Source organism: Lampetra planeri, chromosome 25 (assembly GCF_965212315.1).
Source record: "Lampetra planeri chromosome 25, kcLamPlan1.2.h2, whole genome shotgun sequence".
In the NCBI taxonomy this organism is placed as follows: Eukaryota; Metazoa; Chordata; class Hyperoartia; order Petromyzontiformes; family Petromyzontidae; genus Lampetra; species Lampetra planeri.
This window is the reverse complement of record NC_136131.1, coordinates 2,139,933-2,284,111: the sequence shown is the minus strand read 5'-3', so window position 1 is coordinate 2,284,111 and position 144,179 is coordinate 2,139,933. Positions and strand designations below refer to the sequence as shown.

The window sequence follows — 144,179 nt, the reverse complement described above, 5'->3', positions numbered from 1 at the left end:
GCAATTAACACACACACACAGACTTGAGTATTTAAAATGCGAGTTACTCTCACAAACAAAAATTCGGTCAAAATTGGTGATTCCCTGCTCGAATGAGCATTGGGGCATTGGTGCTCATCACCTGCTCACAGCCCTGCAGAGCCAGCGGTGGTAATTCCACATTCCTATGATGGGGCGAGTCTATCTGAGGGACAACCACTGTTGACTTCCCCATAAAGTGGTGCCTGTTTTATCGACCCCGGAGGGAAGGAGGGATGAGCTGAGTCAACCCCCCAACAGCTCGGATTTGAACTCGCAGCGTTCCAACTACGGGTCGCTCGCTCTCCCACTGGCACGTGGCGATTAGAATTCTCGTCTTTACAGAAACCCCTTCACCACATTATGCCCTCGTGAGATGCCTCCATGCGCTCGAGGCATCCAACCCGCAGCTGATGGACCCGGGGCGAGTGGCTGAGTCCTAAGCAGTGTCGGACATCATCACGACAGATATTCACTTCTTCTTGGTTCTTTCGGTAAAGTCACGTAGAATGGAAATAATAAAATAATAATAAAACACAATAAAATAATTATTAACACATAATTAAATAATAATTTGACTATGTTTTATTTTTATTATTTTATTATTTCCATTCTACGTGACTTTTGCTGAAAGAACCAAGAAGATGAATCCCTGCAGTCAGGAAAGCTTTAAATCGAGATATTCACTTCTTCTTCTTCCCACGCTGTTCCGCCAACATCACGAATTAACGCCACGCTATTCTCTTCTACGCTCGCCTACGATGGCAGCAATGTGCCCAGGGGGCTACATGCCAACGCCGAGCTCTGCTCGTGCAGTGTTGCTGCTCCTCTTCCGGTGAATGAGCGATGTCTGCAGAGGATTCGATCGCGTTATTGATCAATGTGTCGCAAAAACCCTCCACCACCCGACACGGCCAATCAGTAAAAAAAAAGTGTCACGTTAACAAAACGCCAATCGATGAATAATACCGGTTGCGAAAGCCGACGTGTTAAACTGCAGTGGATCACCATACGTTCCATAGATTCGATTGCACGCACGTGTGTACGTTGAACTTCTTTCGCGCCGTACGTAGCCAACCGTGCTACTCAACCCAGTGGAAGGCCACAATTTCACGACGAACGACACAACTGCCACACACGAGATGTGTTCCAAAAGCAACTCTTCACGCTCCCGTCTAGCCACGGTATCGTCGCTTCCCCAACACGTCTCTGCACCGTCACACCACGCTGAGCATTTCTTGTTTCTCACGATAATAGTTCCGGGTGGAACGAGCACGTCGCAACCCGTCCCCCTTGCACCGCAGGCCGGGAGTTGGGGCGCTGATAGCCTCGGCAATGTGCGGTGCCTCTTAAAGTTGAACCCCTCCCCCCACCAACTCCCTGCTGCGACATTCGGATGACGGGAGGTTCCCCAGCCCGCCGACAAGGGATGAAGGAGGCTCCCGTACGTTGCAGAGCGTGCGTCTAAAATATCACGGCAGCATCCGCACCAAAGGTGACGAGGCTCAACGACTGCGGTGCCAATCTTGATTTGAAGCTTTCGTGACGGCAGGAATCCATACTCTTTGGTTCTGTCGGTAAAGCGCCGCAGAGACCCGGGTTGGATTCCCGCTCACGGCCAACACCCAGTGACGATTATCTGAGCCGGTTCTGGGTCTCCTCTAGGTCGACTCGGCCTCAAGTCAGCACCTGGCGCGATGCGTAAACATCGCCACTGGGGGAGACAAAGGCGGCCGGGCGTGGTGCTGGCCAGCCACCTCCGCGTGCGCCGTGCCGGCCTTCATAGGTGCTCGCTCACAGCACTTGCCCCTACAGTCTGTGCAGGCTACGCGGGGGATCTTTGTGCGTAGGATTTATTTCGCACCGTGCACAGCCAAACGTGCTACATCGGAGCTGCGAGGGAAGGACAAGAAACCGAACACGCAAAGCACTTCTGAAGAAGCGAGTTTGTCAATCTGGACGATGCTTTAAAAGTGCACCGTATCGGAAGGGAAGAGCGTTCCAGACGGCCGCACAAGCGCGTCTGGAAGCGCAACGCGTTGCGGTGACCGCCGTCTTGGTTCGATGTCTCGCCACAAGCCGCTGCGAGGATGAGCGGAGTTGGCGCGATGATGGTTTCTGCTCCTTGACGACTTCAGCCAAAGGTGTTGTGGTTCATTGTGGCGAGCACTTTGCGTGTGATGAGTGCGACCTTCGTCTGAACGTAGTCGTTCGGCAAATCAGATGCCAATGCAGCTGGGCGAGCACTCAACAGACGTGGTGGGGATCTCCCACAGACGGTTGTTTTGGCCACACACACACACGCACGGGTGTGTCGGGAATTGAATGCACGCTCAGAAAGACTTCCAATACCTTCCAAACACATGCCTCGCCATTGTTGCAATCATTCACATTTCGCCGAATTGAATATTCGCGAGACGCCATCATCATCATCATCGTCATCGGTGAGTGGCGGGACGGGTTCCCCAACTTCCCTCCGATCCATCTCCTATCTGCCCTCAGCACGCGTGTCTCTCAGCACGTGTGTCCCTCAGCACGTGTGTGTTGTCTCTGTGTGCTGTCTCTGTGTGCGTAGTTTCTCTCCACCCCAGCCCCTCTCCCCACCTCCCCCTCCTGTGGTCTTCCATTCGTTCCCGCGTGTCGGGTGCCCCCCCATCATCCTCGAGTCGGCGCTCACTCGGGAACAGCGCCTCGCGTGCCCCCCAACTTCGCGTGCGCGTTGAACTTATTTCGCGCCGTACGTTGCCAGACCGCGCGGATCGAGAGTTGCGCGCGATGGACGATGCAACACGGCCTGGAAGTGGTAGCGCGATGGACGGCATCACAATCGAGGGGTTATTCCCTCCCCCCCAACCCTTTTGGATTAAATACGAGCAAAAATACGGATGTGTCGTTAACCCCGCCGCCACCCGACGCAGCCAATTCGCGATGGAGTTTGTCGCGTAAACAGAACGTGCCAAGTCGTCACGAGTGACAGCGGCTGTGTGTTGGAGAGTGAACCCGCGAGCAATTGCCACTGATGTCACGCGCTCGGACGTTTTACGGCATTTTAAGTTAATTGACGCGCACGTGTGCGGGGTGTACGGGGTGTGCAGGGTGTGCAGGGTGTGCGGGGTGTACGGGGTGTGCAGGGTGTGCAGGGTGTACGGGGTGTGCAGGGTGTGCAAGGGTGTACAGGGTACACGTGTGCAGGGTGTGCAGGGTGTACAGGGTACACGTGTGCAGGGTGTACGGGGTGTGCAGGGTGTGCAAGGGTGTACAGGGTACACGTGTGCAGGGTGTGCAGGCTGTGCGGGGTGTACAGGGTACACGTGTGCAGGGTGTGCAGGCTGTGCGGGGTGTACAGGGTACACGTGTGCAGGGTGTGCAGGGTACACGTGTGCGGGGTGTACGGGGTGTGCAGGATGTGCACGCGTGCGCCTCCCGTGAGTGCAAACGCGACCAACATTGAACGGGCGGCGTGACAGCGCTCCAGCACTTGCCGTGAGACTCCACGCGAAGTGTCGGTGCGGTGCGACGTTCGTCAACGTTCGCAATCATAAGCACGAAGTCGCTCACGAGACATTCCGCAACGCGTCGCGGCGATTTAAACTTTAAAAGTCAAAACTCATTCCGCTTACGTCACACACCACAGCAGAGGTATTCTTCTTCTTTGTACAATCCCACATCTTATTTGACACACGTACACACACACAAAGCGAAGTGACGTCCAAGAACAGACGATTACCCAACGACCCCCATCAACAAACCCACCAAAGCCATCGCCCCCACGGCAGACGGCCACAGCTGCAGCAGCAGCACTCCGACTCACCCCAAGTCCGCCGAGGCGTCGCGTCAATGGTGAGGGTCGAGATCTCCCCCTCGACGACGCTGGGGGTGTTCGCGAAGAACGAAACTCGTCGTTCGGACGCGCGCAACGCATCAACGTCGCCGCGGACCGGGACTCGTTACAGCAGCGACGGCAAGCCAGGAACTCGGAAGGCAGCGATAGTGCCTCGTTATGAATTGCTCCTGGGCGTTGCAAGATAATGCAGCTGGCTTCGGGGTTTTTCTTTTCACACCCCCCCCCCCCCCACCCCTTTCTTTCTGGGAGCTAAAGGGGGCCCTGCTGAAATGCCAGCCTTCTGCCCCCACACACAAACACACACACTACTTCCCGCAGTCCGCTGCGAGCAGAGAGGCTGGTTATCAGCTGAAACGCACACGCCGCGCGCACACAGAAGTTACCGCATCGCCGTCAATTCCGTTCCACGCTTGCCTCTTTCAGATATTGGATTTTAGGATAGCCAAAATGGGAGTGTAAAAAAAAAACCCTTCGACTAACTTCCTCAAGCAAATATCGAAACCACCCTCCCCCCCCCATCCTCAAAGAGAAAAGTAACCACGCCGTGCACAACTGTTCCCATACAACCACGGTCTTGAGATTGTTGCATTTGTAAGAAGGCATTTGTAGCGTTCATTTAGAACGCGGTGCGCTCCCCTTTAACACACACACACACACATATATAAAGTTCGGCCGTGAAAGTTCACCAAAGTCGCCCATGTACCCATGTCAACGCAGTCCTGCACCGGCACTGCGCACACGGGAACACGACTCAGAGCAGGGACACGTGGCACGCGTGGGACACGTGGCACGCGTGTTAACCACGGCCCCTCTGTCAATACTCCGCTGGATGTTGGACTTCTTTTGCGCCGTACGCGGCCAACCGGAGGTGCGGGATGAGGTCCTGCCCTTTGCCCCGTGTGGATCGTGGTGGGGGGGCGGGGGGGCGGGTTACGTGACCATACTTCACCACGCTGCTCTGGGCGCGTTGGTGAAGGCGAGAGAACAACGATGTATGGGTTCATAGAAGTACTGTACAACGACCGGTTGTTGCTGGAGTGCCCTCCCACAACACAGCCCTGCAGCAGCCTGCAGCAGCTGCCCTGCGCATGGTTGGTTGGTCCATAAGAGGAGCACGATCCAGGCGCGCACACGGAGCGCCTGCTGAGCTTCCGACACGCCACGCGTTTGAGAGCGCGTCACGGGCTGGTTTTTGGTTACAGGGAGTTTAGATTTGAAGCTTTCGTGACTGCAAGGATTCATATTCTTAGGTTTTTTCGGTAAAGTCACGTAGGTAAAAAAAAAAATTAATAAAAGTAAGCTATGGTACTGTGACGGTTCCACCTGAAGACGGAAGCTTGTGTTGCCTCCGAAACGTCGTGATTTTAATTGTATTTTTTATTTTACTTTTATTAATTGAAATGTTTTACCTACGTGACTTTACCGAAAAAAACCCTAAGAATACAGGGAGTTTGTTCGTCTCCGATTGTGCGGCTCTGTGGCCAACTCACTCGCCGTTCAACTGCATCACCTCGTACACCGTGTTCGTCAGCACGAATCAAGATGACTATTAAACGACGACAACATCGGCGGCAGCAGCAGCAGCGTTTCAGAATGTCGCCGTGTCGTTGTCACGATCTGCTCGCTGCTGGCTGCGATTGGACGTGGCAGAGACCAAGCACGAGGGCACGTGTCAGGTGTAACTCCCGGAGAGAAGTTTTGGGGCCGTCCATAAATTACGTCACGCGATTTTGGACGATTTTTGTCCCCCTCCCCCCTCGTCACACTGCGTCACGAAAAGTCAGACCCCCCCCCCCCTCAAATATGACGTCACAAAGCTCTGCCCCCCCCCCAAAAAAAAAAATTAAACATGCTTCAAATCGCTTTTAACTATTGTCATTGTAGTGCGTATTTAATGTGGCGCTGCACTCTGATGTTGTAGGAGAAAACATTTATTAAAAAGTCTATTTAATTAAGTAGAACGTGTTGTCTATATTTATTTAAAGTTGCGCATTTTGATGTGACGTCACATTCTCAAACCCCCCCCCCTCCTCGTCACACATCGTCACAAATGTCTGACCCCCCCCCCCCCTAGGTGCGTGACGTCATTTATGGACGGCCCCTTTAACTGCGGAGTATCGTTCAGTCGCTGCTGCAATGTCGCACGATGCTGAACTTCTTTCGCACCGTGCGTAGCCCACCGTGCTAATCGGCGGTGTGAGGGTAGGCCCAGTGCCGGACTAAACTAGTGCGGGGCCTGTAGCATTTGTTATAAAGGGGCCCTAAATAAGAAAAAAAACACGTAAATAATAAAACACACATTTTAACTTGCATAGTAAAGTAATTGTATTGTTTCATTAGCTATACAGCCAGATAATACGACAAATCGCTAACCTTAAACACCCAGTCGTTCATAACAGTTGAAGGCGGTATGGTACTATAGTAATAGAGCAAGTGCAGAGTCACTGAACCGGAATCGATAGCTTGAAAGCGTTTAGCGCGGGGCCCTTGAAAGTTCGGGGCCCGTAGCTACTACACATGTAGCTACTACACATGTAGCTACTACACATGTAGCTACTACACATGTAGCTACTACACATGTAGTAGCTGCATATGTAGTAGCTACTACTGCATATGTAGTAGCTACTTTTGCTACTAGGATAATCCGGCACTGGGTACGGCAACAAACTGACGGTGCAACACCCACGACGTTGTTAGCAAGAAACACAAGACAGACTTGAGGCGTAGTTATTGTGAGTCTAACGGCGGTGTAGTCAACCCCATTGCTTCGCAGCTTTGCTCTACATCTGTCACTCTCGATACAGCGCAGATGCTGTCTCTCTCTCTCTATCTCTCTCTCTCTATCTCTCCCATGCGAGCTTGGCGCTCTTGTTCAGCACGTGGCCCACTTGCTTGCACGGGCACACCTTTGTCGGGCTGTCAGTGTTTGCGTTCGGGCTGTCATCGTTCAAACTATGCGGGAACACCACTCAGCGTTTATCGAACGCGCGCGTCTGTGTCTGTGCACGTGCGTCTATCTGTGTGCGCGTGCGTCTTGTCATCTGGGGTGGGGAGCGGCGGTGTCGCTGTTCGCGCGACGCTGCGCTAAGGACGCGCCGAGTCCGCGCTCTATTCACGCTCGCACGACGAACGACACCGGTTTTGGCGATTGCCTGAACCGGTCCTGGGCCTCCCGTAGGTCGACTCGGCCTCAAATGAGTACCTGGTGCTGTGTGTAGTAAACATCGCCGATGGGGAGACGAAGGCGGTCGGGCGTGGAGCTGGGCACCCACCCACTCGTGTGCCGCGCCGGCCTTCATAGGTGCTGCTCGCTAACAGCACTTGCCCCTACAGTCTGTTACAGGCTATACGGGGGATCTTTGTTATATGGGTCAACGACTTCCTGGGCATCATCATAATCAGACATGATCTATGCCCTGCTGGGATGACGATGATGATGAACGTTGGTGCCATTGTCCCGGTTTGTGATCTGTGTGATGTCGGGCAATCCGCATTGATTTGAAGTTGTCACGTCGCTGTTTATTGTCAAGTTCAAGTTTACAACAATCACTCCAACCCGCTCCCACATGTATCTTTATGTCATCGCTGTGATCCTGGTCCAACCTCGAGAATTGCCCACGGTGCACACACACACACGCATACTCGTATGTATCTATGGAATCCTTTTGGTCGGTATACAAAATCATGAAAATTAAGAAGAGGTTTTACCCTCTCTGGAAATAAAACAGGAGGTGTTCAGATATTCAAACGCCAAATAGAAACATTTTGCAAGTCATCAAGTCTGCAGTAACCACACACAGTAATTGTGGTAAAACCTTGCAAACAAACCTGCTCTGATAACACTGTGTATTTTATTTATTTATGTTCCTGGGTCGTAAGCATTATTTCCCAATTGCTTATGCCTCAAACATACAGAACATGGCTATTAATCCCCACAATCTTTGTTTTTGTGACCAGTACACTGATATTTTAAAATTTACATATTTTCCAGAACATTCCAGATAGATTCAGTGCCAAGTAAACTTGGAGTAACTTCTAGAACATTCTAGAACTTTCCAGTAATATAAATAGTAGTATAAATACAAGGGCCTTAAGCCCATCAGTTCAGTTTAGTTCCAGCTGCTTAACTGGATACATATCTGCATTTTTCTGAGATGGAATCAAGAGGCTGCAAGCATCCGGAAGACGCATTTTGCTATGTCTGCGGCCAATTTATCAAGACAAGAGCGAGAAAGTACTCTGCAGAAGCATCTGCTAAGATGTGTGAGACCTACACGGCATATTTCGGCATGCCTGTCGGGGATCAAGACAAACCCTGGGCACCTCATTTCATCTGTGAGCAATGCAAAAAAACTCTGGAAGGTAAGATGGCGTCATCTGGTCCAACCCATATGAGACTAGGCTCTAAGGAAAACTGTCTCGGGTGTGGATCAATCAACTTTAAGGACAGTGCACATTATCAGAGTTATGTTCTTTTGTTTGTATTATGACTGCAGGTATTGCGGTCTATGCAAACATGACTCCTTGTAAAAAAAGGTGTCAGTTTTGTTGCCAGATAGAAGGGTAAAGAACCAATTATCAAGATGGACAATTGTTGCTCGGAATTTTATGTTCTAAAATATGTTTTATAATATTAAATTGTAAACATTTTTTTTTATGTTTTACAATTTTCAATGTTATTGAAAACAATATATCATAGATGAAAAATGTTGCGAGAATATCTTACACATTAGTAATGGGTGAAATAAGTGTATTTTTGTAGGATGGTCCAGAGGGGAAAAGAGAGCCATGAAGTTCGCTATCCCAAGAATTTGGTGGGAACCCACTGACCACTCAAGCAACTGCTACTTTTGCATGGTGGACCCTTCCAAACGTCGGACTGGCAAGAATGCACCTGCTATCACGTATCCGGACCTTCCTTCATCTATCGCCCCGGTGCCACACTGCCATGAGCTCCCCGTACCCACTCCTCCAGAGAGAGAGCAGCCGTCTTTAGAAGAGAGCGGCAAGTCAGAGAGCGAGGAAGACGTTGTAGATTCAGATGAAAATTTCAGAGGTGGAGCTGAGGAGAGAAACCCATACTACCCCAACCAAAAAGACCTCAACGACTTGATCAGAGATCTTGGTCTCACCAAGTCAAATTTCGAGTTTTTGACGTCTAGGCTCAAGCAGTGGAACTTGTTGGATGAACATTTGCAAGTCGCAGATTAGAGGAAGCGTCACCAACTTGTTGGCAGCTTCTTCACCCGTCAAGATGGGCTCTGCTTCTGCCACAATGTGACCAGTCTGTTAGAGGCAATCGGAATCGCCTGTAACCAGAACGATTGGCGCCTCTTCATTGACAGCTCACCCAGGAGTCTCAAAGCCGTGCTGCTCCACAATGGTAACAAGTACCCATCTCTTCCCCTGGCTCACTCGGTGCACCTCAAAGAGGATTACAACAGCATCAAAACCTTGCTGGACGCCTTGAAGTATGATGAGTACGGCTGGGAGGTCATTGGAGACTTCAAAATGGTGGCATTCCTGATGGGTCTTTAAGGCGGTTTTACCAAGTTTCCCTGCTATCTTTGCCTTTGGGACAGCAGGGACACCAAGGCGCACTACCACAGGCGGGACTGGCCACAGCAGACCGAGTTCTCTGTGGGGAGGAACAACGTCAAGTGGGAGCCACTGGTGGACCCCCAGAAGGTGCTGATGCCACCACTGCACATCAAATTGGGCCTCATAAAACAATTTGTCAGAGCTGTAGATAAGGAGTCGGCAGCCTTCAAGAACCTTGAAGACTTCTTCCCTAAGCTGTCTGAGGCAAAGGTCAAAGCGCGTGTCTTCGTCGGACCACAGATAAAGAAGATCCTGGAGTGCAATTAATTATCCAAGAAGCTCACTAGTAAGGAGAAAGCTGCTTTGAACAGCTTTGTCGCAGTGGTTCGTGGCTTCCTGGGCAATCACAAGGTCGAAAACTATGTGGAGCTGGTTGAGACTCTGGTGAAGAACTACGGCACAATGAGCTGTAGGATGCCCCTCAAAGTCCATATCCTTCATGCTCATTTTTATAAATTCAAGGAGAACATGGGAGCGTACTTGGAGGAGCAAGACGATCGCTTCCACCAGGATATACTGGACTTTGAACGCCGCTACTAAGGACAGTATAACGAGAACATGATGGGAGACTACATTTGGGGGCTGATTCGTGAGAGTAACTTACAGTATTATCTCGAAAAACTACTCACTTATAAATCTTTTGTAGTAATGTTTTTATTACTTTAGTATAAGTACATGTTAATTTTTAATAATATGTTGTTTTTTCTGACTTTATGTGAACGAAAAAACACAAATTCGTCCGTTTTCTCATTGAAAATAGGTAAATTTCTAAATATCACTGTCCTGGTCACAAAAGCAAAGTTTGTGGGGAATAATAGCTATTTTCGAAAAAAATTAGGCATAAGCAATTACGAAATAACACTTACTACCCAGTAACAAAAACTGTGTTTGAGACTGATTAGCCTTCACCAGAGACACCAGAGGCCAATTAGTTGCAAAGACGATGCGACAACTATCAGAGCACGTTTGTTTGCATGTTTTGCCACAAGTTCTGCGTGTGGTCAACTCATGCGTATACTCTGATGAGCTTTCCAGTTGTGTACCTCCAACAGATATTCTTCAAGTGTTTTGCTACAGTAAGGCCGTAATTATAATATATATGCTCAAAATGTCCCCCCCAATATATTGCTATAAATAGATTTATGTTTATATGATTGTGGTTATGGTTGTACTTTATTAATCCCTAATCTCTGCCATTACATACAATGAAACAAGAAAAGGTAAAAACTAAAAAAACAGAGCAATGTAATACAATACACTATTAGACATTATTGTAAAAAATAAATAAAAAGTCCATCCCATGTGTTAGTGAATTTTTTCATATTTTAGGCAGGACATGGCAGGAAATTAGTTTTCAAATTGAGATTCTTTTCTGGGGGGGCCCCCAGACCCCCTGAAAGATTTGGTCCCCCCCAATGTTGACTCCATTGCTACGGCCTTGAGCTACAGACCGCTTTGTTAGATTCTTCATTCGGGGTTGATACATCCCGTGTTGAAGAATTCACGGCGATCACTGGAAAGAGAGAGACTGAATAATTAGAGGCCAAGCACAAAGCCAGGTTTAGAAACAAAGTCTATACATCTCACTGAAACCACGAACGTAGTTTTAGTGAGATTCTGTTAAACACGAATGGATATCAGACACCATTACACCTCGCCTTCGTAAGCTATGATGAGGCATTCGATACACTGAGAATAGATACAGTCATCCAAACCAAGGTCTATATATATTTTTTAAATATATGTATAGTCCACTGAACTACAGCAACACTGAGATTGCATGAAGAAAGTACAATAAAAGACATGTTAGGAGGGGAGCCAGGTGAGCAGATGTTCTTTCACCAAATTCATTCACAGCGATAGAAGATTCAAGTTCAAGTTCATTTATTAGGTATAGCCCTGTGAGCCATTCAGCTCTTGAATCGGGTGCAACCGCAACAAACAAAAAACAAAAACATGAACAAAAAACATCTTAAAGTGACTATGTGACTAAGTGCAAACAGAAAATCCAAGAAAAGACAGCAAAATATTGCAGAAAAAACACCGTACACCAACGCTGTGTGCAAAAATCCCAGTGGGATGCAAGTCAAACAACAACAACAACAACCACAAGACAGCTTAGATTAAGGCCATCAGTCTAACTCTGTACTACAACAAACAAACATGGCTAAACCAATACACTTTTCGAAATCACCAAAATAAAGCCATGAAAGCAATGAAAAAGCAATCATAGGAACTGTGACAGAATTTTCACAATAAATGGCATAAACAACATGTACTACCAAAACCCTGCAGCCATAGCTGGCTGCATGAGTCACTCCACCTTTAAGATCAGCACACTAAATCAAAACACAGGTCATACTTTGTAGCGATCATCCGGAGCGAAACATTTAATTTAGGTCACTGAATAGCACTGGCAGCTAGGGGTGTACAACTCCTCTAGAGCAGTTTTGAGTGAAGATCTCATAGGTAGTGACTCAAGTTTCAATTTATTGGCAACAGCATTCCAGACCCTGGGGGCATCAATAGCAAAGGCCCTTCCTCCAGTATATGTACGGCAATAGGGAATATTAAGCTGGTAAATGAGTGTAGACCTTAGGTCAAATTTGTTCTTTGAAACAGAGATGAGATCCAGCAGGTAATCTGCAGATTCTTTTGCAAGTACATCATGAATAAATAAGATCTGGTGCACAAACCGTCGAACATTCAGAGATGTTAAGTTTGACCCAATGTAGAGGTCACAGTGGTGAGTCCTATATGGGCAGTTCAATGCAAATCTTAAGGCCGAGTGATACATTGAGTCAAGCTTCTTCAGTACAGTACTTGGGGCTGATTTATAAACAATGTCACAGTAATCAAGTAGAGGCAGTATGGTAGCTTTAATCAATTCCAAACGGAACATAGGGGGGAAGCAGTGCTTGTGTCGATATAGAAGATGTTTTATGAATGGAAAAAATATTGTAGAAATAGAGGCATGGAAATAAACGGTGAACATATTATTAACCATCTCAAATTGGCTAATTAAAGGGTCATAGTAAAAACAATCTTAACATAATCCTTCGTGAATATCGTAGCACTTTTATTTAGAATGCACGCCCTCATTCAAGACCCAAGCATCGCACCCCCTGGCTTTGACATCCCCCTCTAAGACGCTGCTGGTGTAGCCATCAGCCGCATCAGAACAATGTAATTCATATTCTTAGGTTTTTTCGGTAAAGTCACGTAGGTAAAAAAATAAAATTAATAAAAGTAAAATAAAAAATAAAATAAAAATCAAGACGTTTCGGAGGCAACACAAGCTTCCGTCTTCAGGTGGAACCGTCACAGCACGCTCGCTGTGACGGTTACACCTACGTAGCTTTACCGAAAAAAACCTAAGAATATGAATCCTTGCAGTCACGAAAGCTTCAAATCTAGAACAATGGGAGTTGAAGAGACAAGCCACAGTAGCGCGATTGTGGCCATGCAACCCAAACTATGGACAATATCGTATTCCACTGCAGCCTGCACTCTTTCAACGGAGCAACAGCAAACACGACACGAACTCTGTCCTGGACGTGTTGCTGTCATCATGGGCAAGCATAGGAGACAGGGACGTTAACACCTCATGGCCCTGGTGACTTGCATCTCCCAACCAGATATTGCCTGCTCAGCGTGTTACTGAACAATCCTGACTTGAAGCTTTCGTGACTGCAGGAATCTATACTCTTTGGTTCTTTCGGTAAAAATTTTCGATTTAAAGCTTTCGTGACTGCAGGGATTCATCTTCTTGGTTCTTTCGGTAAAGTCACGTAGAAGGGAAATAATAAAATAATAAAATAAAACATTATAAAATAATATTTATTAGTATTTTATTATTTGTATTATGTTATATTTTTATTCTTTTATTATCTCCCTTCTACGTGACTTACCGAAAGAACCAAGAAGATCTTTCGGTAAAGTCACGTAGGTAGAAAAATAAAATAAAAAATAATCTATCACGACGTTTCGATCGCAACACAAGCGGTCGTCCTCAGGGGGAAAAAATTATCCAGCAGTGGAACTACTGAACCAGGAAGAACACAGCGAGAGATGAATTATATTAAAAATGTCTACCTCCGTGACTTCACCGAAAAAACCAAAGAGAATGTTACTGAACAATTTAATGTGCAGTCTATGTGTGCGTGTGTAAGCCTCTATGTATCTGTGTATGTATGAATCAGCTCGAGGAGGAACTTCTCTCAAAGTGTGTCATAAATACAACGCCGGTCTGGTACAGTAATGCGTGCCCCCAGTATGCACCTCTCATCCCACGCGCGCCAACTCCAACAAAATTTAAGAAGTCAACTTTGCCATTTGCGCTCTGCCATTTGCCGTACGAATCGCGCCTTGAAACTACCATGGGGCAGTTTCGGCGACTGCGTCGATTTCGTTAAACCGGGCCCGTGCGTGTGAGAAATTGACACGTTTCTAAATTATAATAATAGGGTTCTTCACCCTTTTTTCTGGCTAGAAAACTGAAACCTTTTACAAGGATTAATGTGTGCATTAACCACAATACTTGCAGTCAACTGCAAACAAAACACACTATGATAATATATGCATTGTCCTTGAAACTGTTTGGTCCACACCAGAGACAGCTTTCTTTTGAGCCTCGACCCAATTGGTGCTCGACCAGAGGACGCCAAAAGGCGTACAGCTCAAAGACAATTCAATATCAAAGTAACGAGGGCTCGGGGTGAGCATCTACATCATTAGACCTCCTTTGCCAGAAAAAAGGGGGAAAACCCCTATTATCATTATATTTGGTACTGGCAAATGAGGTCTAATGACGTTTCTAAATTGTCGGTGAACAATGAGCGTACAGTGCGTTTAAATCGCCTTTTGCCGCCACGAGATCTGCTTTTTGAATAGATGGCAGTCGGCTTCGGTTTGGCGTTTAACCCGTGGCAGCGGTTTCCTGTGGCCGACGAACGCGGGTGGAATTTTCACAACCGAGCCGGTTCACCCAAAAGATGCGAGAAGCAGATCACACGCGGCGTCCCAATAACCGTTCGTGAATGAAACAAAAATATATTCAGATTTACTCCCAGATCCAACAACTATTGGACTCGATACCCTGTGACTTTTTCATTCGTAAATTTTAGTTTTTTTTTTATATCGTCCGTGCATGTGTGCAGTGGCCTCCTCCCAACCCGGCTGAGCTCCGTGTGATAGTGACAAGTTTTGTTATCGGGAAAGGGGGGCGATGTTTTGGCCCCACACGCCCGCCCGCTCTTCGTAGGCGCGCCTCTGCCCAGTTCAGCTGCTGCTGGAAGAAGCAGATAAGCGAGGGGGTGGAGGGGGGGCAGGGCGGGAAATGGGCATTTTAGGAGGCATTTTTCAAAGCTTATGGAAACAACGAATATATATGGAGTGCGTGCGCTCACGAAAGTTTGAAAGCACCGCCCACCAACGCAACAACACAGCGAATGATTGTGTAAAAGGTGTGGACTGCGTGCGCACGCATCCGAAAAAAATGCATGTGCAAGCTCGTTTCCACCAAGCGGCTTCTTCTGTGGTTTTCCTGCCACCGTGAAATGCCCGAGCACGAAGCGTCACTGGGAGAGTGGTGAGGGCCTCTCAGACCGAGGGCCTGTGGGCCCTGGGGATGCAGCCAGACCGCAAGCAAACGCTTTTTTTTTCTTATTTAAGCGGAGGGATTCTACTCCGAATCGTGAATCGCCTTCAGATTAGTTTTGTATTTTAATCGCAACGAATTAAACGCGAATCGAACTTTTTATTCTTTATTTGCTAAATTAGACTTAGTCCCACGTTACTGTTAAGTGCCCTTTTTTAAATCCTTTATATTAAGTTCGCTTGCTTACTTGCTTGCGTGCTTGCGTGCTTGCTTGCTTGCTTAGGACCGTGCATGTTCGTTAAAAATTTTTTTTTAAATGTTACACTTTTTAGGCAAAAAAAAAGTATTTTACATTTATTCAAATACAACTCATTCATGGCTTTGGCTGAACGTCACAGTGTAGGAGCCCAGAGCGTAACCCCTCCACAGGCCATGGCGGAGTAGCGCAGTTGGTAGCGCCCTCGCTTCCCATGCCAAAGGTCGCGGGATCGATCCCCACGTCCTCCACAGGCGAATATAGTTTTAAATCCTTTATATTAAGTTCGCTTGCTTGCTTAGGACCATGCAAATCTTTCGCTCGTTTTTTAACCCACTTCCCGTGATCCAATCGAGCTGACATTTTCCACACAGACTCGTTGTGTGTGACAATTAATTTTCGTGAAAAAGAATTTCCTAAATTTTACACTGTTTAGGGAAAACAAATTAAATATTTAATTACCAATTGCTTAATACTGGCAGACAATCATCTGACCCATAGGTGGCAGCCATCTCAAGCCAGAGGACGAGAAGACTCTAGCCGCCACGCATATAAAGGATTTATAGTGAAAAACTTAGTTTTTACGGGTTTACTTGTTTCACCCTGGATGAGTAACCCGTTGAGTACTGGTGACCTACATTATCATGATAGACACACGGGGACTATTTTTATTTAGTTGAACACATAGTAGGCTTTCGCGACCAATATTATCCATCTTGATTTGAAGTTTTCGTGACTGCAGGAATCTATACTCTTTTGTTCTTTCGGTAAAGTCACGTGGATAGAAAATCAAATAAAACCAGAAAATAATCTATCACGACGTTTAGATCGCAACACACGCGGTCGTCCTCAGGTGGCAACAAAATAATCCAGCGATGGAGCTGCTTGTGTTGCGATCGATACGTCGTGATATATTATTTTTTGTTTAATTTTCTTTTTCTACCTACGCCACCACCCGACACAGCCAATTCGTAAGGTTTGTCGCGTCAACAAAACGTGCCAATTCATTACTAGTTCAGCACACCGGTGTGTTGGAGAGTAAACGCACAACATTTATAATATAGTCGTTTAATAAAATGTAATAACTAAAGTCAAAGACAGGCACCAACAGGGGGCTTGCTCCTACGAATTGCACGCTTTGTAAAGAATGCGCTTTAAAAGATAAATGTGTTACCGAACCCTTTCACTCCCTCGCCTCCAGTGGGCATTGATTCTTCAGAGCATGCAGGAGGGCATTTAGGCACTACCCCCCCCCACCCTCCTAATTTCCCTCCAGGGGTATCAGAGCTTAGGAAGACACCAGCGGGTTGTAGAGTGTATTGATACAGTTCATTGACACGTGCGGTTTTGACAGGATTCCATTGCACCGTAATCCGTAATGTGTGGGTTGTGCTGGTGTCAACCACCTGTGCTGTGTACCCGAATCATCTTGTTGATAACAAAAAAGACTTTTTTTAAAACGTGACTGCCCTGAAAAATAAAATAAAAAGCACAATCCTATTGGAAAATCTAAAATGTCAACCCCATGCATGCCGGAGGCCCAGCTAGACGTACAGCCACCAACTAGTAACTGGAGATGCCTTGGCCAGTCAAGGTCAAGAGGTCATCACACAGATGATTCCACCACAAGTCCCCCCCCCCGCCTCTCTCCACGAGCTTGCATCATTCCTCAAGATCCTGCAAGTGCTGCACAGTTGAGACCCATGCTCATCCAGCAGCGCTCCATCATCTCTCTTACTTTTGGGGCTTTCGTCTGGCCGTGACCTTTGGGTGCCTCTCCAATGCCCCCCCCCGTCCACCGCAACCTCCCTCCCCCCTCCACCCACATCCTGCGCACGTGTCGCAATCGCGTATTTGCGTATTCTTCAGGTTCCCCGTCATATTCGCGTTCTGATCGTTCGAGTTGCTTAACCTATCCCACCACGACAGATGTCTAGTATTCACCGGCGGTTGGCGACATACGGCGCGAAAGAAGTTCCACATCAAGTTCAAGTTAATTTATTAGATAGAGCCCTGTGAGCAATTCGGCTCTTGAATCGGGTGCAACCGCAACAAACATTAAACAAAAACATGAACAAGAAAACATCTTAAAGTGACTATGTGACTGAGTGCAAACAGAAAATCCAAGAAAAGACAGCAAAATATTGTAGAAAAAACACCGTACACCAACGCATACATACCTAGCAGATGATTTTCGAGTTGCATTTAAAAATAACAATTCCAGCTTTCTGATCCATAAATTAATGCGTCAATCCTGCTTCAACACCCACCTCTTAACACTCCATTGACGTATCTACTCTCCTAACGAGGGGTGTACAGGTCATTCATAATCATCCCTGTGAACGCAGTCGTTCTATTGATGTATTTCCCATAACCCCCTGTGTTCGGCGCATAATTACCTAAATACACAACAGTCATTCACTATCCCTGTATCTCTACTTTCTCATTTCCTCATCTCTCTCTATGCACCAAATACTTTCTCAAAGTCCTTCCATTTAGCTCTGTCCATGATATTTACCCAAGAACTCTGCATTCGATACTCCACCCAGTTGCGTCCAAATGTTAACATTGCTCATGTGACTTCATTTGATGTCTTCCATGGTTTATTGTAGCGCATATCATTGCCCTGGTCAAAAAACACTCAGTCTCTCGTTCTCTCATTACATGTCCAAGAAATGATATCTTTCTCTCCTCTCACTCTTCCTCCACAATGTTCTTGCTGTGTATCCTGCTCTCTCTGATACGTTCATGTCACGTCGTCCGTACGCGAAATGTCGAACATCCTTGTTCTTACAAAACCACATTTCTGTTGCTTCTCGTTTGCTCTAGTTGCTCACATCTTACCGCTGCTTCGTACAGTGCGGCACAGTGAGAATCGCCACCTGTCAGCGTGTGGGGCCGGACGGTCCAGGAAAAATGTTGCGGGCGACTGTGTTTTATGGCAACAGGAATTGTTTCGTACCCGAGTTCTGGTGCCAGTGTTGCGCTGAGCTTTATTACGGTGAAACTAGACCCGGGCTGACTGAGAAATGTTTCCGAGTGTGTTCTGCAGTCGAAAAGGTGGCAACCAGAGCCGGATTAGGGTTCTTGTAGGCCCTTAGGCACTTCAGTTTCGTGGGTCTTTAGTGAAAACTCTCTGGAGTTGGTACTAGGCCTCGGCAAGGTAAAAGGTTAAAACAACGAGCCTACCTTTACCCTACCTTTTACCTTACCACAATACAATCACTCTACCCTTACCTTTTACCCTTTAGCGTCAATGTGTGGACCAATGTCTTGAACTTGTCGCTGCCGGCGGCTCGCAAAGAGATTGCACCTTGGATAACAAAATCAACCACCGCATTCTCAAACTTTAGCAGGAGGCGATCCCGGGATTGCTGGCCGGCTCAGCGTTTGCTGCATTAGGCGGCTCGCCGACGCCGACATCCTGACCTCGCTGCCTGGGGCGAGCACGTTGTGCTTCTTGAGGTGGGCTTTCCACCCCGACGCGTTCGTGTGGGAGGAAAACCTCTTCCCTTGCTGTACATTGGGATCACCCTCCATCCAATCGTGCGTGTGCTCCCACGGGAACGCATGCCGCTGCCTCTTTCGATTGCTGTTCGCAGCGACCCCAAAAATGTCGTTGCTGGCATCCTCGACCTCTAGTACCTCTACCTCAAGCACGTGGACCGGCTCCATCTGGTCCGACATCAATGAACGCAATTTAAAATGTAGGCAACGGACTGCGCCACGGAACTTTTAGCGGTAAACAAGGAACCGTATTTACCGGGTAATACTTCACGCTACCTTTACCCTACCGGGTAATTTTTCCGAGCTACCTTTACCCTACCCTTTACCTTACCCCTTGGCATGTCTCAACCTTTACCCTTTACTGGTAAAAGGGTAAATTACCTTACCTAGTTGGTACTACCGCTGCCCCGTGTCACACGGCCTTGTCTTACCTTGCGCTACTCTCTATTGAGAATGAGACTGTGCGAAAAACACCGTTTGAAGATGTCGTTGCAAAATTTTCAATGAAAACAAATCTCGTAAAGTTAATCTCCGGTGTTAATTTATAAAAAAAAAAAGATTGACATTAACCTGACTCTGCCTCTTTGTATCTACACTGTGCCTATCCTTGCCATACAAATATAGTCATTCAAGACGATATCTTGGTTACATGTTTGACCGTACAAAAAACTTGATTAAACATATTCTTGGTTCTTTCGGTAAAGTCACGTAGAAGGGACTTTACCCAAAGAACCAAGAATATGAATCCCTGCAGTCACGAAAGCTTTAAATCAAAACTTGGTTAGACGTGTTTTTCCGTAGGCCCTTTAGTTGTTGTCGTCCCTCGGCACAGTGCCTCCTGTGGCATGCTGGGTAATGCGGCCCTGGTGGCAGCCCTGGGAACTGTGTGGTGGTGGTGGCTGCCCTGCTACTGCTGCACGTGTCTGCCCATCACCTATCACTGCAAGCGGCAGTAGCGAGGGTTGGTGGACCATACCCTGGGCTTGCCATGAGAAGTAAGTACAGAAGATTTGGACCAATATCCATCTGGTCCATCCGATCGGGATAGAAGTTTGCCCCCATCGCATGCATCGGGTTGTTGATGCGTGCTCAGATCTCATCCCGCATTCTTAAATACTCGTTCGTGCAACTGGCTGAAATCATCATGATGTATAGAGGATCGCAAAGCTCGGGCAATTGTTGGTAGCGCCAACTGGGCGCTGCCTTCCCCCGCTCGCGTGTGATTCCTCACGCCTCTGAGTCGTCGTGTGTCTCCGGTGCACAACAAGATCAAATGACTATTTGTAGTGCCGGGGATTCACCGGTGTGAAAGCAGCAGTCTCACTGCTACTGTTTTACACAAATGCCTTCCACGCTGCGGTATTTTCCTAAGCAGTTCAAACCGCCTGTGACTTCCTCGTCTGGGTAGGAGTCTTGTTACAGATGACAACATATTTAAGCAGACCATTAACGTTTCATGCACATACCTGTCCCTCCTTTAAAAAATCTAGTAATGTTTACACATCTCATCAGCAACACGGCCTTCCTTCTTAGAGTGCATAATTTCAACACAAGGAAAATTCCGGACCAGTTTAGACATTCATTGTATCATCATTAGAGGTCAGGCGATCCTGCAATATCGCACGATGTAACATTTACGATAATTGCATCATCAAATGTCATCAAATTGTGATTATTGTTGCTCATTTATTTATTTTTAGTTCCGTAATTCGTTCCCTGGCCAAAAATACGCATGAAACTATTATAATTAAGTTAACAGTCAGTTACCAATGAACATAAACGTTTAGTTTTTTACGGTGTTATTAACCAAGTACTGTTTGTAAAACGTGTTTTGGAGTCATCGACTCCACGTTTTTTTCTCCATGATTTATTATAACAATGTTCAACTTGTAAGGCGCTGCCCGTGCGCAGTCTTGAATTTACTCTCGTAGAGCGAGAGGGGACATCGATTCAGAGGCGCGAGAAGGAACCACAGAAAAGCAGGAAGGCAGCCGCCACGTGCTACGCCAATGCCAAATCCCCCCCTCCACCCTCAAGCTCTGCAGGCCTCTACCTCCGCAGATATTTCCAGCCAGGTACACGACGGAGTGTTTCCGTGTGGAAGGAAACCGGAGCACCTGGAGAAGCACTGAAATCCCCAGGAAATACCCAAGCTCACTGGTCCTCTGTGTATAAGGGTGTTACCGGCCAACTGGTGAGTGTTTATACACGTGGAAGGAAAGCGAGGGGGAAACACGATATCTCACACAGGTGGAACAGATGGAGATTCATCCACACTGCGCTGTACCACCGTCTCCTGGTGAGCCAGGGTATGGCACCTCCTCTGCGTATGTAGAACTTCTTTCGCACCGTACGTAGCCAACCATGCTAATCGGAGATGCGGGGGAAGGACAACAAACTAATCACAAAAAGCAGTTCTACAGAAAAATGTTTTCAATCTAGATAATTTAAAAGAGCATAGCTCCAGTTACTTACTAATATTGGAAGGAAGAACATTCCAGACGGGAGCGGGAAGGGCATCTGAAAGCGCGCAAGGCGGCGACCGTCTTTGTTCGATGGCCAGCCAAGAGCCGCCGCTGCTGTCGAGGATGACCGGAGTTCATGCGGCGGTGATCTACACCCCTTGACGAGATCAGCTAGGTCATCACCGTGGTCCGTTTGCGGAAGGGCGTTTCGCAACCATCTGTGCGGTGATCCACCAACCCTCGCCGCTGCCTCCACAGCGCTGGGTCACCACAGCCAGCCACGTGCAGCAGCGTGGCCACTGCCCCAACTTCTCCGCGTGCGCGCAACTGGCGGCACGTGCTGCGCCCTCGTCTCTGCCATTTCTGTCCCGATACTCGGGCACGTTCCAGTCGAACCGTGGCTGAAGGAGGTCGACGTGGTCGCACCCCCCCCCCCCCCCCATGTGATCCGTGTGTTGCACACTCGAAATGAAGGACGTGGGCAGGTGCTGCAAATCAAGGGCATTTATTGTGGTTAATAGCAATCTTGTGAAGAACAGCACCGTCACTCTGTAAAATGCAACAGCACGTGTGTTACAACCAGCATTGCTCCAGAGTCGCCATTAACCATGTGACTGGTATATCCGTGTGGTCATTCAATAACCCTGCCAGCCACCTACAGGCCAGACTCAGTCATCACATGCTGCTGTACACACATGCATTGTTACTGCAGCTACATACTAAATTAACACTCATTCCCTTTATTAATGCTACCCCTATCCCCTCCCTTTGATGCTGCTAATCCTGCATAATGCACGGGCATAATATGACTTTAAACCCCCCGCCCACCTCCTACGCATTTCACAAGTAGTACTAATTGCATATCTGCATTTCCCATAAATATGCTAAATTCCTTTTGATATGCAAATTATTTTGTCAAGGCGCTCTCCCCCCTCTAACCCAGCTTAAATAGACGCTCCAAGCCTGGGGTGTGTCATTCAGACTCTGTCTTCTCGACAGACCTGTTCTTCACCTGAGGACGGCTGCTTGCGTTGTGGCCGAAACGTCGTGAGAATAATTTTATTATGTTTTATTTTTATTATTTTATTATTCCCATTCTACGTGACTTTACCGAAAGAACCAGGAAGAGCACATCAGGAATTTCACAGAACCACACTTTACTCCCTTGCTGCTGCACAAGGACATAATTAAAAGAGTGATCCATTCCTAATGTGCCACGCGTGGCTCAAACAAATCGTTGGAAACGGCGGTGTCCACGGCGGCAGCGGGAGCGGCCCATGCGTTCAAAGCCGTGGGTCATTTCGCTGACTGTGCGCGATGAACGGACCAAGGACGTCGGAGTCGATCTGTGATCACGTCAAAGCACGTGGGGCAATTGTGTAACGGCATTGCAAGGTAAAGGAACAACAGCAACAACAACAGCACCGATATCGCGATAATCGCCACATCGTGCAATGTCATATTGTATCGCGCGGTTCAAGATGATAGATGCGTATCGTGGCGAGCCTGGTGAGTGCCGAGCAGCGGTCTTCGATGCAAGGCCATCACACAGAGTGGAAACACCACCCCCCATCCCCTCAGCACCATCATCATCATCACCACCATGCTGCTGCTAAACACCCAACCATGGTTTCGAATGATGTGGAGGCCCATCACCTGTGCCGGATAAAAACAAAAACAACGTAAATATTAAAACACATAAATGTTTAACTTGCATAGGAAAGTCATTGTATTTTTTCATTTGCTATACAGCCAGATAATACGACAAATCGCTAACCTTAAACACCCAGTCGTTCATAAAAAGTTGAAGGCGATATAGTACTATAGTAATAGAGCAAGTGCAGAATCACTTAACCGGAATCGATAGCTTGAAAGCGTTTAGCGCGGGGCCCTTGAAAGTGCGGGGCCCGTAGCTACTGCATATATGTAGTAGCTACTACACGTGTAGTAGCTACTACATATATGCAGTAGCTACTACACGTGCAGTGTATAGGAAAGTGTAGTAGCTACTGCACATGTAGTAGCTACTGCACGTGTAGTAGCTACTGCACGTGTAGTAGCTACTGCATATTTAGTAGCTACTACATATGTAACTACTTTTGCTACTGGGATAATCCGGCACTGCCCCTCACACTGGCGATGCATCCTCAGTGGTGAAGTGAGTGGAAGAACAAACCGCTGCTCCAGACGGTGGCTGCGAGCGAGGCGGCGCTCGGAGGTCTGTGTGGGTGCCGCAGTGCAGCATCGCCCTCGTGTGGCGAGCGGTGGTGCAGCGGTTAGCGCGACAGCCGCTACCAACCCCGCTCACGGCCAACACCACCGGTGACGATTACAATCTGAACCGGTCCTGGGCCTCCCCCCGAGGTCGACTCAGCCTCATCGCCACCGGGGAGACAAAGGTGGCCGGGCGTGGTGCTGGCCACCCCACCCCCTCGTGTGCCGTGACGGCCTTCATAGGTGCTGCCCGTTCACAGCACTTGCCCCAGCAGTCTGTGGCAGGCTACACGGGGGATCTTTGTCTTGGATTCATTTCAGAACTGCACACGTTGTCGTGCAACAGAAGCCCATCCCTTCCAGATGTCTCACCAACGCGACTTCAAACCCGACAAAGACGATGGTGGTGAAGCCCTGGGAGGAAGGCCATAGCCATGGAGTCAACATTGTGGGAGACCAAATCTTCCAGGGTGTCTGGGGTTCCCAACCCAGAAAAAAAAATCTAAATTTGAAAACTCATTTCCGGCTGAAAATATAAAAAAGTCACTAACACATGGAATGGAATTATTATTTATTTTTTACAATAATGTCTAATAGTGTATTGTATTACATTGCTTTTTTTTTTCTTTTTTACCATTTCTTGTTTCATTGTATGTAATAGCAGAGATTAGGGATTCATAAAGTACAACCATAACCACAATCAAATTAACAGAAATCTATGCCTTGATTTATATGAAGAAAAGTCCAGATATTGTGGCCAAGGTTTAGCAAATTGTTGTTTTTATTTACATAGCATAGCAATAATTTTCTAGCAATATATTGGGGGGGGACATTTTGAGCATATTTGAATATTGGGGACACCCCCCCCCCCCTATATCTATTATAATTACGGCATTGCCTGGGAGTGCACAAGAAGTCACACACGACAAACACCTCGGTGCAGACCCAACGACGCAGGAGCAGCAGCAGCTGAAGCCGCTCACAATATCGATGTCGACGGGAGAAATCCGATGAGCCGTACAGCTTTTTTTCCCACAGATTCCCAGTAGGGGCACGGAGTAAACACGTTACAACAACAACATCCGCAGGTACCTGCCGATGATGTTGTTGTTGTTGTAAAACTCTCCGGTATGCCACTGCAGAGTCGACAGTGCCGGATTAAGTTAGTGCAGGGCCTGTAGCATCTGTAGTAAATGTTATAAAGGGGCCCTAAATAAAATAAATAAATTAAAACACGTAAATGTTTAACTTGCATATTAAAGTTATTGTATTTTTTCATTTGCTATACAGCCAGATGATACGACAAATCGCTAACCTTAAACACCCAGTCGTTCATAAAGCTACTACACGTGTAGTAGCTACTGTAGTAGCTACTACACAAGTAGCTACTACACAAATAGCTACTACACGTGTAGTAGCTACACAAATAGCTACTACACGTGTAGTAGCTACACAAATAGCTACTACACGTGTAGCTACTACACAAGTAGCTACTACACATGTAGCTACATATGTAGTAGCTACTACATATGTAGCTACTACACATGTTGCTACTTTTGCTACTGGGATAATCCGGCACTGAGAGTCACCCAAGACAGAACCGTGGAACGTAGAACAGCCACTCAGCTCCCCATTCTCAAATCACGAAGCAGGAGGAGGCGTCACCAGAGCGATGATTCCCCACTCCCATACTGACCCATTCGTCTGGCGCGCCAACCACCTCGTTGCACAGCTGTCTGCGATACAGCAACATAAGCCATACGAGGAATTAAACGTTTACTAGAATGTAATTAAGCAGATAGGCACGCCTCCTGCACATATCTTTAGACATTTCAAATACCTACTATTTGGTTCTTTCGGTAAAGTCACGTAGGTGAAAATACAAAATAAAAATAAAGAATAAAAATAACTAAATTGTATTCTTTATTTGTATTCTTATTTTTATTTCTATACTTATTTTCACCTACGTGACTTTACCGAAAGAACCAAAGAGTATGGAACCTTGTAGTCACGAATACTTCAAATCCAGAATTTTAAATACCCATGTAGAGTTTCTGTATTTTACACATCCCATTAGCCACACGAACCTCCTTTTTGGGAGTGGATCATTTCAGCAGCGTCGGTTCATCACAATGCGAACTCTGGAACGGTTTCTGCGTCCAGCGTCTCATCGTGAGTGGAGTCAGGCTGCCGTGAACCCATTCAGTTCAACAGCATCGGTGCTGTAACAATGCAGGCCGGTTAAACAGAAAAGGTCGGTCAATATTCTTTGGGTTATTCGGTAAAGTCACGTAGATAGGTTCAAAGTCACGAACGCTTTAAGTCACGGTAAATGTGTAGCGGCATATCTCATGGACCACGTTTGTAGAGTTCTTCACTGAAGTTCTCATGGCTCGCAAATGAGAGAATTCACAACGAGACAGACAGCTGCCTGTGGTTTATAAAGTACAATGTTTTAGATGAGGAACAGTGAGCAAAAGCAATCTACCTCTAAAAGGGAACCAGCCTGTTGCTTTCTTTTCTGTCCTGAGTCTCGTTTTGATCAGGGCAGACGGGAAAACACGGCGAAATGAGATTCAACGCATCCGTCAAGAACACTTACATGTGCCACGAAGTAGTGGCCATTGTGCACGAATCGTCGCATGTTGCATTATTTCAAGGCAGTGATATTGATATTGTTTTCACGGTGACTCGTGCACGGGCCCAAACGCCATGTGCTCGGCAACCGACGAAACTTAAAGAGTTGCAATAGAGACGCTGTGAAGAGTGAAACGTGCTCATGGAACTGGGCAAAGTTACGACTGTGCGATATTATTATTATAATAATTATAAATATAATAAGGGCTTGGTGACGGTGATGGTGATGGGACGGGGGGGGGGAATTCTAAAGGGGGACAGACATTTGAGAAGTGGCCTTGCCAATGGTCTCTGTTTCGATTTAAAGCTTTCGTGACTGGAGGGATTCATCTTCTTGGTTCTTTCGGTAAAGTAACGTTAAAGGGAAGTAATAAAATAATAAAAATAAAACATAATAAAATAATTCTCACGACGTTTCGGCCACAACGCAAGCAGCCGTCCTCCAGGTCTGTCGAGGCGACAGCGTCTGAATGAACGCTGTCGCCTCGACAGACCTGGTTTTTCACCTGAGGACGGCTGCTTGCGTTGTGGCCGAAACGTCGTGAGAATTATTTTATTATGTTTTATTTTTATTATTTTATTACTTCCCTTCTACGTGACTTTATCGAAAGAACCAAGAAAATGGTCTCTGTGGTATTTAATTCGTGTCCTTGCAACGGTCCAAACGACGACGATCCCCGTTCCCTGAAGTTCCACTCGAACGATTGGAACCGAGGACAAGGCAACGTTCCTTGACGCCACTGACTGATGCATGCTCCGTCAGCGCTAAAGACGATCGATATACACAGGGTGCTTAAACAAAAACTTCTGAGAAGTTGCTACGACACCACGAGAAATATTCCGCCTCCGTGCTCTGGAGATCACCAGGAGAAGATCCCAGGCACGTATTGACAATGATGGCGAGCACGTGGAGACTTTGAATTGTTGAAGCTGTTAACATCACATTTGGTGTCACGTCACAGTGCATTATCCATCCGTTCTGTTTCGATGAAAAACGATAGTCCCGTAAAAGTGTTAACACTTTTTTGACGCACCGTGGAAATTGCACCGCACGCTACGCACGAGCATCGTAAGCTGCTTGGAGAATCGTTTATAATGTGATTGATTATCCTGCAGAGCATCATAGAACCCGAGCAAGGCTCCCCGGATATTTATCGGTGTCGGGGTCTCATCGAGCCGCGCCTTAGCGCAGCGGTCACGGCAACCTGCCGCTCCTGAGCTGCTGATGCGGTTTCAGAACTCGAACAAAAAATGTCTCTTCTGGCTATTTTGGTTGCAGACCCCTTGACCATGGAAGTCCAGTTTACCATGGAAGTCCAGTTCACCATGGGAGTTCAGTTTACCATGGAAGTCCAGTTTACCATGGGAGTCCAGTTTACCATGGAAGTCCAGTTTACCATGGAGGTCCAGTTTACCATGGAAGTCCAGTTTACCATGGAAGTCCAGTTTACCATGGAGGTCCAGTTCACCATGGGAGTCCAGTTTACCATGGAAGTCCAGTTTACCATGGAAGTTCAGTTCACCATGGAAGTCCAGTTCACCAATTCGTTTGAAAAGAAAATGTATGTTAATTAATGTTAATTAATGTTAATTGTTAATTGCAGTCAGTTTGAACATTTGTTAAAATAAACGAAATAACTCTCCTTGATTAGATTTAAACCACCGCGTGTGTCGTGACTTTTAGGCCACCCCTCGTAGAAATTCTCCTAAGGGGCTGTCCATAAATGACGTCACGCGGCGTCACAAAATGTCAGACCCCCCCTCAAATATGACGTCACAAAGCTCTGCCGCCCCCCCCCCCCCAAAAATAAAACTTGCTTCAAATCGTTTTAAACTATTGTCATTGTAGTGCGAATTTAATGTGCCGCTGCACTTTGATGTTGTAGGAGAAAACATTTATTAAAAAGTATATTTAATTAAGTAGAACGTGTTGTCTATATTTATTTAAAGTTGCGCTTTTTGATGTGACGTCACATTTCTCAACCCCCCTCCCCTCGTCACAAATGCCTGACCCCCCCCCACCCCCTAGGTGCGTGACGTCATTTATGGACACAGTGTTGAGTTTTATTTTCAATCTTTCTTGAGGTTGGCGGGGGGGGCGGTGGCGAGCGGGGGGGGGGGGGCAGGTCAGTGTCAATCCCTGAGTCGAACGCCCAGGGATGATCGATATTCATTCCCCCCCACCCCCCCTCAGTGCTGCTCATGCACTCGGCTTAGAGACGACGACGACGAATTGAAATCAACGCAGAGCGCGGCCGCAGCGTGGCCCATGCCCCTTGCTCCCCCCTCCCGTTCCCCAGTGTTTGTTGCAAGCCGCCAGCAGTATCTTCTTGGTTCTTTCGGTAAAGTCACGTAGAAGGGAAATAATAAAATAATAATGAAACATAATAAAATAATAATTATATTATATTCTTATATTATTTTATTATGCTTTATTTTTATTATTTTATTACTTCCCTTCTACGTGACTTTACCGAAAGAACCAAGAAGATGAATCCCTGCAGTCACGAAAGCTTTAAATCGAAAAATTCCGCCCGCAGTAGTTGAGGGGGTGGTGGTGGGGGGCTCTGCCGTGGTGCCGAGGGGAGTGCGCGTGGGAGCAGCTCTCACGCCTCGCCGGCAGTGGACCCGTGCGGGAGACGCGCACACCGCATTTGTATTCAGTGACACGGAGATCTCCTTTTCACTTACAGTGGTGGTGGGGGGGGGGGGGTAATAGTGCAGTGAGGCCATCAGTATCGTCCCTCCTCTGTGATATGAAGCAATATCGCGATGTATTTATTGTTGTTGTTGTGGTTCTAGATTTGAAGCTTTCGTGACTGCAAGGATTCATACTCTAATAAAGAGTATGAGTTGTTGTGGTTGTTGTTGTCGTCACTGTTGGCACTCACATCTCAAACCGCCGACAGCCGCGGTGAATCCGCTGCTGCGATGGAGTGAGATCCACCTGCCGCCCTGCGCCACGTGGACGGCTTTCACGGCTCCATCTCGCCGGTGGAGGAGCCTCCGGGGGGCGCTCTCCGTTTTCCCTTTAGCATCCACAATCTCGCGCACACAACACACACACCACACACATACAACATACACCACACACACAACACACACAACACAGACACACAACACACACAACACACACAACACACACACACAACACACACACACAACACACACAACACAACACACACAACACACACACACACACAACACACACAACACACACAACACAAACACACATCACACACACAACACACACCACACACACACAACACACACACACAACACACACTACACACACACAACGCACACCACACACACAACACACACGACACAACACACACGACACAACACACACAACACACACGACACAACACACACAACACACACACACAACACACACAGACACACAACACACACAACACACACAACCCACACACAACACACACACACCATTCATTCCACCGAGATGGGGTTATGGCAGTGGCTGGACACGAAGCCGCCCTTTAAACCAAGTTGTGCTCAATGCCGCGATATCGTTCACCTCGTAGCCTGCAGTAAAACACAAAACACATATTGTGTTTCACTCCCCCCCCCCCTCCTTCTCCACATCTTCAGTCGCCCAGAATATTGACAACGTTGCGTGCAACATTCACACTCGAGCAACACATCCACGCCGACGCCGTTGGCCAACAGCGCTTTATGTATTCCGCTCACTGCCTGCGCGTGCGAGGGAGCCCCCCCACCCCCTCCTTCATCTTAATTGACGCGTTCTTGTTTCCAAAGCTCAGCCGCATTGCAGCAAAGACGAGGGGGGGAGTGATGCTGGAGGAGGCAGGAAGCCAACGAGGACGACTGCCCCTGAATGCTAATCATCACCCACCGACCCAACCACCAACCCACCCACCCACCAACACACCAACCAACACACCCACCAACCCACACTCCCACCAACCCACCCACCCACCAACCCACCAACCAACCCACCCATCAACCCACCCTCCCTCCCACCCACCTACTCACCAACCCACCCACCTACTCAACAACCCACCCACCAACCCACCCACCCATCAACCCACCCACCAACCCACCAGCTCATCCACCCACCCACCAACCCACCCACCTATCGACCCACCCACCAACCCACCCACCCACCAACCCACCCACCCACCAACCCACCAACCCTCCAACCCACCCACCAACCAACCCACCAACCAACCCACCCACCAACCCACCCACCCACCACCCCACCCTCCAACCCACCCACCAACCCACCACCCCACCCACCAACCCACCCACCAAACAACCCACCCACCCACCAACCCACCCACCCACCCTCCTCCTCCCTCCGTAGCTGCACCTCTCCCAGGCCTGCTGACTGATCTCACAGATTGCAGCTGAGGTCGCTTGCCACCTCAAACGTTTTGTCATCGGCGTGTCGCCAATGACTGCAGATGGTCCCGCACAAAAAATGACCACGACTTTAAATGTAAACACAACAACAACAATGACCCCCCCCCCGCCCCACTAAACCCAACGTGTAAAGATGTTTTTTTTTCAATGTGCCTGCAAGAAGTCGCGTACACGCATTCATTTATAATTCAAAACGCCAGTCGAGTCAACAGATTGACGCGAGCAGAATTATTTCCAGCGGACCGGTTTCGATCTGGTTGGTCGCAAGGGGAGTTTTTGTTGTTGTTGTTGTTGTTGTTTTTGTTGTTGTTGTTGAAAAAGTGATTTAGACGAGATTATGTAACGAGCCTGACGTTAAGCTTCGTTTCTTGCATAAGTGACGACAGGTGTCTGTGCTATTCTGCTTTTAAATCACGTTGCATAGATTTATTACAAATTATACGATGATTCCTCAAATCGCAGGCACCTCAAATCCACCCCATCGACCGTCCATTCATGTAAACGCAATGCAAATTAAATGTCCACGCACGGCGCCTTCTCCATTGTTGTCAACCCACTGCCGGACGAGGGCTTCCCAACGCCTTGCGGGGATCACGAGGGAGATCTGCTCACTCTGGTCGACAGAGTGGGCCTCCGTCGCCATGCGATGCAGCGCAGAGGACGTACGAACGTTGCCGCTGGCGGTAAGCCTCGGGACGTGAGCGGAGAGAGTGGTCCCGTGGCCTCGTGGTGATCGTAAGTAGAGGCCCCGTGGCCCCGTGGTGATCGTGAGCAGAGGCCCCGTGATGATCGTGGTGATCGTGAGCAGAGGCCCCGTGGTGATCGTGGTGATCGTGAGCAGAGGCCCCGTGGTGATCGTGGTGATCGTGAGCAGAGGCAGTGGTTCAGTGGTGATCGTGGTTATCGTGAGCAGAGGCAGTGGTTCAGTGGTGATCGTGGTGATCGTGAGCGGAGGCAGTGGCTCAGTGGTGATCGTGGTGATCGTGAGCAGAGGCAGTGGTTCAGTGGTAATCGTGAGCAGAGGCAGTGGCTCAGTGGTCTCGTGGTGATCGTGGTGATCGTGAGCAGAGGCAGTGGCTCAGTGGTCTCGTGGTGATCGTGGTCATCGTGAGCAGAGGCAGTGGTTCAGTGGTGATCGTGGTGATCGTGAGCAGAGGCAGTGGTTCAGTGGTGATCGTGGTGATCGTGAGCAGAGGCAGTGGCTCAGTGGTCTCGTGGTGATCGTGAGCAGAGGCAGTGGTTCAGAGACTGCGGCGATGTTGGTGCTGGGGGACAACGCGAGAATGAGCCTCGCTGGTCACATCAGTTGGAGGATCTGGCGAACCGAGTTCGATTCCCGCTCACGGCCAACACCAGTGACGATTATCTGAACCGGTCCTGGGCCCCCTCCCCCCTAGGTCGACTGAGCCTCAAATGAGTACCTGATGCGGTGTAAAAACAACACATCGCAACTGGAAAGACAAAGGCGGCCGGGCGTGGTGCTGGCCACCCACCCCTCGAGTGCCGTGCCGGCCTTCATAGGCGCTACTCGCTAACAGCACTTGCCCCAACAGCCTGTTAAGGCTACACGGGGGATCTTTGTCTTTGTGGCAGTAGTCGCGGGGGTCAATCGCCCTCCAGCCAGGGCCGCCCGGATGGCCGCCGTCCCCATCATCGAGCGCCACGCTCTGCGGGCCACCAGGACGAGCACGGGCGACCCCTTAGCTCTGGGTGAGGCCGCGTATGGGCCGCGGGTTTCGTTTCCCCATCGACATTCGACGCGGAGTGCGAGCGGGGAGCGTCCCGTTCTAGGGCGATCCGCGCGTCCCGATTGAGGCGCGGGGTCGTGGCGTCGCGCGAGCTCCTGCCAGAGCAGCGCGGAGGGACGTCGCGGTGACGTCCGCGGCGAGGTCACGGCGAGGTCGCGGTGAGGTCGTGGTGAGGTCGTGGTGAGGATGCGGTGAGGTCGCGGCGAGGTCACGGCGAGGTCGTGGTGAGGTCGCGGCGAGGTCGTGGCGAGGTCGCGGCGAGGTCACGGCGAGGTCGTGGTGAGGTCGCGGTGAGGTCACGGCGAGGTCGCGGTGAGGTCACGGTGAGGTCGCGGTGAGGTCGCGACCCACTCAGTCCCCAAGGGGAGGCTGCGGCAACTTTCGCAGCGCCGTCGACATTCGCGCGCGGGAGGAAGAGTCGTGGCCGCCCAGGATCGTACGTCGAGAGGTGTCGGGGGGGGGGTCTCTGAGCAACGGAGAGCGCAACGCGGCAGGGGGTTGCGAGCGGTGAAAGATGCGTAGCTTTGAACTATGGATTTAACTATTCTTAGGGTCTTTCGGTAAAGTCAGGTAGGTGGGTTCGAAAATAATAATAAAACAACAACAAAACATGATGTTTCGATGGCTTTAAATCAAGATGTGAACGATTGTTTGTATGTTTTTACCAAGTAATGCCCCACTTGAGCTACGCTTTTTCTTTTCAGAAGCGACCCGCCCTGTCGCAAGTGACAGCACCACGTGGGTGGCGAATCACGTGGGGATTTAAAGCAGCAGCAGCAGCCAAAGACTCCAAACGCGTGCAATGTTCCTTCTAAATGCGCAGAGGGAAGCCGACAAACCGGAGGGCCCGGAGACAAATCCACGCGACCACGAGGGGAGAGAAAGAAATAGAGAGAGACACGCAAATCTCCAAGTATCGAGGCGTCAGGGTCGGGATCGAACCCACGACCTCCTGCGTACCAAGCGAGGTAGTTAACATCATACTCTAGTTAACATCGCCTAGTCACCGCGATATTATTATTTTTTTCCGTCTGAGGACGAACCCTTGTGTTACGAGCGAAACGTCGTGATATAATTTTTATTTTATTTTATTTTTCGACCCACGTGACTTTACCTAAAGAACCAACGAGTATGGATTCCCTGCAGTCACGAAAGCTTCGAATCAACATTGAGACAAACCTCATTTTCTTGGTTCTTTCGGTAAAGTCACGTAGCAGGGAAATAATAAAATAATAAAAATAAAACAATCAAATACAATTCTCACGACGTTTCGGCCACAATGCAAGCAGCCGTCCTCAGGTGAAGAACAGGTCTGTCGGAAAGACAGCGTCCGAATGAACCTGTTCTTCACCTGAGGACGGCTGCTTGCGTTGTGGCCGAAACGTCGTGAGAATTTTATCTTATTATGTTTTATTTTTTATTATTTTATTATTTCCCTCCTACGTGACTTTACCGAAAGAACCAGGAAGATGGATTCCCCGCAGTCACGAAAGCTTCGAATCAGGATTGAGACAAACCTCATTGTCCGGCGTAGGCCACTGATCTTCAGCAGCGGCAAGTCGCGTTCCCAGCGCCACGTGGACTTGGTGGTACATGTTGTTTATGTCATTTATTGTGAAAATTCCGTCACAGTTCCTATGATCACTGTTTCGTTGCTTTCATGGCTTTATTTTGGTGATTTCGAAAAGTGTTTTGGTTTGGCCATGTTTGTTTGTTGCATTACAGAGTTAGACTGATGGCCTTAATCTACGTTGTCTTGTGGTTGTTGTTGTTGTTGTTTGACTTGCATCCCACTGGGATTTTTGCACACAGTGTTGGTGTACGGTGCTTTTTCTGCAATATTTTGCTGTCTTTTCTTGGATTTTCTGTTTGCACTCAGTCACATATTCACTTTAAGATGTTTTTTTGTTCATGTTTTTGTTTTTTGTTTGTTGCGGTTGCACCCGATTCAAGAGCCGAATGGCTCACAGGGCTATACCTAATAAATGAACTTGAACTTGAACCTCGAGGTGCAAACGAAGGAGGTGTCACGCGCAAACATCTCGGGCCACGGTCCCCGTCCGTGCATCGATCATCCTCATCCAGAGCCCCGCGCGGAGCAGCGCCAAGGTCAACAAATGCCGTCACGTGCGGCCGGCTGAAATATAACACGAACAAACAAGCAGACGGAACAAGTGATTGATGCGTCAAATGTTGCGTAAATTAGGGATGATAGGAACGAAAAATGTGTTCACGTTCTTTGGAGGGGAATAAAAAAAACGCATATAATGATGCACATGCATCATGTGTGTTGTGATTCATATGGATGCACGGGGGGGGGGGGGTGTGAATGTTTTTTTCCCATTATTTACTGATGCTAACCCCCCGTCTGTGGTCGTATTCATCGCTCATTCCGTGTTGGATTATCGCCAGGGCGACGTGGGAGAACACGACGAACGGCAAAGGACACTTTGTAAAGAATGACTTGTGGGGGGGGTTGGGGGTACAATTTCAGGGACAAAAATCTACGATACCAAAACACATCTGCGCAACGAAACAACACAAACGCAGCGAAATCAACCAAAGTGTCGATGCCGGTGCGCTGGTGACCACTAAGCCCATCGCAGCTTCCTGCCGTTGCTATCGAGCTGATCATGGCCCATCCACGCCTCGCAATCACTCCCGCCCAGAGCGCACTCGGGCAAGACGGTCACCGTGTACCCACGCACGTGTACCACGCACGTGTCAGTGTGCGTGATGATGTCACCAGGCACGTGTCAGTGTGCGTGGTGATGTCACCACGCACGTGTCAGTGTGCGTGGTGCAGTCACCATGCACGTGTCAGTGTGCGTGGTGACGTCACCACGCACGTGTCAGTGTGCGTGGTGACGTCCCCATGCACGTGTCAGTGTGCGTGGTGCTGTCACCATGCACGTGTCAGTGTGCATGGTGCTGTCAGTGTGTTTTTCCATCGTTTCGCAGTTGGTGAAGCAATTCAATCAACCACGTGGTCTATTCATAATCAACGTTTTTGGGTTTAGATCGCGTTATTTATAAATGTGTCGTAACCCTCCACCACCCGACACGGCCAATCAGCAAAAAAAGTGTCACGTTGACAAAAGACAAATAGTTCACTGCTTTAGCCCACCGGTGTGTTGAAGCGTGAAACCATTGCCCGATGATGCTCGTTGGTTCTTTCGGTAAACTCACGTAGGTGACGACGTTTCGGGCGCAACACAGTTTCGGGCGCAAGCTTCCCCACCTGATGACGGACGCTTGTGTTGCGCCCGAAACGTCGTGATTCATTTGATACCCACGTGACTTTACCGCACGGCTACCGGGATCTGCACAGAGCACCTTTAGGGTGAGCGCGAAGGGGGAGGATTGAACACTCACGCAGCGCGCCCGCACTCTGCTTTCTCGTCACGTGCCGCCTTACTGGACAGCCCCCCCTTCTCCCTGGGTCAAGCATGAACCCAATCCCACCCGTCACCGCCATCACCACCATCAGCAGCAAGCAAAGACAACGATCCCACGCGTAGCCTGTGACAGATTGTTGTTGTTGTTGGGAGGGGGGGGCTGGTGCTTTTTTTGCGAGCACCTTTGAAGTCCGGCACTGTGGCACATGAGGGGTGGCCAGCACCACGCCCGGCCGCCTTTGTCTCCCCAGTGGCGATGTTTACCGACACACATAACCAGATTACTCATTTGAGGCTGAGTCGACCTAGGGGAGGAGGCCCAGGACCGGTTTAAATAATCGTCACCGCTGTTGGCCGTGAGCGGGAATCGAACTCGGTTCATAGCCCGGTTCGTAGTGCAGCATAGCGCTAACAGCTACGCAACTTCTCACCACCACCAGCACCACCAGCACCACCAGCACCACCAGCACCAGCACCACCAGCACCACCACCACCAGCACCACCACCACCAGCACCACCAGCACCACCAGCACCAGCACCACCACCAGCACCACCAGCACCACCAGCACCAGCACCACCAGCACCACCAGCACCACCAGCACCACCAGCACCAGAACCACTAGCACCACCACCTCCACCAGCACCACCACCACCAGCACCACCAGCACCACCAGCACCACCACCACCAGCACCACCACCACCAGCACCACCACCACCAGCACCACCACCAGCACCACCACCAGCACTACCACCACCAGCACCACCACCACCAACACCACCACCACCAGCACCACCACCACCAACACCACCACCAGCACCACCACAACCAGCACCACCAGCACCACCACCACCAGCACCACCACCAGCACCACCAGTACCACCACCAGCACCAGCACCACCACCACCAGCACCACCACCAGCACCACCAGCACCACCAGCAGCACCACCAGCACCACCACCAGCACCACCACCAGCACCATCAGCACCACCAGCACCACCAGCACCACCACCAGCACCACCACTAGCACCATCACCACCACCAGTACCACCACCAGCACCATCACCTCCACCAGCACCACCAGCACCACCAGCACCACCAGCACCACCAGCACCACCAGCACCACCAGCACCACCAGCACCACCAGCACCACCAGCACCACCAGCACCACCAGCACCACCAGGTGAGTAGAGAGTGCGTGAGGCTGCTTAGTTTTCGAGTCCCGGGTTCAAAGCCAACTTGATTTTTTTTTCTTGCCGAATCTTAAAACAAAACCACGCGAAGCGATTTTTTTTATTTCATATATTTTTGTTTATATACAAAAATAAAAATAAAACTGCAATGACGATATGAATAAAGACGACGATTTAATAACCAACACATTCACAGCACCCACCATGCCTTCTTGGTATAATGGAGAGGACGGCTAACTCTGAGGTGCTTCACCCAGATTTAAATCCCTCAATATACTTGTGCTAATGAACATGTTACGCGATGACGTCATCACGCGTGTTTATAACAGCCACGCTCGCTTTGCCCCCCAACGAGGCTCAGCTGACTGCGGTCGCCCTGCGAACCGCGTTCAGCAACGCGCGATGCGCACGCGGTGTCGAAGCCCCCTCGCCTTTCAGAGTTTGACCCCCGGCCCACCAACCCCCCGGAGAAACGGGTCATACACTAACCAATTGTGAACGGTTAATGTTAATGTAGGACTTGAAATATCACGCGCCACGCGTTCTGTTGCTATGCAAGTGAGCAGCGTACAGTGGGGGGCATCTGAGGACACGGTTGTTGTTGTCGTGGCATTAAGGGGGAGGTCGTTAAGAGACGCGACAGGTGTTAGGGGTAACTGAGGACGCAGGCCGGTGATTGGTCAGCAGGGTGAGTGGCTAATAACCGGCGCCAGCCTGGCGGCGATAACATGGTCACGTGAGGCTGGGGGCCTGGGGGCGAGTAGCAAAGCGGGGGATGAGATAATTGATTGGGACTGATTGGTGCGGGGATAAAGGGCACAGCGTAACGGAGAGACGGGAGTCTTGGTTGGGATTGGAGCTGGAGTGGTTGGTGCCCGGGACAGAGACGGAGCAGCAGTGAGCAGGAATAGATACAATAAGGATAGAGAGAACACAGTGTACGGTAGCAGTGGATAGAGAGAACACAGTGTACGGTAGCAGAGGATAGAGAGAACACAGTGTACGGTAGCAGTGAGAGTGAGCGAGCGAAGTCGCGAAGTGGAGCGAGCGAACGGGGAGACATGGAGTGTTGTTAATGGCGGGTTGTGCATCGGAGCGAACGGAGAGACATGGAGCGATGGTGTGGAGGAAGTGTGAACTCTACGCGTGAATAAACGAGACACGAAAGACAACGAGATTACGAGTCCTACATTAATAACCGTTTCGTTGATTCCTACTCGGCGATTAGTGGAACGTATTTCACGATAGGCAGACACGCGTGGATTATAATCCACTGGTCAACACACTTTTTCTGGCATAAGGTATTCCAACGGTTTTAAGGTAATTTTGGGGTGCTGATTCCAAATCTGGCATCAGTTTTTGTCTATCAAGTCAGGTTTTTGAGATATAAAATATTGCATTTTCAACAAAAACTGCGGAAGAAAAATAATAAATAAATGTGGATATCTACATAAAATGATATTATAAACACACTATCATAAAAATACAGCACCATATTTTAACACTAAAGCAGTCACTGACTCGCAACAACTTGCAATCACAAGTGACAGAGTTAATTTCGGGTAAAATCAATGAAAATGGGGTATGCCGATAGCATAAAAATAAGATGTGATAGAGCAAATCTGAGATCAGCACCCTGAAATTATAATAATAGGTTTTTACCCTTTCAACTGGTACAAAAACAGTCAAAATGCAAACAAAAAGAAACAACTCTGATAATGATAATGATATGCATTGCTTGTGTTGTGGTGATTGCAAACATGATCCCTTGTATAAAGGTATCAGTTTTTGTACCAGTTGAAAGGGTAAAAACCTATTACTATATTTTTCCACTGGTAAAGGAGATGTCTCATAGTGTAAACCCTGAAATTAGTCTAAAACAGCTGCAAAAGTCCAGGCCAGAAATTTTTGTTTTTGTTGACCAGTGATTATTGTCGGGAAATCGAATTGAAGCAACACATTTCTGTGTAAACATTTAGGAAATCGGCTCCGCCAACATTGTCTCGACAGCTGGCCCCATGACTTCGACCACGCCTGCAGGATAAACGACGCATCAACGTCGCAACACTTTGCAGACAATTGGCGGGTCCCATCGCAACTGCAGCGGATCATCGCCGATGCGGACACGTCCCTCCCCCCACGAGTCGACGAATGAAGACAGGCCACCACAGGCGTGCGACTGTGACCGTACAACCCCATGCTACGTGCCAGAGAGTAAAGGGGCCGTCCATAAATGACGTCACGCACCTGGTGGGGGGGGGGTCAGACATTTGTAACGATGTGTGACGAGGGGGAGGGGGGGGTTTGAGAAATGTGACCTCACATAAAAATGCGCAACTTTAAATATAGACAACACGTTCTACTTAATTAAATAGACTTTTTAATAAATGTTTTCTCCTACAATATCAGAGTGCAGCGCCACATTGAATACGCACTCCAATGACAATAGTTTAAAGCGATTTGAAGCATGTTTTATTTTTTTGTGGAGGGGGGGCAGAGCTTTGTGACTGGTTGTGACGACGTGTGACGAAGGGGGGGGGGTCAAAAATCGTCCAAAATCGCGTGACGTCATTTATGGACGGCCCCAAAGACCGCTGTCGTCAGCTGAGTGGTCCATGGAGCTAAGCGGAGGTGCTAAAGTCACTGGGTACGGGACAGGAAGGATGCCCCCTGAATCTGACCATCGCTACGCACGGCGCACAGACTCGGATGAATCAAAGCTCGCTGACCTGGAAACAGAAGTGACTGGGATACAGATTGACTCCGTTAAAGTGAGGAAAAAATAGACAACACGGTTAAAGTGAGAGCTCTCAATCACGAACCCCCTCTCATACTCAATGGCTGAATTCATTTGGCCCAATCTCAGCGCTTGAGCACACGAGCGATAAGCTCGAGGCAAGGAAGAAGAATCCACACGAACATGCGGTCCATTCGTAAACTTTAGACCAGTCTGAAACACCTGAATCTTAGACAGTCTCAAACAATGGAACCTTAGACCAGTCTTAAACAATGGAATCTTAGACAGTCTTAAACAATGGAACCTTAGACCAGTCTTAAACCATGGAACCTGAGACAGTTTTTAACAATGGAACCTGAGACCAGTCTTAAACAATGGAATCTTAGACCAGTCTTAAACAATGGAAGCTTAGACCAGTCTTAAACAATGGAACTGTAGACCAGTCTTAAACAATAGAACCTTAGACCAGTCTTAAACAATGGAACCTGAGACAGTCTTAAACAATGGAATCTTAGACAGTCTTAAACAATGGAACCTTAGACCAGTCTTAAACCATGGAACCTGAGACAGTCTTTAACAATGGAACCTGAGACCAGTCTTAAACCATGGAACCTTAGACCAGTCTTAAACAAGGAAACCTTAGACCAGTCTTAAACAATTGAACATTAGACCAGTCTTAAACAATGGAACATTAGACCAGTCTGAAACAATGGAACCGTAGACCAGTCTTAAACAATGGAACCGTAGACCAGTCTTAAACAATGTAACCTGAGACCAGTCTGAAACAATGGAACCGTAGACCAGTCTTAAACAATGGAACCTTAGACCAGTCTTAAACAATGGAACCTTAGACCAGTCTTAAACAATGGAACCTTAGACCAGTCTTAAACAATGGAACCATAGACCAGTCTTAAACAATGGAACCTTAGACAGTCTTAAACAATGGAACCTGAGACAGTCTTTAACAATGGAACCTGAGACCAGTCTTAAACAATGGAACCTGAGACAGTCTTAAACAATGGAACCGTAGACCAGTCTGAAACACCTGAACCCAGGACAGCAATGACCGGCCAACTGCCCCACCTCCCCCCCAAAGAAAATCCCTTCCCCCCCCCTCCCCCCGCCTGCTCTGATGAGTCCGGTGTGCCAGATGCCGTCGATGCCCCTGGTACTACCGCCCAGAACGTCAGAATGCTGCAATGTATGATGTGAGGCAGGATGTTAAACACAAAATATGATATATATTTATTATATATAATATAAAATCGCAAATCTGTCTGTCTGTCTGTGTGTGTGTCTGTCTGTCTGTGTGTCGCCGGACCATACGCAGTTTCATTGGACGACCGGCGCGGACCACGGCGGTTGCTCCTGGCAACGGGTAGCGACGCATTCGCTGCGGGGTGGACGCCATTTTTAATTCCCGTTAAAAATATGCGCACGCATTAACACGCGACTCTGAGGTAAATTCATCACAGTTTCACGTCCTCTTCACTCCCCCCCCACCCCAATGTGTGCAATTACTATTATAGGGTCGGTAGATAATACAATTATTGCGATTAGACAGTATTATTGTAGCGCGGGGGGGGGGGGGGGGGTAACGGCCCTAGTACCCAGCCTCAGCCGGGTGGGCAATCTAGGTGAGGCCGGAGGCTCTGCACGGTACTAGGCCTCGACACCCCACCCGTGTCAAGCGACGACTTTGTGGTATAAACTCTATATACCCAGCGTTGCCCGGGTGGGAAATACATTTAAAATCTTCTGAAAACTTTCAAACATTACATACCAATGAAAAAACAACTGTGTAATTACTTTTAAACCCGAGGCGCCAAGAATCGATTCTTTAAATGTTGACTGTACAAATAGTCATTAAGCTGGGTGAGCGTACTGGCAGTCTATTATGTAGACTGTAGCCTGGTTTTTAAGCTGGGTGGGTGTACTGGCAGTCTATAATGTAGACTGTAGCCTGGTTATTAAGTAAAGTGAGTCAATTTGTAACACGTAGGCTTTCGCGACCATTATTCATAAACAACGTTATTGGGTTTAGATCGCCTTATTTATTAATGTGTTGTAACCCTCCACCACCCGACACGGCCAAAGTAAAAAGTGTCACGTTGATAAAAGACTAATAATTCACTGCTTTAGCCCACCGGTGTGTTGAAGCGTGAAACCACAATAATTACCATTTCAGAGTACGACGTTTCGCTGATGCTGGATGCAATTACCAGCGAAACGTCGTACTCAAAAATTGTCTGTCCGTTTGTGTACGCTCGCTTGCGAGGGATTTGCCGGGAGGCACGTCCCGTACCCCGCGATGGGAATAGGCATGTCAGTTTTTTTATCCGTCACCTTTAAAGTGGTTTAATTATCGATTTAGTGTTATTCAACTTTATTTATTTATTTCATTTGTGTATATATGTAAGGTTATTAAGAAATATATTTTTCACCCGGGCAACGCCGGGTACTTCTGCTTATATATAGTGACAACCTTAACCGACACTGACAGTCAATAAACACCTTTTAGCATACTCTTAGGTTTTTTTCCGTAAAGTCACGCAGGTAAAAACATTTTAAAGGTATAAAAGTAATAATAGAAATAAAATAAAATAATAAATAAATGTGTTCATTATTTTATTTTATTTCTATTATTACTTTTATTTTTAAAAAATTACCTACGTGACTTTAACGAAAAACCATAAGAGTATGAATCCTTGCAGTCACGAAAGCTTCAAATCTACCTTTTAGCATACCTGTTCGTAAGTATAACGGTTTGTAAGTCGGAACACCACAATCTACGGTATTTAAATACCCACACACAAACGCTCACTCCCAGAACGAGGCCGACCCATTTAACATCTCGCAGAGGATCACTCAGCTGAATCAAATAGTGCTGCGGTTCAATTTGCAAGTGCGGGTTCGCGTTTTAAGTAAATGTAAAACAAAACAATGGAAGCTGGTTCGTAAGTGGGGATGTTCGTAAATCGATGACTGCCTATAAAAGCACTGAATATATTTCCTACACAACCCATTAGCGGCACAGCCTTATGAGAATGCATAAACTAGCAGCATTGCTTGCCTTGAATCAATACTGCTGAATTCATGCTCTCCCAGAAGGCTGTGCGGCTTATGGGTTGTGTATGATATGCTTTCTTTTTAAGCAGAGACGGAGATGCATGTGTGTATGTTGAGCTTCTTTCGCACCGTACGTAGCCAACCGTGCTAATCAGAGGTGCGGGGGAAGGACAGCAAAACTAAACACACACACACAAAAACTATTATCAAGCAATGAGTTTTTCAATATAGACAATTTAACAGTGCATCACTACAGTGGCTTCCTCATATCGGAAGAGTGTTCCGGACGGCTGCAGAAACGCATCCGAAAGAAGACGATGCCGTGACCGTCTTTGTACGACGGCGAACTAAAAGCCGGTGCGAGGAGATATGAAGGTAGCCCGCTTTTTTATGTTGATGACACTATCGAGTTAACTTAAACCAGATTAGTATCCACTCTACTTCAGTTGTGTTCTCCCAGAACCTGAGAATTGGTATTTTATTTACCAGATAAATACTTGAACTTTGTTTTATTAATGTAGGGCCCTATTGGGAAATTTGTAGAGCCGCCTGTCGCTAATGGTCGTTTTGTTGTTTTGAGTCAAAAAATGTTACGTTTTGTTCTCTTAATGAAATAAATTCTACCGTAATCAGCATTTCAATATTCTGCAGGTCCCACGGTTGTCTCCAAGCAAATGATGCATAATCAAAGTCACGAGAGCCACGCACTGAATCATAATCGTGGTTATGAAAAACACTTGCCGTGAGGCAGTTTTTAAAGCCTTCCGCCCCACAGCTCGAAAACACCAAAGATTGTGTTTTTTCAGAGCTGATAAGATACATTTGTAATATGAGGATGCACCCGGGGGTAACTGGGCGATGGTGATAGGCTCTGCCGACCTCAGCCCGCAGCCAATGGGACGTCGAGCCAGGGGCGTAGCCCTGGGGCTGTATAGCAACATCTAGAAGATTCCAGGGGTGAGGCTTATGATTGGCTGCGTGGCATCACGTGAGCCAGGTGTTATAAGGGGTGGAGAGAGACAGCTCGTGGTCAGTGTGGAGAGGTTGAGGAGAGACCACGTCTGCGCCTCCAACACGCCAGCGGCCACGTGGCAGGCCGGAGGCTGTTTCCCGAACGCCGTTAGCCAGCGGTGTGAGGGAGTGAGGAAAGCGAGCGAACGCCACGCTCGAGTAACGGGAGTAACGGGAGAAACGGGAAAAAGGAACCCAGCGGTGTGAGAGAGCTGTGTAAATGAAGAACAAATAAAGACAAGAGATACGATATTGTCCAGAGTGGATTTATTACACATTTAAACGAAATATTTAAGTACAATGAAAGTCCAAAGGTAATTTGTGAAATTGTAAACACATTTTTATTCCCCCACCAGAGAATGAAAGATTTTTTAAAATATATAATTACAGATTTTCGTGCAATCTTCAGCCATGATCCGCCATCAAATGAAGAGTTCCCCATGCCGAACCGATTCCATCGCTCCACCTCCACAGCGGCCATCCCCCCCTCAAGTGCTCCCCTCACTTTCCGACTGCCATTTCATCACCAGCCTTCTCCACCAGCCATCATCCCCCCCCCTTTTGTCAAGCTCGGGTCCTTTCATTGATCGATATCATACTCTTTGGTTTTTTCGGTAAAGTCACGTAGGGAAAAAAAAAACTAAATTAAATCACGTTTCGGAGGCAACATAAGCTTCCGTCTCCAGGTGGAACCGTTACAGCCAAAATCACTGTAGTAAGTGAAGAGAGCTAATAGAGAAACGCGACTATATAGGGTAAGAGGGGGGAGAAGCCAAGGTAGGGGGGGGGCGTGCCGTGTGGAGTGGGGGGGGCAGGTGCTAAGCTGAGATTAGCCGATTGATAACATCTATTCATTATGCAGGAGCGGGGGGGGTATTGGGGTGATTTTGGTGATTTTGGCTGTAACGGTTCCACCTGAAGACAGAAGCTTGTCTTGCCTCCGAAACGTCGTTATTTAATTTAATTGATTTTCATTTATTTATTTTTTACCGACGTGATTTTACCGAAAACACCAAAGAGTATGAATCCTTGCAGTCACGAAAACTTCAAATCTAGAAATGATCGATATCACTTTGTTCACGCTTTCTCTCGGTTTAATCCCTGACGCACATCTCACGATGCATTTTGAGCACAATTCAGCTTTTGTTTACATTGTTTGGGGTCATCCATATTTCACAGTAGGTTTGACGTATCGATTGCAACTCTTCTTATCAGGCCAAAGAGTTGTTAATAAGGTACCGAGTAAGATATGAGACCATTAAGGTATGGTAGTTTAGCATTTACCATGATGTGTACTTACACAAAATTTCAATAAGCCACCTTTCATTGCCTAGGTATGCTTTTTCTTTACAACACAATCACAAGTGTTTTGACATGAGCTCGATTTCAATAGTATGGACAAAAATGTCTAAAGGTTACCTTGTATGACATACATTTACAACTATATGGCTTAATTTACGAGGTGTTACCACATTAGCAGTTACGCCATTTAAAACATTTCTACTTAGTTAAAATTGTACCGTGACGTTAACGTCACATTCATCTGTTGACCAATAGAATACTACTCCCATTTCCCCAATACACATTCATAAGAATTGTTTTTTAAAAAACTTTGTGGAAATATTTGTAAAAAATATATTAAACACTGTTTAGACGAACAATTAGACCACATAACTACACATTACGGATTATTGGTGTCTGTACTCCAATGAGGATTCCAGATGTGCAACCAAAGGATCCACTGCAAAGGATATTGCCCTCTATGGGTCGACACAACACGTGAAGAATGCCCTGCACATTCGATATAAAATCTGGAATGTCACCACATTGCTGATTAACAGCTGATCTACATGCCACAATGGCGCTTCTCAGAACACCAGACGCGTATTGAACGGCAGTTAACGTGGGATGAAGGCCCAATAGGTCGCATGCGGGGACTTAACACATTTACATTTTGATCACTGGCTATTCATAAAAACAAAAAACTATTTCTGCTCGATAAACCATAAGAATGTAAAAGCTATCTTGTTCGTGCTGAATAACTTCGCTGATATTCAGACATCCATGGGTTGTCCACGTCAGACGAGCTCTGTAAATGCTCCTCTTGTTTCTCTGCCAGTTGCTCTTTCTTCTTTTTGAATTGCCGCCTCGCGCTCTTCCGCTTGTGCATTGCTTTTATCGCAGACTCGTGAATCTAAGACAAATAAACAATTTAAAACAAAGGCTTACACAATCACAGTTTTCTGTAATAGCTGAATGTCATCATGGAAATTCAAGTAGAGCCTCAATTATTAGTGAAAGCAGGAAATCGAGCCACGGTTGGACAAATGTGGTGTACAGAATATTGCAAGAGAAGTCACCCACATGTGCACAAGCAATGTCCAGTGTTTCAAATATGTAATTATGCAAATCTTAAAAACACGATTAAAAAGCATCTATAACGCTTGAATTTTTTCCTAAAAGGCAAATTGTGGCTACACGATTAAGCCGACCTTGGGCTTTTTGCTACATTTTTACCTACAATTCACCCTCTCAGCACATTATACACGTGGTGCAATATTCCTCAAACGAAGTGATTGACGACTGAGATTAAACACTCAAACTTGATACCCGATACAATATTAACTTTATGTCCGACGGGAAACCAGAATTAAAAAGTAGTCACCAGAGTATCGCTCTCCAGACTCGTATTGCTAGCATAGCAAATGTCACGAGAAACTTAAACACCGATGTGTCAAAAGTTCATGCTGACACTGCACAATTTGACAAGACGTGTTTTTTTTGGAATAGGGAGTCTCATATACATTTCATTAAAAGTATACACAAATGCATGTTTCGGCACGTTTCCCTCACGCACGCACGCACGCTCACTTGCACAACGCTCGCACACAATATGCAACAGTATGGGCAATATTACTTGGTGGCTTTTTACAAACGCGAAGTAATTTGTTTTGTTCAATGATATTAAGTGTGAGATCTAAACTTTGTTGACTTTGTTGAAACTGGTCAAGGCTGATAATTGGTTTTTTACCCTTCTATCTGGCAACAAAACTGACACCTTTTTACAAGGAGTCATGTTTGCATAGACCGCAATACCTGCAGTCATAATACAAACAAAAGACATAACTCTGATAATGTGCACTGTCCTTGAAGTTGATTGGTCCACACCCGAGACAGCTTTCCTTAGAGCAGGGGTCGGCAACCTGCGGCTCCGGAGCCGCATGCGGCTCTTTTGAACCTTGACCGCGGCTCCGGGGCGGATGCTAGCGAGGGGAGGAGGCGCACTGTGACACCTGCTCTGGCGTTGCCGCTGCTGACAGGTCGCCGCTCCGCTCCACACTGCCCGCCCGGTGACAGGCAATAACGTTGCCGTTGCTTTGTCACATGTTTGGAAGAAGTAAAAACCTTCCTGGGCAGCAAAGAGCTCACCTTTGCTGAGCTGGAACAGCCAGAGTGGCTGGAAAAATTACATTTTATGGTAGACATGACAGCACATCTAAACACGCTAAATACAACCCTTCAGGGGAAAGGAGGCACAGCCCTGCACATGCTGGAGGAGGTTTTGGCATTCGAGCGCAAGTTGACAGTGTTTGTCAAAGATTTACAGAGAGGTACACTGTCTCACTTTCCCTCTTTGAGAGAGTTCAAACAAAGTCATGATACGATAAATTTGGAATATTTCAAGTCTGCAATCACCACAATGCAAAGTTCGTTTGGGAAACGATTCTGTGAGTTCAGAGAGGAAAAAACGACATTATCCTTCCCTGTCACTCCCCTGGCGATCGATCCATCCCTATTGAATATGACTGCATTTGCAGGTGTAAGTCAACCTGATCTTGAGATGGAACTGGCCGATATAGCCGACAAAGATATATGGGTGTCCAAGTTCAAATGCTTGACCGCTACTCTTGAGGATGTTGCCCGTCAGAAGGCCATTCTGGCTCAGAATCATAAATGGAGTGATATTGAAAACCTTCCCAAACAGGACAAACTTGTATTCGAAACATGGAATGCCATCCCCAACACTTATATAAACATGAAAAAGTATGCATTTGGAGTCCTGTCGATCTTCGGCTCCACATATGTATGTGAGCAGGTCTTCTCCAACATGAACTATATTAAAAACAAACATCGATCACGTCTCACAGATGACAGCTTGCAAGCCTGTGTGAAAATGAAGGTGACGTCTTACAGCCCTGATGTGCTGACACTGTGCACTGAGGTTCAGGAGCAAAAATCCCATTAACCAGGTAATTTAGCTATTAATTTGCAAAAATATATTTTACATTGTTAAGTGAAAAAGTCCTTTTTTTATTCAGATTGACAGCTGACTGCACGATCCTGTATATAGCAATAAGGTAAGAAACAATATATGCAGTGTTATATTTGTTTTAATATTTGCAATGGTTTTGCGGCTCCCAGTTTATTTTTTCCTTCGGAAACGGGTCCAAGTGGCTCTTTATGTCTTAAAGGTTGCAGACCCCTGCCTTAGAGCCTAGTCTCACATGGGTTGGACCAGATGACGCCAAAAGGCGCACAACTCAAAGACAATGCACCATCAGAGTATGAGAGCTCGGGGCAAGCATCTACACTATGGGAACCTCATTTGCCAGTAAAAATATGATAATTGGTTTTTTACCCTTCTATCTGGCAACAAAACTGACACCTTTTTACAAGGAGTCATGTTTGCATAGACCGCAATACCTGCAGTCATAATACAAACAAAAGACATAACTCTGATAATGTGCAAATGAAGTTCCCATAGTGTAGATGCTTGCCCCGAGCTCTCATACTCTGATGGTGCATTGTCTTTGAGTTGTGCGCCTTTTGGCGTCATCTGGTCCAACCCATGTGAGACTAGGCTCTAAGGAAAGCTGTCTCGGGTGTGGACCAATCAACTTCAAGGACAGTGCACATTATCAGAGTTATGTCTTTTGTTTGTATTATGACTGCAGGTATTGCGGTCTATGCAAACATGACTCCTTGTAAAAAGGTGTCAGTTTTGTTGCCAGATAGAAGGGTAAAAAAACAATTATCATATTTTTACTGGCAAATGAGGTTCCCATAGTGTAGATGCTTGCCCCGAGCTCTCATACTCTGATGGTGCATTGTCTTTGAGTTGTGCGCCTTTTGGCGTCATCTGGTCCAACCCATGTGAGACTAGGCTCTAAGGAAAGCTGTCTCGGGTGTGGACCAATCAACTTCAAGGACAGTGCACATTATCAGAGTTATGTCTTTTGTTTGTATTATGACTGCAGGTATTGCGGTCTATGCAAACATGACTCCTTGTAAAAAGGTGTCAGTTTTGTTGCCAGATAGAAGGGTAAAAAACCAATTATCATATTTTTACTGGCAAATGAGGTTCCCATAGTGTTAATGGTCAAGGCTGGTTACATTGCTAAAATGTAGTAAAACCTACAGATAAAGCTTGCATTCCTTGGCCACTTATATTATAACACTTCATTTAATAAGTGTTGTGGCTAAATGAGCTGGCTTATACTCTACAGTACAGTCGAATATACAGGTTTTTTTGGGTTAGATCGCGTAACTATATAAATGTGTCGCTAAAACCCGTCACCACCAGACACAGCCAACTAGTAAGGTTGTCACATAAACAGAACGTGCCAATTCGTTACTAGTACAGCACACCAGTGTGTTGGAGAGCAAAGCCACAACACTTACAATCTGAGTAAAGTACAGTACTTACATCTATGGCCCTTTCTTATATATATTTACATACTTATATACATACTCTGGAAATATACCAGGTACCACATTAATTTGGAAAGTATATCGAACGGAGTTCCTCGCTTTATGACACTCACTTGTACGGTTGAAGCCGAAGGGAGAATATTGTGAGTCTTTTTTCTGCCAGTTTCCAGAACGTCGTTTGCCCAGCCATAGCTCAGAAATGGTGGTCTTTGATGCGTGGCCCTGGGAAACAGGGCATATGATTTTTGACTTTTGGACACGTGTGGAGATGCTATGTTGGCGTTACAGTTGGATGCTACTACCCTTTGGGCAGAGCCAGAAGCAAACTGGCCACTGGTTTTGTTACGTCCAGATAAGGAGGAGCCGGGAGCTTGTGTTTCTTTTTTGGCAGGATCTTGTTTGACCGCCAATTTCTTCCTCTTCCCTTTCTTGTGCAACTGCTCACCTGTAACACACACAGATATACAGAGACACATGTGAGCGCCAATATATGCACTACCCATTGTTATTGCCTTTGCATTGTTCTATATCCTCTTTTTATTTGACCAGGAAAGGCCCACTGAGCTTTTTAGAAATTACCTGGCCACAAGTTATAGCTCAACAAAACGGCTTATCACGTGAGAATGTAATACAGTAACCGAAGACTCTAAACGCACGACGATTCTAAATGTGGAGGGAAAAACCGGAGCACCCGGAGAAAAATCCACGCGACCATGGAGAAAATATGCAAACTTCAAATATACATGCGTCAGGGTTGGGGTCGACACCACGACCTCCTGTATACCCGGTGGTTTTGGGGCACAGCAGTGGTGCACCACAACTACCTGGTATATAACCAGAGAACGACGATCAGCAATGGCTTCCACCTATTTATCAGTCAAGATTATTTCGCGGATGGCCTATGAAGCTCAAAACAAGTTTCTTTTCAAATACAGCCTGGCCAAAAATGCAAGCGTGTTAGCATGTGAATGGTTTATAGGTGTTGCAGAGAACATGACCAATAACATGACTAGTAAACAACCAGAACTCTGCAATCAATCATAGCAATTTGCATGACCCGAGTGAGATGAGGTCACATATGCCTTTTCAGATTAATAATAAAGTATTTTGGAGTAGATCGCAAAAACATAAATGTGTCGTTAAACCTGCCAGCACCCGACACGTCCAATTAGTAAGGTTTGCCACGTAACCAAAACGTGCCATTTATTTACTAGTTCAGGACACCGGTGTGTTGGAGAGTAAACCCACAACACTTACAATCTGAGTACGACGTTTCACTGGTGATTACAACCAGCTTCATCAGGCGACTTAGCCAAAATTCATCTTCTTGGTTCTTTCGGTAAAGTCACGTAGAAGGGAATAAAATAATACAAATAAAACATAATAAAACAAGCAGCCGTCCTCAGGTGAAAACCAGGTCTGTTGAGGCGACAGCTGAGGACGGCTGCTTGCGTTGTGGCCGAAACGTCGTGAGAATTGTTTTATTATGTTTTATTTTTATTATTTTATTACTTCCCTTATATGTGACTTTACCGAAAGAACCAAGAAGATGAATCCCTGCAGTCACGAAAGCTTTAAATCGAAATTTAGCCAAAATTGTGAAGACGTCTTCCTGTTTCCGGTCTTAAATAGAGTAAATGTGATGTCATCGCTAATTGGCACGTTCTGTTTACGCGACAACCCTTACTAATTGGCTGTGTCGGGTGGTGGTGGGATTAACGACACATTCATACTTATGCGATCTAGCCCAAAAAACCTTACCCATGAATAATAACGTTCTAGAAGGCCTGCAGCCATTCAAGTTGCCATTCACGACAGGATAAATCACGATACTACTTCTCATCCTGTGGCCAATTTGGTTGTCTGAGCGCCCTTCAAGGATACCTCAGCAGTCTCCCCTCTGGCACTTCTGGAGTAGCATCCATTTACAACTGCATTTATATATATATTTATACCGGCAAGCGCAGTTGCCGACTCTGCTAGACCTCCGTGCTGCCCTTCCTGCTTGTCCAGCAGCACGCCCTGCCCTTGCCCGCTGTTGCCCTGCCAGCTGCTGGGGCTGCTGGGGCTGCCGCTGCCGCCGCTGCCCTCCACATCTTCCCGCGGCTGAACCTCCCAGCTCGCACCCCTCGGAGGGCTTTGCCTGCCACCGCCGCCATCGTCACCGGATTCCGAGTCGCCGTGAGCCGTGTCCCACAACAGCGGCACGTGGGCGTGCTCGAGAAGGCGGCGGCCCCGCCGGTACTGCACGCCGCTTTGGTAGCACTGCGACGCCGCGTCCCGCGCACCTTCCGCTGGGCAGAACTGCTGCATGTACTCGCTGCGCACGCGAGGCATGGTGCTTGCCCAGCCGTCCTTCCGGACTTCTTCTTCTTCACGCGTGCAACCACGCGTGGCCTCGTGCTGGTCGTGGCTCACGCCAGCTCACCACGCGGGTCCATGGGCAGCTCGTCGTTTTGGGGCCCCTTCTTCAACGCTGTGAATAAACGAGAGAAGGCCAATTGCCGTAAATTTGGCGAGCAATGCATTTGTTAGCCTCATGCAACAACTCGGCTCTGGTGGGCAGAGCCGAGGGGTTGAAGTTGGCTCCGGACGTAACCTGTATACAAGGGTAGACGGCCTTGCTCTGTGACTCATCTCTCGGATTGCAAGGGTTTACGTTCAGGATAAGGAATGGAATGTGAATGTGGATCGCCATTGACTGCTTTGAAGACAAACCAGGACCAATTTAAGTTTCAAATGTTCCGCTCAAACGAGCTTTGTATCTATGACTCAGGTAACGGTCTGACCCCGTTCCTCCAACTGGACATCTGTGAAAAAAGAGCTTTATAGCTCATCGGATTCCTACCGCAGTATAAATATTATGATTCTGACTTACAGCCTTGGGGCACGTGTGGCCATTCCACATTCATATGGCCGGGGGGAGGCGAGTCTCCCCACAGAACCACGCCACCGTTGAGACGTCCCCACAAGGAGATCCCAGAGGGTCAACTGGTAACAGCGTTAGGATGTGAACTGACAACAGCGCGCTCACAAAATGTTGCGAGCCGCGTCGCTCTGCCCACGCTGCTTCCAAGCGACTGCCCTCATCACCTCATCGCGTCCCCCTCTCCTCCCCCCGGAGGCGACACGGTGCCGAACGTGTGCGTGTGTTAGCTTCTGTGCACGCTACACACACCACACACACAACACACCACACACACAGCCTGTAACAGACTGTAGGGGCAAGTGCTGTTAGTGGCCAACACCACGCCCGGCCGCCTTTGTCTCCCCAGTGGCGATGTTTACTACACACCGCACCAGGTACTCACTTGAGGCCGAGTCGACCTAGGGGAGGCCCAGGACCGGCTCAGATAGTCGTCACTGGGTGTTGGCCGCGAGCGAGAATCGAACACGGGTCGCCGGGTTTGTAGCGCAGCGCATTAACCGCTGCACTGCTGCTCACACATACGACACACATACACCACACATACAACACATGTGTGACACACATGCAACACACATGCAACACACGTGTGACACATGCGACACACACGAGACCTCTCACACGACTTCTGTTGATGGTCCCACAGAGTCACTCCCACCGAAAACAACAGTGGCCCGCACTGTATCTCGTCAACACCAAGCTCGTCGATGACGTCATGTACCCCCCTCCCCACCTTCTCGTGACGTCACCTTTCTCACCCAACCCGAAACCATTTAGTGACGTCAACCTCCACACAGCGCGAACTGTCTCATACGTCACGTCACGCACACAACTCGCCTTCTCGTGACGTCACCCTCGCATACTCCCTCCTGCCCCAAAACCCTCTCGAGACGTCAACTTCCCTCAGTACGCACGATCCGCCTCGTGACGTCACCCGCACACAAGGGCTCGTGACGTCATTACGCGAGTGATAAGCTCTGTGGGGTTAAACGCGCTATGACGTCGCGAACCGTGATTTTAATCCCCCATTCCCCCCCATGGACCGCAATGTGACGTCACGTGCCCTGCCGTGGCCCGGGGAAGCCGTTGCCATGGTGACCACAGCGTGGCGGAGCCATGCACTACTTGGGCTGCCTCGTGGCACAGCAACCCCAGTGGAGGGTGAGTGGGTGGGTGAGTGAGTGGGTGAGTGAGTGGGTGAGTGAGTGGGTGAGTGGGTGAGCGGGTGGGTGGGTGAGTGGTTGGCTTGGCAAATGAATTAATTAATGAGTGGGTAACTGAGTGAGTGGGTGAGTTATTGAGTAACTTGGCTTATTAATGAATGAGTGGGTAACTGCGTCGGTGAGTTGTTGAGTGTCTTGACGAATTAATGAATGAATGAGTGGGTAACTGAGTGATTAGGTGAGTTGTTGAGTGACTTGGCAGATAAGTGAGTGAGGTAATGATGAGTGGGTGAGTTTCCATTGTAGACCAAACCCAGCTATATTTCTCAGTCACCACTCGGGATCTGCTGTAAAGTTCCACACAATCCTGGCACGAGACCTCAGTGCAAATCAACCTTCGCCAACCCGAATATTGCCACCGCCAAACTCCCGGACTATCCGGGACAGACCCAGACAGGTGGCAACCCCTGCTCATCGTCCAGCACGGGGCGATAATAATAATAATAGTTCAATTTGTAACGCGCGCAAATTTGCAGACGTAGTGGCCGCAACTCAGAGGCGCGGAGCCAAGCTCAGAGTCGCTCAAAAGCATGATTGTAGAGGTGAGTTTTTAAGTCTCTTGAAGGAGGCGATTGAGGTGATGCTGCGAATGCGCAGAGGGATATCGTTCCAGAATGTTGGGGCTGCCACCGAGAAGTGGCGCATAGACATGACCATCCTGGATCTTGGTATCAAGAGGAGGTCGTGAGTCGCGCTGCGCAGGCATCTGCCGTGTGCTGAGCTGCAAGTTGTCAATAATGAAGAAAGGTACGGCGGGCAGGCGGATATGAAGGCGTTGTGGCAGAGGCAGGCGATCTTGTATGTGACCCTACTGGCGATGGGGAGCCAGTTGAGAGCACGGAGACAAGCTAGTGAGTCGAGAGGGGGATGAGTGTGGGCAATGACGACGCGTGCTAGGTTATTTTGTAGTCTTTGAAGTTTCTTTAGGTTGCCAGCGGAGGTCCGGACTAGGACGGAGTTGCAATAGTCAAGGCGAGACCCAACTATGCAACATGCCAATGTGTTGGCAATTTCAGTAGAGATGAGAGGACGTATGTGTCTAAGAGCCTTCAGGTGAAAGTTACATGAGCTGATATGGTTGGTTTGACGGTCGAAGGATAAAGTTGAATCTAGGATGACACCGAGGTAGCTGAAGTGGTCGGTAGCTGAAGTGGTCGGTATACCGAAGATGTGTATGTGTGTGGGGAGTGCTGCTGAATTGAGACGTTGCTTGGTACCTAATCGCATGTTCATTTAACTTTTCATTTATTAGGTATAACCCTGTGAGCCATGCGGCTCTTGACTCGGGTGCAACCGCAACAAAACAAAAACATGAACAAGAAACATACATACATTTATTTTATTTTATACCTACGTGGCTTTACCGAAAGAACCAAAAAGTATGGATCCCTGCAGTCACGAAAGCTTAAAATCTAACAAGAAACATCTTAAAGTGACTACACGCAACAGAAAAATCCAGGAAAAAACAGCAAAGTCTTCCAGAAAAATCACCGCATTTCAGCGCTGTGTGCACAAATCCTTGTCGAGTCGGTCGCAGGCCGTGGGTTCGAGTACCAGGCGACGGTCAGTCGGCTCGGCTCGTCTCTCGGCGGGCAATAAAATGAGCGGTGGTCGGATGAATACACTGCCGGCCTCTGTGGGTTGTTGTTTTTTCTACACTATTGCCGAGCACAGGGTCCAAAGCATCCAGCAGTCAGCAACAAACGGCACTATATTAGAGTTATCCAGAATGGGGGTTCTATTCTTGGGTAGGATCACGTAAATATAAATGTGTCGTTAAACCTGCCACAACCCGACACAGCCAATATTTAAGCGCTCTAACCCAACATAATGTGTCGCGGAAGCCTACGTGTTAAATTGACCATTAATGTTGTCATGGACAAACATTAACACGTGTCTTGCATCGATCACGGTTATATTGCGTGCTTGGGAAAAGGAAGCGACGTTGGTAGGGAATGCCAAAGCGGAAGATCGCGACGATGAGCGATAGAAATTCCACATCCTCCAGCTTAGGAATGTGGATGATGCTTGTTGTATTTACTGTCGAAACGTCATACTCAGATTGTAAAGGCTTGTCATGTAAACGAAACGTGCCAATTCGTTACTAGTGTAGTGGGCTCGATTTAGGCGCACAGACAACTTCTTGGGAGTCAACACTATTTATTTAACGCAACGGCAACACTTAACACAGGGTGGTGACCACCGACCTATCGTCGTTAACACTGAATCTCTGATACGACTAGCGTGGCCAAGCCAGGAGGACGACTCGATGGCCACACTGACTTGAGGCTTGACTCTCCTTCACGAGGCGTCTTCATGAGGCATCTTCATCGCGGACACGAGCAGCCTCGAACCCGGTGCGGAGGCCACTTATATGCACCTCGGAGTGTCCGGGCCACTCCCTGGCCACGCCCACCTTCCAGAACTCTCGAGAAGGCTCCTCTCCTGTCCACGTGGCCCCCAAGGTGCCCCGGGGCTCCCGGCCCCCACCTTGATCCGGTCACGTGTCCAGCCGAGTTCACTCAAAGTGCCACGGCCTCACACAACCCCTATGGCCCTGACGCACGGTCTCCAGATCCCCCAAACCGGCCGTGACGTCATTCCCGCATCCAGACGTGATGACGTCATGTGTGTGTTGTGTGTGGACCCGCGTGGTAGTGACGCTCTCCCGCGAAGTGACGTCACGCGTGTTTGTGTGTGTCCACACGGTAGTGACGCTACAAGTCACTACACGGGTACAGCACACCGGTGTGGAGAGTAAACCCACGATATTTACAATCCCAGTATGACGTTTCACCAGTAATTTCAAAAATCTTGTGGATTTGCTCTCCAATACACAACCGGCGTGCTGTACTAGTAACGAATTGGCACGTTGTGTTTACGTGACAAACCTTACTAATTGGCTGTGTCGGGTGGTGGAGGGTTTAACGACGCATTTATATTCACGCGATCTAACCCAAAAAAACTATATTATGAATGATGATTTGAAGCTTTGGTGACTGTAGGAATCCATACTCTTTGGTTCTTTCGGTAAAGTCACGTGGGTAGAAAAATAAAATAAAACAAAAAATAATAGATCACGACGTTTCGATCGCAACACAAGCGGTCGTCCTCAGGCGGCAAAAATAATCATCCAGCAGTGGAGCTGCTGAACCAGCGAGAGCTGCTACAGCTGTTACAACCGCTTGTGTTGCGATCGAAACGTCGTGATGGATAATTTTTTCCACCATTGGAACCTCATTTGCCAGTAAAAAATATAATAGTTTTTTTACCCTTCTATCTGGCAACAAAACTGACACCTTGACACCATGTTTTTTGTTTGCATTATGACTGCAGGTATTGTGGTCTATGCAAACATGACTCCTTGTAAAAAAAAAGGTGTCAGTTTTGTTGCCAGATAGAAGGGTAAAAAACCAATTATCAGATAATTTTGTGTTTAATTTTATTTTTCTACCTACGTGACTTTACCGAAAGAACCAAAGATTGTGAATGATATTGGTCGCGAAATCCTCCTACGCGTTAAACGCACGGGTATTCATCAGTTTGGTGAATTTGCTGTGCCAGAGTGATTCCCACCTCCCTGCCCCATGAGGTATTGGCATCGCTATTGCGATGGGGGGGCTGCTTCACGCACGCCGAGTTAATCACGGCCCCGATGTTAACAGCTTTCGCTGTAAGTAGCGCATTCATTCGCACCTCCACTCATTACCGCGGCTAAGACCTGCTCTGCGCCGGGAGATACACATTCACACGCGACCCTCCCTAAAGTCTAGTTAAGGAGTTGGTGTAAAGTTCGTTTAAACACCTTGTAATGTGCGTTCGCTTTATTGTAATAGTTTCGGCGGTTCAAACCCCGGCAAACCCGCCCTGGTTAATGCTGCGGTTATATGAACCCACGGCGCTACGAACCCGAACACCCGAGTTCGATTTCGGCCATCAACACTAGAGATCATTATCTGAACCGGTCCTGAGCCGCGCCTAGGTCGACTCAGCCTCAAATGAGTACCTTGTACGGTGTGTAAACATCGCCACTAGGGAGACGAAGGGGGCCGGGTGTGGTGCTGGCCACCCACCCCCTCGTATATAGGTGCTCGCTAACAGCACTTGCCCCAACAGCCTGTTTAGGCTATACGGGGGATGTTTGTCTTGTTGTGCGAGTGCCACGGGTCCACATTTTCCAAATGGTAAGCAAAAACCCGCACATCACTTAATTTGGTAAAACACTGCGAAGACCCGTCCCCTTACTGCCAGACTATATCCCCACTGCGTGAAACAGAATCAGTATGTATACTTACAGGTGGAATCCGATGAGCTATAAAGCTCTTCTTCACATGTCCAATAGGGGCACGGGGTCAGAACGTTACAACAACAAACAATACAAAAACACGATGGGAGTGCAAAATATAGGAAAGGTAAGCTAATCACGACAGAAATATACAAATACAACTCAACTACTTTATTTTGCTAGATAAAAGCCCACTGAGCTATGTAACTTTTTTTTCAGACGCGACGTGGCCACAAATGACAGCTCAGCGAAGTGGCTTTTCATCACGTGGACATTTTTAGCAGCCAAATAATCGAAATAATCTAAACGCACGTTTCTATACACAGCGCCGTCGTGATAGCTGTGCGCCATACGAGTTGCTCGAATAGCAAGCGTACGGTAACAAAATATTTAATTGACGAATATCGACTAAATAATCCAGTGGAAAGGTCCAGGGGTGTGTGTCACGTTCAAACAACTATTTAAGTTTTTGAAACTAATAGGGATCACGTAAGTGCCCACCATTATTACAAGACAAAGCACAACTGTTCGTGTCTGTAACATCAATAACAGATTTAAAGCTTTCGTGACTGCAGGGATTCATATTCTTGGTTCTTTCGGTAAAGTCACGTAAAAGGGAAATAAAATAATAATATAAATATAAAACAATAAGGCTAATGGTTATTCCGACTACACAATCCGCAAAGCCATCACTCCAACCATGAAAAAGGACCCTCTTGAGGAGCCATTCAAAACTATCACCTTACCCTACATTGCGGGGATCACAAAATATATCTCCAAAATCTTGAATAACCACAAGATCCAGGTCCGATTCAACACATTACATAAAATCCGTGATCTGGTTCCGTCTGTAAAAGATGTGATTACTGTATTAATTCTAGATTTGAAGCTTTCGTGACTGCAAGGATTCATACTCTTAGGTTTTTTCGATAAAGTCACGTAGGTAAAAAAAAGTAATACAGTAAATTATTATTATGTAAATTATTATTATGTATTAAGTAATGCAGTAAATTCAGATGTGACGGTCCCACCTGATGACGGAGACTTGTGTTGCCTCCGAAACGTCGTGATTTATTATTTTATTGATATTATTTATTTTTTATTTTTTACCTACGTGACTTTACCGAAAAAACCTAAGACATTGGTGGAACCACATACGGCACAGTCTCTGAAAGCCTGTGCAGCAGTTGTTGACGAGGTACTTTATCCACCAGGTCAGCTCTGCCAGAAACTCCAGTTCAGGTGAGCAATTACCTTGGCCTCAGGTAAATCTCCCCAAAACGAATCTCTGCAGCCTCCTGAGGAAATGGGCCGAGTGAGTAACCCAGGAGCCCACGGGTGCATTGAACATCGTCTCCACCTTCCTGTTACTCTCGAAACAAGACGCTGCAGATATCACCATGTACATTTTCAAAAGCCAAGGTGTAGTATTGTAGTCAGTCCACTGCCTTCGTGAACTGCAGCCAACACACACGTCCCCTGCACTCTGCCCCTATGGCGAGATGTTGATTGCCTCGCCTGGTACGCAGGAGGACGTGGGTTTGATCCCGACACTTTAACGCCAGGATGTGCCGTCGTTATGATGCCATTGTTGCGCCACTGCTCAAAGTTTCCGGGCTTCCTTGAGGGCTCTTGGTGAGCTGCAATCGCCGAGATTCTCCGTTCAAAAAATTCGGACAGCAACGCAACAAAGGAGATGTTAACTCCCTCGCCTGGTATGCAGGAGGTCGCGCGTTCGATCCCGACCCTGACGACGCCTCGCTGATTATTTCGAGTTCTCCCCCGTGGTCCCGTGGATTTTTCTCCGGGTCCTCCGGGGTTTTTTTTTTCGAAAACAGCGAGTTTAGAGTATTGGGCTCTTGTAAATGTCCATGCGATAAGTCATCATTTGTGTTTGCCAGGTCGATTCTGCAAAAGAACTATATAACCAGCTCAGTGGGCCTTACGTGGTAAAATAAAAACGTTTAGTTTAGTTTTGTCTTACGTCCTTGACCGTTTGTAATTTTTTTTTAATAAAAAATAAATAAACTATAAAATTTTAAATAAGTTACAATGAGTCGAGGTCACTCACTCAATTAGTCAGCCCAATGCAGGTCGCTCCTGAGAGGTCCTCGTAACTCGAGTGGGGCCTTCCTCGCGGATACAAAAACTAAATCAGTGAATTGAATCAAAAGCTGGCTTCTCTGTGCTCGAGAACCTGGTGGGTGCATGAGGAGGCTGTGCACTTCCAAGTCCTCGAGATTGAACACTCATTTCTTTAGAACAGTTGCCTCTTGCGTCTGTTCGTTGGCTGTCCTTCCCCCGCACCTCCGGTTAGCGCGGTTGGCTACGTCACGACGCGAAAGAGGTTCACCAAACATACAAGAGGAGGCCGAGACTGTCCGGCCGCGGGCCTCTGTCGGGACGTGGGTGGTGGGCACCACGGGGTGGATGCTGACTTGGGGGCTGTCTTTGCGTGGGCTTCCTCTCCGGAATGGCAGGATGCGTTTTCAGAGACGTACGTACTCTGTGTATTTGTTTCATGGTCTGTCCTGACTATTAAAACATCAATATGCAACCCTTATTGATGCAATTACAACGAATTGTAAAGCCAGCAATAGATATAATCCTCTATTTTGTGTAGCCTTTTTAGATCTCCCCCCACTAATCTCCGTCGTGCTCATTGGCGGCAGGAGCCAGATTGGAATTTCGAACTCGCAGTGCGTGCAGCCCATCATCGCCGGGCCTGAGAGTGGAAGGTGACATCGTTACTCTTCTTCCATTTAAAGCTTTCGTGACTGCAGGGATTCATATTCTTGGTTCTTTCGGTAAAGTCACGTAAAAGGGAAATAATTAAATAATAAAAATAAAACTTTATACAAATTCTTCTTGGTTCTTTCGGTAAAGTCACGTAGAAGGGAAGTAATAAAATAATAAAAATAAAACATAATAAAATACAATTCTCACGACGTTTCGGCCACAACGCAAGCAGCCGTCCTCAGGTGAAGAACAGAGCAGCTGTCGGAAAGACAGCGTCCTAATGGAGAGCTGTCGGGAAGGACAGCGCCATTAGGACTTCACCAGAGGACGGCTGCTTGCGTTGTGGCCGAAACGTCGTGAGAATTCTTATTTTGTAAAAAAAATATTATTTAATGATTTCCCTTCTACGTGACTTTACCGAAAGAGCCAAGAATATCGTGAATCTTCATTGCGAGGGCTCTCTTCGAGTGCCTCCTATCCAGACCAGGGGGCCCTGCATGTCCCCCCCCCCACACGCCCTGCTGCACAGACGTCCGTCGCAATGACAGCGACCTTTGTTGTGATCTCATCGCAATCGGAAAAATGCGATAAGACCATTGTTGTTGTTTTAAATCGCGATACACGTATCCACATATCATTGTGCAGTCCATCCGGCGACCCCGTTCAGATCATCGGCTCGGCCCGCCGGTTCAATCACCGGCGGTCCGTGACTGCGAATCGGAATTCGAATCGAGCGTCTCAGCTGATTCGGCGGATTCAAGCAGCGCCGCACCGACACCATCGCTGATCCCCCACCCACCACCCCGACAAGAGTCACCGGACGCACGAGATGAACTCCGCGCGTGTCAATGCCATTCGCGAAGGTTGATGGATTCCGCGTGATCCGTCTGCCGGAGGCCGCGTTCTGCGATGCGGTAGGAGGCGGCAGAGCCACTGCCACCGCCACCGCCGAGGGGTTCGCGTTGCGATGCGGCGGATGCCACGGCGACAAAACAAATAAAACAGAAGCTAAACATTTTTTTTTGTAACTCGCGTCAAAGTGAAACTCGCGTCGATGTTTGTCGCCGACGTGAACGCGCGCGCGGCCGTGTCGTCCGTTGCCGCGCGTAGCGACACGCACATCCACGAGGTTTCATTTGCGCCGCGTGTGATAATCTCAGATACCCGGGTGCGCGAGGCGCAATGGTACGGTCAGAGTGAATTGTGAATTCTGCTCGTGTACCCCCCCCCCGACCGCGGTAAGAAGGGTAAATGTTAGCACGTGCCCGCACTGTGCATGCGGTAACGGCTCCGTCTCTCCTCCTCCTGTACCACCGCTCTCTCTCTCTTGGCTCGGCGAGGATTGCGTCTTCATCGCTGGGCGTCATAACTCAACTCAAGCCCCCCCCCCCCCCCCCGTGTCCCCTTGCCTGCTAGGGGCCACGCAGAGCCGCGGTTCCTCGTCACGTCCACGGGCTGCTGGGGACGTGAGTCCAAGGAGGAGAGCCGAGGGAGGGAGGGGGGGTAGAGGAGGGGACAGCGTGGCCCGAGCATCGCCGCTAGTGGCTCGGCTCTCGGCTCGAGCGGCAGAGACAGGGAGGGAGGGAGCGAGCGGCAATGATCACAATGGCCAGCCCCGCATCATCCCAGCAGCAGCAGCAGCTCGAACTGGCCCTGGAGCTCGACCCTCCAGACTCCCGCAAGCGGCCCCTGGAGACGCCCACCGAGGCGGGCAGCACCAAGAGGAGCAACACGGGCGGTGCGGTGCTGTGGCTCGCACGCACACACACACCACAGACACACACACACAGACACACACACACACCACCACACACACACAGACACACACACACACAGACACGTTCACACAGACACCACCACACAGACACACAGACACCACCACACAGACAAACACACAGACACACAGATACCACCACACAGACACACAGACACGTTCAGACAGACACGTTCGCACAGACACACAGACACGTTCAGACAGACACAGACACACAGGCACACAGACACCACCACCACACAGACACACAGACACCACCACACAGACACAGACAGACACGTTCACACAGACACACACAGACACCACCACACAGACACACAGACACCACCACACAGACACACACACGGACACACAGACACCACCACACAGGCACACAGACACCACCACACAAACACACACAGACACACAGACACCACCACACAGACACACAGACACACAGACACCACCACACAGACACACAGACACACACACAGATACCACCACACAGACACACACAGACACCACCACACAGGCACCACCACACAGACACACCACCACACAGACACGTTCACACAGACACACAGACACACCACCACACAGACACAGAGACACAGACACACAGACACCACCACACAGACACACAGACACCACCACATAGACACACACAGAGACACCACCACCACACACACACAGACACACACAGACACTACTACACAGACACACAGACACCACCACACAGACACACACACAGACACACAGACACCACCACACAGGCACACAGACACGCGCCACGCAGACACGTTGAGACAGACGCGGGGACGATAACGCGTAAACGAGGTGTCAATTAGACACGGACAGGCACATGACTGAGACAGATACATATTCAGACATACAGACATGGATACCATATAGAGACAGTATCATTCAGACACAAATAGACACATGCAGAGACGGACACACAAAGACATTCGGACAAACACAGACACGCACGCAGACACAGAGACACAGACACAGAGACACACGCACAGAGACACACGCACAGAGACACACGCACAGACACAGACACACCACAGACACAGAGACACACGCACAGACACAGAGACACACGCACAGACACAGAGACACACGCACAGACACAGAGACAGGCAAAGAGGCGTACAGTGAGACACGCGCAGACCGCGACACACACAGACAAATTCAGAGAGAGACATTGAGACACATTCAGAGAGAGACATTGTGACACATGGACACAGTCAGAGAGAGACACACAGACACATTCAAAGAGAGACACACAGACACGTCCAGAGAGAGACACAGAGACACATTCAGAGACACAGAGACACATAGACACGTCCAGAGGCATTCGGAATGACACAGAGACACGTACAAGACAAAGATCCCCCGTATAGCCTCAACAGACTTTTAGGGCAAGTGCTGTTAGCGAGCACCTATGATACATCCAGTCACACGCACGCACCTACACGTAGAGACAGGGACACGGTCTCACACACACACAGACACACGAGATAGCATCACACACACACAGACACGTCCTATTGCAGCATGTGGCCGCTTGTGGCCACGGACGACGCAAATGTTGCGGTGTAATTTAATTATTTATAATTTCAAACAAAACTCCTCCAAGTGTATGTGGCGGTCGTCAACCCCGCTCGCCGTTGAATCGCCGATTGTGTTCCATCTGTTACACCACGAGGCGTGCTGCAGTGATCGTTAGCAATGCGTAACACACGCGCGCGCACGCACCCACACACAGACGTCTCATCACGGTGCCTCCTGGTTTCGGTGTTGCATTTTTTTTAATTCTATTCAACAATTATTCGCACAAACGTGCGCAAGCGCAATTTCGACGCGTGTCCCGGTTGAGGAATGCCCCGTGGCTGTATATCGCTGCGACGAACGCCACGCACATCGTATGATAACGGCAGCGAGCAGCAGCAGCGGCAGTGTGTTCAGGAGTTGAATGCCAATGATGTTGAGCTGTGCGAGCCACGGTGGAAGGGATAGTTCGCCTACACATTCATAATAGTCTTTCACAGACCCGTCCACCCTCCCAACCCCAACTCAACCACCCTTGCACATTTAAACAACAACAAAACACATCAAGTTAGAGATGTTTTTAATTTACACAATACCCATAAGCCACACGGGGCTCATCTGGGAGATGGTCCGTAAGCATCGTATGACCTTATAATTCTGTCCGCGACGATGACCGCTAACCCCAAAGCTTTCTGTTGCTGCTGTTGCGTTACGCACACGCTCGCGATGCTACCGTGGGTGGCTCGGCTGGGCCCTTTGGAACGACGCACACGGGGGTTGGTAGAGAGAGAGAGCGAGAGAGCGAGCGAGGGTTTAGGTGCAGCGCAGTGCAGGAGGAGGAGGACGTGCCCGCGTTACGAAGTGAGCTGCCCGGCACGGCGCAACGGCGCGTGTCTGTGCGGCCCACGCGATCGGTCAGAGTCACCGGATTATAAGACGCACGGGTCTTATAATTCGACACGTGCCGTGCGTGTGTTTGTGTGGGGGGGAGCGGTGGTACAGCGGTTAGCGCTACGCTGCGCTATGACACCAGGCGATGACCCGAGTTCGATTCCCGCTCGCGGACAACAACAGCGGTGACGATTATCTGAACCAGTCCTGGGCCTCCCCTAGGTCGACTCAGCCTCAAATGAGTACCTGGTACGGTGTGTAAACATCGCCACTGGGGAGACAAAGGCGTCCGGGCGTGGTGTTGGCCACCCACCCCCTCGTGTGCCGTGCCGGCCTTGATAGGTGCTCGCTAACAGCACTTGCCCCATCAGTCTGTTAAAGGCTACACGGGGGATCTTTGTTTGACCAGATGTTCGTAATCTTATTGACCCTGAGCACAAGTTTTCTTACTTTCCGATTCGTCATATAATTCTGTCAATCCGGTAATATCCTGCGTGTGTGCAGTGTACGCAATTGTCTAGGTGTGTGTGTGTGCAGGAGAGTATATATACTCAAATGCATTGGGATGTGTGGAGCGTGTATACTAATGTGCATAGGAGTGTGTGTGTGTGGGATACGTATGCATACTGCTGGACATCTGTAAAAAATAGCTTTATAGCTCATCGGATTCCTCAAGCATAAATATCCTGATACTCATTCTAATAATATGTACACATACTAATGTGTGCATAGGTGTGTGTGGAGTGTAAATACTCAAGCGCATGAGATTGTGTTTGGGTCCTGCATGATACATACTCGTCCATTGCTGTGTATGTATGTGCGTGTCGTATGCATACTAATGTGCAGTGGATTGTGTGTGTGTGGAGTATGCATACTCTGGTGCAGAGATGTATGTATGTGTGTGGACTATGTATACTATAGTGGTGTGTGTATGAAGTATACACACTCGTGTGCAGAGATGTGTGTATGGAGTATACACACTCGTGTGCATAGACGTGTGTGTGTGTGTATAGGCGTGTGGAGGACAATCAAGTGATTACCCGTGACAGCCTCAAGTCTCCACTGAATTTGTATAAAGCTCTGCGTTGGGATGTCTGGAGAGTCCTTGTTGAGGAAAAAGAGTTCCCGTGTGTGTGTGTGAGTAGCAAGTCAGGTGCCTGTGAGTAAACCCACACGCACGGACACAGGGATGCACTGGATACCAGCAACGCCACACTGACATCCTACACAGCGACCTGTTGTACTGCTTCCTACGAAGAGAAAAAAATACATGTTTTGCCTGGACGGTGTATGTCTCACACAGGCTCAATCCCTGCATGATCCACCAACCCTTTATCCGAGTCACAAGGCATGTGCCATCACACCCGATGTAGGTGTATTTGTGCATTATCTAGACCGGTCATGAGCCTCCTCCCCTAGATCGACTCAGCCTCCAATGGGCAATTGGTGCGGTGTGTCGTAAACATCGCCACTGGGGAGACAAAGGCGGCCGGGCGTGGTTGCTGGCCACTCACCCCCGCGTGTGCCGTGCCGGCCTTCATAGGTGCAACTCGCTAACAGGAGTTGCTCCTAAAGCCTCTTACGGCTATGAAGGAGATTGTTGTCTTTGTGTAGGCATCCGTGTATTGTGAGGAGTGATCGTGTGGTGGGTCGCGCAGTGAACTATGAACCCATTCGCACAAGTTCGATTCCCACCTATGGCCGACATCAGTGATGAATATCTAATCCAGTCCAGGGCCTCCCCTAAATCGACTCATCCTTAAACGAGTACCTGGCGCTGGGAAGACAAAGGCGGCCGGGCGTGGTGTTAGCCACTCACCCCTCATCTGCCCTGCGGGCCTTCATAGCTGCTCGCAAACAGCACTGGTCCCAGCGGTCTGTTGAAGGCAATATGGGGGATTTCTGTTTGTGTATAGTCATCTTTGTAAGTGTATGTGCATGTGACAGCGGTCACTACGGGTAAAAATAGCAGGTACGTGTTTATAGGTTAACAATACACGTGTGTGTCTGTGTAGGTTAACATTACACGTGTGTGTGTGTGTAGGTTCACAATGCACGTGTGTGTCTGTGTGTAGGTTCACACTACACGTGTGTCTGTGTGTAGGGTCACATTACACGTGTGTGTGTGTGTAGGGTCACATTACTCGTGTGTGTGTGTAGGGTCACATTACACGTGTGTCTGTGTGTAGGTTCACAATACACGTGTGTGTCTGTGTGTAGGGTCACATTACACGTGTGTCTGTGTGTAGGGTCACATTACTCGTGTGTGTGTGTAGGGTCACATTACACGTGTGTCTGTGTGTAGGGTCACATTACACGTGTGTGTGTGTAGGGTCACATTACACGTGTGTCTGTGTGTAGGGTCACATTACACGTGTGGCTGTGTGTAGGTTCACATTACACGTGTGTGTGTGTGTAGGGTCACAATACACGTGTGTCTGTGTGTAGGTTCACATTACACGTGTGTGTTTGTGTGTAGGTTCACAATACACGTGTGTGTCTGTGTGTAGGTTCACATTACACGTGTGTGTGTGTGTAGGTTAACATTACACGTGTGTGTTTGTGTGTAGGTTCACAATACACGTGTGTGTCTGTGTGTAGGATCACAATGCACGTGTGTGTCTGTGTAGGATCACAATGCACGTGTGTGTCTGTTTGTAGGTTCACATTACACGTGTGTGTGTGTGTGTGTAGATTCACATTACACGTGTGTGTCTGTGTGTAGGTTCACATTACACGTGTGTGTAGGTTCACATTACACGTGTGTATCTGTGTGTAGGGTCACAATACACGTGTGTGTGTGTGTAGGTTCACAATACACGTGTGTGTGTAGGTTCACATTGCACGTGTGTGTGTGTGTAGGTTCACATTACACGTGTGTGTGTGTAGGTTCACAATACACGTGTGTGTGTTTGTGTAGGTTCACATTGCACGTGTGTGTCTGTGTGTAAGTTCACAATACACGTGTGTGTCTGTGTGTAGGTTCACAATACACGTGTGTGTGTGTGTAGGTTCACATTACACGTGTGTGTGTGTAGGTTCACATTACACGTGTGTGTGTGTGTAGGTTCACAATACACGTGTGTGTGTGTGTAGGTTCACATTACACGTGTGTGTGTGTAGGTTCACAATGCACGTGTGTGTCTGTGTGTAGGTTCACATTACACGTGTGTGTCTGTGTGTAGGTTCACAATACACGTGTGTCTGTGTGTGTGTAGGTTTACATTACACGTGTGTGTGTGTAGGTTAACAATACACGTGTGTGTCTGTGTGTAGGGTCACATTACACGTGTGTGTCTGTGTGTAGGGTCACATTACACGTGTGTGTGTGTAGGGTCACATTACACGTGTGTGTGTGTGTAGGGTCACATTACACGTGTGTGTGTGTAGGGTCACAATGCACGTGTGTGTCTGTGTGTAGGTTTACATTACACGTGTGTGTAGGTTCACATTACACGTGTGTGTGTGTAGGTTTACATTACACGTGTGTGTAGGTTCACAATATACGTGTGTGTGTGTGTAGGTTTACATTACACGTGTGTGTGTGTAAGTTCACAATATACGTGTGTGTGTGTAGGTTTACATTACACGTGTGTTTGTGTGTAGGTTCACAATATACGTGTGTGTCTGTGTGTAGGTTTACATTACATCTGTGTGTGTGTGTGTACATGTACCGTAGAGCGGTGAAGGGGGGTGAAAATGTTAACGGACACCCGAGCATAACGTATTTGATCATTTAAAAAGCATTGTTTTAGTATTGGTAATTAAGAAAAAATTGACCGTCGCAGTGATAAATGGATGGTAGAAGCAGTGAATGCGTGGAAAGGAATGCATCCATCCAGCAGTGGATGGATAATGCCTGCTGCTGATGATGATGATGAAAATGTCAATGTATAGTGAATCTTTTTTCGTCTTCAAGGACATTCAAATGACCACTGGTAGCAGCCTCTGTCCCATTCGCATTGCCTTTAGTGGGCAACTTCACATGAGGTGACTTACTTGATCCACAAATAATGCGATTCATACTTTTTATTTATGTTTAGCGGGGGGCTACATCAATTTAGCACAGTGTAGGCTGAGCTTACCTAATGAGTGAAACCAATCAACTTACCAGGCCAATATTTTTTGATGGTTCAATTATTCAAATGTAGATTTTAAAAAAGTGTCCGGTAATGACCATATAGAGACCCAACTATATTCGTACCAAATTGTCGTCTCTCTTTCCCTTCTGAAAAAAAGTGCAGTCCCGATTGCCTGTCCGTACATAATAAATATAGTAACGGGCAGCAGGTTTTGCATTAATTCATATGCACTCACTCCTGCCATGAAGTTACAGAAAGCACGAATGCCATTTTTTGATTCATCAGCGTAAAAGACCTCCCGATACGAACCTAGATTACAGTTTAATTAGTAAGTATAGATTGTGCTCTCCAAAACTGTTAGTTTTCCGTAATATTCGGGATACGGTAGCAAAGACTCAACTATATCTGTGCTAAATGTCAGTTTCTAACTCCGCAGGAGCATTATTATTAGGCTGTACGGTACATGCGTGTCACACAGTATCTCACGACCGACCACATTAATTAGCCGTGGGTTGAATTTCCTGCTCACCCTGGCATAACGTAGTACGATTGGTACCATTGCTCCCAATCGTGAGCGTTCAAGTTTAAATGGTGGTCAATGTCAAATCAAGTCATCATCTCTCCGGCTTGGGTAAAATAAGTATCATCTCTCGAGGAGCGCTTCGTGAGAAGCCACCAGGTAGTCGTTACACCGACAGACAGATCCCCGCCATAGTAACGTGGATGTATGTCCTGTATGTTGAACTTATTTCGCACCGTACGTAGCCAACCGTGCTACTCGGTGGTGCGGGGGAAGGACAACAGACACACTCCGATCTACCAATGGGGATAAAGACGAACTTTTCTTTTTAAAGTTGACAATCGCTTTGCAAACACCAATTTTACATTTCACATCTCGCCAAAGCTATGTCCTACATTGCCCTTTGGAATGTCGCCTGCAAATTGATGGGCTTGCACACGTTTTACACTTTTAACAGTTTGCTTTGCCTGTTAAAGACTCCTACTTGCAAATGACAAAAGTAAGCGTATGTAAACAAGAAAATAAATACTTTATATTTCTTACTGTAAAGTATTTTAAACAGTGTCACGGGCCACATTTGCCCCTACACCCCCCCCGTGTTATTTCAGTCGGCAGCTACGCCGACGTGATCCCTGCGGGGTGCACGCGGGGCAGCAGCGGGGGGGGGGGGCGGGGCGGGGGGCGAACGGCCGCTCTCCTCCGCAGCTGCCGCACCGCCGCCGTCTCGCTGAGTGACGAGTGGGTGGGTGGGCGTGGTCAGTGGGTGGGTGGGCGTGGTCAGTGGGTGGGTGGGTGTGGTTAGTGGGTGGGCGTGGTCAGTGGGTGGGTGAGCGTAATCAGTGGGTGGGTGTGGTCAGTGGGTGGGTGGGCGTGGCCTGTGGGTGGGCGTGGTCGGTGGGTGGGTGGGCGTGGTCCGTGGATGAGTGGGCGTGGTCAGCGGGTGGGCGTGACCAGTGGGCGGGTGGGCGTGGCCAGTGGGTGGGTGAGCGTGGTCAGTGGGTGGGCGTGGCCAGTGGGTGGGCGGATGTGACGTAGGAGGTGGGCGCCATTATTGAGCCACAAAGATGCGTTTCCGCCAGTATCTTCGCTCACCTCTAGAACTGCTTTAGAACTGATTTTGTGTGTTTGTGGCTTTGTGTGCGTGTGCTATTTTGTGTGGGTATTGTTTTGTGTGTGTGTGTTGTTTTGTGTGTGTTGTCTTGTGTGTGTGTATTGTTTTGTGTGTGTGTTGTTTTGTGTGTGTTTGTGTTTACTTTGTTGTTCCCCCCCCTGCACCGTAACTTCGATTTGCACGGTTGGCTGCGTAGGTACGGCGCAAAAGAAGTTCAACATACCTACAGCAGTCCGGCTGGCCTGCTCATGGGCGTTATTTCTCTCAGGAGGGGTCATTTTGCGTTTGGTCATTCCAGTAGTACTTCATGTAATTTGGAAGTAATTTACATATATATGAATCTTAAACAACCACTGCAATTCAAACGGCGCGATTCTCTTTGGGAAATTCTCTGCGGCGTCCGTTTGTCCATGGAAGACCATCGCTTTTTTCAGCTTTCACTTTTTGGAGAGGAATTAAATGAATAGGAAACATTTCCCTGCGATGACTGAAAAGGCCGAACCTGGGCGCCTCAAACTGTGGCCGTCTGGAACGCTCTTCCTTTCGATATTAGGAATGTCACTGGGAGCTATTATGCGCCTTTAAATCATCTAGATTGACACACTAATTTCTTTAGAACTGCTTTTTGTTGTGTTTAGTTGTCTTTCCCCCTGCCGCACCTCCAATTCGCATGGTTGGCTACGTACAGTGCGAAATAAATTCAACGTGCACACATACAAACAAATGCCTTTTGAGGGAGTTGACTGCAGTGGCCACAAGGTGACATCTCCTCAGCTGGGATATTCACCGAACTATGATACAGAGAGGTGACGTTATGAAGCAATACAATTCCTCACGGACCCTTAAGCAATTGTGTTTATCGTGGACAATGAAGTGATGAAAACACAACTTAACAATGGTGAAAGATTTCCCCCCAACTGATTTTTCCCCACCGGTGTTTCTGAAGCTTAGCAAACTTTTTTTGATAAAGTCAACCATCCAATTGGCAGCATTGCCAAGATCAGCTCTTCTTATTCCTAACATCTCGATAACCATTTAATCGGCTATGGGGAGCGAAACTCATACAAGATAAATTAAAAGCAGACACCCAGCAATGTGCACGGTGACCTGGGGGACACTGCCCTGCAGGTGATCACTCCAACTATCGACTCAAACATATCTGAGCACAATTCCATATATCCACAAATTCTACAAATCCCCCCACTCGGCTCTGACAGGAGGCGTGTTCTGGTGTGTAGGTCGCACGTGCGCATCTTGACGCAGTGGTCAAAACACATCACCACGGACATTTTCCCCTATTGTTGACATAATGCAGCCGTCGCCACAGTTTCATACGTTTGATGGCAACGGACGTCCGAGTGTGAATTGGCTTTTTTGTTGCTGTCATTGTTGTGTATGATGTATGGGAGTGTGTGTCTGTGTGTGAACATCTGTACCTGAGGTCATATTTTGTTGGAGGAAATAAGAGGGAGAATACGTTTGACGGGACAAGTAGTGAGTAATTTCAGGGGCCAATGTGTCAATGTACGAACGTTGAACTTATTTCGCACTGCACGTGTTCATCGGATTTACGGGGGGCAGGAGGGAAGGGCAACAAACTAAACACAAAAAAACTGTTCTAAAGAAAGCAGTTTTCAATCTGGATTTAAAAGTTCACAGCTCCAATGGCTTCCTAATAAAGGAAGGAAGAGCGTTCCAGACGGGCACAGAACCGCATCTGAAAGCACGTGATGCAGTGCCCATCTTTGTTCGACGGCCAGCCCAAAGCCGCTGCTGCTGCGAGGATGAGCGGAGTTCGCGTGATGATGTTTTATGCTCCTTGACGAGATCAACCAAGGTATTGTGGTTCATTTGTGACAAGCGCTTTGCGTGTGTCATGAGTGCGACCTTTATAACAACGTATTCCTTCGGCAACCGGAAGCCAATGCAGCTCGACGAGCACTGGATGGAGAGTGGTCGGATCTTGCAGGCCTACGACTGTGGAATTCCCACGAAAGTGGTCATGCTGCCAATCCGACCCCAGAAAAATGATGATGACAACGACGACGAGAATGACGTTTATTTACAATGATGATGATTTTTAAAAATGATGAATGTGAATGTTTATTATGGCGGTGATTATGATATTGAGTATCTCTGATGATGATCATAATGATGTAGAGTTATAATATATTCGTTCAGAAATTGTATGGAATTGTATTGAGTGACGAGAAGGGGTATTCGTCTTGCACTGCTTGGGGGAGGGATTACAGACTTAGAGTGCTTTGGTTTTAGGCTTTAGGCAGTTTGTCTATACTTTTGGGTGGATTACTTCAATGCTGCTGTGATAGCCTTGTGAGAGTGTCTGCTGTGTGCACATACTTTATCTGAAAAAAATCCATGTGTCTGAGATTTGTTTAAGATAAGACTTAAACTCAAGCCACCAAAGTACGAAGCGTAATTGATTTTCCACAATTGATGTATGCGCCTCTGTAAAATTCGGCACTTCGTGACACCGCCAAACACCGCATTAGATTTCACAAGTGTTTTATTTTTAGCTTTCAATTTTAAAACAAGATGACATACATTGCCAATAGCTCACGGACAATGCGGGGTAGTTGAGGGACTCTTATTTGTCACATTATTTGGTGCAAAGTGTTAACAGTGGCAAGCCTGACAAGACCGCTCAGCTATCCAGCCAACCTTGCACCACAGCGAGTGCCGCATGTACTGAACACTGCTACGTGAGACCTTTTTCCCACAGCTATAAATAGTGGCACCCTTTTATAAAGTTCCGTGACAGTAGCACCTCATTGCTTATTCATTCCGATGCTTTGAACAGAGTTTAGTATTAAGAGGCCGGGAAGAAGGAGTTCACATAATTATACAAGTGTAAGAAATTTTTAAATATCCATCATGTGTCTCTGCCCATTGTGTTTGTCCACACATAATTTCCTTATCTCTGTGATTGATGGCATTAGGTTACTATGCATGTATCCACGATTAATTTACACTATTGCATGAACGTGATTTTACTTTACATATTATGCATGGTTATCAGAATCTGAATATACCCAACTCCAGCATTATTAGACATTGCAAGATGATGTAACATAAATGTATTACGGATATCAGTCCACAAAAAGAAAGTTAACGAGGATCATTAGAGAAATGCAAAATAGATGTATTGAACATGTAATGGTGGTAAACAAGAGACTGGATGTGAATGTTTTGTTTGGGGAAATGAGAGGGAGTGCAGTAGAAGCCAGGGGGAGAGAGTGAATCAAGTCACTAAAAGAGATTCGAGCAATTGGATAACACTGTGAGGAGCAACTACAAATGCAAAGTCCTTGAGTAAATACCATGGGCAGAGCTAAATGGAAGGGCTGGCCAGAGCTAATTGCCGACGTCTTTGGGAAAGGACTCGGCACGCACAGAGAGATGTGGCGATGGGTCGGCGGGGGGGGGGCCGAGAGAGTGAAAGAGGTGCTGGCGTTGTGTGCACATTTTCTCAATTGTTCATTGACATTTCAGATGGCGCTCACCAACAAAAATATTTCCCGCGGATTTTTTTTTTAATCTCATAATAATAATAACGATGATGACATTTATTATGCGCCAGTTTTTGCAGACAAGTCAACGACTCAGAGGCGCGGAGTCAAGCCCCAGGACTGCTCGAAAGGCCTGACACGGACATATAGAGCGAGGCCTTGAGATGTTCCTTGAAAGTCAGAGGTGGATTCGATGTGAGGGGATGTGCAAAGGGATCACAGAGTTTTACACCGAGGGGCGACAGCAGAGAACCGACGGGAGGCTGTGATAGTTCGAGACCTTCGGTGTCCGAAGCAGATCAACGGCGAATCGGAACATATGCCCAGGAAATATTCATGAAACAGCCACGCACAGAGGAGCATAGCATCGTTTAAATATGTGCAACTAAATGATAAAAAAAACCCATTGAGTCGCTTACGAACTGACACTGATCTGGATAATTTATATCAGTCAGCAAGGCACGCATGGACGTGAAGTCAAGCGGCGGCCGTGTTGTTGCTCACGTCAAGGAATTCCCATACTTGTCAACTCCATACGGTTTACCCCGTATTCTTGTAGAGTGAAATTGAGTTTTCAGGTCCATACGGCGTACAGCCGTTTCAATACGGACAAAAAACATAATGGTTGTCTATTTGTTTGTGTTCCTCTCTTGTGATGGGACTTTGGAGGATAAACGTTGAGATTTCTAAGGGCACGTGTCGACCAATACGGTTTGAATTGGTCTGTAATAAGGTAGGGCACTGATTAGGGATTGACCGGTTTGAGTTCCAGTCGGGTAAGAAATCGTGATGAACTCGTTCTTTATTTTTCATTTCCGCACGTACAACCTGCAGCGCGAAGAAACTTCTGGCAATCACCCCGCTCTGGCGCCCTGAACGTCCCCTAACCGTGCTCCTTATCAGCCTCGTCTCCACCCTTCTCGAACCTTCTCCGTCCCTCCACCAATGCCCTTCGTCTCCTCCAATCAACATCTCCCTCATTTACGATTCACTTTTCCCAAGTTTTTACAAACTAATCTCGCCGCCAATCGGAGTTGAGTGTTTCGCCACCCTCCGATGAGATCGTTGTCACGTCAGTTCTCCTTGTGACAGATCACCAATTGGAATCGAGCACCACATTTCGGTATTCTTCTTTCGTACGGCCGATGGAGATGCACAGCAACGACTGCACTTTGACATTCAGGTGGTAAAGCCACAGATGACTGTGTCAGGAGCAGCGGAATGTTATCGCCGTGATGTCTCCTTCGTATCTGTGGATCGGTCATTGCGTCGTTATACGTTGTACGGTCTGTTCTGGATGACCACAGAAGCACATTACTACCGGATATTTTTTTAATTTTCACTTCATGCATCGGGTATCTGCATCTGCCATGGTTTGTGCGGATGCGTTTTCGGGTGGACCGTGAGCTTTGTGGAAGATCAAACCCAGGGGATCTTCTGCAGCTTTCACAACAAGGTGTTTGTTTGCGAGTTCCTTTGAACTCCACTCAGCTCCCCAAACTTCATCGGGGTTGAACTTGCATTGCTTATGTCAGTGCTGTGTGTTTAGTCAGTTTTGCTGTTGTATGGTGCGGAGGCCTGCACATTGCTCCAAGCCGATTTGGACCGGCTGCAGTCCTTCCACACGCGATGCCACAGACGCAGTCTCGTCGTCCGATGGTTCGACATCATCAGAAATGTCACCGCTGCACCTGCGACCGATCTCAGGTGCAGCAGTGACGGCTGTCACTCTGTGGACCCCGTCCCCCCCCCGTCTTGATGCGCGAACTCCACCAGCAAAATAGCCCTCTCACTTCGGTTTGCCGGTTGACGTTCGGAGTGAGGCCTGCGACCCTCACATCACCGCAGACGCCGGTGTACGGCAGCCGAGAGCGGCTCCTGCGAACGCGACTCACGCATTTGGCACCAACGGCCCTTTGCTGACAGTGCGCGAGGAACGCATTTAACTTCTGTCAACTCACACGCCGTGAGACTCGCCGACGATTCGTTTATTATTTATTTGCTTCCGAAGGGGTCTTCTCTCGGCGTCCCTTGCAGTTGTAGTATAGTTCTCAACATCACCTGGATTTGTGTTTTTACGAGGAAATACAGAACTCAAAAATCATCGTTAGCGTCATTGTGGAGAATATTAATAACAAATTGATAAAAGGGGACGATATGTTACCTTCACATACCCGTCTCTCCAAGTAAAAAAAATGTTAGGAATTTCTTCTACAACCCAACAGTGGCATGGTCTTGAGGGAATGATTTTCCACGTCTGCTCATTGCAATATGTTTTAAATTAAATAGAGCTTGTTTGTCAAAAAAAACTAAACAAATTAGTCAGTGACATGAGACTAAACGTAACTAAAGTTTTTTTAAATTTTACCAGGTAAGGCCCACTGAACTATACAGCTTTTCTTCAGAAGCGACCTGGCCACAAATGATTGCTAAACAAAAGTGGCTTATTACGTGGAAATTTACAGCAGCCAAATACTCTAAACGCGCGTTCATTCTAAATGCGGAGGGAAAAACGGAGGACCCGGAGAAAAATCCACGTGACCACGGGGAGAGAGACACGCAAACTCCAAATATACAGCAGTAGGCGTCAGGGTCGAGATCGAACCCACGACCTCCTGTATACTAGGCGAGGTAGTTAACATCTCGCCACCCAATAATTATTCACCACATATTTCACCAGCAATAAAGTTGTGTTACTCTTCAGTTCCTCAATATTGTTCAACTGGGTTTGAAGTGATCGCGGTGTGCTTCCAGGCCACGTGGGTTTAAACGCATTTTTTGTCCTGGTGCTGGCAGAAGAGAGGTCATCAGCCACAAGCAAGTTGAGGTGCAGATGGGAGCCCTCCTCTAGAGGCCCTGCATCAGCATCTTAGTCTGAAAATAATTACAAATATGAGCCGAGATTAGCGCCTCTATGTAAGATGATTCATCTAATCTATCACCTGTCCCATGCCCCCCTTGCATTATCTGTGGAATAGCGGTGCTGAGACACAGACAGTGGGAAGAGTTCCATATCGGCCACAAGCTATAAGTGTCTTTGGGAGTCACGGAAAATAGGAATCAGGGATTAAGCAAACTAATGATACTTCACATCGGTAATCCGTGATAGAGCAGTCAACCACGGAGGGTGCGTAAATGTACGATAGTCCCCCCGATTGTCTAGAGCCGTGGTGCCCAACACTTCTGGCCCCAGAGGCCACCGTGAACCCTCAACGTACGTATGGTTAGTTGGAAAATTTCGGCACAGTAGGGGGTACAGCTGGTGCATCTGCCAGTCATCGCAGTCAACGCATGGCACCTGCTGGGTCTGTCCCGTGACCTCCTGTCAGCGAGCCATCGACACTTCGCGTGGCCTCAAAGTGCACCTGGCCTGGCACATGCGCCATGGTGACGTCACCGTCACTTAGTGGCGAATGGCGGGGTATTGGTATGTATGTTTAACTTCTTTCGCACCTTACGTAGCCAACCATGCTAAATGGAGGTGCGGGGGAATGACAACAAACTAAATACAAAAATCATTTCTAAAAAAAAACGAGTTTTAAATCTAGATTATTTAAAAGTTCATAGCTCCCAGTGGCTTCTTAATATCGGGAGGAGCGTTCCAGACGGCCGCAGAAGCGCATGTGAAAGCACGCGATGCGGTGACCGCCGTTTTTGTTCGATGGCCAGCCAAACGCCCCATTCTTCGAGGATGAACGGAGTTGGCGTGATGATCATAGCTGTCAACCCACACGGTTTACTCGTATTCTTGTACAGGGAAATTGAGTTTTCAGGTCCATACGGCGTGTACAGCCGTTGCAATACGGGCAAAAACATGTTTTTGTCTATTTGTTTGTGTTTCTCCCTCGTGATGGGTCTTTGAAGGATGAACGTTGAGATTTATGAGGGCACGGGGTGACCAATAAGGTCTGAATTTGTCTGTAATAAGGTAGGCACTGGTAAGGGGTTGACAGGTATGGTGATGGTGGTTTATACTCCTTGACGAGATCAGCCGAGGTATTGGTGGTTCATTTGTGGCGAGCACTTTGTGTGTGTAATGAGTGCGACCTCACAATGTGTTCGTTCGGCAACTGGAAGCCGATGCAGCTCGTCGAGCACTGGACCCACGTGGTCGGATCTCGCGGTACCCGTCGACTATTAATACATCGCGGACCCACAATGCAGCAGTACAGAAACACTATAAACGTTCTTTAGAAACACCGTGCAAAAATGTAAATGACCGATATATATATTTTTAAAAATACCCCATTAGCTTGATTTTTATTGACTCACATTAATGAGATGGATGCTGCTGCTCGTTTTTTCAGTGACCAGTATAAAAAAACATGAGATATACTGTCGTGCTTTCTGAAATAAAATAAAAATTGTATCTTCAACAGTGCCACGGATTACTTCCATTCGGACCACCCAGCTGAGGTGTCCACGGCCCCACAGGTGGTTGAACCGCTTCGACCGGCGGTGGTTCTTTAATTCTAGATTGGTTCTTTAATTGTTCTCATTCTAGAGCACACCGAACCAAGCACTCGCAGTGGGCTCCGCTGGATGGGTCGGTGGGTTGGTGGGTGGGTTGGTGGGTGGGTGGATGGATGGGTCGGTCGGTGGGTGTGTGGGTGGGTGGGTGTCGTTGCGCTGTCGCCCGAGACGCAATTCGCGATCGCGTACTTCTATGGATGCGATCGAGAAGGAGGAATTCGGGTGGCGCTGCCTCAATCCGCGTGTCGGCGCGTGGTTTGTGTTCGTGCCTCGTCGGGGAGCGGCAGTGCAACGGTCAGCGCTACCAACTCCGGCTGCCCGAGTTCGATCCCGGCTCACGGCCACCGACACCAGTAACGATTTATCGGCATCGCTCCTGGGTCTCCCCTAGGTCTACTCAGCCTCAAATGGGTACCTGGTGCGGTGTGTAGTTAACATCGCCACTGAGGAGACAACGGCGGCCGGGCGTGGTGCTGGCCACCCACCCCCTCGTGTGCCGTGCTGGCCTTCAATGGTGCTACTCGTTCGCAGCACTTGCCCCAACAATTTGCTAATGCTGTACGGGGGATCTTTGTCGTGTCTGTGTGTGTATCTATCTCTGTGTGTATACGTGTCTGTGTGTGTGTCTATCTGTGTGTCAGTGTATCTATGTGTATACGTGTCTGTGTGTATACGTGTCTATGTATACGTGTCTGTGTATACGTGTCTGTGTGTGTATACGTGTCTGTGTGTATACGTGTCTGTGTGTGTATACGTGTCTATGTGTCTACATGTCTGTGTGTCTACGTGTCTGTGTGTATACGTGTCTGTGTGTATACGTGTCTGTGTGTATACGTGTCTGTGTGTATACGTGTCTGCGTCTCGGTGTTTGTGTCTCGGTGTTACTGCGTCCGCGTGTCGGTACATGCGGGACGAGGGAGTTGAGGGCCCAGCGCTGACGGCCGCTGTCTTTGGCGACCTCGAGGCGGGCCGATTAACGCACCGATCCATGGACGTTGGATTATGGACGCTCGCTGCATGTCCATCGACGGGCGCGTGCGCAGGGATCGATCTCGCCCACGTACGGCATGGGGTCGCGTCTCCACCCTCCGGTTTGCAGTCGCAGCCACGAGACATGGGGAAATAATCACGGGAATTGAATCAAAATCGTGAACCCCCCCCCCCCCCCCTGAATGTGCGACAATCCATTAGAAAAAGGCGGGGAGTGAATTGTTTCACCCTAACGAATGATTCTGTTTTTTTACTTATTCAGTCGGCATTGAAGAAGAGAGATTGGGAAGTAATACGTGTGAACACGAGCTGCATGGGGCAGTGAGGGGTGGGGGGCTGCCTTTAGGAATACTGCCCTGTCCCAAATTTGATCACGAATAGCAACTTTACCAATGTGTACCCGATGAACAATGTGCTCAATCAGCGCGTGTTATTTCCACAGATGGTTCGCACAATGAACTTAGATAAAAATCCAACAGCAATCCGCTTCGATCCCACCCACTCTCGGCAAAGCGAGATCGAGTCGAACTTTCTCCAGTGGACGAATGGGCCTCCCTGGATTAGCGTGCGTTTTTTAATTTTCCCAGTGCCCCCTTTCTCAACGCCAGGATGTGTCGTCGTTACGATGCACCCCAGGCGCCCACGTGTGCATTGAACATCGTCTCCACCTTCCTGTTGCTCTCGAAACAAGACGCTGCAGATATCACCATGTACATCTTCAAAAGCCAAGGTGTAATAGTGTAGTCAGTCCACTGCCTTCGTGAACTGCAGCCAACACACACGTCCCCTGCACTCTGCCCCTATGGCGAGATGTTAACTCCCTCGCCTGGTACGCAGAAGGACGTGGGTTTGATCCCGACACCTCAACGCCAATATGTCGTCGTTACGATGCCATTATTGCGCCACTGCTCGAGGTTTCCAGGTTGATTTGAGTGCTCTTGACGAGCTGCCATCGCTGAAATTCTCCGTTCAAAAGATTCGGACAGCAACGCAACAAGGGAGATGTTAACTCCCTCGCCTGGTATGCAGGAGGTCGCGCCTTCGATTCCGACCCTGACGACGCCTAGCTGATTATTTGGAGTTTGCATGTCTCTCTCTCTCTCACCCCCGTGGTTGCGTGTAAATGTCCACACGATAAGCCATCATTTGTGGCCGGGTCGCTTCTGAAAAAAGCTATATATAGGTTAGTGGGCCTTACCTGGTGAATTAAAAAGTGTAGTTTAGTTTAGTCTCGTCACTGACTATAATTTCAGTTGAACACGTAAGCTTCCACCACCAAATATTATCACTCATCGAGGTGAGATCGCGTAAATATTAATGTGTCGTTAAACCCGCTACCACCCGACACAGCCAAGGAGTAAGGGTTGTCACGTAAACAGAACATGCCAATTCGTTACTAGTACAGCACACCGGTGTGTTGGAGAGTAAATCCACAACATTTACAAGTGCCGACCATTGCTCTGAAGCGGGGCACGTGACGACGTACAGTCTCCTCGTGGGGAAAAGAGGTCACTTGAACGGATCTCAGAACGGGTTCTGTGATATCCGCATCGGCGGACGGCCATTTTCCATCATGGGGATGGCCACTGCTCTGGAGTTGAGGAAATGCTTAAGGATAATTCACGCTGTCGAAAATCATCATGGTGTATTCCGTGAGCCGTGATTACGTGACAGTAAAGTTCCGCCGCTCAAACCAGCAGGTTTCAAAATACACTGATACCATTATTCTCTAGAGAAATGCTGTTCACATCATGCAGAATTACAATGAGCGTTGGCATAAAGCTAATTCCTTTGCGATTTTACCAGAAATATCGCTCATTTGTACCGTCAAACCATTATCTGTTCCAAATGATACAATACATCCATTCTTCTCCTTCACGTCTGGTGCCGACATTCACTTGCTTATTCAGTATCGGGCACTTGATGATAATGTGGCCAGCAGTGGACAGACCATGACTCTTGATGATGATGTGGCCTGTTCTGTAGCCCCTGTCTGTGGGATGGGTTACTAAACCATCTACCATGCCATCCTTGCGTTCCTTTTTCTCTCTTTTAATGTTCATTGCGAGTGGCCACGTAACAAGAAATTACGATTTTTGTTTCATCGGCCATTGTCTATCCACTGCTGGATTAATCCCCAGTCTGTCAACATCGCTCATTGCCCTTCGATGCCACGATCCATCCGCCTCTGCTCTTGGCGGTCGTCCTTTCGGGGTCATTCCCTCCATTGGCTCTCATTCCACCATCAGTCTCAGCCATTCCCATCACCTGCTCTGGCGATCAATTCTACCCATGCCGATCCACCTACCGTGACATTCAACAACACGCTGTCTCCGATTGTTGTTTTTGATCCGTGCGTTCCACTTGCTGCGTCAGTATCATTTCAAACACACACACACACATATATATCAACGCCTTTCAATTTTGTTTCATGTTCTCTGTCACTGTCAATGTTTCTGAGCCTTCTGTTCCAGCGACTCTAATTCACTATTGACTTTCTTTCTTTAGCCAAATTGGAATGTCGCTCTTTCCATGATCAAACTCGGTCTTGTTGCAAACGAAGAAAGGATTAAGCGTTTCAGATTTTATGACAATTTAATTGTAAGAGCCAATATAAATGAACGACATGTATGTTTGAATAACTTAATATATAAGCCTGCAAAGTTAGGCCTAATTTTAGTTGCTTCCAGTATTTGAGCAAAACAATATTCATTCTTGATTTGAAGCTTTCGTCACTGCAGGAATCCATACTCTTTGGTTCTTTCGGTAAAGTCACGTAGGTAGAAAAAGAAAACAAAAAAATAATATATCACGACGTTTCGATGGCAACACAAGCGGTATATTCACGTAAATAACTTCACAGTAGGCTTTTACGATCAATATTCATTCATAATTTGGGTAACATCTCGCAGGTAGATTTGTTGTTTTTACTACACCCCTCCACCACCCGACAGAACCAATTGTCAACATGTTGCTTGTTTTACAACGCTCCGGCAGTGTGAGCTGAACAACCGAATCACTTTGATTGGCTCTGTCTGGTGGTGGAAGCTTCAAGGTACCAGGGGATTGACATCGTCCACGCACGATCTAAACCAACATAAACTAATCGTGTACAGCAAGCCTGGTAAGAAAACACATGCCATGTTGGAAGGATACAACTGGAACAGAGCAGAATATGTACATGTAGGAAGATTACTGGAGGCAGCTCAAGATGCAAATAATTTACTGAAGGGTTGTGTGTTCACACAGGATAACTTGTTGTGTACAAGTTTTGTTTGAATTCATTGCTGTGCTGGCATTTATATTTATATTCAAGTCTGCTGGTTATCAGGTATTCAAGGTTTTTTTTCATTTAAATGTTTCTTCGAGTTGTTCACGGCATTTGAGAAGAAGAAGGCTGCGTAGAGGCGCTTAATTGGGTGCCTGACGACGATGCATCTCTAGAAAACGTTCAAAACATGCTCCACAATGCATGCAAATTAGTCGAGCATGTAAAAAAAATTTGATTTTATGCGAGTGTATCAGAGGCTAACGACGCATTCAGAATGACGACATCCAACAAAACGGAAACGTTAAAAATAGAATGCATAAAAAATGAGTAGAGATTAAATTAATATATTTCTTGCATTAAATCAACTCCTGCCTTTGAGATTCCTCCTCAAAGACACTGCTGGTGTCACCAGCAACCGCATCAGGACATCAACAACAGGCCAATGCGCGCACCTCCTTCATGAATGGAAAATGACAGACGCGAGCCAGGGGAGTGCGATTGTGGCCATGCAAACCAAGCTATGGACCGTAGGGTAGACACAAAGAACTACAGAGAGAGCCATAGAGATACATAGAGATGCATAGAGACGCATAGAGATAGAGACCCATTGAGACTCATGAATTTACAAATAGACTCATAGATATACAGAGACTCATAGAGATACATAGTCATATATATACAGAGACCCATGAGATACATAGAGTCATATATAAAATACAGAGACCCATAGAGATACATAGATACTGATAGATATACAGAGACCCACAGAGATACATATAGACTCAGAGATATACAGAGACCCATAGAGATGCATATAGGCTTATATAAATACATCAAAGACAAGCCACAGTGCGATTGTGGCTATGCAACCCAAACTATGGACCACGTAGTCTGTGATCCTTCAACTGAGAACAGCGAAACGAACTCTCTCCTGAAGCCCTCTCGTGGCTTGCAGACCTCCACATTTGCATTCAGCACCTGAACATGTTGCTGCCATACGCAATAATACAATGGTGAAGTTAATTGAACTACAGCGGTGTCAATTTCTACAGAATGTTGTTACATTCCAGAGTGCACGCTAAAGTAACCCGTATTGTTTCCTCTGCAATATCCGTAATGTCGTCTTTATAGCCTGGAGTGATACGAATTGCTCGAATAAGTATTTACAAAAAAATTATAGCATTGTATTTTTACACTTAACTCCAGTGGGGATGGGAGCATGACCTAGGGCATTTGTGTGACCGAGGTTTTTATTTGGTGTCAAACATTTCAGTTAAATATTTCAATATATTTAAAGGTCTCCCAGCCCATTAATCTCCACCCTTCTCCCTCCACTGACCACGGCGAAGCACCGCGTCATACGCAGCACGTCTAAAACAGGCCGCTCATCGTGCCCAGATCCAGCGCCGTCCTGGCGGAGCGGCGCTTCTCCGTAGCTGCATCGATCATCCACCGCTCTCTCTCGCTGCACACACGCGCAGCAGCAGCAGTCAAGCACCAACCAGCGTCAAGCAGCAGCTCAATGCTCTCACCCGTTCAGTGTCTCACCTGGTTCAGGCTCTCACCTGGTTTAGACTCTCACCTGGTTCAGGATCTCACCTGGTTCAGGATCTCACCTGGTTCAGTCTCTCACCTGGTTCAGGATCTCACCTGGTTCAGTCTCTCACCTGTTCAGTCTCTCACTTGGTTCAGCATGTCAACTGGTTCAGGCTCTCACCTGGTTCAGGCTCTCACCTGTTTCAGGCTCTCACCTGGTTCAGGCTCTCACCTGGTTCAGGCTCTCACCTGGTTCAGGATCTCACCTAGTTCAGGCTCTCACCTGGTTCAGTCTCTCACCTGGTTCAGACTCTCACCTGGTTCAGTGTCTCACCTGGTTCAGGATCTCACCTGGTTCAGACTCTCACCTGGTTCAAGATCTTACCTAGTTCAGACTCTCACCTGGATCAGGCTCTCATCTGGTTCAGGATCTCACATGGTTCAGACTCTCACCTGGTTCAGTGTCTCACCTGGTTCAGGAACTCACCTGGTTCAGACCCTCACCTGGTTCAGACTCTCGCCTGGTTCAGACTCTCACCCGTCCAGGCTCTCAACTATCCAGAATCTCAACATTTCTAGGATTTACCTGTTCGGGCTCTGACCTGTACACGTTGGCATACGAGGAACTTTGAGCTCTGTTTTCACGCCTCTGAGTTCTCGATCGAACGCTGAGTTTTATTTGCAAAGTACGGGTGTGTTATAAATCATGTTTATTATCATCATTATCATCCATAAGAAGCAACAACCATTTCGAGTGTGTCTAAATGTTGGGTGTTGGATGTCTTGATATTTGCTATACGTGAAGACATCTCTCCAGGTGTGTATTTAGTGAACCGAAGCAGTTGTGGGCAATATTGTATCCCTCGATTTACGAGGGGGATGCGTTCTTGAAAAAAAACGTAAAACGAAATTACGTAAACCGGAAAAGGCTTTTGCCATTATTTTAATACTAAACTTTGCAATGTGTTTCGGACAGTCATTTCAACTCTACTCCTAGCCTAAACATATCCACCTGTTGTCACTTTTCACGATACACAAATTCTAATAAAGAACATACACATTATGGCGATTGAATGATAATAATGAAACATTTTTAACAAAAAATAATGAACCTCTTCAGGGAATTTAACCAAAAGATCCACCGCATGTTGGATCAAACGGAAAGGCGACGTGGAGGCACTGCAGGGTCACCGTGTGACGCTGCCATTGACGGTTGATGACGTAGCCGCCCCCCAACTGTGTGGCTTCTCATTTGATGATCTCGTGGCGCGTGAATTTTCGTTTCGCGCGGAAATTCGATTTCGTAAATCGAAAAGTGTGTCCGTAATTTGTCAATTGCGTTAGCGCTTCATTTCGTAAAGCAAACGTTCACAAGTGATAGTGACCCACGGGGGGGGGGGGGGGGGGGGTCAAATGAAGTGACGTCATCTTGACATGCAAAGCATGCTGGGATTCCTGTTGGCATTCCGTTTGAAGCCCTTTTTTTACCTGAATGCTTGTTTTTTCATGGTGTAAATTAAACTTATTTCGCACCGTACGCAGCCAACCGTGCTAATCCGGGGGTGCTAAATTGCCTCGAGCTCCAGAAAGTGGCTGACGTTATCACACAGTGCTGGCGAGGGGGAAACGCTCTATCCCATAGACAGATAAGGTGGAGTCCACAGTTTTGCTGTACCGCCTTCTCGTGACAAGCCATGGTATTTACTTTCGCATGAGAAGGGAGTTCCACAACATGTGTGCGATCCACCAATCCTCGCTGTCTCCACAGTGCTGGCTTGCAGGCGTGCGCCACCACCGCCCGGCTATAATAGTCGTGTGCATCTGCTTTAATGTTAAACAAAACTATGCAATAATGTCCGACAATAGCAATATATGTAAATGTATTATTGTATGTTGGACTTCTTTCGTACCATACATAGCCGATCGTGCTAATCGGAGGTGCGGGGGGAAGGACAAAATAAACACGAAAAGCAGTTATAAAGAAATTAGTTTTTAATCTCGATGATTTAAAATGCATAGCTCCAGTGGCTTCGTAATATTGAATAAGCGTTCCAGACGGCCTCAGACGCGCATCTCAAAGTGCGCGACGCAGTGGCCATCTTTGTGCGATGTCCAAGCCGTGATGTGTGCAGACGCTTTTTTGTTTTTTAGTTTGAACAAATGTCATGGGAACGCAGTGCAGTTCGCGCTCCGTAATGTGAGCAGGTTGTAGATGACGCGTTCGTGATGATGCGATGATGAGCACTAGTTGAGACCGAGAGGCATGAAGCGAGCGGGTGGCATGGTGATGGGCATATTTTTTTACGTGACGAGTAATACTTATTATACTACTACGACTCATAATCAAGGGAACACTAACACAAATCTTCACCTTCCCTGTCCAGCATTCGAACGGTGACTTGGGAGCAGCAATCTGTTTGATATATCTCGCACAATTCGGGTTTCACGTGATTGCGGGATCAGTTGTTGATTGACACGTGATGCGCCGGTGATTAACGCAACAACGGGGCAGCTTGAGAAGTGACAGATAATCTGTGGACGTCTTCGTTCTTTGACGCAGATTAGAGGTACGCATTAATGTTAGATACAAATTACGTAAAGAAAACGAAACATCAAACGATACATTTGCAAAAAAATGTGCATTCTCGCGCAAATGGTTGCCGCATTCCAATCATCATCGGCCACGATCAGTCCACTGCTGGATGAAGGCCTGCCCAAGCCATCGCCATCTCTCGCTGCTCTCCATTGTAATGGTCCACAACTGGCGCCTTCACGCAGGCCGATTTCATCGCTCCATCTCCTCGGTAGTGGTGCTGTTGGGGCGCGCCCCGTGCATCCTGCCTGGCGCACACACACATAGGGTTGGATCGCAGACCCAGGCAGGGCATGCACGAGGGGAAGGGGGGCACCCAATCTGAGCGATTTAGTGAAAACCCCCACTTCCAAACAATGCAGAATGTCTCCGCAGAGTGGCACGACCCCCGGACATTTCTGGATCAATCCACAGACACATTCCTTTCCATCAACACAGGCTCAGTACAACAGCTGGCGTGCATTGTACACGCGCCCGTAGGAAGCTTTCCACAATCGCACGATGACTCCAGCAGAAGCTGGATATCACCACAACCCCCTAGGGAGCAAGGCCAGTTGTGCTTACACCAGCCAGTAGTGTGCTCGTTTCAGAAGTTGAACTTCGCCTTCCGCCTCCCCCACCAGGGTTACCTAAGCGCGCGTTGCTTATATCAGAAGTGCGCTTATCGAAGGCGTGCTTAAATGTAGCTGCCACTGTTTTGGGAAGCATTCCTACAACAGCGGAGCGAGAGCGGCGGGAGCCCATCGTGGGGAGGATCGGCCGGGTCACATCCACGTGTTGGGGTCACCACGTGTTGGGGTCACCACGTGTTGGGGTCACCACGTGCTGGGGTGTCACGTGTTGGGGTGTCACGTGTTGGGGTGTCACCACGTGTTGAGTTGTCACCACGTGTTGGGGTCACCACGTGTTGGGGTCACCACGTGTTGGGGTCACCACGTGTTGGGGTGTCACGTGTTGGGGTCACCACGTGTTGGGGTGTCACCACGTGTTGGGGTCACCACGTGTTGGGGTGTCACCACGTGTTGGGGTCACCACGTGTTGGGGTCACCACGTGTTGGGGTGTCACCACGTGTTGGGATCACCACGTGTTGGGGTGTCACGTGTTGGGGTGTCACGTGTTGGGGTCACCACGTGTTGGGGTCACCACGTGTTGGGGTGTCACGTGTTGGGGTGTCACGTGTTGGGGTCACCACGTGTTGGGGTCACCACGTGTTGGGGGGTCACCACGTGTTGGGGTGTCACGTGTTGGGGTCACCACGTGTTGGGGTCACCACGTGTTGGGGGGTCACCACGTGTTGGGGTGTCACGTGTTGGGGTCACCACGTGTTGGGGTCACCACGTGTTGGGGGGTCACCACGTGTTGGGGGGTCACCACGTGTTGGGGTGTCACGTGTTGGGGTCACCACGTGTTGGGGTGTCACGTGTTGGGGGGTCACGTGTTGGGGTGTCACGTGTTGGGGTCGCCGCGTGTTGGGGTGCCACCACGTGTTGGGGTCACCACGTGTTGGGGTGTCACGTGTTGGGGTGTCACCACGTGTTGGGGTCACCACGTGTTGGGGTGTCGCGATGCCCGTGTGCATTGCTCAGCGCACGCGGACAGCGAAATTTGATTTGTGGAGAGACGGCGACCACAACCACCGCCAATTCAGCCTCCGCAATGGATGCGCATCACCAATGCGTCAAATCCACCGCCACCTCAAATTAAACCCGCGCGCTAAATCGACCCGGCGAGTGTTCGGCTTTTGAGACGCGAGTTGTGATGTTGCTGCATCCGTCTCTAATCCCCCCCGCAGAGGAAGGCCTGTACTTCCTCAAGATTCTCATTCCGAGCTATGCAGCGGGCTCCATCATCGGCAAAGGTGGGCAGACGATCGTGCAGCTGCAGAAGGACAGTGGCGCCACCATCAAACTCTCCAAGTCCAAGGACTTCTACCCTGGTGAGTCTCTCCGACGTCCAACGGTGGCCAGGGGACTCCAATTCGCGTGTTCGCCGCACGTCACAGAGATTCGCGGTTCGACTCGGGACGGCCGCCCTGGTTAGAAACGCGCATTGAGATCGTTATACATTTCCACGTGATAAGCCGCTTTGTTGAGCTGTCATTTGTGGCCAGGTCGCTTCTGAAAAATAAGTTAATACCTCAGTGGGCCTTAGTTTCATTTGTATGTTTTTGGATGATTTGTTTACCTCTATTGTACTTTGCATTACTAAAGTGTTTTTGTATTGTTTGTGGTTGTAAGGTTCTGATCCGCCCCTACTGAACATCTGTAAAAAGAGCTAATCGGATTCCTCCTGCAGTATAAGTAAATATTTAAGGGGAAAAAATATATTCTGAATGATGTGGTGTGTGTTAACCGGAAAAAGAAACACGCGGCCCGTCCGCTTCGCGGAGTGCACATTGAAAGACTCCGTCGCCGCATTTGCAAGAGTAGGCCATCACTGTGTGCCGGGGTCATGGTCCAAACGTGGCACGCAAAAAAATTACACCGCCAAATTACTCTATCGAGATTATACGCAGCAATCGACGACCCCTAACTGCCAAACCCTTCTGGAAAAGAGTCTCGAGACCCAGTGAACCTTTCCTGGGTAAACAGGCACAATGATAATGATGATATTCTTGGTTCTTTCGGTTTCACACCTGATGATGATTGCTTGTGTTGCAGTCGAAACGTCGTGAGAATTTTTATTGTTTTATATTTACATTATTTTATTATTTCCCTTCTACGTGACTTTACCGAAAGAACCAAGAATATGAATCCCTGCAGTCACGAAAGCTTTAAATCAAAATAATGATTATGTTAATGCATATTTGTCTTCGAAAGCATTTCTCAAAACATCCCGGAGGTAATGTGCACCTTGGCCAGCGGCGATCTCGTCCGTCCCGCCTCCACCTCCGATTAGCACTGTTGGCTTCGTACGGTGCAAAAGAAGTTCAACATACACACAAGGACATACAGATCGTCGGTTCACACCACAGCAACTAGATTTCGGTATCTGAGTGCAAAGATTTCGGTAAAGTCACGTAGATGAAAAATACAAATAAAAATAATAAAATGAAAATAACTCAATTAAATCACGACGTTTCGGAGGCAACACAAGCTTCCGTCTTCAGGTGGAACCGTCACAGCACGCTTGCTGTATCAAGTATCAAGTAAGATACAGCAATCGTGCTGTGACGGTTCCACCTGAAGACGGAGGCTTGTGTTGCCTCCGAAACCTCGTGATTTTTATTTTATTTTTATTTTACTTTTATTAATTTTAATTTTTTACTTACGTGACTTTACCGAAAAAACCTAAGAATATAGTTATTTTCAGTTTTTTTTTCATCTATACGTGACTTTACCGAAATAACCAAATAGTATGGAGCCTTGCAGTCACGAAAACTTCAAATCTGGATATTGGTGACGTCTGGACCGGTGTGGGACATTATTATGTCAGGGCACATGTCAATAGTGTGACCCCTTTTGCCACCGTAGATCAACACCTTGGACATATTCCTCAGTCAGTCGCGGATCTATCATCAGCACTGTGCAGTATCCCGTGACCAATTCAACACAATGCAGTACCACCGCCAGGTATCGGTGCAAAACAATTAATGGCGCTCGAACAACGGTACTGGACTGTCCAGGTCAAATCCAGACAGGTGGCAACCCTACACGTGGTGGGGTCTTGGCTGGCAACTGGTCCTGTCAGGCACTGAGCCAGGCCTTGCTCCCTTGCTAAACTCAACTATTTTTATTTTATTTTACTTGGTAAGGCCCACTGAGCTGTATAGCTTTTTCTTTCATAAGTGACCTGGCCACAAACGATAGCTCAACGAAGTGGTGCATCATTCGGAAATTTGTAACAGCCAATTACAGTACGATAAACGCGTGTTGATTCTAAATGTGGAAGGGAAAACCGGAGGACGTGGAGAAAAATCCACGCATCCACAGGCAGAGAGAATATACAGACTCCAAATATACAGCAGGCGTCAGGGTCGGAATCGAACCCACGACCACCTACATACCAGGCCAGGGAGTTAACATTTCGCCACCGTGATGCTCATGGTGTGTGGAAGTCATTGACCTTCCTGTTCTATTGCAAACGGACCGACCCACTGTTATTATCACGTGGCAATGAGGCTTGACACAAATCAGCTCGTGTGTGTGTGTAGGTACTCGGTGGATTGTGATATCGCGTGATCGTGAGAGTTGGCGGAGGCTTAGGAAAGGCCTTCATACAGACGTCGATTGACCGTGGCTGATGATCGAGGCTTCAAAAGAGATCTGGCAGATATTTGGTGAAACGTTTTGAGCGTCACGCTCTTTAAGACAAATGACCATTGACCATTGATCTCGCGTCGGGCAGAGCACTTTGCTGAAATGGGAACTTTCCCCATTTGCCAAAACAGCTGTGACAAAACAAACTCTTAACGGAATGCATACCACCAAAATAATAATTAGCGTCATCGTGGAGTGTATAATTACCAAAATAAAGGCTCATACAATTGTCCCCTTCGTGTGTATATATATATAACTCTGTCTCTTCATACATTCAAGCAAAAAATATATTTCCTAAAAAAAAACCGATCGGCTTTTTGGGAGTGATACTATCAGCAGCATTAAGTCAGTCCAAGCGAAACTCTGGAGCGGTTTTGACATGCTGTCATCAGCAGAGCCAGGCTTGCTTGCATCAATGCTGCTGAACTGCCAGACGGTTACGGGCAAGGACCCCCCCTCCCCCCTCCTCTTTAAGACACGGATACCGCTACAGTCCAGCGGCCCCCAACCTTTGTGGCACCAGGGACCGGTTTCGTGGAAGACAATTTTTTCACGGATCGGGGTGGGGGGGTCATCATTGGGTCTTTCCCCCTTTTCAAAGAAGCTCTCCAGCGACGTTTGTTTTTTACCCATGTTGGCTACTAGGGATTAGCAGCTTGTGGGCTCACCAACACTGTGACAAGTGCGCAGTGCAGGAAAGAGGCGCGGATGTAAGTGGTAAATAATAAAACAATGGGGGCGGCCACGCGCGGACTCACCGCTCTCACCTCCTGCTGTTGTGCGGCCCGGTTCCTAACAGGCCACGGTCCGGTACCGGTCCGCGGCCCGGGGGTTGGGGACCCCTGCCGTACACAATATTGCATACAGTGGCGGACGTGAAAAGCCTGCTGAACCGAACTAATCGGTGGTAAATCAAGGACAATAGCAACGTGTCCCCATGCCACGTGAGCCATCACACGCACCGCATCAGATTGGCGTATTGAGTCACTCCACAAATGGCCACGTTTGAACGGGGGGCAGGGGGGCAGGGAGGGGGGGTCGTTCGCCCCCCCGCCGCCCCGCCATGGACCTGGCGTGCCGACCGGCCACTCCGTCCCTCCACGAAGTGGTGCACCAGCGCTATTTTTTGCTCCGCGAATGTCTCCCGATCCTTCCCCGCTCAGCTGTTTACCTTGGGGAACGGCTCGAGAGCGAGCGAGAGAGCGAGGGCACGGGACGGACCCCCTCCGCTGGCGCGCCTTGTTTGGTAGCGAGTGGCGTTGCCCCCCGCCCGCGTGGCCCGTCCGGCCGCGTGGAAATGTTGTTATAATTTATCCGTGAGGATTCGTGGCATTTCGCCTTTCGTTTAGGAGCCGCTCAAAAATAGCCCTCTGCAGTGGACATAGGGTAGGGTTTTTTTTAGGTTTGTTTGAACGTTTACATTTGATGCTATTTCTTTTACGTTATTACATCCGAGTGAACATGCAACGTTGTGTCAATGTTGGGCTAACGATGGCACGTGGTTGGAAGCGTTGGACCCACGTCACTGCTGGCAGAAGGGCCTCCACTAGAAGTAGCTCTGCAGAGTCCCTCTCTAGCGGGTACTTGGCCTACTCTTCCACACCAGCCAAGCATCTTGTAGTAGGTGGCATATCCACACTTTATCCGACCGTGACTGTGGTGTACCCACTTATACCGGGACATCTGTGAAGAAGAGCTTCATAGATTTCGATTTAAAGCTTTCGTGACTGCAGGGATTCATCTTGGTTCGTTCGGTAAAGTCACGTAGAAGGGAAGTAATAAAATAATATTATGTTTTATTTTTATTATTGTATTACTTCCCTTCTACGTAACTTTACCGAAAGAACCAAGAAGAAGAGCTTCATAGCTCATCGGATCCCTCCTCCTCCAGTCTAAATAAAGATTCCGATTCTGATATACCGCGAGCATAGGCCGAGTTTGACTTCTATATTTGTGTGCGGCGGGGTTGGGAAGGAATTCACATTAGGAATCGCGGGTGCATATAATTAATAAAAAAAACATGGAATGTTAATTGTAAACTACTGGAAAAAAATGGTGTCCAGTTTGGTGGGGGGGGGGGGCGTTGTCCCCCCCCCCGTGCCCTCCAAACTGCGCCCATGACCTGACCACGAGGTGGGGGGGGGGGGGTGAATGTTAATGTTAGAGGATCAAACTGAACCGGCGACCTCCAATCACGAGTTTACTACTTTCAAAAGAAACCACCCCCCCCCCCAACAAAACTTGCAATCGTGCACCCAAGGTGCCCAACGCAGAGTGCGACCGCTCGCACGGAGTAAACAGGCAGAGCGCTGGCGCGGGATGTGGCCGTGCCGCCTCGCCACGCGGAACAGCCGCCGGCGTCTCTGCCTCCCTCTGCCTTGCTCGCTCGCTCGCTGGGACGGGGCAGCCCACGGCAGCAGAAGAAACAAAAACCGGACCTGGCTCCGGTTGCGCCGTTGGCAGCTGACTCCCAATTAGTCGTCGGCGTTCCCGCAGAGCCGGCCGTTATTCCCCCCCCCAAGCCTGCCCCCCCTCCCATACCCACCCCGGAAAGTTAATTAGCGGAGCGTCTTCTCGAATAACAATCTGACAGATGCTCTCGCAAAAAGTTGAGCGTTTTTTTGGGGCCGACCGTGCAGCAGTACGGCGGAGTTGGTTTGGCTTTCTTTCAATGTCCACTTCGCTGGATTTTTAAAAAAATGCGTAAGATTCCTCGCGAATACAATGATCCGTATTTGTGTTTGGGCGAGGCCACGTGGTGGTTCCATGCCACAAATCTTGTGGAGGGTTAACGATGAGTGAACATTTTTTGGGGATAAAACGACCACAAGTCCTAACCCAAAAAAAACTAATATGAATCACTGGGATTATTTGTAATCCCTCCCAATGACTTTGTATTCATCCGTACACTTCATTCCTTTCATCCGAGTGGAAGAGTGCGGATAAAACACAGATAATTGGACTGAGATTGCTGCCACTCCTGCATCGCTGCTCTTCTTATACCCGCACGAAGATGCGGACAATGGGAAGACGCCGGGACATACTTCCTAGCATCCGGCTTCCGTGAAGTCCGTTGGACAAGCTCAGCGGATACGAATTGATGATTTTGCAAAGGAATTTCTGGGTTAGTAGTCACAGCAACGAGTTCTAGTTGACTGCCATACACAGTAGCAGATGATCATGATGATGATTTACATAATGCTGAAGACAATTATTTGCCATGCACAGTAGCAGCTGGCCATGATGACTAAAATTATGCTGAAGACAATGATTTTGCCATCCATAGTAAGAGCTCAATAAGATGATTAATATCATGCTGAAGACAATGATTTTGCCATCTACAGTACCAGCTGATCATGACGATTAACATCATTCTGAAGACAATGATTTTGCCATCCATAGTAGCAGCTGATCATCATGAATGCTGAAGAAAATGATTTTGATTCTGAAGATGACAATGACGATGGGTGCTACTGATGCTGCCCCAGGAGATCAATGCCGCCTTGTGTGCTGTGTGCAGCCACCCACAATGAAGATGCTGACCGTGATGATGATATGCCCAGCCGTGCTACTGCGGCGACTGCGTTTGTTTTAGGGCTGTAGTAAATGTCTGATTTGTGCCTTTGATCTTCGGCGCAATTATCCGTGTCATAATCACAGTGGTCGCTCCGATACGCACCTTTGACCTACACAGTGCTGCTTCTGCTGGAGATGCAACTACTTCACGTTTCACATTGCGTTTGATGTGTCACGTGTGACGATGAAATGCCCATGCCAAATGTCACGGTCGAATTCTCCTTTCCCACTCCTCCAAGCGTGCAGGGGACTTCGCAAGCCTTAAGACAAAACCACACAGACACGCGGACAAAACATACACACTGCAAAGATCCCCTGTATAGCCTTAACAGACTGTTGGGGCAAGTGCTGTTCGCGAGAAGCGCCTATAAAGGCCGGCACAGCACACGAGGGGATGGGTGGGTGGCAACCACGCCCGGCCGCCTTTGTCTCCCTGGTGGCGATGTTTACTACACACCGCACCAGTTACTCATTTTAGTCCGAGTCGACCTAGGGGAGGCCTTGGAACGGTTCAGAAATCGTCACTGACACAGACTGCGTGCATGCACAAATTGAATACAGACACGTGGACGGGCAGGTTATAATATATTATTGCATGTTTACCGTACGAGTGGGAAAACTCTTTCAAGATTAGAGTATTTGGCTGCTATAAATTCCCACGTGATAAGCCACTTCATTAGGCTATCACTTGGGGTCAGGCCGCTTCAGTGGGCATTTACCTGGTTAAATAAACAAAGTTTAGATAGAGGGAAGACTGGCGTGGCAGACTCCGCTACACCAGATGGTCTCCGCACCTTCGATTGGCACGGTTGGGGGCCACGTACGGCGCGAAAGAAGTTCAACACAAAGTACATTCACACGTGCAAACAGCAGCTCCGCGGACGTGCGCGGTGCCAACAGAGGGACACTAGGTCACAAAGTCGGCAGACACCACCAACACCAATCCCCGCCATTCACTACTAAGTGACGATTACGTCACCACGGCGCCTGTGCCAGGCTAGGTGCACTTTGAGGCTCTCACGTGAAGTGTCGAAGGCTCGCTGACAGGAGGTCTCTGGACAGACCCAGCAGGTGCCATGGGTTGGCTGACTGAGATGACCGGTAGATGCATCATCAGCTTGTGCCCCTTACTGTACCAACTCACTTTATTTTAGCGGCCCTGGCGCTCCGCTCGTTGTTGTGAGCGTCCCTCCTCCGCCCTCCGTCGTTGTTGCTGGAGGGCGACTGCCTCCAACTGCCCAGTAGCAGCAGCCTTCACGAGCCTCCTCCAGCCACGACCACCACCACCGTCGTTCCACGACCGACCCTTTCAAGTCATCACAGGGAAACGTTCAAATCATTAAAATATTCTCAAATAATTTTTTTGCAAAGCTAAAAAACCCATCGCCCTCCGCTGAAGGGTGCCGTGGATATATCCACCGTGTAGTGCATTTAATAATTTGTATATTTACTTTGACACAATTCTCCGAATCCCTATCACCGGGGACTCTAAATACGCACGTGGGGTTGGATTTGTATTCAGATTGGACGGTGCGTGCCCCCTTCCCTCTGTCCCTGGCTACTCAATCGCCATCTCGCCCACCCCCCCAACCGCACGAGGAGGAGCCGGGGGCACCGCGCGCGAGTGGCCAGCAGGGGTTTTGTGAGGTTTCCCGACGGTGGCGTGTGCGTTATGGTCGCCCACCACCCTTCCCAGCGTGTAGACCACATCGCGCAGTGGCGCTGTGTTTATCGAAGCTGTGCGGCAAGAGAGCATACCGCAACAATGCTGGTACCAGGTTTCGGCGCAAATCAATTCCCGCCATCCGAAATGCAAATTCCCAGATTGCCATCGACGCAGCCCTGCCATGACAAGATATACCACTTACTTTGTCACCACCTAAGAGACTATATTGTACACAATACTGTAATAAGAGTTCCACACAATACCGTTCCACACAATACCGGTACCCGGATCATTGGGGGTGGCACGTGCCCCCCCAATGATCCAATCGAAATCCCTAATTTCGATCGGATCATTGCGGTTTATTAGTAGTAAATCGGCATTTTGCGACCCCCACTGCCACTGTGTAGCATATTATTATGTGCTAGGGACTCTATGAGATGATAGGACAATAGTCTAATTGGCACGCGTCGAATAAAAAGCAACAACTCCTCTATCATTTTTCGTTGCTGGAGGGGTTGCCCCCCTCTACCTGAAAATCCTGGCTCCGCTATTGGGTATATATCAATTCCTTCCGCCCGAAAGCAGATGCCAATTCCCAGACTGGCCGTGTCAAACCCAGACAGATGGTGGCATCGCTCGAGGTGTTGGAGTTGCTGCTGTGCTCGCTACAGGAACAGCACCGATTGATCGATACCCCCCTTCGTGAGACACCTCTCACAACTCTCCCGTCCCCCCACACAGTCTCTCGCCAAAATACCACGATCATCATTCTCTTCCTCTTCTGCTGCTGCTGCCTGCAGTACATCTTTACTCTCCGCGGAAAGACCTCTTCATCCCTTCCTCGTCGTAACTTAAAATGTCATCGTCGTCAATCTATTCTCTTTGTGTTTTCCTCTCTTTCAGATTACTTCCATTTTTCCCCGAACAACAACAAACAAGAACAACGACGCTTTTAAATAATAGCTCGTTAATTTGTCGGCCTTAACGCAGCGGTGGGCTGGTGGGCCGCATATCTTTGGTGGTGGCCGGAGAGGGGTGAAGGGTGAGGTGGTTGGGCCCGTCCCCTGTAACCACCTGCTTGGACCAGCAGCTTCTCACTGGCTAGCCACGCTTTGCCCGCGCGATGCAGTTTTTTGTTTGTCTGCGCCTCGTGCACGCGTGCGCTCTCACGAGGTGCCCACGCCACCGCGTGCGTGCGTCTCCCCGCCCGCAGGTACCACGGAGCGAGTGGCGCTCATCCAGGGCGCCCCGGACTCCCTCAACGGGGTGCACTGCTTCATCGCCGACAAGATCCGCGAGATGCCCACCGCCGGCGGCAAGTCGGAGGCCATCAGCATCTTGCAGCCGCAGACGACCGTCAACCCTGACCGCATGAAGCAGGTTTCTTCCTGACCGCACCGCACCTGGAGCTCAAGCCGCGTTCCCACCGCACGCGGTCGCTCGTCACGAGTCGCGGCCGTTCGTCATCGCGTCGGCCGCTCTCACTCGGCCCCAAGCCGCCACCGCCGCCTCTGACGATCCGCGCGACGCATCGATCCATCCAGCACCGCCTTGTTGCACACACGAACTGACTTCATCGCTCTGTCTCCTGGGTGGACGTCCTCTCGTGGACTTGAACCCATCCCGCAATCGTTCTTGGCCATCGTCCATCATCCCTTCTAGCTACGTGTCACGCCCAAGCCAACTTAACTTTTCCGTGCGGTTCGAATGATACCATTCACCTAATCCGTGCGTTCCGTCTTCTGTCTTCCAATTACGATGCGCGTGTCTCTCCACGCTCCCGCACACCTTTTTATTGTTTCTATATTTGCAGTCATGACTGCGTTTCTGAATACGTCGCAGCAGGTAAAACACACCAACGTGAAGCTCTCTTTTGTGGGCGCATTGCTGAGTTACTTTCCATTGTCAAGCTCAACCTCACAGAAGCACTCTGTTTAACAAGCGACATCATCGCTCGTTAAATACAGCTGGAACACAGATCCCAAAGCAATGTCCCTTTTCTTGAACGCTCACGACGATAATTCTCAGGCAAGATGACGCGACATTACAAATTATAATAGTGAGAGGGTTACTCTAACCCGCCCTGGGATTGACCGCTCTATTATCTGCATCGCAGAAACAATCCGGAAACCATGCTCGTATTGGGTGGCCTCCGAAGACGAGGAAGTTCTGCGGCCGTCTGGAACGCTCTTCCGATGTTAGGAAGCCACTGGAGCTATGCACTTTTAAATCTAGATTCAAAACTCATTTTCTTACGACCGCTTTTTGTGCTAGGTTTGTTGTCCTTCCCCCGCACCTCCGATTAGCGCGGTTGGCTACATATGGCACGAAAGAAATTCAACATACATACATACATATGATAATAAGGTTTTTCCCTTTTTTATGGCGACAAAACAGGTGTTAAGATGTTAAAACACCAAACTGAAACCTTTTACAAGGAATCATGTCTGCATTAACCACAATGCTTGTGGTCAGAATGCAAACAAAAAACAATACTCTGATAATATATGCATTGTCCTTTAAACTGATTGGTCCACACCAGAGACAGCTTTCTTTTGAGCCTCGTCTCAAACGGTGTTAGACCAGAGAACGCCAAAAGGCGTACAGCCCAAAGACAATGCACTATCAGAGTAATGAGAGCTCGGGGTGAGCATCTACATCTCCTTTGCCAGTACCAAAATATGATAATAGGTTTTTCCCCTTTTTTCTGGCAACAAAACAGGTGTTAAGATGTTAAAACACCAAACTTAAACAGACATATGTTTAAATCCTAAATTTCAACCCCGGTTTCATTTTAAGGATGAATTTACTTCGTGGTTTGTGAATGTTTAATTTGTTTGGCATATTCATATACAAATTGTCCTTGACAGCAGCCCTAACACAACCAGATACCAGCTGCATTCGAATGCAAGCCTGAGATCTGTGCATCACGATATAAAACTAAAATATAAATACATAAAATTAGCCACTCTGTTTTTTGTGCACGTGACTAATCCTTGCAGTATCTTGTTCACAAAATGCGTTGGTTGTCACGAAGAACAACTGTCGATCTTCCTCTGTTTTTTTTCCTGTTTTTGTCAGGCAAAGATCTTGGTCCCAAACAGCACCGCTGGCCTCATCATCGGTAAAGGTGGCGCAACGGTGAAGGCCATCATGGAGGCATCTGGCTCCTGGGTGCAGCTTTCTCAAAAACCAGAGGGCATCAACCTCCAGGAGCGCGTCATCACGGTCAGCGGTGAGGCCGAGCAAAACCAGAAGGCCATTGAGCTGATCCTGCAGAAGATCCAGGAAGATCCGCAGAGCAGTAGCTGCCTCAATATTTCTTACTGCAACCTGTCGGGTCCCGTCGCCAATTCAAACCCGACGGGGTCGCCGTACGCGAACGCGGCGGAGATGCTGCCCGGCTCGGCGATGGCCGCCGGTCTGCTGGGCCAAACCAACCTGGCCACGGTGGCCGCCTTCCCCACCCTCGTGTCGGGCTTCAACGGCAACGACCTGGTTGCCATCTCCTCGGCCCTCAACACACTGGCCAGCTACGGCTACAACCTAAACCCTCTGGGCCTAGGGGTCAGCCCCGCCGGGGCGACCGGCATGCTCGCCGCGGCGGCCTCGAGCTCCAACCCCGCCGCCGCCGCCGCGGCGAACCTGCTGGCCAGCTACGCAAACGAGGTGGCCGGGGTGGGGCCCGGCTCTGCGCACTTCCCCCTGGGGGGGCTTTCCGCGTCCGCCCTCACCAACGGATATTTCGCGTCGTCGCCCCTGACGGCGGGCGCCATTCTCACCGCGGAGAAATCGTCGGAGGCGAACAAGGACATGATCGAGATCGCCGTCCCCGAGAATCTGGTCGGTGCCATCCTCGGCAAAGGCGGAAAGACGCTGGTGGAATACCAAGAACTGACGGGGGCGCGCATCCAGATCTCCAAGAAAGGAGAGTTTATCCCTGGGACGCGTAACCGGAAGGTGACGATCACGGGGACAACCGCCTCGACGCATGCCGCTCAGTATCTCATCACGCAGCGCATCACGTACGAGCAAGGCGTCCGGGCTAGCAACCCGCAGAAAATCGGTTAGGCTCGCCTGCTATTCTTATGACCAACAAGTTAATGCAACGGTAAAAAAAACAACCTTGACTGATTCAGTTTTGGGGGGAGGGGGTGGGGGGTAGTAGATGGGTGGAGGAGGGTTTCTGTCCAAATGAACAGATACTGTTCAATAATTCATTTCATCATCAGTTTCATCTTTAAGATACATTTTACTTCATCGTTTGTGAATGTTTATTTTTGTTTGGCATATTCATATATTTCTGCTGACCTCAAAAGTGTTACTTTTCACAATTTTAATTTTGAAACTGCGTTGATTAAGACTTGCTTGGGCGGATCAGTGATTACAATTTTATTTTATAACTGAAAAATATATATATTTGCCTAAATATGACAAATGTTAAACGCGTGCAGTCGCTGTTGCATTTAGAGTTTATGTTGTGAGCCAAGTGACTTTAAGTATCAGGATACAATTAGTCCCCATTTCTGTGACAATCACGTGACACACCTGCTCCGTAAAAACGCTGTAAATACTGGCGGTGATGAAGCAAGCCCCCATTTATGGCTGAAGGGCTCACGCCTCTGAATGTCTATCAAGTTGAATGTTACATTTGTAGAAATGCGATTTCCTTCCTTTTATGTTTTGTCATTCCTTGTTTTTAATATTGTGTACAAAATAATTAACTTAATTTATAAAAAAAAGAATAACAAATTTGATTATTACTTTAAACTACACATTTATTATCGCAGTTAGATGTTTGTATTTCTTTATAAGAAAAACAAAGGTTACTTTATGATTAACGGTGTCTAAATACCGTTAAACGAGCAATGCATTTCAACTTCAGGAATTATTTAAATTCCCTTGACTCATTAATTGGAATGTTGCAATTATGCTTCAGCCTTGGGAAAACCCGAAATGACGGCCACTCTCCGCCACATCCACACCTAGCCACGTGGCCTCACACACCCCAATTCGCACATTCATAGCTGTCTGCTCTGCAATGTATAGAAAATATAAAAAGTTTCACACAAGATTTTATATTTAAAATGAAAAAAGCCGCAGGGTCGTGCATTAAATGAGGAAAGCCAAAAAAGTGATCAAATCTCGATGCTTAACCGAGCGATCGGGGCAGTATTCATTTCCATTGGATGGCCGAGCTAGAGTTGTAAATTCCACATTCCCATGGAGGGTGATGGGTTGTCATTTCCTCCGAAGGGCAACCGATGCTGTACAAAAAGAGTGGTGCTCAAACATTACCGCATTAATATTAACGCCAAACTAATCCATGGGTCACTCATTTTACTGGTGCATGCAAACATTGCATTCGATGTCTGGTTGTATATCTGTTAGATTAATTATCAAACCACAGTGTACTGGAAACATTCAGTGTCCCCATTATCTTGGCTGGGAATACACCAGAAGCTAGCGTATAATATCAAATTGTGCAGAGTAAGCTCCAACAAATACAATTCGATTTTGAAAGGATAAATGATCGGTGTGAATAATAATCCCCTTTAATTTTTTTTCTTTCTCCAAGAGCCCAAAGTCCCCCCAGTTCTGTGGAGTTTATTTTTATTGTTAAAAGTGCCGGGTAATCTGCCGTTATCAATCATAAGTCAGTTGATGGAAAATCCGACTCCCATTAGTCATTCGTCTCCACCAAGCTGCTTCAGCCATGCTAATCGACTCATCACCAGGCTTTTTCTCATGCAAATTTCACATCTATACACACATCATCATCATCATGTGTCATTTGTCAAACACTGGTGTTCAATGCGAATCATGATACTTCTTGATGTACTTTAAAACCCATAAACGTGGGTAAACTATAATGTGATTTCTCAACCAAAAGTTATTGGTCAGTTTCCGTTGTAATTTTACATGTTTTAACGTGAATGGTTTTACGCTAGCAGATGTTGGTGGCTATAAACACGGTTTTGTTATCGTAATACAGTGTTGTGTATGTAAATGTTCTAGATTATGTGACATGAATCAGGAAATGCTAACTGCAGAACAAAGTATTTATCCTATAGTTAATTCTAGGTGCCAAAATAAAAATGGAATTGCCCAAGCTTACGGTCGCTGCAAAAAAAACATGCTCGTCTGCAACGGGTGCATTACGGGATACGAAAGCGATGCACAGCATGTGCAGTGCCAAATACGGGAGCTTTATAAAGTCCGATTACAATGTATGCCGTTACCGGAGCAACCTGTTAAACCAACTTGAGAAGTGCGGATGTCATGTTCCTTATAATGCCTAACGTAAGAACGCACTTGTACATAATAAAAAGACGGTGACATTTTGATAGGGCATATTCATATTTAACGAATATACTGAAAAATAAATGTATCCTTGTGATGCAGTAAAACGGCTGCTAGGAGATATTTAAGGCCATCAGCACCAATACTTTTCACTTTCCAGTCCCCCACTACTGGATTACGGGTTGATTGAAGGGCTTAATACATGTGACAAAAAATCATACAGACAAAAAATCTAATTAAATTCCAGCCGCACTGCATTTATATTTGTACATGAACAACACATTACACCGCAAAAAATAGGAGTTTATCTTCGAAGACCATCAGGCACAGTTTAATGATCATTTTGCACACACAGACACACACACTTCTTATGAGCACATTAATTGTTCAGACAATAGGTTTTGCACAATTACAGAAAATTTACGAAAATGCACCGAGGTGCCTAAAACAATATTGTTGTTCTTGTCGAACCTAGAACCACTAAAACTGCCATGATGAGGTCTTGCAGTGGCTCATGGGGGCTTACACTGAATCCAAACACTAAGCAATGATCACCTAAAGTCTGACCTTCAATCTGGGCAACCAGCCATGATTTAAACTGGGTTCTCAAACGTACATTTGGACAAGGCTTAATTCGCTGTGTTTTCCGGCATTGAAGGCTTAAAATCATTTTTGTTTGGCAGGCAACAATTATCACTTTAGCCGGGCACGTGTGAAAGGGCAATGCCCCATGAGGCAATTGAAGGGACATGATTAGTAGTTATGTGATGCGCCCCACCTTCCAGAGGCTGTTCTCTAACACAGAGTGACGCACTGCTTTTTACTCGAGTTCTGAATGGAACAATGTTCATGCCGTAACATATCACCGATGGCACAGCTGATGATCGCACGATATGAATATAATCCAGGCTTAAGACACAAAAACGTGCACCATCCACATGTATGATAAAAGCGTGACCTTGTAATGGTTATTCATTGAAATTTTAAAAGCTTGCCCTGCTTGGGCAAGAAGGGCTTCTTAACAAAGGGGAGTTATAACAATGGGCAAAGTCAGAACAATGACGTCACGCACTCCGGGTGTGCAAGGACTCTAGTACGGAAGTGGACTCCCAGAAAGAGGGAAAGATACCAGGAAACTCCTCTCTCGTGCACATTTCTCCGGCCTCTCGTGCCTCGTCAGAAATTACTCGGGACCCTCCTTTGGCCTTCCTCGTGGACATATCTCTGCCTCTCTTTGCAAGTGCCCAGAGCAGGCATTCGTAGCCTCGCTCCCTTACGCCATCAATCACCTGCGTTGTTTGGTCTCTTCGACAAAACGAATCAGGATGCCATTCTCCTCGCGAGCGAAATCCCTTGGAAATAGCATCAGGGGCGCCGCGTTTTTAAATTGACTACAAAAAATAAAGCTGCTAATCAAGAGGAAAAGCAATTTTTTTTTATCATCGACCATTTCTGAAACTTTCTTCACATACTCCCGCCCATCACCACAGAATAAAAAACACTGAATAAACTTAAACTATTCACGTATTCATTCGTGTTCTAGCTGCACAGAACAAGGAGTTAATGAGGCATAGTTATTGCCTCGATTCAACTTAACAAAGTGGTGGCTCTTCTCTGGTCAAAAAGAAAAAATGCCACACAAGCCACCAACCAGCTAGACAAATCACAATGCATTTTGATTTCACTTTGTCACAGAAATTGTTGTCGGTTACATAATAACAGTTCTTAAATTTAAAAAACTCAGATTTTTTATACCACATGTAAAAAGCCCTTTGTTGCAAAACTCAAGATGTGCCAAACTGTGCGATGTGCCAATGAATATTGTGAATGTTTCCATGATATGTAACACATATTTGGCTGCCATTTAATTAGCCATTGCATATTTGAACAACATTATTGGGTTAATCCAATGGCAGTATCGTATGCATGCTGACTTTTTTATCTGCTCCTGCATCCTTCACGTGCGTGGATTCTTTTTTTTTGTTTTGATCACTGCCAACCCAACTGAAGGCACATTAAGTTTCACCGTATGCATGCTAACGTGATGTACGTAGCGCTGTAGTTTATGTCAGTCGACGGGGGCAACAACAACAAAAACAAAACCACTGTGAGCGCGCACAACCCGTGAAAACGGCAACGTGGTTGCGAAAGGCCACGTGGTGCACAGGCGCTCGTTCTCTCGCTCTCGATCCGTGAACTCTGCGCTGACCCTGCACAAAGATTCATTTCATGAGGTTCCGTGCATCGGCGTTGCCGAGGGCATTTCAAGCCGTCCCAGCCCAGGGCCATGTCCCCCCCCCCCGCCACTTCCGCAAACCACCGAACGTGCAGTCCATGGCTGGCACCGCAGAGAGCATTGATTCTCTCGTTTAAGGGCATCGTCCCACGATTGTGCCACTTAGGTCAACGATAGTGCCTGGAGAGGTTTGACAACAAAACATGCGTGTGTGTTGTGTACATTTAATTTCACTGTTAATTCTTGATGTTATTGTTATTTGGCCATGCAAATGTAATTTGTTTCCGGGAATAATCAGTGTTAACAAAAAAAATATATGACAAACGTATGAAGTCATTTTACTGTTATAAATGTGCTTTAATCATCACCTGCATTCAGTGTCCTCCGTCTCATGATTTCCCTGCATGTCACAACGTCCCATTTAACACATTGCTCACATCACCACCATGGGAGGCAGGCCAAACTCATCGCAGCAGCTCCCAAGGTTCATCCTGAAAACAACAACAAAATCCGCGTTTAATAGTTGCCAATGAACACGAGATGGGATGTATTTTTCTGCAGGCTGGTGCACATTGAAAGCTTTTCGTAAGAGGGGAAGATCACGCACACGCACTGGAGAAAAGGTGACCTGACAGTCGTTTAAACGCAGCTACAGCACGGCCATAACGGTGCCTGTTACATGACAACGGAGAGGGAATATTTTGATTTAAAAACAAACACAACCACATCGCGTAACCGGCAAAAAATGCCCCGCTGATTTGTTTACATCGAAATGGGACCTATACGAGTGCAGATATATATCTTTTTTTAAAAATATATTTATATTTTTTTAGAGCTATGGGCACAATTCAGTGTTTGGCTCTCAAGTGTAACGTCACACTGCCGCAAGCGTTTTCAAATTGCCCGCGCGTAACCAGCCTCGCCGTGGGTCTCGCGCTTCTGGCCCGTGACCTCGCCAAGTGCACAGGAGCGCTTGGGTTCACATTAAATTGAATGTCAAAGTCCGTCGGCGCTCTCCGCGTTCTCCTTCGTAGCGCTCTGCGTTGACTTCCCCCCCCCCCCCCACTGCATCGCGACGTCTCTTCTCCTCCTCTCTCTTCCTCTCCTCTTTCTCTTTTTTATGATCAGAGGAAACAAGAAGATGCTCGGTGTAGTCGGCACTTTGCTTCGTTCATCATTTCGTTTTTTTTGTTTTTTATGCTTTCCTTTATTTACCCCCCCCCCTCTCTGCCCCCCCCCCCCTCTCTCTCTACCCCCTCTCGCTCGCTCTCTTTCGCTCACTCTCTCGCTCTTTCTCGTTCTCTCTCGTTCTCCCTCTCGCTTTTTTTTAACTACGACAAGTGCTGCATCTGCACGCAGCCCTTCTCGCAGTCCAACGGCCTCCGACGGGTAGCTCATAACTGCATGCAGAGCTCTCCGTGATCTGCCACCGAGCACATGGCCTCCTCCAGCGCCCACTGCTCCTTGAAGGCCGGCACGGCGTGGGTCAGCCGCGCATGGCGGAACTCCAGCCCACACACCCTGGCTCCGACCAGAGCGCAGAAGATGCCCACGCTGCTGGCCGGACGTTTCCCCTCCAGGGCCACCTTTCTCGCCCTGTAAATGGCGAGCTTGGCGTAGCTGACGAGCACGCTGACCAGCCCCTGAAGATGTTGGGGTCCGTCGCCCTTCGGGTATCCAAAGATGAGGACCGTCGGGGAGAAGTGGAGGCTGAACCTTAGGAGGATGTTTCTCAGGACCTTGAACAACAAGTCCAGGCTCTTGCACTCCACGTATTGGTGCGCCACCGTCTCCACTTTACCGCAGGACCGGCACTCCGGGGACGTGTCGGTGAAGCGCGCCAGGGAGGCGTTGGTGGTGACGGTGCCGTGGGCGATCCTCCAGCTGAGGTCACCGATGCGGTTGTACATCGGGCTGGAGTAGAGTTGCCTCCAGCGAGGCCTCTCCGGAGAGATGCAGGGCAGGGCTTTCCTCCAGGCATGGTCCTTGTGGCTCCTCAGGGTGTCCTGTTGGTGAAACCGGACCATGTAGGAGAAAAGCACCTCTTTCTCTCTCCTCTCTCTCTCCTCCTCCTCTCTCGTCCTCTCACCACCCACGCCGTTGGCACGCAGAGAAAGCTCGCATTGTGAACGTTGCGGCTTCTCGGCTCTAACCCACGCACAAGCGGTGGCGCTGTGTACGGAGTGGCGGAGTGGCACGTTCCGTCTACGTGACAACCCTCACGTGAGATGGGCTGCGTCGGGTGGTGGCGGGTTTAACGACACATTTAGATATTTACACGATCTAACACACACACCCCCCCCCCCCCCAAAACAACCTCTGCTGTGGAGATGACACCGCCTCTAGACGCAGCACGTGACTTTGATGCCGTTCCCTCCAACGTGGCTCTTTGTATACTTTAATAATAATGAACTACTTTTAATTGACATTAACTGTCATGAACACTCATTGACATTAGCTCAAATAACCCAATAATTAGGCTCACTGACAATGTGTCTCCCTGGAGTCGCTATTCGTAAGGGCATCGTTTACACGGATTCCTCCAGTCTTTAAAAATCTGATTCTGAAGATGCAAAAAAAAATAAACAACCCACATGCAACATAGCCACAATCTAAAAAATTTAAGCATTCAAAATATTTAATATAATGAACGATCGACACCCAAAACGCATATTTTTGAAGAGAATAAATGTTTTTTTCATTGTTAGCGACTTGTCAGTGACATCAACTGAAAAGAAATGAGTCCACCTTCTTTGGTTTGATGATAACAAACAAGGCCTTACCATGTGCCTGCTTAACTAGGCCCGAGGCCCTAGCACACATTTATGTAACCAAATTGCTTCAAACTTCTCACCGACGCAATGTACACAATACATTACGCTGCAAATATCAATAAAAAATGTGTGTTCCACAAAGTCATCACGCACCTGCAATATGATCGAACTAGGTCAAATCTTGCTCCACTCCCCAAATTGTGAATAAAACATTCGTTAACAAAAATATATAAAAACCATGTGATGAAAAATAACCACTCATTTAACTTGAATTAATGCAACGTTATCGACATATTCTGGTTAATTATGCATTACGAATAAGGATTACTCGGATTCAATGTGTAAAATCAAAGTTCCGAGTGTAAAATCAAAGTACACCACGTGGCTCTTGAGGCGAACGCGATGCGCCTCCTCGCCGTCTGTCAATTGGAAGAGGCACAGCCAAATAGATGCGTGATGTTTGTTGGGTGGATGTCGTGGTAACATGACACAATAGGAGAGGGGGTGTAGCATTACGAACCGTGAACCAAACCCGAGTTTTCCAATTTGCTTTCGAGTTTGCGGATTTGCCGATTTGCGGCTATTTTGATTGCGGATATTTTGAGTTTGCAGATTGCGGATTTGCCAATTGCGGTTCTTTTGATTCCGGCTATTTTGAGTTTGCGGATTGTGGATTTGCCGATTGCGGCTATTTTCATTCTGGCTATTTTGAGTTTGCGGATTGCGAATTTTCCGATTGCGGCTATTTTGATTGCGGCTATTTTGAGTTTGCGGATTGCGGATTTTCCGATTGCGGCTATTTTAAGGTAGTAAATTGCAGATTTGCCGATTGCGGTTATTTTGATTGCGGCTATTTTGAGTTAATAAATTGTGGATTTGCCGATTGTGGCTATCTTGATTACGGCTATTTGGAGTTTGCGGATTTGCCGATTGCGGATATTTTGATTGCGGCTATGTTGAGTTTTTAAATTGTCGAATTTGCGGATTGCGGTTATTTTAATTGCGGCTATTTTGAGTTAGTAAATTTTGGATTTGCCGATTGCGGCTATTTTGATTCCGGCTATTTTAAGTTTGTGGATTGCGGATTTGCCGATTGCGGCTAGTTTGATTGTGGCTATTTTGAGTTAGTAAATTGCGGATTTGCCGATTGTGGCTATTTTCAAGGCGACGGGAAAGGGTTTGCCATAGTTTATAAAAGAGGTCGGAGTTTCAGTTCAGAAGTCCTTCCAACCTTCGTTCCACTGTTCAGTCCAGTCCCCCTCGTCCACTCATAACGAGCCTGACAGCCGACAACTGAAAGCAGGTGGCCCCCATGGGTCCTGGATGTCTTCGAAGCCTGAAACGAAAAGAGCCATATCTCGCAGTCTCTCGGCGGCTGATAGGAGCCAGTAGCGTCGCCTGCGAAAGTCAAGCGGTAACTTGAGTGCTGTCTCGGCGAGGCTCGCAGCGTGTCTCAAATCTAATATCATTTAATATTTATATACGGCGCCTTCACTCAAGGCGCTTGACATCGCGAAAAATACTGGCAACATAGTTGAATTGACTTAGATGGCAAGGGCGTGCAGACCGCAATAGAGGGTACTTAGAGATCACGACGAAAGGGTTAACGGGAAGGACGGGAAGTAGTGAAGGGGCAAGGGAAGAGAACTGAGTGGGCAATAGAGAAGTAAAAGGGTCGCGTCTCAGCTGATGCGAAAACACGGCTGCTATAAACCAATACAGTATATAATTTAATGTTGGGCTATAAACCAATACAGTATATAATTTAATGTTGGGTTTGTCTATGGCAGTATATAGTACGGTGTAGACTCGTGTGATGTAAGAGAATAAAGTTTAGATGGAAGCATATTATATTTTTTACGACGTAGAATTGTAATCTACTACTTTCTGTTAGTAACTCAGCTTATTGTAGAGTATATTTAGTATAATGATGATACTATGTAGTTTGTACTTTAGTTGTTTACGTGGTGGTTTTAGTTACTGCAGCTACATACTATTAACACTTCTTCCCTTTATTAATGCTACCCCTATCCCCTCACTGTGATGCTGCTAATCCTGCATAATACACGGGAAAAGTAGCACTAATCACATACCTGCATTTCCCATATCCCCTCCCTTGGATGCTGCTAATCCTGCATAATGCACGGGCATAAGTAGTACTAATCACATACCTGCATTTCCCATATCCCCTCCCTTGGATGCTGCTAATCCTGCATAATGCACGGACATAAGTAGTACTAATCACATACCTGCATTTCCCATAAATATGCTAAATTCCTCTTCATATGCAAATCCTTTTGTCAAGGCACCCTTTCCCCCCCCCCCTTCCAACCCAGCTTATATATATGCTCCAAGAACGTGTGCTGTTTCATTCAGACGCTGTTGCCTCTGGTTTCACCTGAGGATGGCTGCTTGCGTTGTGGCCGAAACATCGTGAGGATTATTTTATTGTTTTATTTTTATTATTTTATTACTTCCCTTCTACGTGACTTTACCGAAAGAACCAAGAAGATGAATCCCTGCAGTCACGAAAGCTTTAAATCGAGATTTTATTAATCCAAGGCACTTTACAATAATTCTACAATTACACATTACATGATAGTCGTTAAAACCAAAGTGGCTGTGTAGCTATAGTAAGGGGGGACAGGTGACAGTGGTTAAGGAGGGGTTGTGGTCGGGGTAGTGACAGGGTTTGGGATAGGCCTGGTCGTAGCTGGGGGGCCGGGGCAGGAAGTAGCAGTACCAAGATATTCTTAGGTTTTTTCGGTAAAGTCACGTCGGTAAAAAATTAAAATTAAAATTAATAAAAGTAAAATAAAATAAAAATCACGACGTTTCGGAGGCAACACAAGTTTCCGTCTTCAGGTGGAACCGTCACAGCACGATTGCTGTATCAAGTACTTGATACAGCTATCGTGCTGTGATGGTGTGGCCTCCGAAACGTCGTGATTTTTATTTAATTTTACTTTTATTAATTTAAATTTTATACCTACGTGATTTTACCGAAAAAACCTAAGAATATGAATCCTTGCAGTCACGAAAGCTTCAAATCTAGAATTAGTACCAAGATAGGCAAGGGAGACGAGACGGGGGTTGTTTTAAGAGAGGGACAGGGGCAGTGCAGGGAAAGTTCTTGTTTTATGTGCAGTGGGAGTTTGTTCCAGTTAAGGGGGCCAAGAACGCAAAAGGAAAAAAGCATGACTGGGCGCAGGGTGATGGGAGGCACAGAGCGGGACAGTAGGGTTTGGGAGCATAGAGGATGGGATGGGACAGTAGTGAGAGATGAAAGAAGCAAGATATGGTGGGGAAAGACCATAGAGGCATTTGTAGACGAGAGTGAGACATTTAAAAAGACAGCCATAAAAGTCAGGTACAGTAGAGCAGAAGTGTGGAAACTGTGGGGGAGGTTAAAATTACCCAGGTTGAGGCATTTTGTATCTGTTGTTAGAGACGAGTGAAGGCATAGGCGGGAAGGCAGATAAGAAGAAAGTTGCAGTGGTCAAGGTGAGTAAACACGAGGGAGTGAACCAGGAGTTTAGCAGCAGATAGTGAGAGGAGGGGATGAATTTTAAGAATGCTGAAAAAAGTGAAAGCGGCAAGTGCGGGTAGTGGCAGGGATTCGGTTGGAGAGGGACACAAATGGGGGGAAGGTCAAATAGTAACTTCTGACGTGTCTACTGGTTGTCGCGTTGCTTGAATCAATGAGTCTTTTGGAACCGAATTTATCGTAGCATGTGTAAATTCCATCGCATCAACTACCTACATGGATAAGGCACGGAGGCTCACAATACCAAGTCAAAGTAACAAGTCACATTAGAAAAACATGTTAAATGTTTAGATTTACCCAGCTCAAATGGCACTCAGTGCCTTTATGAGATTTAAACTTTAAAGGTTACCTAATTACACCAAAAATGTACTTATCTGACTCAAATAGCTTGGGATGGCTCACAAATCCGGCCCACTTTGGGTAACACGTTCCAAGCCACAATTGCGCCCAGGTGCCTTTCAGGCGAGCGCAGGCTGACCACAAGGCGTCCCGGCCTATGTAACTCAAGCTAAAGGAAAATGCTTTCACCCAAAAATGTAACCACTGAAATGTTACCACTAAATAGACCAGGGGAGTTGGTCTAGGGGTGCCCTGACAAATAACAAACCAGTTTAGACACTGGCATCCCCTAGAGATTATTTATATTAAAACTAAATTAATAATATTGTAAGGGAGTTCCAGCCAGGTGAGCATTGAACTTCGTCTTTATCACGTCTTCCACATAGGGCGTCGTCCCACGTTAGGGAATCACTCTGTTCAGGCGTCCTGAACCCCCTTCTAGCCCTGCTTATATTCTCTTCCCCTACATTTTTGGAACTTTCCATGACTCTCCACTAATCCCATGCATTTTTCTAAATGGTAACCGACTCCTCGTTTTCATTTAGTTTTCCCTGATGACCAATCCAATTTGAATGTTCTCCACCTTCAAGCCCGATTGCGTTTGCCCTAGTACATTGGGCTCACCTCCTGTGACAGATCCACACCAATGAGAATCCAGCACGCTATTCGAACTCAAGAGCCGTTTAGATCTCCGGCATGCCGACATTTATTTACTCATAGGGTTTTCCTCTCGACATCCCTCACAATATTAACAGCTGCACTGTGGCGCAGTGCCTCGGTGCACTCTTCCCAGGGCTGGATGAAGGTTCTTGTAGGCCCGAGGCACTTCTGTTTCGTAGGCCTTCAGTATTAACTCTCTACAGTTGGTTCTGCTGCCCCATGTTACTACGACCGCTGCTGTCACTCCGTTTGTTTCACGCGTACTTCGTTCAGCCGCTGGACAGATGTCGTTACCGCCGATACATCCATTATTTAGTCTGTGCCCTAATTCGATCGAAGCCCACTGTCTGCCGCAGATAAGCAGATTTAATTTGAAATTATTGAGAAAAAAAGCAAGGCAAGCCTAAAAATAATATCAAAAATTTCTTCAACTATTTTTGTTTACTATGATTATCATATCAGATGATGCAGCATTTTCATCGATAACAAAAACAAACATGGTCAAAACATTTTTTCGTTGGCCCTTTAGTTTTCATAGGTCCTAGGCACAGCGTCAAGTGTGGCCTATTGGATAATACGGCCCTGACTCTTCCCCCTTGGGTGAGCAAATCCTACGACGTGCGCCGAAACACGGGGGGCTAAGGGGTGAACTCACGACGGCTTCGGGTCTAATGGCGTCCATTTTGGAGCTGTTGCAATAACCTGTCACACAATAACTCGCAGCACGATATATATTTACAGACTTACAGCTTAACTGCCTGATATACGTTACAACCCTGGTTACAGGTCCTACAAATATTAATGGTAACAAGGTTTTTCACAAACTCCCCGATATATTCCCGATATATTCCTGCCTAGCAACCTGCCTCACAGAGGCTAAGTAGGACCAACGGCTATCACAGGCTTCGTGATAATGCCCTGATACATGTGTAATGACAGGGTGCCATCTGTTGACCAGGAGGGGTAATCACGAGTATGGGTGCGTTATATAAAAAAGGACTATAAGGGCGGCGTAACTGGGCTAAAGGTTAAAGGCGTGGTCAGTCGGGAAGCTCCGGGAACCTGCTAGAAGGTTCTAGAAGGGGACGTGGCCGGAGGTCGGGTCTGACCACGCCGGGGAGTATATAAGGGGGACGAGACCAGAGGTTCGGGGCTGTCGTAGGCTCCGGGTTCTGGCTGCCGTCGCTGTCTTCGCCTTCATCTCTTCTTCATTGTCCGGCCGTATGGTCGATCCGCTGTACGGCTCCCACCGTCGTCGTCGCTATATTAGTCAGCCAGCTATATAGTTAGACGCCGACGATGGGGATGTGTGGATGGGTCAGCTATGCGTAGCCCTATGTATTCTTCTGTCACTAGTGATTGTCGTGTCTGCAAGTGTTAGAAATAAATAAGAAGCCCTCTACACGTCGTGTCTGGAAGTCACTCGTTACACATCTACAACAAATTCGAGTAAGCTGTCTCTCGAAAGATAACTGCAAATGAGAAAAATATCACAGACTTCCTGGTATCTATTTGATATCTTACTACCCGGAAACCTAACACACGAAAATAAGTGGGAGAAATATTACAGGCTTCCTGATATCTATCTGATATGGTACCACATGGTAATTCTATCTCCCTGTATTGTTCAGTGTCTGTGTCTCACTGTATCTGAGTGTCTCCCTGTGCCTCTATGTATCTTTAAATGTCTCTCAATATCTCCCAGTGTCTTCCTGTGTCCCTCGGTTTCTTCCAGTCACTCTCTGTGTCTCAAAATACTATCGCTCTTGGGGTGTCACTGCAGGCTGATGAAGGTAGAACGTAAGATGACGACGGATACCTCGTACCAGGCCAAGCATCCACGCAGTCTGGGGAAAAAACTCAGTCCGTGTCCACTCACCTGCCCTGTGTCATGTGGTGAAAAATGATATTGTGGCAACTCTGGTGCCTGATTTGGTAAATTGAGTACCGGAATACTTTAGAGTGCTCATGGTAACGCCGTATTAGCGGTGACCGAACAGTCACGAGTGAGGGCAATGAATGACGTGGGTGAGTGTGGCGGCGTGACACAATCAGTGGCTTTTGAGATAAACGTTTTTACGGGTCAGAGTTTGTCTGCCAATCAGACCACTCTCTACGAGCCTTGCCTATAGGCACCTGATCCAAATCTCTTTCATAGCCCCTTTGTCAATCCACTGCTGGATGAACGCCTCTGAACCCATGATCCAGTGCGGTTTGGTGAATTAAGATTTGTGAACTAAAGCAGAGATACGGTTGCCCCATTTTTCATTGGAAACCAAACTCTGACCTTTTTTTCTCAGCACGATGTCTAACAAAGCCGCAAAGTTTACCGCAATAAAGTTCAACACAATACTGCTACCAGATATAAGGTAAATAAATCAACCGCTGCCACCCGAACACAAATGCCAATAGCCGGAGTGCTTGGGTCAAACTCAGAAAGACAGCAACCCTGGGTGGGTTTTTTTCCCAGCACTGCCCTCTGCTGCCCACACTGCAGCCCCACAGCCATGCACGGTGATTGCCAATCCAAGAACTGCCCAGCTTAGTTTCTGAAATCTGACTTCATAGAGAAAATGGCCATTTTCTAATGCACGCCAATGATGTGTTATATCAGTGGTTTGATGTAAGGTCAATTACCACTGTAAGCAATCACAAACAGGATAATTATTGCCCTTAGGAGTTCCATTTGTGAGCTCAGCACCATTTTGTAACTATGATTTACTTTGGGGTGCAAGTGCCGAATGTATATGATTTCTTTATAGTTGGAATGAATAGTCAATGAAGTCCATGACATTCACTACTTTTCTGTGGTTCACTACTTGGGCTCCATTAAAATGGCAGCCGCGCGCACACCCTGCCTGGGGAAGGCGGGAAACCCCCTTACATGCCGCGCCCACCGTCACGTGGCCGATGATGTCATCACCAAGCCTCGCCCATCACCTCCCGTCCAGCAGCACATATGGGGACATTACTCTTTTTTCGCAACTAATTCCATGTTATAATTGCTTGAGCCATTGAATAGGTAATCAGCAGAGTAATGGATAATTTAATTATGAGAATCTAGCCCGGCTCTAAAGCTGTGACGATATTGGAGCGGTGGTCGTCAATACGTGGCTCGCGGTTGACGGGTGGACTGCAACAATCTTTTATCGTGGATCTCAAGACAAATGAGAACAAAAACTGATATAAGCAGACAACAAAGCTCGTTATTGTTAATGGCAAATAAAAATACCCCACTTAGAATTCGGACCTTAAAAACGTACATACTTCTACCAATAGATGGCGCTTGTACTGCGTGTACAGCTATCCCTCGCCAACCACTGGGGGGTTATGTACCTGGAAAAGGCCGCGGTTGGAAAATTCGCGGTTGGTCAAGTACTGGGAGCCTATGGGAAATAGGGGGTTAGGGGAACCACAGCCGCTATTAGACTCATCATTGCATAACTAATGTGCCTGTCTATTAACTAAACATCGAATAAAATACGGTACATTCAACAATAACATTAAACAAATATACGTGACATTGACTTTACATACCTTTATATTAACGATAATGACAATGAGATGATGGGGGGAGGGGTCATCAATGACAAATAATTGGACAGGCATATGTGTACGTTATCGGAATCGGAAGAAAAAATAAAATAACTTTATCGTTACATTTTCAGGTCGGCTCCCACAAGGCCATGCGGGAGGGCGTGTGGCACAGTTTGGCGCCAACTATCGTAGAGTGCGGTGGTGTCGCTACAGTTCTCTACGGTGAGTACGATGTCTTTAAAAACAACTGTGCTACTATGCATCTCAAATAAAATTAACGCCAACCGCTTGCACGTTCTCAGATTCGATGGAGAATGGGACACCCACCCTGCGACTTGCAGACGTCTCAGAACGGGTAAAGGTGAATGTGATTGCGGTTGCGATGCGACGCTGTCTGTGCGCTGCGAGAGGTACAGCACATTACAGCAAAGAGACGGACAGCTGATCAAGCTACGACGCAGCGACACGGGTGGCCACAGATGACGCTGTAATGCGGACCCCATGCTTACAAGGGAATCCTCAAATTTCCAGGCCGCGGTTGGTACATTTCGCATACAAATAATAAACCGTGTCCATGTGAATCCGCGGTTAGCGAGGGAATGCTGTGCTGTGTTCCAGGGTTAAATCCACGTCATTGTTGGTCGCAGCTGTTTGTTGGATCGCGCAGCCCCTTTGAGCTTCACCAAATTGGATCACAGTGCTTGTGTATTGGTCACCACTGCTCTAGTGGCTGTGTATACTCTACAGACCCAGAGATATGTCTTAACATCGGGAATATTGGCTACAAGTTTTGACATGTAAAAAGTTACGTCAGGCTCCTCTCGTTTTTGGGAATCTAAACCGAAATAACATGCCAACCACTTTACAAGCATTGCTCAATCCAGGATAAGCAATAGACCTTCTGCAACCACATCAACAAGGGCCTCTTGCAGTGACAGCAGTGACTGAGGTGTTTCTTTTATGTATGTTTAACTTTTTTCACACAGTACGTAGCCAACCGTGCTAATCGGAGATGCGTGGGAAGGACAACAAAATCAACACAAAAAGCAGTTCTCAATAAATGAGTTTTCCATCTAGATTTGAAAGTGCAGAGCTCCAGTGGCTTCCTAATATCGGAAGGGAAGAACGTTCCAGATGGCCACAGAAGTGCATCTGAAAGCGCGTGATGCGGTGGTCATCTTTGTTCAATGGCGAGCCAAAAGCCGCTGTTGCAAGGATGACCGGAGTTCGCGTGATGGTTTATGCTCCTTGACGAGATCAGCATGGTATTGAGGTTAATTTGTGGCAAGCACTTTGTGTGTAATGAGTATGACCTTATGTATTCATTTGGCCAATGGAAGCCAATGCAGCTCGGTGAGCACTTGACAGACATGGTCGTGTTTTGCAGTACCCCGTTACGTCACGTGCAAGAGAATGTTTAACACACTGCAGCTTGCTAATGTTTTTGGCAGACGTTCCGTAAAATAGTGAGTTGCATAATCAAGCATTGTCGATACTACGCTACATGCCACCGTGTTGGCTGTCACGACTCAATAGGGGTCGAATGTGTCGTACAGCCCTGATATGAAAATTGCAGGACCTGACTATATTTTGCACGCGATGATCAAACGACAATATTCCTGTTCGAGTATGGCTTTTTAGATGAGTCGAAAACTGAATCCTGGAGTCTTAGACCACCAGCGTATTAATGTGCTGTTGGCTGCCAAAGGTGTTTGAAAGTCCGTATACCCTCACCTGCCCTGTGTCATGTAAACAATTAATTGTGGCAACTCTAGTGCCTGGTTTGGTAAATCGGGGGCCTGCATACTTGAGAGTGCTCATGGGGACGTAGTATTAGTGGTGGCCGAACAGTCACGAGTGAGGGCAATGAATGACGTGGGTGAGTGTGGCGGCGTGACACGATCAGTGGCTTTTGAGATAAACGTTTTTACGGGTCAAAGTTTGTACGCCAATCAGACCACTCTCTACGAGCCTTGCCTCGAGGAACCTGATCCAATTGAAGTTCTCTTTCATAGCCACTTTGTAAATCCACTGCTGGATGAAGGCCTCCTCAACAATGATCCAGTGTTTTTTCTTCTTGGTTCTTTCGGTAAAGTCACGTAGAAGGGAAGTAATAAAATAATACAAATTAAACATAAAATAATTCTCACGACGTTTCGGCCACAATGCAAGCAGCCGTCCTCAGGTGAAGAAGTCACGAAAGCTTTAAATCGAAAAATGATCCAGTGTTGTTTGGTGAATTAAAGCAGGGATAGTGTTGCCCCATTTATCATTTCAAACCAAACTCTGACATTTTTTTTATCAGTACAGTGTCTAACAAAGCCGTGAAGTTTACGGAAATAAAGTTCCACACAATACTGGTCCCCGATATCGGTACAAATCAAATGCTGCCACCCGAACACAGATGCCAATAGCCGAAGTGCTTGGGTCAAACTTAGACAAATAGGTGGGGAGCATAGACGTGGTGACATGAGTAGAGTACAACATCTAATTTCCCAGCACTGCCCTCTGCTGTCCACACCGCAGCCCCACAGCCTCTGTATAACACCTGTGTTCATGCACGGTGGTTGCCAATCCAAGAACTGTCCAGGCTCAAACCACACTGAGCTTCAGAGATCTGACATCATGGAGAGATCTGCCATTTCCTCATGCACGCCAAGGATGCGTTACGTCATCAGTGGGTGATGTCAGGTCAAATGCTGCTGTCAGCTTCAAACCGAACGAGGAACAATTGTCCTCTCTATTGCCTGCATGGAGACCAGCGTTCTTCATTGCAAGGCCACCGCGGGCCACTGGTGGCCCCTGGTGGCCTTGAGTGCGGCCCCTGACGTGCGTTCCCCCGACAATACACAAAGAGTGACAGCAGCACCCACCATCATCAATCATCATCATCGTGCTGCTGTCAAATCCAACAATGATTTCAAATCAGTGCCGGATTAAGCTAGTGCGCGGCCTGTAGCATATATTATAAAGGGGCCATAAATAAAATAAATACATATTTAAACACCATTTTTTACGTGCATCGTAAATTGTATTTTTTCATTTGCTATAATACGACAAATCGCTAACCTTAAACACCCAGTCGTTCATAAAAGTTGAAGGCGGTATAGTACTAAAGTAATAGAGCAAGTGCAGAATCACTGAACCGGAATTGATAGCTTTAAAGCATTTAGCGCGGGGCCCTTGAAAGTGCGGGGCCCGTAGCTACTTATGTAGCTACTTTTGCTACTGGGATAATCCGGAACTGTTTCAAATGTGTGGCGGTTCTCACACTGATGATGTCTCATCGGCGAAATTGCCAGCCCCCCCCCCACCTCTGAAAATTGTCGATTACAATTGGTGTAGACAATAAAGCAGCTCAAAGTCAACGGAAAGTCTCGCTTTGTTTCGTTTCGGTTGTTATTAGCCACGTGCCCACTGAGCCACGTGGCCGATTATATTGTACAAATGGCGGCAGGGTGTCACAGTGGGTGGGCACAATGGCTTCTTCACTCTTGCGTTGGTGGTCACCTTAACCTACACAATGGCCGCACATTAACAATGTTCGCGGCTTGGTGGTTGTTTCAATGTGACGCTGGCATGCAGCCCGCAGTGGTTAAACATCTCCTTCATTTGGCACATTACCATGTTCATACTCGTAAGTTGATTTTCATTTTCAAATTCAGCTTTCCCCAAGCACTGCAACCCGCTCTCGTCTGCCTCGTCATTGCATGATTTGGTTACTGCCTTGGGTGTGTATACACTCTGGTGTTTTTGTTTTTTTCAGTTGGGGTCCCCTGCAACAGATGTCCCCCATTTGTTTCGAGACCTGGTTGTGGATTGGCAAATACATCGGGGGCCGTGCACGTACCTATGTGGTTGTGCGTGAAAGTCTTCCACCACCACAACCGCATCTACAGGACTATACACAGTCTTAGACACTCGCACGTGGTATGACGAGGCTCTGTTTACGGCGAGCCCTTTATCGCTACCGACCTCCGATAGGGGCAAGGCAGCGATGACGGATCCATGAAGCCCACGTGAACTTTGGTCGCGTGGTGCGAGTGGTGTCGATCCCCCTTGTCACGGCACTGTTAGATGGCGGAATTCACTCGTGGACCTTTTCGGAGTCTTGGACTTGAGATTGAGCCACCGCTATCACGTTGGTCATCTCCGGAAAGTTGCGACATTTACTCACCTGACCAGTCCGTCGTATCTGTCGAGCGGCTATTTAACAGCGCGAAGAGTGGGGGCCAGGAGAAGACCTGCAGCAGACTCGCTCCCAGCCGCACTGAACAGCCAAGCGAAGTTTTACCTTCCACCAATTGCGGTAAATGTAATTAATTGATAACTCAGCTCAGCGCTCACACGCGAGTTATCGATCCAGTACAGAACAACAACTCTTAGAATACTCAATTCGTAACAAAAGTAACTGGTGGTTAGCGCACCGTGCTAAGAAACTTTTTTTTGTTGTTCACCGCATCCGCATATAAAACAAAAATTGCCCATCGATAGGTTGCGTGTGGTGGGGTAAAGTGTGGGCACTCACAACCCCTTGCAAGACGTTTGAGCAGCGTAGTTGAGGTTCTCTAGATCTTCCACCAGCGAGGGCGGCATAAATATTCAATCACACATTTTTAACTTGCATAGTAAAGTAATTGGATTTTTTCATTTGCTATACAGACAGATAATACGACAAATCGCTAACCTTAAACACCCAGTCGGTCATACAAGTTGAAGGCAGTATAGTACTATAGTAATAGAGCAAGTGCAGAATCACTGAACCGGAATCGATAGCTTGAAAGCATTTAGCGCGGGATCCTTGAAAGTGCGGGGCCCGTAGCTACTACTTATGCAGCTACTTTTGCTACTTGGATAATCCGGCACTTGGGCGACTCCACCTGCAGTTGCAGGGCTGCACCTCTACCCTATACGCACGCGGGTGTCGTTGATTCCGCTCAGTTGCTCTTGACGCCGCGATGCCGACGAAGATGCCGGTGACGATGTTGGTGGCGGCGATGTTGGTGGCGGCTCCTACTGCTGCTGCTGCTGCCGCCTCGAGGTCTCTGGACGTCGAGGGAGAGCTGCCACTCAGCGCCCAGGCCAGCGAGGGAGACCTGCAGCTGTCGTGGGGCTTCGACGCCGACCGCATCGTCATGGAGGTCCGGGTTCGCACCCTCGGCTGGGTGGCCGTGGGCTTCAGCCCCACGGGGAGCATGGCAGGCTCGGACGTGGCGCTGGGATGGGTGGACGGCACGGGGGCTGCCCACTTCATGGTGAGGGCACTTGGTAGACAGCTGTTCAACGCCCATGTCAGTTCAAAGCCCGCGGGCTTTTGCGACCAATATCGCCACTAGCAAAGGTTTACTTGCGAATTGTCTGTGTCAGGTGGTGGCGGGTTTAGCGACACACATTGGCATTTACACGATCTGACCCAGCAAACAAAACAGGGTTTAGTACGCGCCTGCCGTCGTCTGCCAGAGGAGGCCTGCACTGCAGTTGATGTGTTTAAGCTCTGCCCCCGGCCAGTAAACTGATATTTTTGTTCATGATTTGCCGACCTCTATGCTTTGCACTCCTGTCGTGTTTTTTATGTTGTTTGTTTTCGTGTAACTTTCTGACCTGCCACTACCGGGACATCTGTGCTGAGATGTTATCTCCATCGTCTGGTAGGCAGGAGGTCGTGGGTTCGATCCCGACCCTGACGCCTGCTGCTGTATATTTGGAGTTTGCGTGTTCTGTCTCCCCGTGGTCCCCCTCCACGTTTAGAATCAACACCACGCGCTTAGAGTGTTTGGTCCGCTATACATTTCCACGTGATAAGCCACCTCGACGCGCTGCCATGTGTGACAAGCCAGGTCGCTTCTGAAAAAGAGCTGCACAGCTCTCAGTTGGCCTTATCTGGTAAAATAAAAAAATACAAATTTAACATTTTGATTCTGAAGTGTCTCCTTCCACCTCCTCCTTCTGACCCTCCCCACCTCTCCCTGTGTGACAGGACGGCCACGTGATTGACCGTAAGGTGCTGCGCGATGCCAGCCAGGACTACTCGGCCGTGTGGCTCCGGGAGAACGGCACACACACGCACATGCGGCTGCAGCGGCCCCTCAGGACGTGCGACGCGCACGACATGGAGCTCAACGTGAGCGACTCGCCCCGTTCATTCGCTCGTTCGTTCGTCGCTCATTCCTTTACCCATTTGTTCATTCGTGAGTCCACACGTTCGCTCCAGAATTTACTCTTTCATTCGTCCGCTCGTTATTTGTTCCTGCGTTCACGCGTCTCATTCACTCGTTCACCCGTTAATTCACTCATTCACTCATTTAATGCGGTCACTCGTTCACTTGGTTAATCATATTCGCGCGTTCGTCCACTCATTCGTTGACACCGCTGCTATCGCACCCCCCGGACAGGAGGACACGATCCGCGTGGTCTGGGCCTACGGAGCGAAGGACCCGGCGAGCGAGGCCGACATTCCGTACCACGGCCCGACCACTCGGGGCTCCATGAGCGTCCAGCTGCTGGGGCACGGACCTCCGTCCGAGCAGCCGCTCCCCTCCCAGCACGCCCACTTCGACGTCAATTACGACAAGGTGACCTCCGCCAGCCGGCCCCGGGGGGCGATGCAAACGGAGCAAGAGCCCGGGCGGCGGTGGCTGATGCCGCACGTGGCTGCCGGCAATGCAGCACTGCGGAGGCAGCGAGGGTTAGTCGGATCGCGCAGATGTCGAGTGAGGTGCCATACCCTGTTCTTGAGAAGGCGGTACAGCACAAAATGTGGACTCCACCTTGTAACATCTGCATGGGATAGAGCGTTTCCCCCTCGCATCACGTGGGTTTTCTCCAGGTGCTCCGGTTTCCTCCCACATGTATACCACTCGTTACTTGGCCGATAACACCTCAATATATAACGAGGACCGCGGAGCTTGGGCAATTAATGACGCCGGCTAACCGCGTGGCTGCTGCCTTCCCGCTCATCTGTGGTTCCTTTTCGCGCCTCCGTGTCGTTTTCTCTCGACTACGAGGGCGAGCGAGCGAACGCTGTTAGAAGTAAAAATTGTTATTAGACGAATATATTAGCGCCCCAACTAACTCATGGGGGCCGGCATTCATTATGAAAGAAATGCAGCTCACCCAGGGCACTACCTGCTTTACGTGGCGAAGAAGCATGGCAGCCCTGTGGGCCTGAATTTCAGGGCTGCACATTTGACAGTTTTATTAAAAGACTGGCGGAACGTGTGGGGTCGTGAGGATCGAAGTCTAGAAAGACTGACCCCTACGGTGACCTTTACGTACGACCAGAGAGCACCGCGCCTTCATTTCAAGAAAGGACGGCGGTTAAGCGAGCGCCGCCACGCTGCGTCGGACCGTGTCGGGCCGCCTGTGGAGATTCCAGCATTCGACGGTCACTCGCCGTCAAAGTACAAAAGCTCCACCGCCTCGCGTAACTCTGCCCCTGACCGACCCCCTCATTCTGTGCGCGACGATTAATCCCCAGTTCGAGATCCCAGCGCAGTCGACCTTTTATCAGTGTGAGATCTTCCCGGTGCCGAAACTCGACCACAAGCATCACCTGATCAAGGTGAGACGCGGGGCCACGCGGGGTTTCGCGTTGGGGCTCGTCATGCACACGGGCGCGGCGGCAGACACGGCCGCACCGGTGCGGTGCAATGGGTGCCACCGGCCCGCGGTGTGTGCGTGTGTGACCCCGGACAGGTGCGCAATATCGGTGTCTCTGCGTTCGGTCGGCAGGAATTGATTTGAACAGAGATCTGGCACCGTTATTGTTCAGAAACCACACCGACTTGATCAGAGTCCTCGTGCTCACTCGGAGACATGTCCGGGTTTAGTCTACAGCCGAGAAGGTGGCAACCCAAAGGCACTTCCAAACACACAACGTGTTCTCAAGGTGGGAGCGGCGACGCAGTGGTTAGCGCACAGCACTGTGAGCTCAGCGACTGAGGTTTCATTTTGATTCCTACTCATGGCTAACATCAGTGACAAATAGCTCAAATGGTCGTGGGCCTCTCCTAGGTAGACACAGCCTTAAATAAGTACCTAGGTGCGGTGTGTAAACATCACCACTGGGGAGACAAAGGCGGTCGGGCGTGGTGCCACCCCTTGTGCGCCGTGGTGGCAAGATGTTAACTACCTCGCCCGGTATACAGGAGTTTATGGGTTCAATCCCAACCCTGACGCTTGTATATTTGGAGTTTGCATGTTCTCCCCGTGGCCACGTATATTTTTCTCAGGATCATCCGGTTTCTCCCTCCACATTTAAAAACGTGCGTTTAGCGTCTTTGGCTGCTGTAAATCTCCACGTGATAAGCCACTTCGTTGGAATATCATTTATCATAGCCAGGTTGCTTCTGAAAAAGAGCTGTTGTATCGCTCAGCGGGTCCTACCTGGTCAAATAAAAGTAGTTTTTAGTAGGCAAGGCAGCAGTTCACATATCTGTCAACCCCTTATCAGTGCCTACCTTATTACAGACAAATTCAGACCTTATTGGTCACCCCCGTGCCCTTATAAAATGTCAACGTTCATCTTACAAAGTCCCATCACAAGAGAGAAACATAAATAAACGACTGTGCGCCTTGTGGACGTGAAAACTCAATTTCCCTGGACAAGAATACGGAGTAACCCGTACGGGTTGACAGCTATGAGTTCACCGCGTGTGGCTGCTGCCTCGCTCGCTCGCCTCGTGCCCTTCCCTCTCTGCGAGAGCGAGGGACGAACGCCGTGCGGTGGCGGCGGTGGCGGCAGCGCGTGACAATTTCAATTAATTGTAAATCTTCAAAGTACCCCGGAAAGCGACAAAAAGGGTAAAACCCCATTCTTATTTTTCATCATTTTGAATACTGGCAAAAAGGTATCCCATAGATGTGACTACTCGCTCCGAGCTATCCGTGTCTTGGTGCTGTTCGCCTTTTAGCGGTCTCTGGTCTGACACTTGTACAGAGACGAGGCCATGAAGAAGGCTGTCTCTGGTGTAGGCCAATCTCGTTTCAAAGGCAACGCGTATATTATCAGAGCATGTTTGTTGGCATGTTTTGCCAAAAAGGCATCTATTTGGTGTTTGAACATCTGAACACAACGCCTGTTTTATTGCCAGAAAGGGTTTAAACCCCACTTCTTATTCTTTCGTTGAGACGGCTCTGCTCGTCGGGAGTGTGTGGGCGATCTTCGGTCCGTGTCTCCGTGCCAGGTGGTGCCACGGCTGCAGGCCAACAACGAGGCCTTCGTGCACCACATCCTGGTGTACACGTGCTCGGCGAACGCGAACGCGTCCCACGTTGGAGCCAGCCACGAGTGCAACCACCCCAACATGCCCGACTCCTTCACCCACTGCTTCGGCGGCATCATGGCCGGCTGGGCCGTGGGCGGCGGCGTGAGTGGCACCTTCGATTGCTCAGCTCGTCCATTATATTTTCCTCTTTTTTTCGATCGCGGTAACAAAAAATAAAAAATTAGTGGGCGGAGGTAAAGGTGGGCGCCCTGCAAGTGCTGGCCCCATGCAACTGCTGGCGGGAAAACCTCCGCCAGAGGGAGCGCTGCAGAAGCGCCACTGAAGTAGTAATGTATATACGTTGAACTTCTTTCGCGCCGTACGTAGCCAACCAACTACCCATTGCTTTGGGCGAATGCCTCCCCCGCCGTCTCCAGTCCATTCTTTTCGCGAATTGCTCCTGTCCAGCGGTTGGCCTCCACTCTGTGATGTCATCTCACCGCCGTCTCTTCCGCCCTCCTCTTGCCATCCCTCTGCCTCCACTCCGCAGTTAAGTTTGCCCTTTTCCTCTCGGAGTAAACTTACGTTTCGCCGGCAGATGGGAAACGACCCATCGGGATGACACGAGCAATGATTGTATTCGCAAACGGATTAGGGAGGTCAAGGTCATCATCATCACGATCCATGGGCGGATAGCCCCGTAGGTGCCCCCTGCACATTTCTTCATTTGTTTCCACTTTCATTTCTGTCCTGTGCCAGTATGGCTCGAGTCGTCGTCAAGCCATCCTCCGTAAGGTCTTTCTCCCTTTCCGGTTCTTTCCATTTTTCCGAACAGCACGCTTTTAACTTTCCTGTTGTTGTTGTCCATCATACGAAATGTTTCCCAATAGTGTCAGTTTCCTTCTCGGGTAAAGGCACAGCCCTAAAATTGCTCGCTCAAAGCCACTGCTGACAGTAGAGGGCCTTCGCTTCGAAGGGAGAGCTCGAGAGAGCCGTTGCGCCGAGTCTTTTTGGCCTGAGTGGTTTCGCCCGAGGTGAACTCAATCAAAATTTGCGAGCGTGCTCAGCGTCGCGCGTGTTCCTGTGCAGACGTTCGACTACCCCCCTGAGGCGGGCTTCTCCCTGGGCGCGCAAGGGGACCCCCAGTTCGTGATGCTGGAGACCCACTACGACAACCCAGCCAAGCTGGCAGGTGAGAGGGTTAGCGTCAGCAGGGGCGGGGGGGGGGGCTCCCTGCGTGCGAGGAATTAAAATGGAACTGGTAACGGGGGGCCCGTGTTAGCAACTGATCAAACAGCGGAGCTTTGAAACTATTACTAAACAATTTTTACCAGGTAAGGCCCACTGAGCTGTATAGAAGACTTACAGGTTTCCCAGAACAGACACCAGTTACGTCGACAAGAGGACTGCTCCTGGGGAAGAACCAGGACGGTGTGGCAACCACGGCCCAACCCTAACCCATGCCCCCCGGCGCTGTGCCTGTGTCCCGTGCGCATCAAACACATGACCAGGCGTGACGGACAGCTCGGGCCTGCGCTTCTACATCACGCCCGAGCTGCGTGCGTACGACTCGGGGATGCTGGAGGTCGGAGTCAACCCGCAGCCCACCCACTTCATCCCCCCCGTGACGCCCTCCTTCGTGAGCTACGCCGTCTGCCCCACGCTGGGCTTCTCCACCGTGGGTCCGCACGGCGACGCGCTCCGCGGCTCCCTGCCTCGCCCGGCAGGAGTCGAGCCGGGCAGATCGGTGAGCAGCCCCGGCAGGGCCCGGGGCGGGCACGCGTGGGAGGTTTGTCCAAAGTTAGAGTACTCCAGAGGACATCAACAACATCATCGTCAGCCGTGGTCAGTCAACTGGGGATGAACGCCTCTCCTGGTCGCCACACTGATCACGCAAACTCCGCCCATCCTCGCAGCGGCGGCTTTTGAGTGGCCCTCGAACAAAGGCGGTCAGCACATAGCACGCTTTCAGGTGCGCTTCTGCGGCCGTCTGGAACACTCTTCCTTCCGATATTAGGAAACCACTGGAGCTATGCACCTTTAAATCTAGCTTGAAAACTCATTTATTTATAACGGCTTTTTTTGTTGAGTTTGTTGTCCTTCCCCCCGGTTGGCTAGAAGTTCAACAAATATACCATCTAATTCTTGTCAAAGACTCCAAATGCATGTTTCTAAACGTGGAGGGAAAAACCGGAGAAAAATCTTCACGACCACCAGGAGAGACATGCAAACTCTAAATATACAGCAGGTGTCAGGGTCAGGGATCGAACCCACGACCTCCTGCATACCGGGCGAGGGAGTTAACATCTCACCATCACGACACCCCCCACCCCCGTATTGATGTCTATCTATGGTCATGTGCGTGTCTCTCTGTGTCCATGCGGCCACACGCAGGCTCGACAGAGCGGAGAGATCCAGGTCTTCGCCACGATCTTGCACGCACACCTGCTGGGAGCGGCGATGCAGTTGCGGCACTTCAGGTGAGTGGGTGTCCCGCGTCCCGAACACGCAGCTGCGCGTGGGCGACGAAGTCATAATCGCCACGGTCCAGCCGAGTAGAATTGTGGAGTATTTTACGACAGTGAGTGGCCTGCAGCGTGGTGGTTGATCGCAGTCCGGAGGACACAAAACAGCCAATCTGGTAGACCGATTCGTCAACATGGGTGGAGGAGGCAAGACATTGAGTTGGTGGGAACAGTAGCCATGGTTGGTAGAAGCGTTAGACGGGTGATCTCTGATGTCTTGTCTCTGTGTGTGTGCAGTAATAACACTGGCCTGGACTTTTGCAGCTGTTTAATACTAATTTCAGGGTGCTGATTCCAAATATGATCTCAGATTTGCTCTATCACATTTCATTTTTATGCAAGTTGTTGCGAGTCAGTGACTACTTTAGTGTTAAAATATGGTGCTGTATTTTTAGGATAGTGTGTTATAATATCATTTTATGTAGATATCCACATTTATTTAATATTTTTCTTCTGCAATTTTTATTGAAAATGCAATATTTGATATCTCAAAAACCTGATGTGATAGACAAAAACTGATGATTTGGAATCAGCACCCCAAACTTACCTTAAAATTGTTGGAATACCTTATGCCAGAAAAGTGTGTTGACCAGTGTAATCACAATAAATGGCATTACTTTATCCTGGATAGCCTCAAGACTCAAGATTGCAGGCGGGTTGCTGCCACTCCAACCACAGGCCTCGTAAAAAAGGGAGATCCGCTAACGCCACGCGGTGACTCCGTCGGTTCGCTTCCTTCGCAGGCAAGGCAAGCAGATCGGCCACCTCGGCAGGGACATGGGGTACGACTTCAACTACCAAGAGGCCCGCTATCTGAAGGAGCTCACCTCCGTCCTGCCCGTGAGTGCGACGTCACGCAACGGTGGCCTTGGGGTGGGCGAACGGGTCGCGCTCGCTGCCCACGCAATCGAACCCCCCCCCCCCCCCCCGTCATAGAGAGTCGCCCAGTTGTACGCTTTGCCACTGGAAAGCACGAACGTGGAGCTTTGCGGCCGACCGACCGATTGGAGAGAAATTTAATCCGTCCCCAGTTGCAGACATCGGCGACCCAATTGGCGACATCGAACAACATCGGAGCTGCGTCAGTGCTGCCCCCTCGCGGGATGGAGGGCAGCACTTTGCCCATGCTGCTGCTGCGTGGCGGCGATCACTTCTCATTGGGTTCCAAATTGTTCGTCGTGTTTAATTGGTGGTCCATCGCTCCGTGCTTGTAGTGCAGGGCTATCGCGGAGGTCTTGTTTCACAGACGGTTGTAGTCTTGTCTGCCAGTAGAGAGCAATATTTGCTACTTATTTTTGTTAAGTTTAACCGGTTTGCAGTGCCACGGTGACGAGATGTTAACTACCTCGCCTGGTGTACAGGAGATCCTGAGTTCGATACCGAACCTGACGCCTGCTGTATATTTGAAGTTTGCGTGTCTCTTTCCCCAGTGTAACGTGGGTTTTTCTCTGGGTACTCCGGTTTCCCCCCCACATTTAGAGACATGCGTTTTAGAGTATTTGCCTGCGATACATTTCCACGAGATAAGCCACTTCGTTGGGTTCTCATTTGTGGCCAGGTCGCTTCTGAGCTACGGACCTCAGTGGGGCCTTACCTGGTCAAATACAGAATAGCAATTTACTCTGATTTTTTTTAATTAAGAACATTTGGGAGACATGGCCGCCTACTATTTTTAATTTATAAAGTTACGGGTTCTTTAACATTCGCTTGTGAAGCAGATGGCAAGTATCTCTTTTTTCTAGTTAATACGTCCTCTCTAGAGCTTGCCCGAGTGGAAGACCCTTCTGCCAGCGGTAGCATGAGCAAAGAATTTCAGGGCTGCACCTTTACCCACAGCCGCAGTATTAACCAGGGTGACCCACTGGGCTCAAACTGTGAAGCCTTCTCTGCGACGAATGGAAGACGTGCGACCTCTTGACCATGTCGCTGTGAGCGCTTGGTGATGCATGTGTTGTGCGTGTGTTGTGCGTGTGTGTGTTGGCAGGGCGATGAACTTGTCACGGAGTGCACCTACAGAAGCACGAGCCGCTCACACACCACCACGGTGCGTGCTCTCACCACCACCACCGTCTCCTCCTCTCTGACCACAAATCTCACCAACAGCAACAACAACGTCAGGAATAAGAGTAGTATTACAGCATTTAGTCAATGTCACTGCTGGATTAATGCCTCTGCATGTCAATGTCCAGTCATGTGAGTTGTTTGACCATACTTCACCAGTGCTGGTCAGTGCGGGTTGCTGAAGGCGGGCAGCAAAAGGAACGCGGGCGCTTAGGAGCACATCACAACGACATGATGATGATGATGGGGGTGACCTTAATTTCCCACTGCCTTCCACCACTGCAGTGATGTCCACAATACGGGTGCCCGTGTACGTACGTACATGTTGGGCTTCTTTCGCACAGGACGTAGCCAACCGTCCTAGGCGGCGCGGTTGGCACGCTCAAGGGGGGGGCAGGTTAGCGATGGGCTGTGGAAGCCACGTTGGACGAGACGTGAGACGAGTCCGGGTGGAAAAAGGGTTTTTGGAGGCGAGAGTGCCCTCTGTTCCGGTACAGATCAGACAACTGGATCCTGACCATGTAGACGTTGCTGGTATTTTGAGAACAGGTTGTTGCTCGCCTTTGGGCACTGCGGTGGCTAGGAGATGTTAACTACCTCGCCTGGTATACAGGAGGTCGTGGGTACGATCCCGACCCTGATACCTACATATTTGGAGTGTCCATGTCTCCATGGTCGTGTGGATTTATCTCCGGGTCCTCCGGCTTTTCCCTCCACATTTAGAATCAACGTGCGTTTAGAGCCATATAGCTCAGTGGGCCTTACCTGTAAAACATTTAATAGTTTAGTTTGGGTGTCTGAGACGGATGCAAGGAATTCAGTGGCAGGACAGGGACGGGCAGTGCGGGAGTTCAGAAGAGAAATGCAGCAGGTGAGCGGCGTGGACGTGACGAGGGAAGAACGGTCGGCACCGGGTGGGTTGTTGCGCTCACGACGGACGAGGTTGCCGATTGCCGAGGCAAGACGTCGGAGTGGCCTCCACGCGTCCGGTAGCCCAATTGGCGAAGACCAATGAGGAGTCGGCAGGCGACTGTCGGGGCCAGGGTGTGCATTGTAATATAAATTGGGGGGGGGGACATCCCCCCATTATTCGAATATGCTCAAAATGTCGCCCCTCCCAATATATTACTATAAAAAAAGAATTGCTATGCTATGTAAATAAAAACAACAATTTGATAAACCTTCGCCACAATATCTGGACTTGTCTTCATATAAATCAATGCATAAATTGCTGTTTATATGATTGTGGTTATGGTTGTTCTTAATTAATCCTTAATCCCTGCCATTACATACAATGAAACAAGAAATGGTACAAAAGTTAAAACAGAGCAATGTAATGCAATACACTATTAGACATTATTGTAAAAAATAAATAAAAATCCATCCCATGTGTTAGTGACTTTTTTATATTTTAGGCAGGAAATGAGTTTTCAAATTTAGATATTTTTCTGGGTTGGGACCTTCAGACACCCTGGAAGATTTGGTCCCCCCCAATGTTGACTCTATGGCTACGGTCTTGGATTGAGGTGTCACTCGCCACCGGTGTTCGCTGCTGTGGTCAGGAATCAAACTGGTGTCAGCAGAGGGGTTCACAGCACAAGTTACGCTAACCACTAGCGCCAGCACTCCCCCGTAATGCGTACAGACCGGGTACCTGGTGGATTGTTACATTGTGGGAGATGGTACGTGTGGGGTGTACGTTGAACTTCTTCCGCACCGTCGTAGTGTAGCCAACCGCGCTAAGCGGAGGTGCCGGGAGAAGGACAACAAAGGAGTGGAAAGCGTCGTGGCATCGACAGATTCGGCGGCGACGATGACGACGTCTCCCTCTGCGATCGTCTCGGCCCTCACTCTCTCTCCCTCTCGCGTTGCCTCCTCCCCACAGGGTGGCCTCTCCACGCAGGACGAGATGTGCATCGCCTTCATCTACTACTACCCGCGGGTGAACGTCTCCCGGTGCCTCAGCCTCTACGACATGGCCGCCGTGGCCCCCTCGCTGGGATTCACCGTGACCCCGTGAGATGCCCGTCCTGTCCACCGGCACCACCACCACCACACCGCCACCACACTGCCACCACCACACCGCCACTACACCGCCACCACACCACCACACCGCCACCACCACCACACCGCCACCACCACCACACCGCCGCCACCACACCGCCACTACACCGCCACCACCACACCGCCACCACCACCACACCGCCACCACCACACCGCCACCACCACCACCACACCGCCACCGCCACCACCACCACCACACCGCCACCGCCACCACCACACCGCCACCACCACCACACCGCCACCACCACACCGCCACCACCACCGCACCGCCACCACCACACCGCCACCGCCACCACACCGCACCCCTCTCCGCCGCACACCGCCGGTCGGAGGGGTATCGCGTGAATGATCGACTCGAGCTGGGATGGCGTTTCCGCCGGCTTCGTTCGCCGAAGCGAGTGAACGTTTAAACCCGCGCGTGGACCTTCACGGCCGATATGATTCGGAAAGTTTCTCAAACTCGCCCCTCGCCGCTGTCAACCCAGCAGCAGCATGAACGGGGCTCGCCAGCCGACGCTTCGTCTCGGCTATTACTGAAGGGCGCCACGGTGGCTAGGAGATGTTAACTCCCTCGCCTGGTACACAAGAGGTCGTGGGTTTAATCGCAACCCTGACGCCTGTATATTTGGAGTTTGCATGTCCCTCTCCGTGGCCGTGGGGATTTTTCTCCGGGTCCTCCGTTTTTTCAACGTGCGTTCAGAGTATTTGGCTGCTGCTATAAATTCCCACACGATGACGAGCCACTCACTTCGTTGAGCTACATAGTAGCTCAGTGGGCCTTACCTGGTAAAAATAAAAAATGGTTTTATAGTTTCGATGAGGAGTCACGCCAGCTCTGGTTCACACTGCGTCATCCGTCTCCCCCGCCCCTCCGCCTTGGTGCAGCGAGTTCCCGTACATGGTGCTCAGCCCCCCGGAGGCACAGGGTGTCCCTGTCTTCCTGCTCTACGACCGAGTCAACTGGACCGAATCCACGGTGCGCGGCGCGGAGGCGGCCGCCCGAGACATGGAGCATCTCGCGATCCACGTGGGAGAGGTGAGGCAAGGGAGGTGGGGGGGAAGGAAGAGGAGAAAAGTGATGGAGGGAGCAGCAGCAGGAGGGAAGTTCGTGTGAGAGCCGTTGATGCTGCTCACATGCAGGCCATGGGCAGGGGAAAGGCACGTGATAATAGTATTGTGGTGTTTGGTAAAACCTGTCACAATTACATTCTGTAAATGGGCTGTAAATTGAAACAACATAAATGCATGGCAAGACCAAGACAATTCCACGTACAGCCGGAATACCCTGCCCCCGAATTAGCACCGCTATTTCGAGCACACGCCGTGAATTCGGCAAAACGAATGAGTGACTGACCGAACAGCCATCGTTACTCAGCTCGCTCGTCCCCATCAAAACAAACACACCGCCTTCTCCCCCCCACCCACCCCCTCTCTGCCTCTCTCTCAACCCTCTCCCACAAACCCTACAGCACAGCTCCAGTGCCTTTCCGGCCCAGCACGTTCCCAAGATCCCCAAGGATCCCGAAGCGCCGCCCTGCGTCCCGAGGGAGCCGCCGCCAAACGCAGGGGCCCGGCCGTCACTTGTGCCGGCCCTTCTGGCTGTGCTGCTCGCCCTCGTGGCGCTCACGTGAGCGCCGCCAACCAGTTCGGACGTCACTCATGCTCGCAGTTTGCCGGGAATCGAACCCAGGCTTTTGAGTTTTGCAGCGCAGCATGCGGACCGTTACACCGACACTCCACCCACGCACACACACGTGCGAGGACAAAGACGCCCCGTGCGGCCTATGCTAACGCATGGGGCTGTAAGTGCTTTATCATGGGACCTTTTTGGCAATTGAGTTTTTCAGCAACAACGGAGGAATTGTTGAAAAGCGAGTGAAATATCTGCGGGACTTTTGTTGCCAGTATGAAAGTATGAAAAACAAGAATAGGTTTTATCCTTTTCTGGCAAATAAAACAGCAGTTGTGTTAAGGTGTTAAAACACCAAATAGATACCGTTTGCCAGGAATCAAGTTTGCATTAACCACAGGTACTTGTGACAAACATGCAAACAAACATGCTCTGGTAATATGGTCATTATGGCGGTACCCCGGGGTACCAAATAATACAAAATGGCCGAGGCAATTAAATATTTTATTTCTGGGACTCTATTTTTTCCAGGGGTCTACTTTACTCCGCGACTGGGATACCAATCAATCCGAAATCAGTGCCCCTCCGCGATGTTGAAACGCCAAACATCAGCATAAAAAATCCGTTATCGAAAAATTCAACTTTGAATGGTGCATCGTGTACAGCTCGTCGAGATGAGTGGATTACTGCATCGCCGACCAACAACAGACTAAAAATTACTGCATCACGGACATTATGCGAGAGCCGGGGTACTATGGTAACCCGGGTAACCGCCATAAGGTTCATATATGGCATTGTCTTTGAAACTGATTGGCCTACACCAAAGACAGGCTTCATCTTCTTGGTTCTTTCGGTAAAGTCACGTAGAATGGAAGTAATAAAATAATAAAAATAAAACATAATTAAATAATTCTCACGACGTTTCGGCCACAACGCAAGCAGCCGTCCTCAGGTGAAACCAGGTCTGTCGAGGCGACAGCGTCTGAATGAAACAGCACACGTGCTTGGAGCATATATATAAGCTGGGTTGGAAGGGGGGGGGGAAAGGGCGCCTTGACAAAATAATTTGCATATAAAGAGGAATTTAGCATATTTATGGGAAATGCAGGTATGTGATTAGTACTACTTATGTCCGTGCATTATGCAGGATTAGCAGCATCCAAGGGAGGGGATATGGGAAATGCAGGTATGTGATTAGTGCTACTTATGTCCGTGCATTATGCAGGATTAGCAGCATCCAAGGGAGGGGATATGGGAAATGCAGGTATGTGATTAGTGCTACTTATGCCCATGCATTATGCAGGATTAGCAGCATCACAGGGAGGGGATAGGGGTAGCATTAATAAAGGGAAGAAGTGTTAATAGTATGTAGCTGCAGTAACTAAAACGACCACGTAAACAACTAAAGTATAAACTACATAGTATCATCAATATACTAAATATACTCTACAATAAGCTGAGTTACTAACAGTAAGTAATACATTACAATTCTACGTCGTAAAAAATATAATATGCTTCCATCTAAACATTATTCTCTTACATCACACGAGTCTACACCGCACTATATACTGCCATAGACAAACCCAACATTAAATTATATACTGTATTGCTATAAACCACCTTATACATTGTAATATTACACTATGTATTATTCTACCCACCCTAATGTATATCACACTGCTGTATATTCACTATACAATTACGATACTATATATTACTTTGTACATTATATTAAGCATGTACATTTTTATACTATTTGTTATTATACATTGTACCGTTGACCGTCGTGTGAAAGATACTAAGAGGAAGAAACAAGATATGTAAATGCGGCGAAGCAAATAATCCATTCCCTGCAGAGAATACAATGCCAGTGAGTGGAACGCGGTCTGAAAGTCACCGTAAACGTGAACACAATCAGTTAAGATCCGAAATGGTTTATTAAGTCCTTCCAATGATTGCTAAGCCAGAATCCATCTTCTCGGTTGAAATTGTCTCTGTGTTTGTATATGTGGATCGCCTCATGAACGAATATCTCATGGTAGCCAGATGGCTTGCAGAGAACCTCTGTCTTGAAGAAGTCAATATCATGTGAGCCCACTGAATTGTAACAGTGATCTGCCACGGCTGAGGTGTTTGTCCTACCGTGTTTCAAGTCTGCTTTATGTTCACGGATGCGGTCCGAGACATCTCGTTTGGTTTCTGCAATGTAACTGCTACCACAGAGGCAACTTAGTTTGTAGGCGCCAGGGTATTGTATGTCTGGAACCACATCTTTTACAGACGGGACCAGATCACGGATTTTATGTACTGTGTTGAATCGGACCTGGATCTTGTGTTTTATCAGGATTTTGGAGATCTTTTTTGTGACCCCAGCAATGTAGGGTAAGGTGATGGTCTTGAAAGGCTCCTCAACGGGATCCTTCTTGATGGTTGGAGTGATGGCTTTGCGGATTGTGTAGTCGGAGTAACCATTAGCCTTAAGAGCTTGGCGTACGTGTTTGAGTTCACTGGCAATGTGTTCCTGGTCGGATATGCATTGGGCTCTATGGTTACTCCGACTACACAATCCGCAAAGCCATCACTCCAACCATCAAGAAGGATCCCGTTGAGGAGCCTTTCAAGACCATCACCTTACCCTACATTGCTGGGGTCACAAAAAAGATCTCCAAAATCCTGATTAAACACAAGATCCAGGTCCGATTCAACACAGTACATAAAATCCGTGATCTGGTACCGTCTGTAAAAGATGTGGTTCCAGACATACAGTACCCTGGCGTCTACAAACTAAGTTGCCTCTGTGGTAGCAGTTACATTGGAGAAACCAAACGACATGTCTCGGACCGCATCCGTGAACATAAAGCAGACTTGAAACACGGTAGGACAAACACCTCAGCCGTGGCAGATCACTGTTACAATTCAGTGGGCTCACATGATATTGACTTCTCCAAGACAGAGGTTCTCTGCAAGCCATCTGGCTACCATGAAAGATTCGTTCATGAGGCGATCCATATATACAAACACAGAGACAATTTCAACTGAGAAGATGGATTCTGGCTTAGCAATCATTGGAAGGACGTAATAAACCATTTCGGATCTTAACTGATTGTGTTCACGTTTATGGTGACTTTCAGACCGCGTTCCACTCACTGGCATTGTATTCTCCGCAGGGAATGGATTATTTGCTCCGCTGCATTTACATATCTTGTTTCTTCCTCTTAGTATCTTTCACACGACGGTCAACGGTACAATGTATAATAACAAATAGTATAAAGATGTACATGCTTAATACAATGTACAAAGTAATATATAATATCGTAATTGTATAGTGAATATACAGCAGTGTGATATACATTAGGGTGGGTAGAATAATACATAGTGTAATATTACAATGGATAAGGTATAGGGTGGTTTATAGCAATACAGTATGTAATTTAATGTTGGGTTTGTCTATGGCAGTATATAGTACGGTGTAGACTCGTGTGATGTAAGAGAATAAAGTTTAGATGGAAGCATATTATATTTTTTACGACATAGAATTGTAATGTATTACTTACTGTTAGTAACTCAGCTTATTGTAGAGTATATTTAGTATAATGATGATACTATGTAGTTTATACTTTAGTTGTTTACGTGGTGGTTTTAGTTACTGCAGCTACATACTATTAAAACTTCTTCCCTTTATTAATGCTACCCCTATCCCCTCCCTGTGATGCTGCTAATCCTGCATAATGCACGGGCATAAGTAGCACTAATCACATACCTGCATTTCCCATATCCCCTCCCTTGGATGCTGCTAATCCTGCATAATGCACGGACATAAGTAGGACTAATCACATACCTGCATTTCCCATAAATATGCTAAATTCCTCTTGATATGAAAATTATTTTGTCAAGGCGCCCTTTCCCTTCCCCCTTCCAACCCAGCTTATATATATGCTCCAAGCACGTGTGCTGTTTCATTCAGACGCTGTCGCCTCGACAGACCTGGTTTCACCTGAGGACGGCTGCTTGCGTTGTGGCCGAAACGTCGTGAGAATAATTTAATTATGTTTTATTTTTATTATTTTATTACTTCCCTTCTACGTGACTTTACCGAAAGAACCAAGAAGATGAATCCCTGCAGTCACGAAAGCTTTAAATCGAAAGACGGGCTTCTTTATGGCCTAGTCCCACCAGTGTCAGACCAGAGAACGCCAAAAGGTGAACAGCACAAATACAATGCAAGTATCAGACCAATTATAGCTCAGATTGAGCAGCTATATCATGGGATACGTTTTTTTGCCAGGATAAAAGTATAAAAGGTATTTGTTTTAGGTGTTTGAACGTCTTCATGCCTGTTTTATTGCCAGAAAGGGTTAAACCTCTTCTTATTTTTCATACTGGAGCAAGTGCTGCTAGTGAGCCTGGCTGTCATCATCCTCCCATTGCTGATGCTTTACACACCGCACCTGGTACTCATTCAGTGCTGGGTCAAACAAGGGGAGCCACAGTGCTGGTTCAGATTTTCAGCACTAACGTTGGCCGAGGGTGGGAACCAAAATCAAGTCACTCGGTCCGTAGTGTCGTGTGTGAAATACCACGTCACCAATACCAATACCCGCCATTCGCCACTGAGTGATGACGACGTCACCACGGCGTCTGTGCCAGGCCTGGTGCACTTTGAGGCCACGTCAAGTGTCGAAGGCCGCTGACAGGAGGTCAGAGACAGACCCCAGGTGCCATGGGTTGACTGACTGAGATGACCGGTAGATGCACCACCAGCTTGTACCCCTTACTGTGCCAACTTGCTGTATTTTAGCCACCTGGTGCTTCGCTTGTTGCGAGCGGCTCTACTGCCCTCCGTTGTTGCTGGAGGGCGACTCTCTCCAACTGACCAGTAGCGTTCTTCACGAGCCTTCTCCATAGAGGCCGACCTTGAGACCGCTGGTGCCATACCACCACCCTCCCACACACACACTTGTGGATAGAGAGGTCCGCTGAGGCAAATGTCAGAATAGTTTTTCGTGATTTCTCCTGCCACACTCAACTTTCGCTTAGCCCAGTACCAATACTTCAAGAAAAATCTGTTTGACAAGCGACAAAACACCGCACTCTTTGCTGGGCAAAAGGTTTTAGACTGAAGTGACCTCAGCCAAAGTTCCGTAGCATCTTCCGGGGCCGATTCTTCGGCACAGGGTTCCCGACTGAAAATGTTCCGTCTCGTGACATGACGATTGAAAGGTAAAGGGATGATTTTAAATCGCTCTTCTCTTTACTTAATTGTGCTGAAGTCTAATAATGACAATTAAAAAAACGTTGATTTTTATTTGACGTGCGGTGGAAATGTTTCACTGGTCGTTAAAAGCAGTGTGGCTATAGAGCTGCCATCTGTCCTGGTTTTCCCAAGATATTGTGAGATAGACTTCTTCCCAAGACACGTCCTGGACTTCTTCGCTACCCCACAGGTGGAAACTCTCGGTGTGGCTCGGGTGTGAATAAAGCCACTGATTAAAGCGACCTTCGCATGTGTAACGTGGATGTTTTATTTGTGGCCTTTCTGCCACGGTGGTTGGTGCACTGCTCGATGTGAGAGATTAAAATAAATAAGCAGATGGGATGACACGGAGCGACAGGTATAGCAAGGGGGCGCGTTGTCTCCGAAGTGATGTAACAAGAGAGTGACATTTCAGGAATAGGCCCTGTTTCTGCTGCGCTACAGAAGAGCCTATTGCCGCACGACACGTCACCCTGTCATGAATGTCTCTCTGTTACAGGGCGCTGGTTCAGGGACGAGAGTGGTGAATTTGTTGTTGATTGAGTGGCCTGGTGGTGTTCGGCCTTGACTATGCATGCATCCCACAATTCCGTCCAGCTGGACAAAGGGTTGGACATTGACTTTACATGCATGCCACAATTCTGTATTGCTGAAAAATGGGTCGGTCCTTAACTTTGCATGCATCCCACAATTCCGCCCAGCTGGACAATGGGCTGGTGGTGCCAGGTGCTGTGGGGATCCACCGCTGTTTCCCAGAATGACCGGCGTGACTGTGAGCGCACCCGCAGTGGGATTGTTCAGGGTCCGCGTGGATCGGAGGTCGGAGTTGCTTGGGATATATTGTTTTTCCTCTCGCGTAGCGTGGTGGCGGGCGGGACGGCGTGGGGACAGCGCCGGGACACTCAGTTGGAGTGGACTTCAGCGTCCTGCTGCTCCCAATGAGCAGCTAGATATTGGTGCTCACCTCCCGTTTACGGGCCTGCAGAGTGGTGGACATTCCACATTCACAATGCAGTGGCCAGTCTCTCCAGAGGACACATTTAACGACGCAATTATGTATTTGCGCGATTTAACCTGATGACGGACGCTTGTGTTGCGCCCGAAACGTCGTGATTTATTTAATTTAATTTATACCTACGTGATCCTGCAGTCACGAAAGCTTCAAATCAAGATTGACTGGGTTTAACGACACAATTATATATTTACGCGATCTAATGCCAAAAACTTGTGTTATGCCCCCACAAAGTCATCCTCATTTTGATCGATCCCAGAGGGATGACGATGGGCCGAGTGAACTTTGTGGCCTTCCGATTGCTGGGAGGCGCTCCTGGCTACTGTGCATACGGTGCGAAAGTTCAACGTGCGCACTTGCACAAGCGTACACGGCCATGCCTACGCACGCGTGCTTGCAGCAACAGTGGACACCTGCACGCACCACTGCAAGGAACAGGGTGCCGCACACAGACACACACAGAGAGTGTGCGCGTGTGGCACCGTGGTGAGCCACAGGCACTGAGTGTCCGGCTCAAGGAGCTGACCCGACGTCTTCACAAAAGAAGAGGCCTTGCCCGTTTGTCGGCGAGGGAGACCTCAGCTCGTTTTGTACCAAAAGTAGAATTCCGCAGCAAGTAGACTGGGGTCATTTATGACTTTTCTGAGCCATTGTGTTATTTTTGTTTGTGAATAGTGACCTTAACTGCTTTATGGTGTTGTGTGATGCCGCCGCCACGAAGCCGTTCGGCAGGCGTCCCATCCCCGACCTCGCCACCACCAAGCAACGGAGCCAACCCCTCGTCCCCCTCGCCTCACCTCACATGAACACACCCGCACGCATTCCCCCCCCCCCCCCCCCCCATAGAGCTGGAAGGGGAGGACACCTGATCGACCGGTTTTTATCCGAGAAACCCTTATCGGGATTAACTCTCACGGTTTCCGGCGATCAGGGAATTGGATGACCTCCCCCGACGCTACGTTGCACCGCGGCGCTGCGACCGGCCTTAATATGGTGTGGCCGCGGCGAAGGGCATTCGGCCAACACAGTTGAAACGCATCCCCCACACACACCCCACCCCCCCACGCGTCGACGAGGCCAGCAGGGGAAGGACGGGACAGCATGAGTAGCAGGACCGCAGGGGCTCTTGCGCATAGTCACGGAAGGTTGGGATAGTTGCGCTTGAGCGCGCAGGCACAATTGTTGGGGTGGGTAAATGATTGAGCTGAAGGTATGAATAGATCGGGAGAGGGGAGGCGCGCGGGGAGCCCGTGCACAGATTCCCACAGGCGAGCCTTTGTGACGGACGCCGCCGCATGAACTGCAATAATGGGGAGGCCTGCGTGAGAAAGGGATTGATTGGAATTTGCGCCGCGCAGGTCGCTCATTGATTAGCATGTCAAAGGCGCCCGGAACCGCCGTGCGCGTGCAAGCTGGCGCGAGCCCATTGTTAGGGAAGGGTTGAGGGACGCCATCCCGCTCGGAGCCGCATCCCTTTGATGTAGGGAGGATAAAAAGGGGGCACAAACGAGAAATCGCTCTCTTTTCTCCAGGCCAGAGGATCATCCGCAGCTCCAGCCAGCGACCCGGACGTCCGTGCGACGCATCGAGGTGCGCTGTTAGCACAGGGAGCAGCGAACCACCGTGGGCACCAAACAGTGAGTGGGGAGGTGAAGTAGGGTATCGTAAGCCGATAAATAGGGAATAGGTCCAGGGGAAGTAGGATAGGCCAGCCTCGTCGGCTCATACTGACTTAGCATCAATTCGCGAGTAGCAGATAATAAATCATTAATAGCGAAGCGTGGTCTCGCGTGATCATGTTGAGCAGTGTGTCGCGTGGGGAGCTGCGTGTGTGTGCGTGCGTCCACCCCGTGTGCGATACAGGTGCGCGATCATAACGCGAGTAGTCAGGGGTGAGTGTAGTGCTGCGGCTCGCCTCGGGGGAGCGCTGCGCGGAGCGGCGCGAGAGTGGGTGTCGCGTGTGTTCACTCTGTGTGTGATACAGGTGCGCGATCATAACGTGAGTTGAGTTGGAGTGCGCGGAGCGGCGTGTGTGTGGGCGTGCGTACGTTCGCTCCGTGTGGGTTGCAGGCGCGCGATTAGGAAAGGGAGGTATCGTAGTAGGGAGGGGCAGAATACTACTCGGTAATTAACCATGCCTATTACGCGGACCCGCGGTGGAGGGGAATCCTCGAGCGACGACTCCCACACCATGGGTGAGGAACTCAGCAGCGGTTCGCATAGCAGCGGGGGGGCGAGTGACGATGTTAGCCCGGCCGTTAGCATTGTCGAGGGAGGGATCTTGGGGGCCAGCGACCCCCACATATGCCTTCATTTCTGCATCTCCTGTTGCTTCAGCTCCCCACTCCCAGCCCCGCCCACTCTCCCCCCCCCCCCCCCCCCCCAGCATTCTGTCTGCTCGTCCTCTAAACGTTTTCGCAGCACTCCCCTCTCCCTACCCCCCCTCTCTATCTCCCCCCCCCCCTTGCTCCTTCCTCCTCTCTTACCTATATAGCCTCTTGTTGCAGCAGCCCTTTTGCCCACTACAGCAATTGTTTCTTGCTGTGGTAGTCCCACCTGATGACGGACGCTTGTGTTGCGCCCGAAACGTCGTGATTACATTTTTATTTATCTTATACCTGCGTGACTTTACCGAAAGAACCAAAGAGTAGTGACCCCCCTCTCACTTGTGTTGATTTTGAGCTCGAAAATGTACCCTCCCCCACGCCCCATCCTCTACGTGATGTAAATCGACGCAGCCGGATGTATGCAACGCATCCATGACGGCCTGCCACTTCAAGCCACCAAAGAGCAAACAATGTACAATGTGCACACTATTGTAGCCAAAATGAAGTTTTATTCTTTCCACCCATCTTCATCTGGGACACCTCGGAGGTTGCGGCTACTGAGAATAATCATAGATTTAATTTCCTCTCGCGGTGACGTGATTCGCGAGTAAAATGCTCTTGGGCAAATGTTGGTTCGATTACGCATGAAGGTGTTGTTCCCATCGCAAACCCACGCAGACTAAATGCCCATCCCTTACAGATTAGCCACGGGTTTCTGAAACTCCGGTTTTTTGGAGTTCCCGGAATGTCCAGCTTTACATGTTTACAAGTGTTATCCATTTTAATGTAAACAAGATAATACACACACACATAGTAAAGTGTCAACATGGAAAGGCTGAAGTGCCTTCGTCGGGAACACGGAGACTGGCGTTTGAGTGCCACTGCCAACTCACGCCGTTGAGTTTGGCTCATCTGACATTTGGTGTGCGGCCTGCTGCCAGTGTAGCGGTCAGCGCTACGCTGCGCTACGAACCTCGGCCACCCGGGTTCGATTCCCGCTCACGGTCACCAACACCGGTGGCGATTCATCTGAACCGGTCGTGGGCCTCCCCTAGGTCGGTTCAGCCTCAAACGGTGTACCTGATGCGGCATGTAAAAACATCGCCACCGGGGAGACGAAGGCCGGGCGTGGCGCTGGCCACCCACCCCCTCGTGTGCCGTGTCGGCCTGCACAGGTGCTCCTCGCTAACAGCACTTGCTCCGACAGTCTGTTAAGGCCATAGTGGGGAGATTTTTGTCTTTTTGTGTGTCACGAAGTGCTTCTAAATAACGGTGAACATTTTTTTTCCCCCCGGACCTGTAATGTCACGGCACAAATCACGGCATGCCCTGGGGGGAGAAACACAGACCCACAGCTGCAACGTCACTGCCCGAAGAGACTTTTTTTCAACAGCGTTACGCGAATTAAAAATCCTGGACAATTTCCAGACACTGTGCAGGAATGATCAGAAGCATATTGCAAGAATGCGGATAAAACCCCTACATCCTAGAAGCGTGCAAGTGTACATGAGCAAAACAAAGACGGTATAGGTATAGGCAATGACATATGGTAAACAAAATGGACATTTAATCTCGCTTTCATGGTCAATATGGAAAGAAATCAGCGCGTTAAATGTCGAACGTGACGTTTGCCAAAATCGGTCCCTAAAAGAAACACAAATACGAAATTCAATCAGTAGCTGTGCCGCGTATAAATAACGGAGGCACGGGACGGTTTTCAGCGGTGGCCTCGTGGTGTTCTAGTTTCAGACGAAGGGGCGTGCAGGCGGTTCCGTGGAAGACGGCTTACTCCGACACTTGAATGGCTTCACGGTGAACACTGAACTCTAAAGCTCGTTTTTTAAAATATTTTACCAGGTAAGGCCCGCTGAGCTACACAGCTCTCTTTCAGAAGCGACCTGGCCATCAGACATGACAGCTCAACGAACTGGTGGCTTATCGTGTGGACATTTATCGCAGCCAAATACGCTCAACTCGTGGAGGGAAAAACCAGAGGGCCCGGACAAAAATCCACGCGACCACGGTGAGAGAGAGAACATGCAAACTCAACATACACAGCAGGCGTCGTGAGGGTCGGGATCGAGCCCACGGCCTCCTTATACCAGGCGAGGTTGTTAACATCTCCTAGCCACCGTGGCGTCAAGTGTCTCCCTGCCCCAGAATCGGTGGCGTCCCAGAGAATCCGTCCTGGCTGTGTGGATCGTCAGCACCGTGCAGCAGAACAAACCACTCCTCGGCATTACAAAAAACCCATCGTAAAATGAAACTGCAAGCATCCCCCCCCCAGCCCTCTTACAGCTGTACTACC

The 144,179-nt window shown here is 48.4% G+C and overlaps 4 protein-coding genes across 12 annotated transcripts in view; 2 read left to right on the top strand and 2 right to left on the bottom strand.

The window, feature by feature from the left end:
* Positions 1-4,227, bottom strand: part of LOC144727236 (signal-induced proliferation-associated 1-like protein 2) — an 80,597-nt gene extending 76,370 nt beyond the window's left edge. For 3 of the 4 annotated variants that reach the window (XM_078605918.1, XM_078605916.1, XM_078605915.1), the window contains exon 1: positions 3,830-4,227. The gene's annotated coding sequence lies outside the window, so the exon portion shown is untranslated. Of the gene's footprint in view, positions 519-3,829 lie in introns of those variants that run through there. The other variant, XM_078605917.1, reaches the window with a different exon arrangement.
* A 39,725-nt stretch (positions 4,228-43,952) lies between these two features.
* CCSAP (centriole, cilia and spindle associated protein) lies at positions 43,953-53,062 on the bottom strand. 5 transcript variants are annotated; one of them, XM_078605908.1, is made up of 5 exons: positions 52,955-53,062; positions 52,726-52,851; positions 51,370-51,890; positions 49,528-49,859; positions 43,953-45,896 (listed from the first exon to the last, which is right to left on the bottom strand). In XM_078605908.1, exons 3-5 carry the CDS (start codon positions 51,749-51,751, stop codon positions 45,723-45,725), a joined length of 888 nt encoding a protein of 295 aa, XP_078462034.1. In that variant the 5' UTR covers positions 51,752-51,890; positions 52,726-52,851; positions 52,955-53,062; the 3' UTR covers positions 43,953-45,722. The 5 variants fall into 5 exon arrangements, with proteins under 5 accessions (XP_078462034.1, XP_078462035.1, XP_078462036.1 ...); XM_078605909.1 differs by having other exon boundaries at positions 52,962-53,035; XM_078605910.1 differs by lacking the exon at positions 52,726-52,851 and having other exon boundaries at positions 52,955-53,061.
* A 9,121-nt stretch (positions 53,063-62,183) lies between these two features.
* Positions 62,184-100,504, top strand: NOVA1 (NOVA alternative splicing regulator 1). Its single transcript, XM_078606396.1, has 4 exons — positions 62,184-62,325; positions 88,688-88,831; positions 97,610-97,776; positions 99,478-100,504. The coding sequence occupies exons 1-4, from the start codon at positions 62,184-62,186 to the stop codon at positions 100,465-100,467; spliced, it is 1,443 nt and encodes a 480-aa protein (XP_078462522.1). The 3' UTR covers positions 100,468-100,504.
* Positions 100,505-119,638: 19,134 nt separating this feature from the next.
* Positions 119,639-134,221, top strand: LOC144727232 (DBH-like monooxygenase protein 1). Of its 2 annotated transcripts, none has more exons than XM_078605906.1 (14): positions 119,639-120,101; positions 120,734-121,047; positions 121,770-121,913; positions 122,185-122,364; positions 123,270-123,353; positions 124,978-125,160; positions 126,088-126,190; positions 126,510-126,676; positions 127,393-127,478; positions 128,267-128,363; positions 129,508-129,567; positions 131,470-131,600; positions 132,534-132,684; positions 133,118-134,221. In XM_078605906.1, exons 1-14 carry the CDS (start codon positions 119,870-119,872, stop codon positions 133,277-133,279), a joined length of 2,094 nt encoding a protein of 697 aa, XP_078462032.1. In that variant the 5' UTR covers positions 119,639-119,869; the 3' UTR covers positions 133,280-134,221. The 2 variants fall into 2 exon arrangements, with proteins under 2 accessions (XP_078462032.1, XP_078462031.1); XM_078605905.1 differs by having other exon boundaries at positions 126,510-126,745.
* The last annotated feature ends 9,958 nt before the right edge of the window (positions 134,222-144,179 follow it).

Excerpts from the sequence above, each read along its gene's own strand:
- CCSAP (XM_078605908.1), bottom strand. The coding sequence starts at position 51,751 with ATGCCTCGCGTGCGCAGCGAGTACATGCAGCAGTTCTGCCCAGCGGAA. Across the intron at positions 49,860-51,369 it reads GTCGGCAACTGCGCTTGCCG|GTGAGCAGTTGCACAAGAAA; the intron begins GTATAAATATAT and ends TGTGTGTTACAG. Across the intron at positions 45,897-49,527 it reads CTTCGGCTTCAACCGTACAA|ATTCACGAGTCTGCGATAAA; the intron begins GTGAGTGTCATA and ends TATTTGTCTTAG.
- NOVA1 (XM_078606396.1), top strand. The coding sequence starts at position 62,184 with ATGATCACAATGGCCAGCCCCGCATCATCCCAGCAGCAGCAGCAGCTC. Across the intron at positions 62,326-88,687 it reads CAAGAGGAGCAACACGGGCG|AGGAAGGCCTGTACTTCCTC; the intron begins GTGCGGTGCTGT and ends TCCCCCCCGCAG. Across the intron at positions 88,832-97,609 it reads GTCCAAGGACTTCTACCCTG|GTACCACGGAGCGAGTGGCG; the intron begins GTGAGTCTCTCC and ends CCCCGCCCGCAG.
- LOC144727232 (XM_078605905.1), top strand. The coding sequence starts at position 119,870 with ATGGCGGAATTCACTCGTGGACCTTTTCGGAGTCTTGGACTTGAGATT. Across the intron at positions 120,102-120,733 it reads TTTACCTTCCACCAATTGCG|TTGCTCTTGACGCCGCGATG; the intron begins GTAAATGTAATT and ends GATTCCGCTCAG. Across the intron at positions 122,365-123,269 it reads TCGACGTCAATTACGACAAG|TTCGAGATCCCAGCGCAGTC; the intron begins GTGACCTCCGCC and ends ATTAATCCCCAG.